This window comes from Aricia agestis, chromosome Z (genome assembly GCF_905147365.1).
Source record: "Aricia agestis chromosome Z, ilAriAges1.1, whole genome shotgun sequence".
Lineage (NCBI taxonomy): Eukaryota > Metazoa > Arthropoda > Insecta > Lepidoptera > Lycaenidae > Aricia > Aricia agestis.
Genome location: NC_056428.1, coordinates 39791566 through 39931384, shown reverse-complemented (window position 1 = coordinate 39931384; position 139819 = coordinate 39791566). Strand labels below are relative to the sequence as shown.

Sequence of the window (139819 nt, the reverse complement as noted above, 5' to 3'; positions counted from 1 at the left end):
ATAGATCAAATATTGGGAACGGCCGTTAGATACTTTGAGTCCCGGAGAAGGTCAAAGGATAGTTTTTATTCCGGAAAAAATGTGCGGTTCCCGCGCCCCTAACCTTTATTTGTGCAACGAACTCGTGAACAATATCGTTACATTAAGACGATCATGGATTTCATATTTTAAAAATATATATTGGACGCAACATTTGTATGCAGTTCGTTTTTTATTTCCACCGTACCCTATCGATCCACTCCGCCCGCGGCTTCATAATTTTGATTCACACAAATCCTTTTGTTTCGAAAATTACTCTTCGGGAACTATTGCTGGCGTTAGCAGATTTTAATGCAAATTTAAAAAACGCATTTCTACATAATTATCTGGCCCGTGTCCAATTCATTGGGCGTTAAGGTGACGCCTTGATATATAATTTGGCTGCAGCGATATCGATTTGTCTCAGCAATGACTAAAGCTAAGAAATTAAGGCCCTGTATTCCCAAAAACGGACGATTTTCAAGATTTAAAATTGACAGTAGACACAAAAATATAGTAATTTAAATTCTGAAAAAAAATATATGTGTGAGTTAAGGATCTAACACAGTGGAATTTATATTCAATTACACAATATCATGAACTTCACTCGACAGAAAAAAATCCCAAACTTACCTCTTCTTTTAACGAATTTTCCATACTATGTCCAAATTATTTGGAATTTTCAGATAATTTTTGCACTGAATTAAAGACAAAAAAAAATATATCTAGGGCGATTCGTTTTTTTGACTCGATTTAATTGATGTATAAAAAAACGACGATTCGGCTGGTACGCATTCAGTCACACACTTTGCGCCTGCTATTTTATAGTTTTTTGATGGTCGTTTTTTTATACATCAATTAAATCGAGTCAAAAGAACGAATCGCCCTAAATATATTCTTTGTCTTTAATTCAGTGCAAAAATTATCTGATTTAAATCAAGAAAACAAGCGATCTAAAACATATCCAGAACTATTTTAACTTTAACGCGGCGTCACCTTAAACCCGAGATGATGATAAAGAGATTTTGATAGTTTCTAAGGTATGCTATCTAACCACTAAAAGTCACTTCAAAATCTGTTCAGCCGTTCCAGAGATTTAAATAGGAAATAAATGTCTTTAATTTTTGATACGAAAAGCAGAAATGTATACCCAACTACATATTTTAATAGTAAAAGGAAAATTAATAATACAAGAAACTATTACTATTTCAAAATAGTGTAGTTCTAGACAACTTATTACTTATTACTCACCGGAAACGTGTATGTACACGTGTAGTGACTCTGGCACTAAGCTGGACAAAGCTACTTATAACAACACAAGCCCCTTACCAAAGTTACACTGAAAATATGAACGCGAGTCGCGAACAAACCTTTTCTCTAGCGTAGCTGAATTCAATTTTTGTTTATACTACAGTTTGTGAGGTAAGATGACTCAAGTCTCAGATCTGGACATAAAAGGATGGAAAATATGCAATCGAGTTTTCCATGTTTTGGCAGGGAATAAAGCTTAGGAAGCTGTACAACAAAATATCTTCTCGATCGATTCTGTAATTTATAAAATCTACTATCTTTTACTCGACTACACCCGCAGGAGAGTTATGTTTTTCTACTGTATGTTTGTAACATTTTTTGGCACGATCTAAGACTTTAGAGGCTGGTCGAATTGGAGCTTGAGGCAGAGGTATTATCAGATTAGTCTTGGTATGATAATCACCGGGCACATCGCAGTCAGAATTATTGTTCTTTTTCAAGAGATGGTTCTATAAATTGTTGTGCAAACTTATGTATCACTATTAACTAGATGACGCCCGCAACTCCGTTGCGCCAAAATTAGTTTATCGCCCGGGAACCGTACATTTTACCAGGATAAAAAGGATCCTGTGTCCTTTCCCGGGACTCAAAGTATCTCCATACCAAATTTCAGCAAAATCGGTTCAGCGGTTTTGGCGTGAAGAGGTAACAGACAGACGGACACATTTTCGTATTTATAATATTAGTATGGAAGTATGGATGTTACGCGCCTATTTGACCCGTCGCATTAGTTGTTTTACACCTAAATACTATGCCCAAATTCTTTCGGTGAGCGGCCGGTACCTATGTCGCAATTTCATATTCCGCGTCGCTATTGGGACATACACGACTTCTGTTTCTATATATTAGAGCTACTTAGTGCTGATTTACATTGACACAATAGCAGGCGCCAGTATCATGGTTCCAGCACTGGATAAGCTAAGTATCAGCTAACCAGCAGCCAGGTGTTTTTGTTTATAGGTAGGAATGCTACTGTAGAACTCAATCACATTTCCCGCAGGTTTGGTGAATAAGTAAACAAAAATATATTTTTAAGTTGTATTGTTTGTAATTTGTATGACGGACAAATTCCGGTTCCATATTGTATTATTTGGGATCGCCGAACGTATGTCCAGGAAAACCGGAGTGCCAGTTTGGAGAATGTCAAGTGGATGCAAACATTCCGAGTTTCCGATTAAGGACATTCACGCACCGGGGCCTCGAGTAAAAAAAAACAGACATGACTTTTAGAAGAAAAATCTGATTCTAATCTCTGGAAGGAATGGAATGAAAAACTCTTACCGTCTTTATCGTATTAGGCTTGGGAGGCTTAAATGACCCGTTCTTTAAAACGATCGAAGGTTGTCATGAAGTCGAGCGCTAAAAAAAGGGATTACTCTGCGATAGTTGCACAAGTTCCGTATGCAACGTATAAAAAACCGTAAGGTAACGTGAACGCGCACAGTGGGAGCTTATACAGTAAACAACCTTAACCTTGACACGCGTTGAGAAAGATCTCGAACGATTGCATTTAAATTTATATTCGACTTGAAAAAAACATTCTTGTTTTTTTCAAATCGAATGTGGGACGACGGAATATCACAAAATCTTATTTATGGAATCACGGGGACGGCCATGCTCGGGGTGGTTTGGGTGTAAGTTACGTGGAGTAAACGTGCAGCTAATATTATATGTATGAGGATAACATCGTTTCCCAACACGGGTTTATAACTCCGCCAACGCTGTAGTGTTCAGGAAAAAAGTATATTATTTGCCATATAATAACAATGTCACTATCTTGAAAATTCCTAGGAGGCAAATGCTGAAATGCCCCGATTAAAAAAGAAATCCTAACAGCCAAAACTACTGATTATGACGACGCGACGTCGATAGCAGATTAATAATAATAATAATAATAATAAAGCCTCTTTATTATCCTTAACTTTACAAAAATATTTTTACATAATTTTGATAAACATAATAAGTACATATTTTTATTTAAGAGGTAAAGTGAATAAAGTTAAGGCCCCTGTCGAGTATAGGCCTCCTCCAAATTTTTTTCAAGTTTTCCTTGATGCAGCTTTCTTTGTCCAGTTATTCCAAGCGTATTTTTTGATTTCGTCTACCCAACGTTCTTTCGGGCGGCCTCTAGGTCTTTTTTGTGGAATTGTCCATCTCTCAGATGGATAGCAGATTACAAGATTGAAAAAAAAATTGCCATAATATTATGACATATCCATCCTTATACTGTTACTTCTTCAGGCTTAATAGTAGGGGAGGGTTACTCGAGCGTCATGGAGACCTAGTAAGTTTTTACATTAGGTAAAACTGATAAAAAAAATAATAAGAGATGGTCCGAGTGTTCCGGATGTAAATACAATAGCGCACTTAATTTCAGTCTCTTTCAACTTAATTCACATTTTTCTCATTGAATCTACCGGGATTAAATTTTCACTCGTCGAAACTGGAATGACAGCGCGGAAGTTTTCGAGCGCGGCGGCAACTCGGACTTAATAACTCCTTCCTCCGGTGTAAAGACTAAAATTAGAGCCACTACACCTGACACTCCTTCACTGCTTATTACGTTCTGCCGTCTTCGCAGGTAAGCTTCCCCTTTTCCACTTTAATATTGGTATTTCAAATCACATTATTTAAAGTCATTATAAAAGTTGTAGGCTGTGTTTTTTTTTTTTAATAAAATTGGGGCCGTTTATGGACTGTTCGCCCATATCCCTTTATTGTTATTTAATTATTTAGATTTTTCGCACCAAGGATAATTGAAATAATATTATAAATTTTAATTAATTGTAGTCCATCACGCCATGGACTTTTTTTTGTAGGCTATGTTAGGTCCTATATTATTACAACTTATAAGGAACGAGAAAGTTAATTTTTGAGTTTATCTTCGGCTAATATTGTTGGCGCGTTTAATTTAAAAAAAATCTAGATGTCAAAATTTTCGAATTCAAGTTATCTAAGTGCCCACAAATACAGTTCAAGTAGATACAAGACGAATTACAAACTTCATAAAAAATTGACTCCACAAGCAAGGCGTAACATAATGCAGCGTGTGTATGTGAAGGAGTATTTTTTTTTGTGATTTGTATAGCCGCCCCAGGCCCAGCATCATGCATTTTTCCATACAAAAGTTTTAAAAAGTAAAAAGGCTCCATAGACACCCTAGTCTCTAAAGTATTATCACTTAGTTCTATTACATCCTGTATAAAAATAAATGCCACTTTTCCTGGTGATTTAATAAAACTCAAGATGGGGCTCACCTATCCAAACCAATTAATGTTTAGGCTTTGTTCGGACTATGAGTCACATAAACCATCTGTTTATGTGAAGTTTGCACAAAATCCAATGAGTTTCTAAAATACTTAGTAACATAGAATATCATTGACAAAATCGGTCGAGCGATTCTTCATTTATGACATTTCTTGTAACAAATAAATTCAATCAAATATGGCGGATCATTTTGCTAATGAGGATTTTACTGTTAAATTGCAACTTCTTGGTTAATAAAAAATAAAAAATAATTGCTTGTACAATAGGTACAAGGAATTTCAATTTTTTTTTTAATTTCACGGAGCGCGTACCGGCCTGCTGGCTGCTAGTAATAATTGATATAAAGTTTTGTGACTTGCGGTTGGACCGCAGCTTTGGTCATAAAAGAGACCAAAAACAAAAGGAGAGCTGAAACAAACGTTTCCCGTAAAACAACAATCGTTGCAGTGTCCCTAATTTTAATTGGTCGGAGGGTAGTTTTGTGAAGCTATTCATTTATCGCCATTCACATGGACTCGTGTGTATGTGTGAGGAATGGAATTATTAATACATACGAGTACGTGGGCTCTCGCAAAAGGCATAATAAAATATAATTCGGCATTCGGCGACTAATTTTGTATACCATTTGAGCATGGTCAAATGAATCATCATCATCATAATATTAATACGCGAACGAAAAACTTTGTAACCCTTTTTACGAAAAATGGGGAAACGTAGGTGCATGAAATTTTGCACAGTTATAGTTTATATGGTGAAGGAGTGCATCGAACTTATATTATTTTGAAATTATGCTTTTATCATACATTTTTTTAACAAATAAAACATTACACACACTACAACACACACACATGAGAAATGACAGATTTTTGAGTGACAAGCCTATACATACGAATTATACTCTTTTATTTATGGTTGAAGTCTGTTGACAACAAGTTTACAAATTGAAAATGGATTATAGTTTTTTTTTAATCTAAGATACCTACTATTAGACAAGCTTACACGGCCAGTCTGAGATCAGCTAAGTCCTAGAGACAAGAGTTGAAAAAAAAATTATAAAGTCAATATTTTTTACAAAATATAGCCTTAGTAGTCCTAATGTCGTTGAAACTAAGGTCGAATTTCGGCCATTGGGCGATCTCTAGGTCTGATAATTTGATGGAATATGTAGCTTATTACCGTTGCAGACGTCAATGGTATTTTTTTTTAATTTCGTTTTAAGGCGACGCCTTGATAATTTGGCTGTAGCGATACCGATTTTTCTCAGCAATGACTAAATGTCTTTGAATTACCCATAGCATAACACGATTGGTCAACTTTTATAACACAGAATAATCAATCAAAAAGGCCTCTGTAAAAAAGGGATTCCTATTTTGCCAACAGAGGAGAGTGACTTAAGCTTCCAAAATTTGTACATAAATTGGTTCAAGCATACCCTTTTTGCCCATAGCTAATAAGAAATGTATTTATGGTTTTTAAATTACGCGACAAAAACCATTTTGTCGCTTACGCCCTTTCTATTTTTTGCTGTTCCATTGCTTGTTTTCTCTATTTGAAAACAAGCAATCTAAAACGTATCCAACACGGTTTTTTACTTTAACGCGGCGTCACCTTAAGCTTGAATCATTATGAGAATATAAATTCTACAGATTGCAGTTTGTCAATATTATATTCTAGGTTTTTCGTTCAACATTGTTTACCTAGATACTATGTGAGTTAAATGCTCAAGCTGTTATTCATGAAATGTTTAAGAGTTAATAAAGCTAATTTCAAAAATTTTCAAAAACATCAGACAATACGTATCCGTTTCTTTGGTCATTTTTATGAATTTCTTATCCGAGACAACTGAAAAATACATAAAATTGAATTCACGATTGACCTTTTCGATTGTTTTTGTGAGCATTTCGAGCCGTCGATAATATATTACTTATACTTAGTTACTACGTAGTTTATTCCAATTTTCCATCCGTTTTATACTCCAATGGAATAATATCATTCCTTATAATATAATAATCTCTGTCAGTCTAGACAGAGTGGTAGAACCTAATAACCGAAATTGTATGATTGCTAATCCATTTCTGAATTCACATAAATCGCACCCCATAGCTTCTATAAAAATGTTACTTTCAATAAGTTTGTTTATTTCAATTATATTATACCTACCCTAATTTGTTTATCATATAAAGCTAATACAATAATCTAGTCATTGAAAATATAATAAACACAAAATAACCGAAATCACGTAATAGATAAGGTACGCAAAGTTCGATAGCGATTAGAAAATTATCTTTATCAATTTATAACCTATAGGGTTTATTGCAAATAAGTTTAGTCCAGACTAGATTTAATAGTTCATTTAGAATCGAATAGAATCCCGTGTTGGAAACATGTTTTTTTAATTGCCCTAAGTTCAGTTAGGACAATGCAGGCTGATCACCTGATGACGGAGGTCAGGATGAGTCCGACGCTTAAATGTCTTGGGCTCATCCTGGACGGGAGGTGGAGCTTCGGCCCACACTTCCAACAGCTGGGACCGAAGGTCGTGAGGGCGGCGTCAGCGCCGGGCCGAAGGCTAGGGAAGCAGTGGCTGTTGAGGAGGTGGGGTGAGGACCTGGCGCAGGCCCAGTACGGTCAACGTACTGCTCAGGCTCTGCGTCCAGTTCTTGCGGCGTGGATGCGTCGCAAGAGAAAACCCCTCACCTTCCGCCTTACACAGGTACTCACCGGACACGGATGTTTCGGGGCGTACTTGTGTAAGGTCGCCAGGAAGGAGCCTACGCCAGCCAGCCAATGCGGCGCTGCGGGGGACACGGCCCCGCACACCCTTGAGGTGTGAGATCTTTGGGCCGTGCAGCGCCATGATCTCATGGCGGTGCTTGGGAGGAACCTCTCGCTCTCGAGCATGGTTCGCTGCATGCTCGAGAGCGACGAGGCCTGGCAGGCGGCAGTCTCTTTCTGCGAAAACGTCCTTTCGCAGAAAGAGGCCGCGGAGCGGAACAGAGAGGATGACCCATCCTCCGTTCCGCTCCACCGGCGTAGGACGGGAGTGCAGAGGCGTCGTTAGGCGAACCTCCAAACTTCCTTCTAATCCGGGGCTCCAGGCAAGGATGGGAACCTGCCCGGCTTAGCTAGTCCCGGCGCCGAGGGGAACGCTTCAGTTTGCCGGAGCATTCCTTTACTTTGGTGGAAGTCCGGTCCCTTTTGAAGTAGACTGTGTTAGACAGATCCAGAACATCCCTCCGTATACGGCTGAAGGCAAACCGCAGGTGGTTTTAGTGGGTAAGAGTCCCACATACCCCCGGGGTATGTGGGACTTCAGCTAGCTGAGGCACATCCCCAACCCGGGGCACCCAAGATGGGTTTCCCCTGCGCATCAAAAAGAAATGGCTGATCACCTGATTGACAACTAAGAACATCCCAGCGTCGGAGGGGCATGTAAAAAGTCGGTCCTGCGCCTGATCTGTCGCCAGTCGTGTCGGTCGTCCGTCCCACTCGGTTATGGGAGTAAAAGCAATAGAGAGTGCTATTGTGTATTGCGCACACACTTGGGCACTATAAAATTACTCCTGCGTAACTGGTCTGGTTTCAATGAGACGGGCCACCGTCACCGAAACCGGTGTGGGGGCATTTTCAAAAAAATGTGTACCCCTGGTTTTTACCTTGTCCCTTGACTTCGCTACAGATTATTTGTAAAAAATTACATACTAACATTTTGTAATTTTAATGTAGGAGCATAAACAAGTTTTCTTTTATTAAAATACATTCACATTTGTATAAAATTTTATTTAGTATGAGATTTATAAGGGTTTTTAAGTACCGAAACCTATTAAATTCACCTGTCCCCTTCCCAGAAGTTGTAACAAAATCTTTAATAACTATTTTTTTTCTTAAAGTAAGTTACTTAAAAAACATATGTTAGATTCCTAAATACTTAATGTATCAATTGAATGTCTTGTTATTGAAAAATCTAACATAATTTAACTACAAATTAATTAAAATTATAATCATGAAAAAGCAACCCGACCGGAATGTTCGGTTTAGTGACCGTTTTTTTTAGTTTTATAAACATACTACAAAAATATTTTCGGCACTAAATGATAGCACTATATTTCATTGTACATCGAGAAACTTCAATTTGAATTTAGTAGTTAAAAATCTGCTACAAGACGCGGACGCAGGTTGGATGGTTCTTCAGGAACGGTTTATTTGTTCAGATAAGTGACCATATTTTGTAAGCATTATTATACTTTCTCCAACTGTTTCTACTGTTGACACGTTGCAAAATTAGCTTAGTATTTAGTATAAAAAATGAAATTGTGATAACTATTATCGGTTATTTACAAACACTTTAAAAGTAAAAGAAAGTAATATTACGTGACTTCCGACTTGTGACTTTTCGTATGGTCACATATAATGGAACGGACAAGTGACAACAGGCGGAAAGCATAAGGCTTAGTTCACATTTTAAATAAATTATTTTTTTATTCACAGATTTTATTAAGAAAATTGGAGATTTTTAAACTGGTACGATTAACGTACAAATATATTTTTTATTACTTATGTGTTAAGGTGACGCCGCGTTAAAGTAAAAAACCGTTTTGGATATGTTTTAGATTGCTAGTTTTCTATGAAAGCCCGGCCCGGCCTTTCTCAGAAAACAAGCAATGGAACAGCAAAAAATGGAAAGGGCGTAAGCGACAAAATATTTTTGTCGCGTAATTTAAAAACCATAAATACATTTCATATAAGCTATGGGCAAATTAAAGTGTATGCTTGAACCAAGCCATGTACAAATTTGGAAGCTTAAATCACTCTCCTCTGTTGGAAAAATAGGAATCCTTTTTTTTTTACACAGGTCTATTTGATTGATTATTCTGTGTTATAAAAGTTGACCAATCGTGTTATGCTATGGGTAAATCAAAGACAAAGACATGATAAATACTGACAATGAACTTTAATTTCTTAGCTTTAGTCATTGAAAAAATCGATATCGCTACAGCCAAATTATCAAGGCGTCTCCTTTACTTAACAATAACAAATATTTAAAATTTAAGTACCTAAAAGTTTTTTTTTTAATTTTGATTTTATTTCCACTACTTTTCTATCAGTAAAGTTGAAAATCATTTTGTGTCGTTGTTATTTGCAGATTTATAATAACTAGACATCAGATTATATGCATTTGCATACTTGCATATGCAAATGCATATAATGTCACTTTTTAGGCGATAGTGCATATTTTGGCAATATTTCGTTGATAGTGCATATTTCGGTAGTTTAACTTCCATGGGCATTAAGATTGCAATCGGAAAATGTTGGTAGAAAATTATTATTGGCGTATAATAAATAAATAAAAAGTCTTTATTTCAAGAAATTAAAAATCCTGGATTTTATGAAATTATAAAAATTGGCGCTTTTATTAATGTCACTACCGGAAAAGTCTTCAAAAAAATAATAAATTTTAATATTAAGTGACTTTTGATTGTGCATATTTTGTGCATATTTCGACCATTTTTCGTGCATATTTGCATGGATATTTCGGCACTTTGATCGTGCATATAATCCGATGTCATTAATAACTTAGGAATTCGTAGACATGTGAACACATCTTTATGATTATGAGATGTTCGTCCCTCTAATTATTGAAGTTAAATCTATGAAATCAAAGAATTTTTTACTTCTATAGGTAGTGCAACAATAAAAATGTTTAAATAAAAGGTTTTTGTGTTACAAAACCTCCTTTAAATATGTTAAATATTACTTACTCATGTAAGAAAATGAAAAATAACCTAGTGGTTGGGTCATATAGTCACACTATGGATTAAAAATAATTGCTAATCTTGTTGATCCTTGAAATTATCTAAATTTTTTTTAATAAACAATTAAATATGCATTTCACTAGATTAAATTAACGAAGAAATCCATTTATTGCTGTATTTTTTTGTATTAAATTATATTTTACATTTAGTCGCACAACGGAATCTGTTTCGTCGAAAATTCGATTTTGTTTCAATAATATCAGAATAATATAACGTTTTCAGCGTTCTTTTTAACTTATTCCATTAGTTCAATATTTTTCCTTGTATATGACATTCAAAAAAAGGTAAATAAATGACCTTAAAAAATATAGACATATTTTTGCAAGGGTACACGTTTTTTTGAAAATGCCCGTGGGAGTAATTATTATTATAATCAAATACTAAAGTTCAAACGTGAAATTAAGGAAAAAAATTATGCGCCTCGTTGTTTTCATTATACATAATTATTATTAATAGAGTACTAGATGCTACTAGTAGGCACCCGCAACTACGTTGTTGCGCCGAAACTCGTTTATTGCGCGGGAACCGTACATTTTTCCGCAACAAAAATACAAAAACTATCTTATGTATTTTCCCAAGACTCAAAGTATCTCCATTATAAATATTACTTAAATCGGTTCAGCCGTTTAAGCGTCCTCTCTGGTAACAGTAACACAGACGCACTTTCGCATTTATAATATTACTTATTAGTAATGTATGAGTAAACAACTTATCATGTATACAAGAGCGAAGACTTTATGGCAAAACTCAAAAGAAACGTTAAAAGCATAAACTTAATCATAATAATATGATAGAGCCACAAAGAAACCATTTTAAAGTGATGTTTCTGAGTAGGTAAAGCTTGAAAACTGTATGATTTTCAACACAGCGATCGTCAGAAATAAATGGGGATATGTTCCTTCAAAATATAAAAGGGAAATTAAAATCCGCGTGATACTTTTATAGGAACTGGCTGTGCCCCGCGGTACTTCCCGCGGATTATTAGGGAAAATAAATTGTGATATTGTATGTTTTTTTAAACGTGAAGAAGAAACAAACATACAAACTCATTGACTTTCGCCTTTATAAAATTTTTGTGACTAGTAACAAAAATTAAAGTATTAAAGTCAACTAGAGATCGCCCAATGGTCGAAATTCGACCTTAGTTTCAACGACATTACGACTAAGTTACCTATATTTTGTAACAAAAAATATTGACTTTATCATAATATTTTTTTTAACTCTTGTCTCTGGGACTCAGCTGATCTCAGACTGGCCGTGTAAGCATTGTCTAATAGTATCTAAGATTCAATAAAAAAAAATTATAATCCATTTTCAATTTTCAATTCGTTGTCAACAGGCTTGAACCATAAATAAAAGAGTATTTTAATTCGTATACGTATAGGTTTGTCACCTCATGTCACTCAAAAATCTGTCATCTTCTTGAGTGTGCGTGTTGTAGTGTGTGTAATGTTTTATTTGTTAAAAAAATATATGATAAAAGCATAATTTCAAAATAATATTAGCTCGATGCACTCCTTCACCATATAAACTCTGTGCAAAATTTCATTCACCTACCTACGTTTCCCCATTTTTCGTCACGGGTGCAAGAGAGCCTTAAGTTCACATTCAAACCTAACATTAGTACATTATTTATTAATAGTATGCCTTCACAGATGGACCTACATTTAAACCTAGGCTCAACAACGTACACGGTACAAACAAAACAAAATATCACGGATTCATACGGAATAATTAATGGCACAAGTGTCCGTGACACGCCTAGGACATATTCGTGGGAAAAACTACAATTTGTTGTGTCCAAGCAGTGTCTACTTGACACCTGTAATTTTTTTATGAATCTAAAATGGCCGAACGCCTTTGCTCCGAGTAGAGTCAGCATAAACCATAGGACGATACGAGGGCAATCGAATCGAGTCAGACTCGGGACTGATATAGGCCGACCTGCAGAGCGATTCACGATTCACGTTCGACTCGGTTTCGGAAACTTCACTGTGCGATCATTGGTCAATGCCTAGCGCGGCGAGCGGTTATTGGATGTCACGCGATAAAGTTTCCGAATCCGAGTCGAATTACGCGTTGTGAATCAGGATTCAGGATTCAGGGCCCTGACCAGATTGGTGCAAACATGGGAACGCACAAAACGAGCCCAGTCAGCCTGCAATCACTCCGACCACATTAAATCGGCCTCCTCGTATATGGGGGCCTTCTGCCCCCCTATGTATTACAATACATTTATGAGGTGTATGAGGTAAAAGTTGGCTACTTGCATAACTCTAACTTTTTTGTCTGTAACTGTAGTTTTTCGCATCGATTCCGAAGGTTAACGTCATTAAAAAATAATATTTGCGTTTAAAAAATCGATAATGAACTCAATAAGTTTAAGTAGGTCACTTAAGTTGTGACTAATGCATGATTCCAATAAAAGATGATTATTACGAAGATATAAGTGAGAGTGTATTGACAGTACGTCGCGTCCATATACAAACAAATATCCAATCAACACTCCAAAAATGTACGTACAAATGGAAGCCGGCCTTTTTTGCCTTACATTTTGTTGGAAAGTTTTCTAAACGGCCAATACGGTGTGTAATTAAATACAATACTGCAGTCATGCTCTGGTACCACCACTTTTTTCAAACCGGGAAGTTTTAGTGATTGGTCCCATTTCCCAAAATCATCTTTCTCTCTCGAATTTCGAAGATTTATTTTCGAAGCGTGGACATTTTTGCAATAAAATGATGGTGATGATTGTGTAGTCCAGTTTTTTGTTTGCACGCACACGAATATAATATGCACCGAGACCTCCTTCTCGCTACTGAGAATCGTACTAACAAGAGACATCCTGGCTCGTGCATTTTTTATGTAACATACAACGCCAAGATTTGAACTTTAGCGCAGAGTTGAGTCAGTTGTCTTTGTCGCTTCTTACCGAAAATTGGTATTGCTACGAATTAGTTACTATCAATTACCGCTAAGGGCGTTGTTTCCAGTAGCGGCGTTAGGGGGGAGGGGGGGCGACGCTAGGCGACCGCCTACGGCCCCAAATAAAAAAGGCGCCTCTTTTTTTCTGCCTTCTATCAGGATCCTGCCTACCTAGCATACGCTAACGAGATATCTCACTCTACATGTTTTCTCGATGTTTGATGGTTTGTCTCATGACGTGTAAACATTTTTTCTCGCGTAGATCTATCATCGAATTAACACTTTTACTGTTTTGTCGAGATGTCGAGATTTTGACATTATGAGACGAGTAGTTTTTAATTATCTCGAGAGTGAGATATCTCGTTGGCGTATGCTAGGCAGGCTGGGCGCCGAAGAAATCTCGCCCAGGGCGCCGATAGTGCTAAAACCGGCACAGGCAGTTTCGATCTTACACACAACATTTAACCTCTAGTTTACGCCCTTGTGAAGTGATCAAGACACTCAGCCCTTTGAACCGTTAAGCTATTTCTGAATCGGGTTAAGCATAGAAAAGTGCGGTTTTATGTGCTTAACTTGGTTTAGTGTGAACATTGTTACACAAAGCCTTTGTAACAAAAGGTGTGCAGTTAAAACGCATAGGTACATCACAAGTCACAACCGCGCGGTTCCCACTATGTCTGAAACGGAGCATACATTAACCTAATCGCACATTTGTCAGCAGTCAGCAACTCAGCACCGTACGCGTCGAACGCACCGCATAGTACACGAAATGCGGCGCGTACGGTGCTGACAAATGTGCGAGATTTCATATCATTTCATACCAATCTCGGTAACATTTTTCAGACGTTGGAACCTAACCCACGACCAGTCAAGAACAAAGCTCATAACCACTGGACCATTGAGGAGTTACATCAGTAGCAGAGATACCTAAATGCTAACTGCGGCACTCTAAGTAGAACAGTAATTACTTAAATGTAATTAATTTAAAATTTTGATATACGCCTCATACATTATTATCAGTCTAACTCGACATTAAGTTGAAGGTTAATCATGTCTGGACAGTGGGCTCCCGGCTCACTTGAAATACGTCAACAGGACAAGATGTATAATTCATGACTTTTTCTGGACTCTATACTCAGACGTACAATACTTGAGACCTTGGGAGTTGAAACTGTTTTTTTATTATAAATCTTTATATTATATTTGAATATTTTGTTGATTTGTATCTGGTTCGGCTACGACCTATTTCGAGCTATTTTTCCACCGTCTTATGTTAACCTTAGTATGTTATCTAATTACTTTATCTTGATTATTTCTAAGTAGTAGTAATGTAACGTACAAAAGCAAAAGTTTGTGAGGATCGATGGAAGAATCCATAATAATATACAAACGGTCCATACCTACTGACCAGATTTCGATGAAATTTCGATGATAATATTTTACATGTAAAAGTTTTACTGAATATATTATAATTCAAACTACCAGTTACCAAACTAATAATACCGAGAATTTTAATAATCTAAAATAAATAATTAAGACCAATTGACCAGATGAGCCTATGTCCTAATTACAAGATTAGGACATAGGCTCATCTGGTTTCGATGAAATTTGGTAATACAATATACATGTACTAGTAATGTAGAGTCCAGACAGTACAAAACAGGCATTTTACCTCCCTAAAAGTCATGCAATGTTACCTACATTACATGACTGTTAGGGACACTGTTTTTCACAGGCAGACCGTTACCAAAAACTTGAAAAAAAATCGATACCACGCATCACAATTTTAATTTGTGCATACAGTAGGGATTGGCAATGTAACACGTCAGTCTCAGTCAATGCAAAAAAGGGTCCTTTGCCGGCCGCCCACAACAAAAAACTGAACACCGGACAAAAAATACCGTTCTGTATCCTGGAATTAAGCCCATACCCCGATTCTACTTTAATCCAACAATAAGGCACGCAGCCTTCCACCAGAGATGTGTTGCGAGGAATGTGTTTTTAATAATTCAATAGAATTGCCGCGCTGAGCGTTGTCATGGCAAGCTCACGTCAACGATTCTATTAGTTCTCAAAAACACATTCCTCGTAACACATCTCTGGTGGAAACGCACCCTTACACAGCTTCGATATTATGGTTTCGATGCAGAGTCGGTCTCAGTTTGTGTCTGTTTATCTGTCTGTGTTCTTACGAAGCGTATTTTACATCTTTCATCATTTGTTTTTATGTAAATACTAGCTGCTAATACTACAATGCTGCCGGGTGGCAGCATTGTTTTGCTATATTTATTTCTAGTATCAATCTATTTCTAGTATCAATATATATCAATATATAATAAAAAGTAGATAAAACCTATTCTCAGGCCATGTACATAATCTACAAAATTTCATTAAAATCGGTTGAGCCGTTTTGGAGGAGTTCACACACAAACACTATGACACGATAATTTTATATATTAGAATAATCAATTGTACAGAAAAATATCCACAAGAATTTTTTATTGTCCACACATTGAACTGACGATATTTAATTACATTTTATTTTAACTGATGCATATTCGCGGTTTCTTTGTTTCAATACTTTTAGTTCCAATCAGCTGAGTATTGTTGTCATAGATTACTATCAGAATCCATAATTGTATTACTTTTTCGAATAAAATGTTGTACAGTCATTAAAACACATTGTTTTCAATAAAAAAGTGTTTGTAAAAAATATTCTACAGGCTCCTGACTTTTAAGTTTACAAAATATTTTGTGGTTATGATTTTTTATGTGGCTGGCATAGGCTTGACTTAGACATAATCCTTAATATAGAAATAAAAACATTTTTAAGTACCCTATTACTAAGACTTCGGTGTCTGTCCATAATATGTCTGTCTGTCTCCAGGTTGTATATCAAAAAACTGCATTAGCTAGACTTCTGAAATTTTCACAGATTGTGTATTTCTGTTGCCGCTATAGCAACAAATGCTAAAAAGAAAATAATATCAATATATTTTAAATATTTTAAGGGGAGTAGCAATACTATTTGTTCGGACTTGTTTTCAATAAATCTAATTATTATAATACTAGCTGTTGCCCGCAACTTCGTCCGCGTGAATGTATGTTATTAAAATCGAGATTTACAAAATTGAACGCCCATCTACGACTATTTTATTTGGATCTACATTACACACGAAATTTTTAATGAACCACGAAAATAAAATATAATTATAAAAATTGAAACTGTACTAAGTATAGCTAAATTAATATTGGAATTTGTTGTGTTAGACTGTTGCCAATAATAATTATGACAAAAACGCTTGAAGGCACGGATTAATTTCCTGCTGTCCACGATCACCGTAGTATGCGACATCAGATTTACACTGTAGGTTGTCTAGCATTGTAGTTCTTTCGTCTTGGCAGAAAAAACTCTCCCAGAGAACATGATTCAAACATACTGCCTTCGGTCGTACATATTCTACCATTTCTACCTATGTGCTCGACCGATGCTAGTAACTTAGATCCGTAAAGTTTGACTTTAAAATTTCCATGGCTGGTAACGAATTGAGATACGCAGTGGTCAATATCCATCCAGTGTTTGGATAAGCGTTTACGAATATTAGGAAAAGTTTTAAAGATCGACCTTTGCTAGAATTGGTAATCACTTTGGTTGTCGTTGTAAATTCCGAGGAGTTTCTTCAATTCCATTACTTATCAAGTCACCGTTTTTAGGGTTGTACTGTACCCAAAGGGTAAAAACGGGACCCTATTACTACAACACTTCGTTGTCTGTCCTTCTGTCTATCTCCAGGCTGTATCTTAAGAACCGTTATAGCTAGAGTTCTGAAATTTTTACAGATTGTGTATATCTGTTGCCGCTATAATAACAAATACTGAAAACAAAATAAAATCAATATTTAAGGGGGGTCCCATACAACAAACATGATTTTTTTGGCCTTTTTTGCTCGATACCAATAATTACAACAGGCAGGCAGTTGAAATTTTTACAGAATCCTTAAATATATGTGTTATTTGATAATTAATAATAAAATTGGAATATAATTAAAATTTAAGGGGGGCTCCCATACAAAAACACAACTTTTGGCCTATTTTTTCTCTATAACGGTACGGAACCCTTCGTGCGTGAGTCCGACTCGCACTTGGCCGATTTTATTGTAAACATGGTATCAAATTCGGGCAATCTATACAACAAAAAAAGAATTTTGAAAATCTGACCACAAACAGCAAAGTAAACATTAACTCCTCCTTTTCTTAAAGGCGGTTAAAAAAAAGTATCTAAGATGTTGACCAGGGATGTAAGGTATCATCATGCCAAATTTCATTGAAATCAGTCCAGCGGATTCAGAGATTAGCCTGTACAAACAGACAAACAGACAAACAGACAGAGAAACAAAAATTTCAAAAACAGTTAAAATGTATTCTACTACTCTTCTAATATGCCCCTGACTCATTTTTTCAAGTTTATTTTCAATGTACAAAAATTCTACTACTCTACGATTTTATTATAAGTAAGTATATAGATATATAGATTATATGTATAATACATATTATAGTACGTCTTATGTAGACGTTCTAAAAGCAACGCATATTTTTTTAGTTATTGACGAAAAACAAAATAGTTAGACCTATCTTGCTCATTTCCCCCCCCCCCCCCCCCCCTCCCTCCGTCTCACCTCCTAGACGTCAGGACTTTTAGTATGTTTTGTCCTTAACCACCCTGAATAAGTTGCTTAGGTTCCCGTTCACGCATTCTACAACTACTTTGTTGACTGAGCTATTAGTGTCTAAGCACAATATGCCGAATTTCCGCGGCGGAAGCTTGGCTTGATTCCGCCTGCAATGTATTTTATTAATTATGCCTATAATTTCGAAAAACTGTATACTTAAATATAGGAATGAAATAATTAAATTTTTATTTTATTTCGATGTTATCCTAATTGAGAACAATCATTTTATAAATAAAAGAGGATTTTGTGAAAATTTCAAGTGCATACCCTGTTGCTATTACATTGAGTAAAAAGTAAAATTTTAGTAATTGCTGTTATAGCGGCAATAGAAATACAGTCTGTGGAAATTTCAGAAATATATATATATATATATATAGCAGTTCTTGAGATACAGCCTGGAGACTGACAGACGACGGTCAGACAACAAAGTCTTAGTAATAGGGTAAATTTTTACCTTTTGGGTATGGAACCCCAAAAAGTACTTGGTTGCTTTCTTCTTTCATGACGGTTAACCATTTAATACATAAAATATAGTACTTGTAGGAAAATAATTATTTTTATGGATTTTTTTCTAATACTGGAGGTATTATTATTAAACTAGACGCTCCGCGTGGCTTCGCCCACAAAAATAGCATATGATCCTTCACGGGGTCTACTTTTTATTTATGCCAATATATTAAGTCTATGCATTATACTATTACCATTTTAAATTTGGTTCCTTTCGAACTGTCATGTAATGTCAGCCTGATACCGCTCAAAGTCACCTAAATATTGCAAATGTATTGAAAATGGGTACATGTTTTTTGATGGTGTTACTTTTCCTTAGTTTTTATTATTCGTAGGCCAAATAAGGGAACATACCCATACTACGTAACCCATTTAGGGGGGGGGGTCTTCAAATACTACGCTTGGTCACGAGAGGGGGGAGGGGGTCTAGAGTTTTATCACGTAGTCAATTTCGCCGAGGGAAACGCCATACGAAAAAAAATTTTTTGCCATTTAATACTTGACACTGGTATCTATTATGGTTATTTATAGCAAACAGCCATTAAAAAAAACAGGCACTGTTGTCACTTATCAGGCATTTTGAAGTTTGGTGAAGCTGTCAAGCTTGGTGATCATAATTATTTACTATATTTGGTGTTCAATTACAATTTGAACTACAGTCGTAATTAAAATAGCTAGTAGGTCGAGGAAATTGATTCCTAGGTAGTTGACAGACCAACGTCATGTAGTCGGATCATGTCAACTTTAAACGCGTCCAAATGACTTAGGTCCGCCATCTGCCTAGAAATTAATTTCTCTGATTGTCTATTGTAATTTTAGACTCACTAAATATTAAAAAACAAAGTTTTTTTTCCCTCATGTCCCTTTGTTCCCTTTAATCTTTAAAGCTACACAACGGATATTGATGCGGTTTTCTTTAATAGATAGAGTGATTCAAGAGGAAGGTTTATAAGTATATTAAAATTCCAATAGTGGAGAAATACTATTGAGGTTTCTAAAGTGATGTCGTATTTAATTACATTTTTTCCGCTTACATTGCAAACGCAGGCTGAACCCTACAAGATTTATCAAAATAATGTATCAAGTATTGTACACATTCAAAAGGTCTACAGAAAACTTCACATAGGTATATTATGTCTATCTCTTATGGATATCCCACAATAACAGTTTTTTGTCATTTACTTTTAACGACAAATAATGGCTAATTTTCGAAGCGATTTTAACCAATACGGCATTAATACTTATTCAATAAAACACTTTAAATACATTGTAAATTTAATATATTATGTAGATTGTAGATCTATATGGTCCTTTACAGCATATGATTTAAATGATTATTTTTCCGACCCAAATATCGACCAATAGAATTGCACCATTCGACGTCACGTGGTACAACCTACATGGTATTATACTGATAATTTTTTGAAAATTTTCTCTGGTAGTTGCTATATATAAAAAACAAATTCTAATTCTATTGGCCAACATTTGGGACGGAAAAATAATCCCCCGAATACCACACGAGCTTCAAAATTATCTGGCATTTCCCTCAAGGTTCCCTGCAAACAAATAAAGTCGTCAAGTTTTTCAGGAAAAATCATACCCGATAATTTTGAAGCTCTTGTGGTATTATAAGTGAATATTTTCGAAGATATTACATATTTAAAAATTGCGAGACATTAGCTTTTGTGGCGGCACCGATCAATGCCGACAAATGCCCGCTCCGGGCATACATAAATCTAAGTGATAATACTTTAGGGTGTGTATGTGTTCTTTACATAGATTTCACTGTGAAAGTAGCATAGAGAACTGTTTTTCACTTTTGTAAGGAGAAACTCGTTACACTGGGGCACTTGCCCATACAAAAGTGAAAAAAATTTTGCTCATTCAGCGCTGCTACTTTCACAGTAAACTAAGGAACATTTTTTTTCTTTTTTTTTATGATAGAAGGGGGCAAACGAGCAAACGGGTCACCTGATGGAAAGCAACTTCCGTCGCCCATGGACACTCGCAACATCAGAAGAGCTGCAAGTGCGTTGCCGGCCTTTTAAGAGGGAATAGGGTAATTTTAAATGTATTGTAATTTTAATGTAATGACTATAATGTAATGTAACGAAAATTTCAAAAAAAAATTTTAAATGTAATGTTATGGGTCGCAGAAGCCTGAAATAAATGATTTTATTTATTTATTTATTTTAATAGGGGAGGGCAGGGATGGGAAGGGAAGGGAATAGGGGAGGATAGGGAAGGGAATTGGGCCTCCGGTAAACTCACTCACTCGGCGAAACACAGCGCAAGCGCTGTTTCACGCCGGTTTTCTGTGAGAACGTGGTATTTCTCCGGTCGAGCCGGCCCATTCGTGCCGAAGCATGGCTCTCCCACGTATAAAATTACATGTACACATCTTAAAGTATTATCACTTAGTTTTGTTACACCCTGTATAGTATATCGAAATAATTGGTGTCAAGTATTGCTTTTTGGAAAACTATTGGGTATCAATGTATTTTTTGGTGATCGTTATTTTTATTCCCATAATATATAATTAAGTAGTAATAATTATAATAAATATTGGAGTCAAGTATTTCTTTTTGGTAAACTATCAAAAAATCTTAAAAAGTAGGTCACATAGTATGGGTATGCTCCCTAACATAAAAATTGTTGAAATACTTCATGAAATAAGCCCTTTCAAATAATTTTCCCCCTTTTTCCACATTTGCCTTCCACGATAAATGACACTAACACTGAAAGATTTTTTTTCAAATCAGACCAGTAGTTCCTGAGTTTAGTGTATTGAAACAAACAACCTCTTCAGCTTTTTTTATATTAGTAAATAGTATAGATTACATAAAAATTATTAACCCATCAACTCCCAAGCGTAGGGTTGCCATCCGTCCGGATTTCCCTGGATTTGTTCTAGTTTGAAGGGCATCCGGGGTGCGTCCGGCCGGTTTTTTTAAAAAGCGTCTGGGTGAAATCCAAACACTTTTGATGAGAGAAATTTAACTTAAGTCATGCAGCAATAAACAAAAGATAAAAACTTGATAAGCAAACACACTGTTTCTTGCACTAACTTGAATTAGTCAGATTTTTAAAAATTCTTGTTGGAAAAGCAATAATTGGCAACACGTTATCGTAAATAGTGTTTAAGAGGTGTCCGGGGAATTAACCACATTTCGGCCAAATGTCCAGGAATTTTGTCGTGCCTGACCGGCGAAGGTAATTTGGGTGATGGCAACCCTACCCAAGCAGCACCCTGGTGCCGCATAACAATTGAAAATCTAATGTGTCTGTATTTCCCCACGATCGAGGTATTAATTACCATCAACTTAGTACTGCTGATTGAAAATTTAAATTTTTAAGTACTGTAATTTTTTCAACACAGTGGGGTCAATGAACTAACAGTATGTGGCCTTCTAGACCCAAACTTCTTCAATTAACCTCAGTTTCCCATATATTATTTTATTATTATATTTTTAAGAAAACTGACACTAAACAATTAAGTATTTTGTTCATTTAGCCAAAGGTATAAAATTTTTAATTTTTATGCATGTTTTCATAAGATTCATACATGATAAATATGAAAATTTCATCAAAGGAGGTTGCTGATGATGGAAAGGTGATCATAATGATAAAACTCAACAATTTCATTTCGTACAAATTATAAAGAGCACAAAAGTAATAAAATTAACGAGATCGAGAACAACAATACACACTAGATCATGATTACTGTTGCAACAGTATGAAGGTTGTGTTATATTGCATATGCAAGGAAAATACCATGGCCTATTTTTTTTTTTTCCAAAATGGTTCTCAAAACATTGTACAAAGAAAGTATGCGAGATTCAGTGAACAAATTATGGACGAAACGAAACGAGGTTGTGGATGGTCGCTATAGATGTACATTGTATAGTTGGTACCATGCACGTAGCAGTAAAATATGGAGGATGCATACCCGAAATCGACGAAATACACCTCGATAAGCACCGTAAAACCGATTTAACCCCTGGATAAGCGTTTACGTAGCTTTCTTTCGTAAAAAACAACTATTTTTAGTGATAAAAAGTGTGTCATAAGAAATTTTTCTGTCAATTTCTCTCTTTTGTACCGCCCTTAGGTGATGTTGATGTAGTAAAAATTTCGTACTTACCACGTTCAGGTATGACATATTCTGCACATAAAACCAATATTTATAAACAAATTAATAATCGTCGATAGTTTTTTAATGAAATTGTTAGGAATTTAGTCAAGTTTCACAATTTTTTCTCACAAAACAATAACACTACGCGCAATCACTATCGCACCACCACTCTGAAGTTCGTGACAATCAAGTCCAAAGCTACCAACATGCACAAGAAAATAATCAATTATTTATTTTTGTTACTTTTATAATACCGTAAAGGTAAGTTCCCATAAAAGTTTCAAAAAGAAAATAAATTCATTGAATCACATTAAAATCATCTAAAAGCATGTGTGGCGATTTTATGACAAAAATTTGTCCGTGATTGTAAATATGGGGCGTGTTCTCTTACTCCAATAGAATACTGCCGTCTGCCCAATCCCCAGAACGATATTTAACGCGGACGCTTCCCCCGCAAATAAAATAAAAATTTAACAATAATAGTATAGAAATTTGCGTCGCTTAGCATATTTTTGACATAATTATTGTTAAAAAGATACATATAATATATTAGAATACTTCAATAAAAATAAAGCGAAAATATTTTTATAACAGTTTTAAATAACGAGTCACGAATCGATGTGAAATTTGGTACATAATTGTAGTTATGTTTGAGTACGTTTCCACTCCTTAACAAACTAACTACTGCACTCATGAGTCATGACAGGCAAACGGACTAAAGTCTACGTTAAATCATGCTAGGTTGTAGGCAGTACACTGGTGGAGTAAGAGAACAAACCTAAAATATAATTATTTTTTTCACGCATGCTCGATGTATTGATTTTTATATATTTATTTATATTAAGTTGTTGTTATTTAAATTAATAATAAAATTATAAACATAGTCAAACGTGAAAGTTAATTATTGCAAAAATACAAAAACTTGGTATTTAGTTATAGAGGTACGGTAGTTTTACGATATTTTCAACTTTTTAACCGACTTCCAAAAAGGAGGAGGTTATATTATGTTCGGCTGTGGTTTTTTTTTTAAATATAATTTAGTACTTATATTGTATGAAGTTAGACATAGTGATTATAATTATTATTCTCTTTGAAATTATAGAGTGGATTAATAGTTAATTTAAAATTAAGTATGTACTTTTTATTGAGAAATTATTAAATTTCCCTGATATTTTTTTTCGTACTTGCAGCTGCAGCTGTTGCCATACAATTTTATAAAATTAAATAGCTGGTGCGGGGTGCCTGGTAATGATTACGCAAAACTGAGATAAGAATCTTATCATAACATCATAGATATCTTGAGTTAGGAGTTAAGAGAAGAACTCAGGACATAATAATATTATGATTTGTCCATAGGCTCTACATATATCAAGAGCCTTATCTTAAATAAATAATAAATATTTCGGTTTAGCCTTTACCGAACCGAATATTCGGCTGAATTATTCGGTTTATCATTATTTTATTTTGTCGCGTAAACAGGTTCTATCGTGTACCCTACGTGCCGCTGCTGGCTAGCTCGGAGCGAGCCGTCTGGGCTATCACGTATTTCGCGACTCGCGAGCGCAATGCAATCGCAATTATTGCGCAATAATTGCAACAGCCAAAACAATACGATAGCAATCGAGCGACAGTACTCCCTCTGCCGAACAATCAAGGAACTATTATTGCATTTAAATCGCTAAATCTCCATACTGTTGCATTTATTTCGTATCACCGAAGGCTTTTGACAGCAATGCGATGGCAATCGGCGAGCAATTTAAACTATCGAATAGCGATCACAACAAAAGTTATTTTTTCCAATTGCTTGTTTATCGCTGAGTGGTTAGTGGTGTTTTACGTAAAATTTGAAAGTATAAAACATATTTTTATCACATTGGTGCATACAGTGCTCATATTAGAAGCCATTTCTGAAGAAGAAACAAGAGATGCAGCCAGAAATACAGATAAATAAGACCTCGCAATACAGATAAATAAGAACAGTCTGACTCTGAGTTTAAAACCCATTCCAAGGGTTGAATAAGATTGTTGAAGATGTTTTGTTTGACTTAAAAAAAAATCCTTCTGAATATGAAGCTGTCTTTTAATTCTACTCCATTTAATATACAAAGCCAAGAAAAATATACTTCATAGTCATACCAATATTATAAAGAGGAAAGATTTGTTTGTAATAGATAAACTACTGGGCTGATTTTAAAAGTTATTTTAATATTAGACAAATATGTTTACCCTGAGTGACATAGGCTATGTATGTCCCACGGGCGAAGCCGCCCCGGCTAACTAGGGTCTAGTTTTTAATAATTTATATTGAAAAAAAACCGCATATATTCGGTAACTGAGCCGAATAATTCGGCCGAATACCAATAGTGGAAAAGATGCCGAATACGCCGAATACCGAATACCAAACGAATATTCGGCGTATCTCTAGAAATTGCGTATCATTAATATTTGAAATTTCGCCATCTACTCACTAATAACGTCAACACTTATCGAACACTAATATTAAAGATTTCATTGTTTAAATATTACAATCATAGAGAGTGTAATTTCTAAGTTTCATGGTAACTTTCCTACCAACCCAGGACCTCCAGAAATACACGCGCCAACACAATCACAGGCACACACAGAAATACAACGGGCAGTTTCAACCGAAATTGTAACACAGCCGACCCTAGAGCAAACCCAACAATTACTAGCCCGCGGACAAAACGGGGAACCAAAAATTAAACTAAGGCCGATTCCTCTCTTTATGTCAAATCCAACGGAAACATTGGGTATAACATACAGCCGTCTTAGCACTCCCAACCACGTCAACATCTCACCGGGACTAGCAGCAATCCTAAACGGGAGTACATCAAAGACGAACATGAAAATGAGCAAATATTTAGCTCTCCCAACAACTAACTTCGCTGGCCAACCATGCAGAATACTGAAATCAGACACCAAAACGATAATAGTATTCGAATGGGACGCGCAAACAGCCTTTGAACGGGCATGTTCGTCTTTAAAGGAGTTGGGAGCAATTAAGTAAGACACAGTACCACCCCACGCATAATCAGCGTAGACGCAATGTCACTGGGACGGGACAAAGGCAGGGCTGCAAATTACTATGGAATAGTAAAAGCCTCAGAACATCATGAGATAATCGTCTATGAGAACAGAGGGGATGACCTAAGCTTCCTCAAAAAGAATCGTGACGATCAGCCAGCAGCGTCCCAACCCAGCAATAAGGCAAACTCATCCTCCGCAAGTGAACGACTCCAAGCATCACGGGAGAACAAAAAAGAGGATGAGAAAGAGAGGGATAACAATGAAATTAAGAAGTCTCAAAACTCAATGGCCAAATTAAAAGCGTTTGTGGGCTCCATCAAAAAAGTACTTCATCGTGAAAAAATAGACATGATCGAGGATAAAAACACCCTTTCTCGGATCAAGGCTTCATCACAAACAAATCGGCAGGCTTTAGCAATAGAGGCATTTTTGAGGGAACCATCTACACAAACACCGGCAAATAAAAACAAAAGAAATAGGGCCGATCTCGGGCAAGTGCTCCCGCCAAAACTCAGACTGGCCCAGAACCCCGAAGATCATATGATAAATGCCTTACTCGAGTTCCAGGCGATAATAAGAGCAAATAAGACCATAAAGCTCTTGACCTGCAATAAGATCATGCAGGCCTATCAGCGGAAAAATCAAAAGCTGTTAGAAGTGAGACTCGAGGATGCAAAAGCTGCCATATACGACAATGTCACCTCTACAATAATTGCCGGGGCGATGACAGGGCAGTATATGGCGGCATTAAGTGCCGACTGCGGATTCGTCAGCCTAAAGACGAGGATGAGACAAAACGCACGGGAACACTCAAATTTATCACAAAATCTGAGAATCCAATAGTGGTAATAGCGGAATGTACCAGAATAATGCTGGAAGACAGGATACTAGAAATGGCAGAAGTCCTATCTGGGGACCCAGAATCCAGCATGGGTTCGCGAAACCTATCAACTACTCGTGGGTCAATGGGGTTCCTGGGTGTGGAAAGACAACTTGGATCATTAATAACTTCAATGAGGAAACAGACGTTATAATAACAACGACAATCGAAGCAGCCGAGGATCTAAAGCAAAGGCTATCGCTACGAACTGGCAACAAAGTTAAAGATAAAGTTCGTAGGTACCATGGCCTCTTTGCTGGTAAATGGGACAAAAGGAACCTACAAAAGGTTTATAGTTGATGAGGCCCTCATGAACCATTTCGGCTCAATCGTCATGGCGAATCAGTTAACAGGCGCTAACGATGTCATCCTCATTGGAGATATTAACCAACTTCCGTTTATAGAGCGTGAAAACCTCTTTAAACTTAATTACACTCGTCCAAACCTGGTAACCAGCATCACCCAGGAGTTGTCTTGCACACATAGGAGCCCTATGGATGTGGCATACGCCTTAAGCATGGTCTATAATAACATCTATTCATCGAAGAAAATTGTGCGGTCCCTAAAGCTAATGAAGTATACAGGAGCGAGAATAACTAAAACCGATCTAAATACCCTATATCTTGTCCACACACAAGAGGAGAAAGCAGCTCTCACTAATACAGGCTATGGATCGGGAACGGACTCTCGCGTCCAGACCAGGACACTGACACTGATGGAGACGCTGTAGCAAGCTTCATAAAAAGAGCCACGGAGGTATCAACCGAACGCATAAAATACTACAACATAAAAAAGGCTATAAAAGACAGGAACGATAAAGTCCTAAGCCACATAGCGGGTAGATTCGACATTTGTAACACACATATGTGTATATATCTGTGTATATACCTAAATCGGTCAATGAGCGAAAAAATAGAAAAAACGCGAAATTCGCGTCGTGGCTCTGATGAAAACGGCCACGACGCGTTCTGGCAATCACCAAAAGACCATAAAGCGAAATTCGTGTCGTGGCTGATATGCTATTCGTTTTTCTTGACTTGTTCTTGATTGATTAATCGTCCATAGGTATGGAATAGGTACGGAATAGTGTGTCGGCAAAATCGCGGGCGTAATCATGCGGAATTTACGCCAGCGTAACTTCGGCATAGTGTGTTTAGAGTTTAGACACAAACACTAATAAGCAGGTCATCTTTTCCTCCACGTTTATACGTTTCAAATATCGATGTAGCTCTTGGCCTTGGTCCTTGGACCATTGTGGTTAATCTTATATCTTTAAACGAGCAATTCTTTTATATATACAGGGTAAAACAAAAATAAGTGATAATACTTTAGGGTGTGTACGTGTTCCTTGTAGAGAATATATATATTGAACTCGTGCCACGGCCCACGGCACGCTCGGGCGAGACAACGCATGCGTTTCCTTCGGGCGAGGCACGTCCTGACCGACCGAGCAACTGCCTCGCGAAGCTGCCGCGCGAGGCTACTCGCTTGGTCAGTACGAGGCTAATGATGTATTCAAAGGTGGAGTTGAAATGCCCACAGCCCAATAATTATGGACCTTTCCGAATTTCACCCGCAGAAAATCGAAAAGGTCTGCCGCGGTATTGGCAGACACGCATTAATAATATCACGCAAATCACAAGTACTACTGCGATCATTGAGATACTATTACTAGGAGCCTTCTATCGGTGTATTTTATGCGTAAAAAAAGCGTGTAATGTTATGTCGATCTGCATATTTCATGTAATAAAAGTGTTAATTAAGGCTTTTAGTGAACATTTAATGCTAGATATTGTAGAGTTTTGTGGTTCAGCTAAATAATAAACCATAAGAATAGCCAAAAATGCCTCAAACACGTGGATTTAACATTAAATACGTGAGTTTTTAACAACGTTTTTTTGGGCTTTTTAATCGGTATTTTTGTAAGCTAAAAAGATAATGCATAAGTTTAATAATACCTTATTCGTGCTTTATAAGACATTAGTGCTAAAAATGTCACTTCAATTAATAATTTGGCTACAAAAATTGCATAGCTTTTTACGTGTGTTTACCGATTCTCATTACTTGAACTATAGTTTAGCGATGTCATGAACTAAATGACTTTCTTCTCTGTATTATAATGTGCTTCGAATTGATCGACAAATAGAAATATTCAAGAAAATAAACGCACACTACTTGTATGAAAATAAGCACAATATGGCCACGCGATGACGGGCTAAGATTACATCAGAGCTATGTACTATAATACTTTATCTATGACTGCGATACTGTGATTCGGCCTATTACACCATCAATTTTATCACGGAATTGTCTTAATAGTGATACGTGTAATAGGCCCTATTCATAACAGAATCATTGTGCAGTGTCGTGCAGTGCAGTTTTTGAAGTTTGAGTATATTGCGTGTCCTTAAAGTTACGTAGTTTATAATATTACTAGCTATTTGACCGAGCACATATATATATACAAGAATTGCTCGTTTAAAGATATAAGATTATATTATACTCTTTGATCTGCAGACTGCACCAGTTTGAAGGAAGATTGTAGCCATTTTATTATCATGAACGGCTAACAAGCTGACGAGTCACGCCCACGGGCCACGGTTTTTGGTTATAGTATACAGTACTACGTCACGTCACACGTTGTTCAGCTTTTTAACCGATAAAAGAAGGATTTTTTTTCAACTTTATGTATGTATACTTTTTTGGCACGCTCAGTCTGAACGGTTTGGTTTTAGCCATAGACTTAATAATGGTTTTAGCTAAAGAGGTGTCGTCACTCGTCAGATTAATGATTATTTAAATTTTAATATAATTACAAAACGTGACTGCTAAAATATTGTCTCTTAAAACTGTATGTAACATTCAAAAGTTAAAAAAAAGACACTATTTTTATCTGTTGCAAAATCTAGTCGTCTCTTGTCATCTGTCACGTTCAAAATTTTTGACAGCTGTCCTGTTCCAAGTTCTGACAGCTGATATCTCAAAAATCAAAATCTCAAATCTCTTCTATCGTTCCTTGTTTGCTAATGTAATGTAAAGATATTAATTTTAAATAAAATATGCATTTAGTTTCAAAATGAAGCATTTTAAATTACTCAAAAATTTCTTTGCTATGGCTTTATTTTTAAGTGCGATTTGGTTATTTGTATCATGGAGCAACATTGGAATTCTAAGGTAATTATGGTCATTAATAAGCAAAAAATAAAATAAGTATCAGCTTTTTTCTTAAATTTCCGTAAGTACATGACAATTTACAGAGCAGAATAACTCGTGTAAGTACGTTGTATGATGAGAAACAAAAAATATTAGAAATTAGTATACAGGCAATGTTATACTGCAGACTGCAGTGGCACTGCAGTAATTTTTTATTTGATTCAACGAAAAATGAGTCCTATAACCCATTAATAGAAAACACTATTAAAATTAACAATAATAAGCAGCAAAAATATGAGAGTTATGTTAGGAGAAATTACAATGTAAGTATTCTATAAATTATATTGGCTTTAATCTACAAATAATAAAAACTAAGGAATCGTAACTCCCATACTGTTACCATTTTAAATTTGGTTCCTTTTGATCTGTCGTGTAACGTCAGCCTAGTACCGCTCAAGGTCACCTAAATATTGAAAATGTATTGAAATGTGTACCTAAGGTACACTTTTTTGACAAGTATTGTGGAGCATGTTTTTTGACGGAGGAGGATAGTAGAAATTATATTATTTTGTAATGTTCTTACTTTTATTGACTGTTGTTTCTTAATTGTTTATACATTTCATGTTGAGTCACTAAACCACGGGCATAGCCAGGGGGAGGGTTCAACAACCCCCCCCAAAAAGTTAAGATATTGACATTTATAAAATGAAAATACGGAAAATCTACATCTCTAATATTTTTCTTATTAATATGAGGGTTATTTCATGTACTTTATTTTCTTGAAACCCAAAATACCAAACCTGGCTACGCCCATGCACTAAACTCATAGTTTGTGTTTACTGTATGTCTTACCTAGTTGAAAAAACTTTAAAATTGGCTTTATGTTTTCTATTATAATTGTACTCTTACTGTAATTTTGGCAAGCTGTATGTTTTCCGAATATAGCTTGTTGCAAAATTTCTCATTGGTACACCTTTGATTTTTCCAAGTTCCCCACACCTAATTATAAACTATAATAGTGATATTATAATTAATCCCTCGATCGTGGATTCTTGGAAATCTATTGTTATTTTATTGTTATCGCAGTCGAATTCAACTGCTTGGGAGTTGATAGGTGCCAGGCGGTAAACTTGGGTGATCTTATTTAAATAACTTTTATTACTAGGAATCTCCTGCTAGTGAAAAAAGCAAACAGCAATAATGTGCAACTCTAGTTCAATGCCGTTTTGCATAATTGTTAACTGTATGACAATGACATACTTAAACTGAGAATGTATTAACTATCAGATAATACTGCTAATTATTAAAAAGAATGATCTATACCAATAGATCTAACAATATCGAAACTTCATAGATGAAACCAATGAGTTTCTAAAATACTAGAGTAGCAATGTCTTACAAAAGATTCTCAGAAATGCGTAACCACTTTTTTGTTCAAAAGACAATGTCAAGTCATATATTCGTTATGTCATTATGTATGTGAGATATGCCTGCAGGCATCTTCGAAGTGGCAACGCGTTGCTACCGTAAACTTCCAATCTAGTTACGTTAGTAACATAGAATATCATTGGATGAAACTAATCTATATAGAAAAAACCTAATATATACCTACCTGTGGGAACAATTATTATGCTCGGAACTCAAAAAAAAATGCCGTCTTCATACCCATACAAATTGCCCAGATCAGCAATTAGTATGGATTTTTTTGATTTCCCAACATTATTCATAGAAAAAGTTGTTCATTTTGATGGGCTTATTTGATGGTTTTAAGGATAACAGTGTTCACCCGAACAACCTGTATATATGACCTGAGACCTCCTTTTTTTAAGTCGGTTAAAACTAAATTCTATAAGAGACATGATATCTTGGATAGCGTAACTATTCCATTTGATAGAGAAACTTCTATAGCAAATAAAAAAGCCTCATAATTTTCAGGACATTAATAAAAATTTTAAAAGAAACATTTTAACGTTTCAACTAAGATGTAGTATATTAAACAAAAATAAAAACCTAAAAATTGATGTTTTAATATTCATATAAATCTATACATATATAAATAAAACTAGCTGTTTGACTGAGCTTTGCTCGGTATCCATGAAAATGACATTTTCTAGAAATGAATCCTAGCTAGATCGATTTATCGCCCCCGAAACCCCGAAAATATACTAAATTTCATGAAAATCGTTGGAGCCAATTCCGAGATTTTTGTCTGTATGTCTGTCTGTCTGTCTGTTTGTTCCGGCTAATCTCTCAAACGGCTGGAGCTATTTTGCCGGGACTTTTTTTGGTAGACTGCTAATGTAGTAAGGTGTAACTTAGGCTACTTTTTAACCGACTTCCAAAAAGGAGGAGGTTATATTTTTACTTTTTTTATATTTGTTAGCGGACTATCCATCTTTGTTGTTATACTATGTTGACGCGGACGAAGTCGCGGGCAACAGCTAGTAATTCATAATAGCAGTAAAATACTATGATTGATAAGCCAACATTTGCAAATGTAATGATATTAAGGAGACCCTTATGTTTCACACGCACAATTTGTTTACCTATTTTACACACTTGATCATCACAAGCACTTATATAATTTACATCCAAATGTTGAGTATTACCTCTCAATGAGTAGAGTGGACAAAGGCATTACCTCATTATAATAATTATATTGTAAGTATTACAATAGGAGTATTGGGATTAAAGAAGGTTGCAAAATGTACATTATGGTTTGACTACTTCGGGTAGATATAACAAATAATGTTTTGGTTGTAAAATGTACCAAGGTTTTGATGATAGACAGAAGATGCATGTAAGAATGTGGGGCCATCGCCCATTTAAAAAAGCATTTAATTATACTAGCAACCTATCAATAAAACAACTTCTGGCAAAACAAGGAATTCTAGCTTTTAGGCTTTAATAAAGTATGATATGATATGGTATGGTATGGTAGCAAGTGTTTCCCAACCTTTTTCTGCCACAGACCCCTAGGAAATCATGTACAGTTTTTAGGGACCCCCTTAATAAAATAAACAGCAAAAAAATCTGATTATGTATGGTCCAGAGACGACACCACGGACCCCCATACGTATACTCGCGGACCCCCATGGGTTCGCGGACCAGAGGTTTGGAAACACTGGTATGAAGTGTAAACTTAAATGAAATATCAACAGATATCGTTATTATTAAGTCTTTTATGGTGCAGCATTGAGACAAGCTTGTCCACTACCCTGGCCGCAAGCTAAAGAACACTGTAACCCCGCTTTCCTGAATTCACATCTTGAGCCACAGCCACTTTTGCAGTTACAGAATATTGTATTGACTTATTGAGTAATTCATCTGGAGCAGGTGGTAAAATAGTCATGATAGGTTCCAGGAATCCGTTTTAGATCACGACGAGCTTTTGCCCGCGGCTTCGCTCGCGTTAAGAAGTATTATTATTTACAAACTTTCATGCCCTATTTTAACCCCTTAGGGGTGGAATTGATCAAAATCCTTTCTTAGCGCATGCCTACGTCATAATATCTACCCGCATGCCAATTTTCAGCCCGATCGGTTTAGTGGTTTAGGCTGTGCGTTGATATCACCATGTCAGTCAGTCACCTTTGAGTTTTATATATGTCGTAGGATGATTTGATTTATTTTTTTTAGGATAATTGAAAAATGTTATCACCATTATCTAATTATCCGTGTTTTCGGAAAATCCCTAGAATTTTCGCGAAAATTAAATTTATCAAATAATCCTACGACATATATATAGATAAGACTACCAGTTGACTTCAGATAATTCTGTGACCGCGCGCTCTACGCCGTCTATCTCGAAAACAGTTCAAGGTATAAAAATGTGAAATAGAAAAATTGTAGAGAATTTAATTCTCTACATTCTACAATATTGGTAATAAATAAAAAATAGTGTAAAATCCATAGAAAACAAAATATTTGCAAAAAAATAAAACTATTTTTGTGACGTTTGACCCCTGATTTTAAAACTTGCGTCCATCCAATTACTTATATATGTGAATTTTGAGACCTATGTTTAAGGATGCCAAAATATAAGTTTTACGTGGTAATATACTGGGGATGTCGATTTTCCGAGGACAACCCCCTATTATGACTGGGTGTTGATGTTACATGAGTCATTTCTATTAATACGGTAGGCCATTAATGCCAATTATTGTTGTTGTTGTTTGTGTATCATCAAAGTAATCAGATTATATAATATTTAAGCTGCGTCAATAAAATAAAACCGTTTGATGAATTGTTGTGATAAGTATAATTGATTGATAAGGAATAAGGATATGAGATACTTTCCAAAATTTTAGTTTAGTGACTAATCTTTTGAAGATTGGAAGTAAATAAAAGTTGTTATATTTCCAACATTTTAAATAAATATATTATCTTATTTTAATTTTTAGAAATAACAAAACATTTTAACAATGTTAAAGTGTAAGGCGCCAGACATGTGATCGAATACGCAAATTCGCCAAGTGTGGCACTGACATTTTCCTATTTGTGCAAAGTTTGCTCAAACTTTGAAGCCCATGTCTGGCGCCGGCTTATGCGTTATATCAAACACACTATTGCTAGAATTCGTCGACTATTGAATGCAAATTGTCAGAAGTACTTGTCACACTGCCCACTGCAGCAGAGTAGACAGTCGTTATGTCTATTGTGACTGCAGTATGCTTCAATATGAATCTTCTTTGACTGTTATGCGACTGATTGACATGTTATTGATCTATAGATACGGCAATCATGCGACAATGGATCGCACGACGAATGCGCAAGATAGCAGCTTACATAACTCGTTCCTGAGCGAGATAAACACATCTCGTCATTATTATTTTTTAACAAAAAATTTAAACCGACTTCCAAGGTAAAAACAATATTCTTAAAAATATGATCTAAAAAGTATAAAATAATGATTATTCTTCATTAGCGCCTTTTTCAAAATTAGACTAAACCTCAACCAGTTCTGTTCACAATTTCCGCAAGGCGCTAATGAAGAATAAGAATTATTTCATACTTTTTAGATCATATTTTAAAGAATATTGTTTTTACCTTGGAAGTTGGTTTAAATTTTTTGTTAAAAAACAATAAACTCTTTTTAGTTATCTACAAGATAAGGCTTCATGCGTAAATAACCACTACGAATGTTAACTACATATTCACATTATGTTACTGTAAGCGGAATTGTGGTAAATGCTTGCAGTTAGCGATGTTGCAATTTCCAAACTTTTATCTTTAGAGGTTCAGGACTTAGGAGTTCTGTTCAGGCCTTCGGATCAAGATCCGAAGACCTTTGTCTTAAATTTCACTCATTTTATTTGTAACGTAATATGTTTAAGTTACTAGAAACAACTTCTTAACCGCCATTTGATTTTTAATAAATTTTAAGGATTTACCTCGATTGCTCATAGGTCCCATCGTCAGATCACCACTTTCGTAATTGTTATACAAAAGGGTTTAGCCGGATACGTATGACGAATCGGCCCCCAAGTGGGAATCGAATCGACACTTATGTTTTAATATTGACTTGATGTACAAACACGATTTATGTACTTTTCGCGGCCGACTTCCGGTTTGTCCTGGAGATGGAGGGCAAAACGTCCGTATGCTTTTATGACTATTACTGAATGTGATATAATATCTCTAAAGCTTATAAAGATAAATAAATGAAACTAACGCGAGGTGTTAGGTCACATTACAGAGTATATCACTTATTTTTTTTAGAATAAAAATTCACATTAAAAGAAACAAAATTTATTTTTTAATGTGAGTTTTTATTCTAAAAAAAATTAAAATTAGGTGATATACTCTGTAATGTTACCTAACACCTCGCGTTAGTTTCATTTGTTCATCTTAATTAGCTTTAGAGATATATCACATTCAGTAATATCCAAGCATACGGACGTTTTGCCCTCTAGACAAACCGGAAGTCGGCTGCCAAAAATTACATAAATCTTCTTTGTACATAAAGTCAATATTAAAACATAAGTTTCGATTCGATTCCCACTTGAGGGCCGACTCGTCATACGTATCCGGCTAAACCCTTTAGATTACATGACATCCTATACAACAACACAAGAATTTAAAAATCGGTCCACAAACAGCGAAATAATCATCAAAAACATCAGTTGTGATTATGATGTTTAATCAAATTGATAATATATTTTCTTATGCTTTCAGTAGTTTAAACAACTCCAAAATCCCCGAACCTGTGGTTCGAGGTTTCAAAAGTTGTGTTGAGTACCATCAGATCCAGGGTTTAACCTGGTTAAAATCTTACTTTTTGTTGGCATTTACCTCTAATGCTTTAGAAAAAATCGAATTCACTTTATGTTTCCATACAAATTTCAAGGAGTCCCCTCGATTCCTCATGAATCCCATCATCAGATCACCACTTTTGTGAACATGTTTCAAGCTAAACTCTATACAACACAAAAATAATTTTGAAAATCGGACCATAAACGGTTGAGTAATCGTTGAACATACAAAAAAAGATACATATAGCCGAACGTATTTTACCTCCTCCTTTTTGGAAGTCGGTCAAAAAAACATTGGCTGACTAGCCGACTAGCCGATTAGTTGCAAATATTTTGAAAATTAATCAAGGTTTTTCTTTATTATTCCAATAATAGTAAAATAGTAAAAAGCCGGATAGTCGGCGCTTTTTGTCGAATAGTCTTCGACTAGTGGGCGGCTACGATAGAGGCCGATTAGTCGGCTTTACCGACTAGACGGCACATCCCTAATTTCGATGTACTATCAGAGAAGTTGATTCCTATGCAAATCGGGGACTTACGTAGTTTGGTTGCGTTACGTCAAACCCAGCTGACAGATCACAATTAACATTGAATTGACATATTCGACCAAATAACGTTGGTCTGTCAATTGCATAGGAATCAACTTCCTCGATGGTACATATAATGCGGCCTATAGGTGGCACTTTTATCACAAATGGGTTAAAATATTCGTCTATGATTGTACGTAATGTGACAGCCGGCTGCCGCTTGGGGATTGATAAGTAAGGCCGGCAACGCACTTGCAGCTCTTCAAAATTCTAATGTTGCGAGTGTCCATGAGCGACGGTAGTTGCTTTCCATCAGGTGACCCTTTTGCTCTTTTGCCCCCTTATTTTATAAAAAACAAAAGAAAATAAATCCCACGAAGCGCTTGAACGCTTCAAATATCGTTATCCTTGCGATTCTCTACCTCATCATGACCTAATCAATTTCAGTCTAGAGAGCATCAATCCTCGTAGCATCCCCATAGCAGTCAAGAACAAGCTCTGCGCCGTCAATTTCAACGATGACAGACCACACATCAGTAACAGCACAGAACTCAAGATGATATACTATGTCACCCCAACGTACCCCCGACCGGAACAAGTGCCAGAGATGACCAGGCTTGCGCATACCTTGATGCATGTGCCAAGACTGCACTGGATCGTTGCTGATGATCAACCTGTGTGTTCCGATCAGGTGCTCAGTGTTTTGAGGTGAGTGGTTTAGCGGTGGTAGAAATGAAATAATAATAAAATAAAAACATCGGGCGTGATGGACTTAAGGCGGCCAGCCTTAAGTCCATCACGCCCGCTTCACGAGCGATCCATCGATCTATTTGGCACGCTGTCGATCCAAAATTCGTTCATGAATGTGAAAAGACTGTTGGTCAAAACTCAAATGGATCGGCTCGACGCGATGGAATTTCAACTGCGTCGAGCCAATGGCTCGAGAGCCATATAGATCGCTCGTGAATTAACCTACCTTTAAAGTAAATTAAGATGTAAACTGTTAACCTTGTACTAATAACAAATCATTTGTAAGCGAACAAATTATTACAAAAGCGACAGAAAAAGGATATGGACGGAAAGCCCGTAGACGAACCAAACTATTGTAAATAAAAAAAATATATTATACTATCTGTCCCGGCAAACGTTTCTTTGCCATATAAAGTATTTCGCCCATTACCAATATTATTTTATTGAAATGACTAAATAATACTTGTCACCATGGCAACGTCCATCGCTATCCCGTCGCACAAACAATGGTCGCCGTCAGCCTCGAGTTGTAATAATTTACTATTATTTATTCAACAAATGCACATATCAATATAATAAGTACCTAGTAGCTGAATCTCAGACCCACTGAATATACTTACATATAAAATTTGGTTAAAATCAGTAAAGTCGTTTCGGAGGAGTACGCGGCCTAACATTGCGACACGAGAATTTTATAATATAAGAAGATGAACATTTGTCAAACGCGTCGTTTCAAGCGGTCGGCAAACCATTAGTAGGTACTGTACCAACTTGTGAACCATACTGATTCTTTTTACAGGCGGACCGGACTCCCCTTCACTCACCTATCCAGTCCCAAGCCTTTCATATACAAAGTCTCGAATTTTCCACGCGGCGTCGCAAATAGAAGAGCAGCACTGGCCTGGTTGAAAGAGAATGTTCTAGAGGGAATTCTCTACTTCGGGGACGATGATAACACAGTAGATCTTCAACTGTTCGATGAGATAAGAAACACTAAGAAAGTGTCCATGTTCCCTGTTGGACTGATTGGGGATTTCGGCGTTTCTTCGCCCATTGTGAAGGAAGGAAAGGTATGTTTACCCGACTGTGAATGTAGGGTATTTCATTCACACGTTTTATACTTCAGACCTTGACGGGTTTGATTTGAGCTGGACAGGTATTCTTAGATCTTTGTCCTACTGAAACTGAGAACACCACAGCATCTATACTAATATTATAATTCTGCAGAGTTTGTTTGTTTGTTTGTTTGAACGCGCTGATCTCAAGAACTACTGGTCCGATTTGAAAAATACTTTTACTGTTGAATAGCCCATTGATTGAGGAAGGCTATAGGCTACATTTTATCACGCTAAGACTAATAGGAGCGAAGAAACAGAGGAAAATGTGGAAAAAAGGGGGAAATTGTATGAAAGGGCTTATTTGAACGCGCTAATCTCAGGAACTACTGGTCCAATTTGAAAAATTTTTTCAGTGTTAGATAGCCCATTGACTGAGGAAGGCTATATGCTATATTTTATTACGCTAAGACTAATAGTAGCTAATAAATAGAAGAAAATGTGGAAAAAACGGGGGAAATTATATGAAAGGGCTTATTTGAACGCGCTAATCTCAGGAACTACTGGTCCGATTTGAAAAATTATTTCAGTGTTAGGTAGCCCATTTATCGAGAAAGGCTATAGGCTATATTTTATCACGCTAAGACTAATAGGAGCAAAGAAATAGAGGAAAATGTGGAAAAAACGGAGGAAAATTATTTGAAATTGCTTATTATCTTAAGAACTACTGGAGCAATTTTATGTTATTTGGCAAACATGAAGAATAGACCACGTGAAGGAACAAAGGCTATTTTTTGCGGAAAAATGTACGGTTGCGTGAAATTCCTAAATTACGCAAGCAAAGCCGCGCGGAACATCTATATATAATAAAATTGTAGGAAAGTCAATTCTGTACATTGAATATTTCTGTACAATAAATAATACTTGGGATGTGATCTACTATGCTAACGCGGACGAAGTCGCGGGCAACAGCTAGTCATGATATAACCCTGTCAAATAACCTCAGTTAAAATTCTTTCATGGTGCAGTTATAACCTATATAATATTTTTCAAGCAAAGTACAGATGTTTTGAAAGCTAAGTGCAAGTTTGTCAGTACCACGGTAAACAATTTGACTACATTTTGTGTCACCGAATTTGTAACAATTGGTTCAATGAGAATGGACCGAAGACATAGTAAAAGGAGGGGAAGTAAGTTATCTTCATACAAAGGCACCGCGCGCGGCTTGTATGTGTGCGCCATAGTATTGTTACGGTACATGGTATACGGACACGTGGTGAAAAATACTTTTACTGTTGAATAGCCCATTGATTGAGGAAGGCTATAGGCTACATTTTATCACGCTAAGACTAATAGGAGCGAAGAAACAGAGGAAAATGTGGAAAAAAGGGGGAAATTGTATGAAAGGGCTTATTTGAACGCGCTAATCTCAGGAACTACTGGTCCAATTTGAAAAATTCTTTCAGTGTTAGATAGCCCATTGATTGAGGAAGGCTATATGCTATATTTTATTACGCTAAGACTAATAGTAGCTAATAAATAGAAGAAAATGTGGAAAAAACGGGGGAAATTATATGAAAGGGCTTATTTGAACGCGCTAATCTCAGGAACTACTGGTCCGATTTGAAAAATCATTTCAGTGTTAGGTAGCCCATTTATCGAGAAAGGCTATAGGCTATATTTTATCACGCTAAGACTAATAGGAGCAAAGAAATAGAGGAAAATGTGGAAAAAACGGAGGAAAATTATTTGAAATTGCTTATTATCTTAAGAACTACTGGAGCAATTTTATGTTATTTGGCAAACATGAAGAATAGACCACGTGAAGGAACAAAGGCTATTTTTTGCGGAAAAATGTACGGTTGCGTGAAATTCCTAAATTACGCAAGCAAAGCCGCGCGGAACATCTATATATAATAAAATTGTAGGAAAGTCAATTCTGTACATTGAATATTTCTGTACAATAAATAATACTTGGGATGTGATCTACTATGCTAACGCGGACGAAGTCGCGGGCAACAGCTAGTCATGATATAACCCTGTCAAATAACCTCAGTTAAAATTCTTTCATGGTGCAGTTATAACCTATATAATATTTTTCAAGCAAAGTACAGATGTTTTGAAAGCTAAGTGCAAGTTTGTCAGTACCACGGTAAACAATTTGACTACATTTTGTGTCACCGAATTTGTAACAATTGGTTCAATGAGAATGGACCGAAGACATAGTAAAAGGAGGGGAAGTAAGTTATCTTCATACAAAGGCACCGCGCGCGGCTTGTATGTGTGCGCCATAGTATTGTTACGGTACATGGTATACGGACACGTGGTGCCATCTAGCGACAAACCTGCGAAACTTACCGAGGGAGCACAGGCAACATAAATCCCCTACTCAATACTAGATGGCATGAGGTACGCAAGTACATACTCGAACCTTCTAGAAAAGTCCAATGTTTGTTTACGTGTTTTAATTTAGACCTTATGACTGAGACTATAAGGTCTAAATTAAATTTGCCAAAAAATTCAACTTACTGCACTTATCGTAAGGACGGCAGTTTTATTGTGGTACATGCTCGAGCCTCCTAGAAAGTTCCCACGGTTGTTTACTTGTTTACGTGAATCGGGAACTTTCTGGAATTCGTCTCGCCATATAAAAAGCCGCAGGCAGGCCCGGCGAGTTCAGTTCGATCTGATCGATCTTCGAGGTGACAACAAGTGATCAATAGTGAGTGAACCAGTGAAACCTGCGACTTGGCTACGACCTAGGACAGTGATAGTGCTTAGAGATTGGACCTAGTGTTTGGACTTAGTGCTAAGTGTTGTGACCTAGAGTTTAGTGCAGCGTTAATAAAGTCTTCAAGAGAGTCACCAGGTCTTTCTCTCCAAATCCTCGAACCCTAGCACGTAACAGTATCAATGCGTCACCACACGGCACACAACAAAATCTCGGACAATATTTCGGCATAGCCAGTCGGGGCTAACACATTACGCTGCACGCTCGCGCCGCAAATATAAGTATGATTAATTGTTAATCTCAATACACATAAAGCAAAGTTCGAATCATAATAACAGATTTGTTTATAGTATAAGAGACAGGCGTTAGTTTTTAATGTTGTTCTACAGGGTATTTTTGGGTAAAGTGCCGAAATATGCATGCAAATATGCACGAAAAATGGCTAAAATATGCACAATAAAGATTTACTTTTTATTAAAAGTCGGGAGACCGCGATATTGCCGCTGTTCATGCGGTTGCGCGAACGAAGCGCGGACGGCCGCTCCCACACCAAGTACCAACCCGCCGCGCCTCCGCGCCGCCTAAAATTGACAACCCTAAGACAGTAGGTAATTATATCGCGGATTGGGCCGGAGTTATCCTACTTCCCCTCCTTTTACTATGCCGAAGAGTATAAGTTGTAGGTAAAGCTAGGAGATATAATATTACTTTTGATTAAGAAAGGATGTTAGTTACCTCATGCACCATTTACCATATTACACTGGTTCGTCATCATTATTTGGTCTATTTGCACTAAAGTCAAATGACAACGAAATTGATATGGAAAATATTTTAATATTGGGCATATTAAAATTTAAAAAAAAAATTTAGTTACAAATATAACACTTTCAAAGCGGTCTTCAGAATTTGTTCCTGTACGACATATAAATATTAAATACCTACCTCTGGTATATCTATAAATTACAACAATGAATGCGACAGATAATACGTTACGCATGATATAGAAAAGGATTGCTATATACTTTGAGTTGCATATCGGCACGCATGCGCGATTATTCTGTCACACAATTATCTGTCCTTATCACGCTGCAGTTGTCGACCGTATTTTCCTTACCGTATTGACCGTATCCTTTTTTAGTTTAATATTTTGCATTAAATAATTTGTCGATAATGTTGGAAAATATCCAAATAGAAATTAATTACTAGATGTTTTCATGTACTTACTTGTGGTACGTAACTTTTTCATCCTTTTTTACCTTATAACTATAATTTTTGCATTTCCTTAAAAACGCAGCTTGGCATTTTAAGTCAAAAACGTGACACAATGATATTCTAACGTGACACCTCATCGCTCACTCGCTGCCAACATGCATCTAATTCAAAAGAAGGCAAGTGCCTTCTTTTGAATTAGATGCATGTTGACCCTGATTTGGCCGTATCAGACTGTACGCGCTAGTGCGATATCTACCTTTTTTTTTATAATAGAATATCATAGACACTTTCGGACTGTTTGTCTTACACGATGCCTATTTCTCATCTTGTACGTCAAAACATGCTTAAGAATGCTCAATTTGAGCATTTACAGATTGTTCGTCATATAGGTACCTCACAGATTTTAGAAGTAATGTTCTGAGAGGTACCTAATGCCTTCTCTTTCGTACATGATACATTGTAAATTAAATCACATTTCCACAATATTCTTTTAACTTGCTCCACAAGTAGGCTTATAAAACAAATATTTAATCTTTAATCAACTTTAACATTATCACACGCTACCATTTCTAACAAGCGGCTCACACATTCTAACGTGTTTCCAGGTGGTTGGATTCTTCGATTCTTGGCCGGGTTCCCGAACATTCCCAGTCGACATGGCCGGCTTCGCTGTCAACATAGAGTTCCTGAAGAGCACAGCAAACATGCCCTACATAGCTGGCCACGAAGAAGACAGGTTCCTAGTCAGTCTTAACCTCAAAATGAACGACATAGAACCACTAGCAGACAACTGCACTAAAATACTCGTATGGCACACCAAAACCGTCAAACACAAGAAACCAACACTCCAAGTCAATATCAACCATCTAGATGAAATACCGAGGTATCAGAATTTTGCTAACTTACTGAGGGAGATTTCGAACTTAGGTATGGCGGATTTCGATGCGAATGACGGCAAAGTTCAACCATTTATAACAAGAGATCGGAAGACGTATAAGAATATATATGATCTAGAGTAAATTGCCTTAACCCGAGGGTTCTGCTACGACGATGGAACTGTACAGTTCGATCAGAGTAGACGTGACGACGTGTGAGTGAGAGATCAAGTTTGAATGTGTATTGTTGTATTCTATATAAAAGGTTTGAAAGAATCAATTACTAAGGATATTATGGGCTAATGTGAGCCAAGAAGTCAACCATATATAAATATGGTTGACTTCGCTAAATGCATACCTACTCGCTTTAAATAATAATTAATCTATTCATTTTTTATCAAAATATCTTAACATAGAAAATATGCCCAATATCCTCGATTGATTTTGCCAAACCTTATATCTACTGTGGTCTGCGATCAAACTGTACAGTTAAATCGTCTGTAGCATGCATAAGGATGTGATTCTCAAAGAAAGGTGCTTAGATGATAGGTCCATGGTTAGGGTGTGATATCGTTTTAGGTTTAAGTGGTGTGTGCAATGTTAATTTATTATGTTATATTATGTGTGTATGTTTCGTCTTTATATCTAATTGTTTAGGGTAACGGGTGAATCCAGGCTTGACCACTGTAGACATAAGTCTTGGAATAAGGATGTTTAATTGGGGATGATTCCATACTGAATTAACGTTACATTAAAATAGAACTTCGTTCTTTGTTTGTTCCATTCCGTTTTCAATGAAATTGCAAAGTGGTTCGCTAATTAAATGTGAATTCAATTGATTTGTTTGTCTGCATTGTATCAACGTGCAATACAAAATAATTGTTATCGTCAATATTGTAATCAATTAAATGTATTTAGTCCGGTTTATAAATTGCCTTTTATGAATCCAATAGATTTATAATGCTAATAAAATATGCCCAAATTAATGTAGTCAAAAATTGTTTTTTGTCGGACGATTTGAAATAATAATATAATTAGTAACACCAAATTGGAAAATAAACATGTACCTAATACAAATAATATATTAAGTAACCAAAATGTCTCCCCGCAAGAACCGTACGTTTTACCGCGGAAAAATCTAGCCACATTTTAGGTACCTATCTTAAATGTTCATTATTTCCTATAATATTATTAGTAATTTTAAAGTGCGTTAATAACTAGTTAATTAAAACTTAGTTAATAACTAAGTTAATAACTTTAAAGTGCGTTAATAAATACCGTTAAGGTTCACTCGGCGTAACTGGGCGGTAGCGGTCATTGACTCCCTGTCAAAAACTTGTCATTTTCTATACAAAGCTGCGATTGACATCTGACACCTTATTGTCAATCGCGGTTTATAGTTTGTGCGTTTTATGATGATATGCGTGACACATTATAATTGACAATAGTAGGGAAGTTACCTAACAAAAATAAATCGATAATTTAAAAATATCGAATCACTTCGTAAAGGAATTGCAATCGAAATTATCGATTTCGTACTGACATTTCAGTGGCGCCGCCGGCGATTTAAGATGGCCGCCCTTTTTTATCGATTTGATTTCGATTCAACAGAGTAAATCTCTATTGACATAAGTTCCGTTTCATGCATCTGACATTTTTCAAATGTTTTCGTAACAATAATTTTTCACAGTTAATGTTTATAATTTTATGTTAATAAGTTAGCATTTAGCAACTTTTCGTTTTTATTCATTTACATTTATAGGAAACATTTGTTATTGTAGATCTATACTAATATTATAATTTTGCAGAGTTTGTTAGTTTGTTTGTTTGTTTGAACGCGCTAATCTCAGGAACTACTGGTCCGATTTGAAAAATTCTTTCAGTGTTAGATAGCCCATTTGTTGAGGAAGGTTATAGGCTATATTTTATCATGCTAAGACTAATAAGAGCGAAGAAATAGAGGGAAGTGTGGGAAAAACGGGGGAAAATTATTTGAAAGGGCTTATTTGAACGCGCTAATCTCAGGAACTACAGGTCCAATTTGAAAAATTCTTTCAGTGTTAGATAGCCTATTTATCGAGAAAGGTCATAGGCTATATTTTATTATTCTACGACTAATAGGAGCGAAGAAATAGAGGAAAATGTGGAAAAAACAGGGGAAATTATATGAAATTGCATATTATCTTAAGATTCTTATGAACTACTGGAGCAATTTTTATGTTATTTGGCAAACATGAAGAATAGACCACGTTTAGGGACATAGGCTATTTTTTTGCGGAAAAATGTACGGTCGCGTGAAATTCCTAAATTACGCAAGCAAAGCCGCGCGGAACATTTATATAATATAATAAAATCGTAGGAAAGTCAATGCTGTACATTGAATATTTTTGTACAAAAAATAATACTTGGGACGTGATCTACTATACTAACGCGGACGAAGTCGCGGGCAACAGCTAGTGGAATATAATTTATTACATTTTGATTTTTATTGTTTTCTTGTAAAAAAAACCCGTAGCAAGGAATATGAAAACTGTCACCCATATCATCTTGAAACGCACAAACTATATATAGAAAATGACAAGTTTTTGACAGGGAGTCAATGACCGCTACCGCCCAGTTACGCCGAGTGAACCTTAGTAAATTCAGACCGCAACGCAACGCGTTGATGTATTAATTCTAAATTTGTATGGATTTGACAAATTAGCAAGACTTCTCACGCTCACGAAATCTGTCAATTCAGTACAAAGGATCATGGGCATTTTGGTATATACTATATAGTCTTAACAGAGATAAAATATATACCATTAGATAGCTCTTAGTGAGTAGGTAAAAAGTTATACAGGGTGCAATTAAACCTTCCTGCCAAATTTTAATATATTGATCCTTGTTAAAATTAAAAATACATGTATTTTTCTTTTATAGTACTAAAATGTTGAGAAATACCTTCTGCAAGTTATCGTCCCGCGCGTAAGTCGCCCGCGCGAGTTGTGACCCCGCGCGCGCGCCTCCTCCCGCGTTACCCCCTTTCATTCCCCCGCGCCGCGAGTGACCGTTCTGCAAGGATTTTAAATGGGATACAATATGTCCTAATGATACCTAAGCCCTGGAAAAAATTTGGCAGGAAGGTTTAATTGCACCCTGTATCACGCCCAGCCCCTTACAACTGTACATTTTGAAATTATGTACAGTTAATGTACAAGACCGGCGTTACCGAAGTAGTTTTTGTCGTCTATGTGGTAAGATTTATTTGCGCTTAGAAAGGTAACAAATGTCTTGACTTAGATTTTTATTATAATTAGACTTAGACAATACACCCTAGATTTACGCTCACAGTAGTAGTTTAACCCATCCCTCATACCGCTCACCCTTGGACGGCGGATTAGGTAACAATCCGTGGCCGATTTTTGCTCTCTCTTTCAATCAGTCAGTCGTTCGCTTACATTGTCTGTGTAATATAATATGTCAATTCTCAACATACCACTACTAGGTTTAAAACCGGCCAAGTGCGCATCGGGCCCCGCGCAAAATAGAGTTCCGTAGTACCGCTAATTTTTGATAATTTTTGTATGGTCAATTAATGTACATAATATTTTATAACGTGTTTTACACTACTAACAAAACCATATCAGTTACGTTCAAAGGAATTTGAACGAAAAGTTCCTTTATACTTCTCCGAATACATTTTTGTAGTTGATCGACTATTACCTACTCAATAACTTATGAACTCATTTTAGCTGTGATAGTTTTCCTTTCGAATGAACTACATATTGACTACGGAACTCTAAAAATGATCATGTTATAATAAAACGTGATGTTATCCCATGAAATGTACAAGCGCTGATGTCACTTTTAACGTGGTTTTACTCAAACAGTACAACGAATCTTGACATGACAAGCGCCCTATTGGTCATTAATGTACATGGGTATACCTTCCTAAAAATATACAATCCATTCTTGTTGAGCCCTATACCAGAGCCCATACATTTTTGCCCATCATCATTTAAAAATGCATCTACGCGTCGCGTTGGTTTTAAATTGACAGAGTCTTAAAAGTATATGGTACAGTTTTATTGCGGAAAATGTACGGCTCTTTTGTATTAAACATTTTTTAAATAAAACATAATTCTTTTTCGTTTAGTAAAGTATAATATTATAAGACATTACAAAATGCCTTAGTCCCATTTAGTCCAAAAATCCTATAGTCGTTTAAGAATAGTTGTAAGCGTAAAATATTTACGGCCGCATTCAGAGACGATGAATGATCATATTTTAAGTTTAATTTAATGGAGCTTTCGAATTGTTATCTATACATTTTCTGTCGAACTCACAGACAGATCATAATCTATGTCTGTGGTCGAACTCCGTAATTTTTATTGGTATAAAATATATACCATTAGATAGCTCTTAGTGAGTAGGTAAAAAGTTATACAGGGTGCTATTAAACCTTCCTGCCAAATTTTAATATATTGATCCTTGTTAAAAATAAAAATACATGTATTTTTCTTTTATAATCACTCAATACTAAAATGTTGAGAAAATGCTACCGAAAGTTATCCTAAAAAACACTACAATTTATACGCGTGACGTGCCCCCGCGTCACCCGCGCTCATACCCACCACCGCGAGTGACCGTTCTGCAACAATTTTAAATGGGATAAAATATGTAGTGTGTAAAAAAAATAACACCCATTTTTGATTGGCTAAATGGACTCTCCTAATGATACTTAAGCCCTGGAAAAAATTTGGCAAGAAGGTTTAATTGCAGCCTATATTAGGTCAAATTCTGTAGTACATCCAATTAAATTATGAATGTACTATATATATACGTAAAACATTGGATACCCACACACTTATTATTAAGTATCTAGCTGTTGCCGGCGACTTCGTCCGCGTCAATATAGTATAATAACAAAGATGGATAGTCCGCTAACAAAATGAAAAAAGTAAAATATAACCTGCTCCTTTTTGGAAGTCGGTTAAAAAGTAGCCTAAGTTACACCTTACTACAGCAGCTATCTACCAAAAAAAGTCCCGGCAAAATAGCTCTAGCCGTTTCAGAGATTAGCCAGAACAAACAGAATTATTCGACTTTAATTTATTATTGCAAAAATAATTGAGATGTGAATTGTGATTTGACTACCGCAAATGGCGGCCTAGAGCTCGGCAAATCTTTAAAATAAACGTGGCGAAAATAGGAGCTAGAGCTGCCATCATACAAAAACGACGTCTTCTGTCAAATTCTGTGGTTAAAGTAAAAGGCTGCGACAAGGTTTTAAATGAACGTGGACCCCCCACGTTCATTTAAAACCTTGTCGCAGCCTTCGAAGAATAGTTTTCATAAATTTCAATTTGAAATATTTCTACAGAATTACCGGTGAACCCACTTTTTATTGGGCTTAAAAATCGCAAATCGTACAAAGAAATTGATAAACAGTTTTTATCCGTTTATCTTTGAGATACAAAGTACCCAATTCTGACGATATCTCTAACATTGTAACACTTCCGGCAAACACTACGTACTGTATGTATAGAAATTTTAAAAGAAGTCGGTTAATGAATTATTTCATATTATAACTTGTCGTTGTAAGGTATTGATTTTTTGGCATCAATCTATGCAGGATGTTTTATTCTAACTACTATATATTTCGAATTTAGGTCAAAATCTTTGAATTTATTAATGTTACATACATCCTTAAATTAATGTTAAGTTATCATTAAATGTCTCTGGGTGCGGACTGCGGATGTTAGTGTTGTGTTATTGTTGTTATGTAAATGTCACAGTGTATGTCGATTGTCGTGTAATTATAAAGTCTATGATAAATTGTGCATGATGTCTATTTAAGAATTCCTGTTGGTATACTGTATCTTATAAGTGCTTTTTAAAGTGATTTTTGTGTAAGCGATGCTTGTCAGTATGTATTTGAACCTTATTAACTAAGTAAGGTCAGGTAATTTGCAATAACAATATTTTTAAACTCCGTTACGAATCATTTTGATATTTAAGTGCGCGATACAGCTGCTATAATGCTACCAATTAAAATGACGCTTATAGGAGAAATACAATCATTGAATTGGTCGAGTTTAAATTCTTTAAGTGAGAACTCCTTTAGTGGCGGTGCTTAACGCTGCTTTTTTTTTGTTGGTCTAAGGGTTCCTAGTAGGAGCCCTTAGACCATCTTTGCGATGCGATGCGAATTAGCAGTTATTTGTAGGAGCCTCCTACACATAACTGCGAATTCGCATCGCATCGCAAAGATCTGCGACAAAATTCACAATAAAAATGATATTACGATGCAATGCGTTGCGAATTCGCAGTTTTGTGTGAGAGCTCTAAAATGTTAAACTCGTCAGGAAGAGAGGAAATTTATGTCTGCACCTGCTATTTATTTGTTATCACTTATGTCGGCACTTGCATAGTGCAACATTTTTTTTTTGTTAAAATCAAAGTGTATCGAAAGTCGAAACGGAGTTTTTCTAACATAGGTACATAACATCACTTGTTATAATGATCTGAACTTTAAATTAGCTGTATTACTTACATATTGATTCACAAGATAGGTTTAATAATTATAATAATTTAACACTGTCCAACCATAGTTGCCTTATATTTTACTTTTAATATAAGATGTTGATCATGGCCAACGCCCGACTCACTGTCTTTAGAACGCTTTGCCCCAAGTTTATTAAACCTTTGTTTGGTCTTAGATCCGAACTTAGATCGACCTTCACCGAGCTGATAATAGAATGAAAAATATTTTATAACAGTGTATTAGAAAATAGATCAAGAACAGGTTGCCTAAAAAATCCTGGACAGAATATTTATGAATTATTTCTTAAAAATGTTTTACAAAAAACCCTGTGCATTGTTTTGCATGCAACCTTGCATCAATCATTTATAGTGTTGCTGGTAAAGAATAATTATATACAAGTACTAAATTCGTTATAGAATATTGTTCATTCTATTATCAGCTCGGTGAAGGTCGATCTCAGTTCGGATCTTCTACAACTTGCTAATAAAAATATCTGTACAATATCTGCCTGTTTTTGTCTGACATTATTAGAAACGTCACATGGCAGGCAAATACAGGCGACAGCGGACCTTGAATAGTTATATATATTATATATACGCAAATATTTTTATTAAGTTTAAGTGTCTAAAGTCTAAACACACTAGGCCGAAAAAACGCGGCCGAACTTCCGCATGATTACGCCTGAAATTTAAGTGTCTAAAGTCTAAACACACTAGGCCGAAAAAACGCGGCCGAACTTCCGCATGATTACGCCTGAAATGTATTTTAAATTACTGATGACACCAGTATATATTATAAGTCTATGGATGACACACTATGCCGAAATTACGTCGTACAGCCGAACTTCGCTCTAGCGTAAGTCTGGCAGTGATTCGGCGGTAATGTTTTTAGGGTTCCGTGCCCAAAGGGTAAAAACGGGACCCTATTACTGAGACTTCCATGTCCGTCCGTCTGTCCGTCTTTCTCCAGGCTGTAACTCAAGAACGGTAAAAGCTAGAGAGTTGAAATTTTCACAGATTATGTATATTTGCCGCTATAACAACAAATACTAAAAACAAAATAAAATAGGTACTTGACCTAGACTTTAGTTATATCTATGTGTACTTTAATATAAAAAAAAATTAATACAAAACACAATTTTTGGCCTAATTTTGCTCTATAATGGTACTGAACACTTCGTACGCGAGTCCGACTCACACTTTTCCGATTATTTTTTTCGGTGTCAATTCGGCGGCGTTCGAGACACATGAATAGTCGGACAAAGTTACGCAAGCGTGATTTCGGCTCTTTCGTATGTGAATGCGCGACGAACGTTATATCGACTACGGAATTTCGGATACCTTCGGCATGGTGTGTTGAGAGTTGAGACACTTAAGAGGGATTGTTGATAAAATTTATCAATACGTTTTGTCCTTTTACCTACTAGTTTCTTCTATTAGTACCTATTCTCTTAGTAAGGTATCTCTGATTTTTATTAGCGTAATGGTAAATTACCAATTTTAAATAACTAAAGTGCGTATGCTCAAAATCATCAGGCCAGTCAAAAAATTCATACAAAGTTTTGGGATCGTCTCATGGTTGGAGCATAGCTTAACAAAAGTCCACTTGCACCAGTCTTGGTTAAGTTAATCGTTGATTTATCATATTGTTACGTCTCTCTCACCTTCACAGCATAGGATAATAATTAATAAGTATTTAAAGAGAAAATTCATATTACGAGAGAATACTAAATATTTAATAAGACTCTGACTGGTGCAATCTGAGTCTCTCAATTCCATCAACATCTGCAGGCTTAGCATGACAACCATTGAGATTTGAGATCTAATGACAACCGTAGAAACGGGAAAGAGCGGATATACTGACAGATTTTACTAACAAAATGGCAGATTTCCTTTGTCTATATGTCACTTTGTCTATTCTTCCGTAAAAAGAAAACGTTCCTATGGTGACCATGTTAAGCCTGTAAGGTTGGGTTGCACCAACTAACTTTAACTATAACTACAATCACATAATATATATTAGTTGTGCTATAATGCAAAATGTCAAATCTTTGGTTAAAGTTAAAAATGGACGCCATCAAGACGCAATAATATATAACCATAACCCTAGAGCTCGACAAGGTTTTAAATGCACGTGGCGAAGAAAGTATCTAACGCTGTCATCATACATTTATACGTGGGAGAGCCATGCTTCGGCACGAATGGGCCGGCTCGACCGGAGAAATACTACGTCCTCACAGAAAACCGGCATGAAACAGCACTTGCGCTGTGTTTCGTCGAGTGAGTGAGTTTACCGGAGGCCCAATCCCCTACCCTATTCCCCTCTCTTCCCTCCCCTATTCCCTTCCCTTCCTTACTATATTAACCTATTCCCTCTTAAAAGGCCGGCAACGCACTTGCAGCTCTTCTGATGCTGCGAGTGTTCATGGGCGACGGAAGTTGCTTTCCATCACGTGACCCGTTTGCTCGTTTGCCCCCTTATTTCATAAAAAAAAAAAACGCCATTTTTGACATCCTTTACCAGCAGTGCCCCCGCCCACGTTCACGGAGAAATTCACAGATGACAGCTGGTCCAACAAGGTTATAAATGAACGTGGGCGGGGGCGCTGCTGGTAAAGGAGAACTGTCAAAAATGGCGTTTCTGTATGATGACAGTGTTAGTTCCTTTTTTCGCCACGTGCATTTAAAATCTTGTCGAACAGTGCAAAATGTTAGATCTTTGGTTAAAGTTAAATATGGCGTCCAGTGGACGCCATATTTAACCATAACCGCTCATACGTATTTCTAAATTTTTCGTGAAAATTGACTGTTTCACAGTGTTATATTTTTCCTGACGATTTTTACGGATAATATTTTTTTTTTATAAGTACTGTCAATCCCGTTACCTGTAGCTTGAATAAGAAAATAAACGCAACAGACATCTGTGAATTTCTCCATTTAAAGCTAAACCTAAAGGACGCCATATTTAACCATAACCATAACTTTAACCATGCCTCTGGTGCAACCCACCCTTAGACTGGGTTGCACCAAAGGCGTGGTTAAAGTTAAATTTAAAGTTATGGTTATAGTTAAGGTAAATTTAACTTTTACTTTAACCACTTTGCCCGGAGAAATTGACTTGACAGGGGTTCCCATACAATCCAACAAGGTTATAAATGCACGTGGGCGGGGGCGCTGCTGGTAAAGGAGAACTGTCAAAAATTGCTGTTTTTTTATGATGACAGCGTTTGTTCCTTTTTTCGCCACATGCATTTAAAACTTTGTCGAGCTCTATGGTTATGGTTAAATATGGCGTCTTGATGGTGTCCATTTTTAACTTTAATGAAAGATTTGACATTTTGCATTGTAGTTAAAGTTAAATTAAAGTTAGTTGGTGCAACCCAGTCTTAGAGTTTACCGTTTGTCTAAATATCATTCCTCCCCTTTCATTAATACGATATAAGCGAAAGAGATAAAAGAAGTTATCAGACGTTGGTGGAGTTGGCCCGTAGTTGCAGTTTCTAATATAATGCTAACCAAAGTAAGAAGAAATTAAAAAAAATTAAGAATTTCGGATTCTATCTTTCAACTTACTGTTTTTGCATTCGCTAGATGGCTCTCCTTTATTATATTCTTAAACTTAGTATCTGGTCCGGTTCCTTTGTGAGTGAAATCTCTGATCCTTCTATAGTTGTTACGATATTAGAACAAAGAATTTCCTTAGTCTACGATCAACTGAATCGAGTTCAAAGTATTTTTTAAATTGCTCCTTTTCACTTACTTTTATACCTTGCAGCAATATATAGACAATGTAATTACTAATACTTACCTCAATTTGTTGTTAATAATAAAGACTGAATGGGAGTCGCTCAAGGAATAAAACTTGTCCAACATTCTTTGTTATCTTTAATGGTATTTTGTTCACATCTAACATCTAACATTGATATACAATCAAACACTACTAATTAAGACTAACGGTCTTAACACAAAAAACTAAACATCCGTTGAACAGTTGTTTTGAGAATATTTTGTACTGAATTTTTCTTTAATCAACTGTTAAACAGGTGTTTAAATCTTTTGTAGTAAGACCGTTAATCTTTATATAACACATTTAAATATTTAACTTTTAATTGAATACACATCTAATAATCATGTTTATCTATCGAGCAAATAACCATATAAACTCGTTAATCTAGAAATCAATTAAAACACGTATTTACATTATAAATAGTACCTAGTCAAAAATGATATGTTGGCTGGTTAATATGCCAATATAACATGCTATTAAACACTTGACCGTTATTTGAAGCATAATAATTAAGCATAATAATTGAGATAGGCACTTCCGTTTCCGCAGATTTTACCTCCTTTTCTTTCCTGAATGTTGGTAGCTCTGTCTACCTTGGCGCCATCATCGAGCAGGTAGAGGGAGAATTCCCGCTCGACTATGATCATTGGCGTTTTGTTTTCCGCACCGCACAGTCGTGCTCAGAAGTCATTACGTATTATACCTCCTTATTATATAACTCCCAGTTATATAATTTAAGTATAAAGTGAAATAATTTCAGTGTTGTGTTTTTACCGTTTTTCAAGTGTTTTGGTAATTCACGTAAGTTATATTTTTATACATTTTTTCTTTAGAAAAGATGAACATTTCATATTAATAACGATTTTATCGTTCGTATCGTTACTTTAATAACGAATATAAATTTAAATACTACATTTAAATTTTTAAATATTAATTTTCTAGTTAAGTTCTTGTGTTTGTGTTCTTTCCTAGGTTAAGGTAGCTATTAATAATGAATAACGAATGTGAATTTGTTCATGATTCGGTAGTGACACCAGCTAACGTTAGATTTGAAACTACCCACTAATGTGGTTAATAAAAAATTGCACATTGTTCTCGTGCAAGGTCATCTAGTAGTAGTAGTTGAACAAATGATTCGAGCTCGTCATCGACTTCTACTTCACACAGCAAACGTAAATCGAGGCGCCGCCGCCACAAAAAGGGGGGGAGCAAATACAGACCGCGCTATAACCACCCTTTAGCTAAATTAACTCAAGAGGTTAATGAACTTAACAAAAAGGTTAATTATTTTTACGAAAACCGATCTATTTTTCAAAATCATGCAATTGCATCGACGATAATGTCAGTCGGGAATTGTATAGCAAATCAAATGAAAATGAAACGACCGTTAGAAATTCTTTATAACCGAATCTTGTTTTTGAAATTGAAACAAAACTTAAAGAAACGTCCGTTACAAAAACTTCTCTTTCGGGGGTTTTGGCTATATTAAATAAATATTCAACATAATAACGAATGGTCAGAAGTTCGTTATTCTGAAGTTCAAGAATTTTATAATCATATACTAGTTTTTGTTGATTTAGAGGTCAATGATGAGCTTAAATATTTAGATTTAAAAAAAAAAAAAAAAAAAGCTCACGTGCACAAATCATACGCGGCATTATTATATTGCGTACTTATGCAGCGCGGAGCATTGAAATCTGCTCTTGAGAAATTGTTACAATGGTCACACGCTTCAAGCTTGACCCCTGAAGGTTTAATGAAACCGTTAAGGATTTGTATCACAACGTCAGAGTTACTTCAATTAATTTGTGGTCTGAGCTGGGCTTTGAGATCTATGAGGTTTTCAAATGAGACGCAATGCAATTATCAATTTCGTTCATGACCCAGTTCTGGCAATCATTTTATCTAAGTTAATTCCGAGTTGCTGGTGTCACTACTCGAAAAGACTGAGGGAGCTCGCAAAACCTTTGTTGCGAATAGTCAGAACAATGTTGCTGCCGCTGCGCAAGCGGGTTCTAGAGCAACAGATTGACTCGCCGCCCCCCGCAGGGGCAGGCTAAGAGTTATATATCCGCGCAGGGTATGTCTCATGGATGTTGTGCTAGCTCGCACATTTCCCATGCTCACCAGTCTGCGCAAGGCTGTTCTTACAATCGTCCCCCGCAGGGACAAACAATAAATTTTGAACCACGGTCAATGCCTAGCAATGCACGAAGTTCTTTTCACTCGAGAGCTTAGCCTACCCCCGCAGAGGCAGACTAAGAATTATATACCCGCGCAGGGTATGTATCATGGATGTTGTGCTAGCTCGCACATTTCCCATGATCACCAGCCTGCGCAAGGCTGTTCATACAATCGTACCCCACGGGGACAAAGAAATAATTTTGAACCACGGTCAATGCCTGGCAATGCACGAAGAGAGGAGCTCGATTGGACAACTGAGGGAACTTCCACGGCAAAAGTACCCGTGAATATGCCGCTTCTCTTTCGGATCTCGGGAATCTCTGGAATCTCGGGAATGCCAAAAAACGTAACTGACAATCAAAAATTCAAAGCGGGTCAAACTTTGAAGTTTTACCACCGTTTCTCGTTGGCAGCGCCTAGATGCTCCAGGTTATTATTATAAAGATTCTAAAAGGGTACCGCATACCATTCATGGAGAAACCACCTCGGTTCATTCCAAAATTAAACCAAAATAATTTTTCTACCACAGAGTCTGAAGATATGTATCTCCAAATTCGACAAATGATATTCCAGGGTGTCTTAGAAGTTGCCAGCCCCTTGCCAAGTTTTATTTCGACAATGTTTCTGGTCCCTAAGGTCGACGGGTCCTGCCGTCCTATTTTCAATCTTTCCACTCTATTCGATTATGTTTTGACTCAGCCTTTCGGGCTCATAAATGTTCAACTAATGACAGTTTCGTTTTGCAACCCGACGATTGGCTTTGCAAAATATACCTGTCCCAAGCTTATTTTACCTGGCAGTCGCTCCATCGCACTGACGGCTCCTACGTCTGTATACAAGGGACAGTTGCTGCAAATTACTTGCTTATTGTCCGGTCACCTGCTTCCCTGACCAATTGGGTTAAACAAACCCTCAGAGAGCAAGTTCTGCGTATCGTCGTTTATTAGGACGATTATCTTATTGCTTATTAAAACAAAATCATCCTACAGAAGCATGTCCACATTTTGCTTCAAAGGCTTTACTTACGCCTCAACAAGACCTGGTATTTCTAGGTGTTCGTTGGAACACGTTTCAAAACGAAAAGCTACTTCCAGGCGAGAAAATGTCTAAAATTCATCAAAAGATTTTACCAGTCCTGCCTTTTTTGACTGCCATAGTGTTTCAAACAGCTTGGACCCCCTGGAATTACGCCGAGATGTTGCTTCACTCTGCATCCTCTATGGGTTGTATCACGGGGAGTGCTCTGAGGAATTGTTCGGAATCATACCACCTGCAACTTTTCGCTATCGTCCCACGCGAAAAACATACCAACCTCATCATTTTGATGAGTGGCAGTCTTCCACAGTGCGTTTTTCGCGTAACTTTCTGCCGCACACTGTAAAACTCTGGAATGAACTGTCACCAGCAGTATTTCCGGACCGATACGACCTGCAAACCTTCAAGAAAAGATCGTATACCCTCTTAAAAGGCCGGCAACGCACCTGCAGCTCTTCTGATGTTGCGAGTGTCCATGGGCGACGGTAGTTGCTTACCATCAGGTGACCCGTTTGCTCGTTTGCCCCCTTATTTAATAAAAAAAAAAAAGTCCTGAGTCCTGACAAAGAGTCTGGTAGATCTAAAGACCTTACAGAGCATTCTCGGTCTCCTGAACTTCGCCAGTTTCATAGTACCGAAGGCTACATTACCGAGCTCTCTTGTCTCTTCTCATAGACTTGGATAAGTCCGCATTTCCGAATCGCTGCTCTCTACCGAGACAAGCGTTACGTTTAGCGACGATCTTCGGTGGTGGTTGCAAAGTCATCATCTATCAACTTCCATTCATTGGGGTCCACCATCGCACTGCTTGGCAACAGATGCGTCGGACCTAGCTTGGGGTGCTCAAATCGACCACCTTTCCTTAACGGGGACATGGTCAGCATAAGAATTTCATGCATTACAATCAGAAAGAGCTTCTAGCGCTCTGCTTCTCCGAGGTCAGCAGTCAGCACCAGACTCTCACTCGCTCGACAGTTCTTTGGCAGAGCGACAATCGAACAGCTATAACCTATATTTGGGACGAAGGTCGCACCAGGTCAGATGCCCTGATGGACATAACCATTCAGATTTTTCGAGTTATTGGATCATTCCCAAATCTGTTAACTTCTTGCACGGAGAAGATCAGAAAATGCGGCTTACTTGTGTGACCGATCTATTTGCTTCCGCCGAAGCTCATGTAGTGACTAATTATGTAACTCTCGACTTGACCGATCAAGCAGGTTTATATCACGATGCTATGATGCTCACAAGCCGACGGCCACAGTCCTTGCAAAATTCTTAGCTTATCTATTTTTAATAGATTAAGCTCTCTTATAACACTATTTTCTTACATAAGTAGATATCTTCCATGTCTGATACAGAGATTTCTGGCCCTTTAAGTTCTTACGGTTTGGTAAAACATGTTAAAATCTATTGCATTGAAAAAGCTTGTACAACATAAATTAAAAACTTATTGAAGTCTTATACTGTTGACGCCAGTTGACGCAAGTCATTTATTTGTATTTTTTAGACATACAGATATTTTGCTTTTGTTTTCGTCGGGCAGACGTGTACATGATCTTACACACTGTAAGAAAACAGTGGTTTAAAATTCTTAATGTGATTAATTTATTTAGTCATAACTAAAACGAACTGTTCTGATTCTAGGCAATCTAGCTGGAAGATTTTAAGCAATCCCAGTAATAAGCAACCTTGCTGTTTACTGGTTGCTTGTCTGAGACAACTGCACCACCAGGTAACGTCCGCTCAGCTATGGCTGAAAGTTGGATAGACAATGTATCCATTCATGAAATACTTTTGGGGCCGTTATTGAAAATCGGTACAAAAACTAGTACTTTAGTCTAATTCTAACGATTTAAGAAATTATTTTGTTCCTTTAGTTGATTTCATTATGTCCATATCAAAGCTTTTACAAGTTGTATTTTTGATTTGTCAATGAGTTTTTGGTGTAGTAATTGTGTAAAAAAGTGTTTGAACACTGGATTTTCTATTCCATCACTCTTATATCACCTATATTTTCATTTAAGTTTTAGAAGTATTCCCACAAGGAATTACTATTTTTATTTTATATTGTTATATTTTCTTTTCACATTGGCGTCTTACTTTTATTTTGTCACATTGGCGTACATCATCACCAGGCGATAACAAACACGTCTCAATTATTATGCTTCAAATAACGGTCAAGTGTTTAATAGCAGCGTTTTACCCTGAAATAAAACGCTTATTAAATACTTACCTTATTTGAAGCATAACTTTATTTCTGCCTGGTGTAATTTCGACTCAATGATCATAGTCGAGCGGGAATTCTCCCTCTACCTGCTCGATGATGGCGCCAAGGTAGACAGAGCTACCAACATTCAGGAAAGAAAAGGAGGTAAAATCTGCGGAAACGGAAGTGCCTATCTCAATTATTATGCTTAATTATTATGCTTCAAATAAGGTAAGTATTTAATAAGCGTTTTATTTCAGGGTAAAACGCTGCTATTACTTAGAATTTCATTCACATAATGTAACCATCAAGAAAATTATGACAATAAAATTGAACATACGTTTTGTTACATATATTAAAGTAGCTTAGGCCCACTTGCGCAGATCTCGGTTAAAGTTAACAAACAAAAATTAAAAATATAATACGATGTCTGTAGGTGCATCTTTGTATTTAATATTTATTAAAAAAATAACATCATACTTAAACCAGGGCTACCTTAATCCAGCGGGGCTAAAATGGTCACATTTAGCAATTCCACTCAATCAATTCAGCAAATGAATTGTCAAAACTGTCAAACTGACAAATGTCAATTCAGAACAAAAATACAGAAATGAATTGCAAGCAGAATTGCATTTTGCGATTTTAGAAAAATAAATCATATCGTGATTCTTCAAAGCGACCATTTTAGCCCCGCAGATCAAAGCAAGTTAACCTTACAGTATCGTGATCATAAGATAATGACATAAGTAATATTTTTCTTGGCCTTGGAAAATATTTTCAAATTAACATTTCCATATTATTATGTAACAGAGTATTCCAAATGTTACATTAAATTAATAACCATAATTTTAATTAAAGATCTCTTACCGTATTTTTTAGTTTAGGCCAAATAACAATAATATACTTACTTAAAAACTCAAAATTACTAAAAAATAAAAACAAATGTATGTAGAGACTTACCAATTATCATGTTTATTAATATTATTATGACTAATTTCTATTAAATTCGGACAAAGCATAAGCGATAGGCCGAAATATTATCAGAAAAGTAATTTTATCTCTATTTGTATCTCTATTTGTATTTAAATGGTGATTATACTTTAATAGATAGCGTTTTAATACACAATTTTAACTAAGGCCCGATTCGACCAAACTTGAAGTTACACGAGTATAACTATCATGAGAATAATTTTACTCCTTTAATTTACTCTAGGGTATTATCGTTTGCATTTGACCAAGTTACTCAAAGAGTATGAAATAAAATGTCAATTATAGTTCACAATGACACCGACCGTGACAGTTGAACCCTGTTGTGCAACTATTCTCAGTTTAATATTTACTCCACCAAAATAGCCCGTGTAAATATTAACTCCATTATTCTTGGATTACAAGTTGGAAAAACGCAAAACCAGCTTACTCTTAGATTAGGAGACAGTTATACTACCTAAGTATTTTAATTTATATATTACCTTACCTTTATACAGTCACATTGAACAAAATCTTATAAAATTCCTTTGACATAAAATGTAATAAAAATTTATATTATTATACATGTAATAAAAATATATATTTGCCAGTTCTATGTAATACCTGGTAATACGAAATAGTTGTATTAAAATAATATAACATTGTCTGTTATGCCTCATTATAACACCAATATTTTAAAATAAAGATACTTGATTTCGAGCAATCAATAACTATTATTGATGAAAATATGATAGGCAATACTCAATAACACAAACTTTTTCTGTTATCATAAAGTTTTAAAAGATGTTAACAGATCTTAAATATTGTGCTAATATGATTGTCTACGAAAGACATTTATCTGGTTATAACTATAATATCAACTATAAATGGTTTTAAATAGTTTGTAAATTAGATTCTTTTACTCTTTTTTTGACTAGTTTTAGTTTGTGAACTGTACCTATTACCTACTCTACATTTTTCTAAATACTAAAAGTGTCCTTTTCATTTTAAGCCTTGATGTAATAATAATAGCAACAATGAAATTACTAGCTACACAATATAATTATTTTAAGTGTTTAGTTATTGGTATATTATAGTATAGTTATAGATAATAAAAATTTTTGCTGTTTATTATGCATTTAATTTAAACATACTTAGGTCCACTTACGCCAATCTGGGAAATTGCAAGTTCTGTAAAAGAGTCCTTTCTTCCTTCCTTTCTGTTATACAAGGATCTAGAGAGATTACATTTTTAAAATTAGTTTGGCGCTAGTGGACCTTAGTTTTGGTCTAATACCCAGTTAAAAAACCTAATTAAGTCGAAACCTCAGTAAAAGGATGTATAGTTCAGACGCATTTTTCAACAATTTATTATTATGAAATAGGAATAGGATATAAACTTACAATATTTATTATAATAAAAGCTAAAGAACTAACCTAACACAAATTAATAACTCCCACACTGGTTTCGGTGATGGTGGCCGGTTTCATTGAACCAGGCCAGTTACGCAGGAGTAATTTTATAGTGTCCAAGTGTGTGCGCAGTACACAAGAGCACTCTCTATTCCTTTTACTCTCATAACCCAGTGGGACGGAAGACCGACACGACTGGCGAGAGATCAGGCGCAGGACCGACTTTTTACATGCCCATCCGACGCATGGATCATCTTACTTGTCAGACAATCAGGTGATCAGCCTGCATTGTCCTAACCAAACTTGGAAATAACATGTTTCCAACGCGGGAATCGAACCCAAGACCTCCGAGTCAAGAGCCACGCTCTAAACCACTGGACAACGGAGGCGTTATTAACACAAATTACAAGAAGCTTAAGCAAGTCTAATAATAATAATATCTATGGACGCTTCACACCACGTCAGTCTGGCCCCGTGCTAAGTACCCAAAGGACTTGTGCTACTGGTACCAGACAACGGAAATATATTTAATACTTTTATACTATACATATATTTAAGATTTTTATTAGGTATATATGATACACATATTTAATACACATCCATGACCCAGGAACTTTGAAAACTTTTTGTTCCGTCGGCGGGATTCGAACCCGCGACCCCCGGCTTGAGCTACCAACAGCCCATCAACTGAGCCACAGAGGTCGTCATATAGTCAGAACATTAATATTATGTACAATCTACCATCGAGGAAATTAATTCCTAGGCAGTTGAAAGACCAACGTTATTTGGTTGGATCATGTCAATTCAATGTTAATTGTGATCTGTCGGCTGGGTTTGACATAACGCGACCAAACTACGTAGGTCCCCCATCTGCCTAGGAATCCACTTCTCTGATAGTATATAATTGTACATTATAGGAAATACTACATGTAGGATATCTATTATCTACGTCAGTTTTTGCTCGGGTAAGGTGTTTACTGTTATTGTTATTATCAACATTTTACAATATGTCATCCAAATTCAGATTTTAGGCACGCGCCAAAAAGCCTCGTAGAGATGTATCTAGTTTTATTTATGACTGTTAAATCCACCTCACCTGAACAAGAACCTCTACATTTAAGGATTAATAAACTCTCTGAAACTTCAACATTCAAGATTATATCCCTGTCTCAAATTGACCTGTATCGACCACATACCTGTAACAATACCCTGATACATTAAAACAGTCCACGAGACGTAAGCTAAACAATTATTTTCGACCAAACATAAGGTTTTCGGCCCTAAGTACACTCTTACTTTAAATACCTAATTAATAAACAAAAATCAAAACATAACTGTAACATGTTACGGATAATGATAATAATTGATCGACGTGGCTGTCTTTAGCAGATAACTTAAGCATAGGTTACACAGTGCGAGCAGCTAAAGTGACAGTAGGCAGGTACCTACTGTGCCTGTGTACCCGCACGAGAGCAGCTTGACTCACCTCCCTGGGTCACACCGTGCAAGCTGCTGACGTCCATGGGCGTAGCCACACTGGGGCAAGCTGGGGCGCTTGCCCCACCCTGGCTCTGACCTATAAGGTGCCTAACTAAACAAAAAAATATTTTTTTCAACTAACTACAATCATAATATCCGTACAGCTCGACAAGACTACGAACTTTAAATGAACGTGGCGAAAAAAGGGGAAATAACGCTGCCATCATACAAAAACGTCATTTTTCACAGTTCTCCTTTACCAGCAGCGCTCCCGCCGCTTTAGTAGGTTTACTGCTGCCCCACCCTGAGACCAAGCCTGGCTACGCCCATGCTGACGTCGCAGTAGACAGGTACTGCTATGGAGAATTCGCCTAGTCGAGTTGTATCTGTGGTTGGGGGAAGGCGCGTGTCAAAGTGAAAACAAAAATGTTGTAGTAGCGCGCACGGGGCAACCGAGCAACTGACCCTGCACTCGCACATGAAAGTAACTCGCATGATGCGGTCACACGGTGCAATAGCAGCTGCACCTCAGTGACTAGGCCTTGAGCTTACACCTCGTGGTCTGCAACATATTGAAGGGGACACAAACTATTTAAGAGATCAAGAAAATTACAAAGATTTACTCGGGTGTCTTCTGCAGTTTTTCCATTTCGGCCTTGTACGCGGGCAGTTCCACGTCGTCCCAGTGAAGGGTCACCTTGTCGAAAAATCTGGAAAATAAGGTTTGATTAAGGGGGCGACTAAAGCAAAATAAATGATTTTATACTTAATGCATTTTCGTACTTGATAATAAGCTACGAATTGTTTCATTTTTTAAACATAGATACTACATTATATTTGCGAGTGTCTGTCTGTCTCAGCGCAAATTGGCGGTTTCTTCCAGACGACCATATATTATCTTAAAATGTTCTCGATAGAAAAAAATCACAAAGATTCATCTTTTCACAAATATTTCATTTCTTTTCAAAACGGAGTATTGAACTGAGTCAATATCTTAATAAATAATAATATATTAAATTCTATTGTCGAGGGACTGGACTAGCGGATGTTTAAAATATTGTAATATTTATCGAGTTGATAAGAAATACTTAAATTAAAATCAAAAAACTTTTTGAAAAAAAGCTTTTAAGTACATAGGTATTTAAACATCTCAGAAGAAAGAAAATCTCCTTAAACACATTTTAACTAAGTATAAAGTTATAACTTTAACTAAATATGATACATATTGCCTTATAATAAAAGCTTGTCTTTAAAAAGTAACTTTCTAAAACCCGGCTAGATTCTACTTGACATGACATGACATAACATAACAAGACACGACATTACATGACACGACACGACACGACTGACGACACGACACGACTGACGACACGACACGTCACACGACACGACACGACACGACACAACACGTCACGACACGACACAACACGTCACGAGTCACGACACGACACGACACGACACGACACGACACGACACGACACGACACGACACGACACGACACGACACGACACGACACGACACGACACGACACGACACGACACGACACGACACGACACGACACGACACGACACGACACGACACGACACGACACGACACGACACGACACGACACGACACGACACGACACGACACGACACGACTCTCAATGAGCCCTTTCATTTGATACCCATATTAGTATTACAGAAGTTCATTAATCATTAACGGCCGTTAACAATATTTGATCTATCTCTGGTTTTGCCCTACTAGAGATAGGAATAGCTCTCATTAGACATTAGAGACATATATTTTATGTCAATTCAATGTTTTTAAGAAATATAATAAATAAAATTAGATGTAGAATGACATTTCATTAGTGTTCGAGTTTCTCTCAAAAAGCTCATTCATTTCTATAATGTAGGACTGCATACAAAGTAACTATTCCGCCATCTTGCATGGTCGGCCATATTGGATTAAGAGTGATGTCACTAGTATATCGTGTTTTCGATTCGATCGTCGCATTGTCATCCAAACTAAACGTGTAAATATATAAGTTAAATTGGGTTAAATAATATATTTCATATTTATTTACTTCAAAATTGTGTTGCAAAATTTCCCGAACTTACATACATACAGGCAACTTAAATAAAAGCTTCTAAAAACTAATTTGGCGCTGATTCCGCGTCGTCCTTTTTCACTTGGCATATGAAAGACGGGTGTGATCGTGTGAGTGTGAAGAGAGAAGGATGTTGTTTGATTTTTTGTTTTTTTCGCCCTTTTAGGTAAAATAAAAACGTAAAAGTTTTGTGAACTGCGTTGGAATATACCGCGAGAACCGTACATATTTTATCCATGGTAAAAACTATCCTCCCTCCGAATACGAGTGTCTCCATGATTTCATTTCAGTGTAGGTGTCGCAGCCGACTGGTTTAAATAGCCGTTCAATTAAACAGCTAGCCCTTTGACTGAACAACGCCATTCAATCACACGGCTATACATCGTTTAGCCGACTTGTTGACTACAACGTTCAACACTACAGCTAGTCGACGCTTAGCCAACTGGTTTAATGGCAAATTAACTAGGGCGACTATTAGCTTAATATGTAATTTGGGAGAATAGGAAATCTTTTTGTATTTTATTGAAAGATTATTCTCGGATTAAGTTTAATGCTATAAGTAAAAATAAAAAAAATCTGAGGTGTGTTTTGTGACGGTCGCCGGCTGCTGCCGCAGCACAGTCACAGTTCTAACCTAACCTACTTTTGGACTTTCTGGATTGTGTTTGTTTTTGTTATGGCGGGGGGCTGCGCCCCCCGAGCCCCCCTTTTATTTGACGACGGTCGCCGGCTGCTGCCGCTGCACGCTCGCTGCGCTCGCTCGGCTCCCTCTCTGTGTTGAGGTCTAAGTTCTAACCTAACCTAACCAACTTTTGGACTTTCTGGATTGTGTTTGTTTTTGTTTTGACGGGGGGCTGTGCCCCCCGAACCCCCCTTTCAGGCTGGCTGCGTCCATCCATTTCATAATCCCGTAGTTTCTCCTCGAATATTTGTTGAAATTTTGATTCACTCGTATGTGCCTCCACAATTTTTATCTATTTAAGAACACTTGTAACTTTTATTAACTACTTTATTTCCGAAAAACAACCACAAACACCAACAAACACCTGCTAGTTGACGCCATATTGTAAATAAAACGCACCTAGCGCCGCAGCGGTGCGCGGAGAACTACTTCAATTAGACGGCGGCTTTTGAATCAGCTGTAGTGTTGAACGTTTTGAGCGATTAAAATATTCAATATAAAAGCTAGACGTGTGATTGAATGGCGTTGTTCAGTCAAAGGGCTAGCTGTTTGATGGAACGGCTATTTAAGCCAGTCGGCTGCGACATAGGCATGAACATTGAATACTTAAGGACGCTATGACATTTTTTTACAAATTTCATCGATTTTCAGGTACCATTTTAAAGATAGGAGTCACCCTGCAAGGATATTTTGGTTTCAAATGAAAGATAATATTATATTCATCTCCACGTCTATACCATAAAAAATTTATAGCCGCATACAAAATTTTCACATAAATACGTTTTAACCATCATAATAATCACAAAAGATTTTAAAAAACCCGGCCAAGTGCGAGTTGGACTCGCCCATGAAGGGTTCCGCAGCAACAAGGTTTATTTTTTATGAAATTAAAAGGTTTTGATTAATTTTTATGTTTCAGTTTATTTAATTAAAGTTAATTTAAGGTTAACCATTTATGACGTTTAAAAAAAACTACTAGGTGGCTAGATCTCGTTCAAACCAATTTTCGTTGGTAGTTTTTATAGTAATGTATATCATATATTTTTTTAGACTTATCATGTCCCTACTTTAGAAGTTAGAGGGGGAGGGGGGGACACACACATTTTACCACTTTGGAAGAATCTCCCTCGCAAACTATTCAGGTTATAGTAGAAACTTCAATATGATTTTTGAAGACCTATCCATATAGATACACGCATAGGTTAGATGAAAAAAATTTTTTTTGTTGGTTTAAGGTTTACCATTTATGACGTATAAAAAAACTACTTGCTAGATTTCGTTCAAACCAGTTTTCGTTGGTAGTTTTTATAGTAATGTACATCATATATTTTTAACCGACTTCCGAAAAACGAGGAGGTTATACATAATATATTCGGCTGTGGATATATATATATATATATTTATTTTTTATCATGATGCATGGGCATGATATGTCTAAAAAATAAATGATGTATATTACTATAAAAACTACCAACGAAAATTGGTTTGAACGAAATCTAGCAAGTTGTAGTTTTTTTTTATACGTCATAAATGGTAAACCTTAAACCAACAAAATATTTTTTTTTCATCTAGCCTACTTTAGAAATTAGAGGGGGGGGGGGGGACACAAATTTTACCACTTTGGAAGAGTCTCTCTCGCAAACTATTCAGGTTAGAAAAAAATTATATCAGGAACCTCAATATGATTTTTCAAGACCTATCCATAGATACCAGGGATGTTGCGGATCCCGATTTTTTCACATCCGCGGATGCGAATGCGGATGCGGATTTTAAGAGGTTCACATCCGCGGATGCGGATGCGGATGTTCGGATCCTACATAAATATAGGTTATAAAATGAAAAAGTATTATTTTAATGTGTTACCAATGATGAAATACTCAAAGCAGATATGTTAATACCGCGCGCGTTGTGAAGATTCAAATACGGCCCAATTGGGCCGTCCTGTTGTTTAGTCTGCATCGAGCGCAGTCACGAACGTGCCGCGTCTTGTCTTACCTAAATAAATTGAAAATGACGCCGTGCGCGTTTCGAAAATGTACCAATTATGACTCAAAAAAAAAACAAAACACATGGAATCTCTTACCACATGTCTTGATTGCAATAAATACCTCGATTATTTACATTTTCAATAATTTTTTCGAACAACCTGGAAAAAATCGAATTTTCGTCATAGCTCAGGCAAAGAAAGAGACAGTGATACGATTCGACGTTTAAAAATAGAACTGTCTCTTTTATGTAAATGGTTTTTCGTATCTTTTGTTTGTTTGTTTGTTCGTACCTGTCAAATTTGTCAATGTTTGCAATTTTGAATTTGAAAATTGTTAGGAAGAGATTTAAGCCGGAAAATAGTATGGATATAACAGATCTGTATAAGTAGAATATCATTGTGTGTTACAAAATAATAGTACAGGTTAAATTTTTTGATTAATATCTAGCTAATTTTTCATGAGTCGCTTCATTTTGAAACTCATTTTAAATAGAACAATCCATATTTTAGTACCTTCAAATCGAAATATTAAATCATATTTATCTCTGTTAGCTACCACTTTCGCAGAGGAAATTGTTGTTCGTTTTATCAATATGAAGCTGCTTAGGAAAAATTACCTTGATAGTAATAAGAAAATTGTTCTGAACTGAACTGAACCTGTACTATAATAATACTTTTGTATTAAAGAGATAATAATTTGTAAATGAAAATAACATTAATTATGTAATTTTCACTTACAAATTATTGTAAATGAAAATTATTGTATTAACCTCTACTACTTTTTTGTTAGTAAGTACACGAAGTTATAAATAGGAGCATAAAGCATTATACTTAAATTATTAAATAGTAATAACTAGCGACCCGCCCCAGCATCGCACGGGTATAAAAGACTTTATATTTTTACCACAGAAAAAAATATTAAAATCGATAGCCTATGATCCTTCACGTGGTCTACTTCTTATCTGTGCCAAATAACACAAAAATTGCTCCAGTAGTTCGTGAGATAAGCCCTTTCAAATAATTTCCCCCGTTTTTTCCACATTTTACTATTAGTCTTAGCATGATAAAATATAGCCTTCCTGAATAAATGGGCTATCTAACACTGAAATAAGTTTTCAAATAGGACCAGTAGTTCCTGACATTAGCGCGTTCAAGTTAGCCCGTTCAAATAATTTTCCCCGTTTTTTTCCACATATTTCTCTATTAGTCTTAGTGTGATAAAATATAGCCTATAGCCTTCTTCGATAAATGGGCTATCTAACACTGAAAAAATCGTCAAAGTCCGTTGCGTGGTTTTACAGATTAAAGGGACACGAGGGAAAAATAGATGCCGCTATTTATTAAGTATGAAGCACAAACATAAACGTAGTAATTAATTTATACAAGACAATTGATGCACCACAATAAACGCGTCGGATCCTGTGACCGTTTTTAGGGTTCCGTAATCCACAAGGAACCCTTATATTTTTGGTCTATCTGTCCGTCTGTCTGTTTCTCCGCGGTTTAGCTCAGAGAATAGCCTACAAAGCCGAAATTAGGCATGAATGCACATACATATAAACGATGTCGACAAAATGGTATTTAAAACCTTTAAAAAAATTATGGGACCTCCCTTCCACATCAAGCGGAGATAATTCTTTTTACTTCGCGTCCACTCCACCGTGTGTGGTATCATTCGATAGTATTTTTTTTAAATATTACGAGTATTCCAAGATCATTTTCCGATTTCGGGATCCATTTGTGAAATATGTAAAGTTTTAAAGTGAAAGAAAACGATAGTGTCCTTCTACCAGCTATTAGCTAAACGGTTGATTCTGAAAAATATGTGGAAAAATGCAAGGGAGTAGGAAATACGCAAAAAAGAAAATTATCACGGCTAAGAAGACTTCATAAGTTATTGAGAAGTACAAAGGAATTTTCGTTCAAATTCCTTTTAATGTAACTGAGATGATGTTGTTAGTAGTGTAAAACATGTTATAATTGTACATTCATTGACGATACAAAACCTATCAAAAACGGAACCCTCTATTGTGCGTGGCCGATACGCTCTTGGCCGGATTTTTCGCTCCTATTGGTCATTTGTCACGCGCAAACTGCACGCGCCATTCACAGACCCCGCCGCTTTTTTTTCTTGTCGCAACTCGTATGACATTCGCATCCGCATAAAATCCGCATTGATTTAATGCGGATGCGGATGTCCAAATCTATGCGGATGCTCCGCCTTTACGGATGCGGATGCGGATATTCGCAACATCCCTGATAGATACCCCACACGCATAGCTTAAATGAAAAAAAAAATGTTTCAGTTGTACCTAAACTTTTTAATAATTTTTCTATTTTTGTATCAAAATCTTAATGCGGTTCACAGACTACAGTCTACATCTACTTACCAAGTTTCAATAGTATAGCTCTTATAGTTTCGGAGAAAAGTGGCTGTGACATACGGACGGCCACCATACATTCCCACGACTGTATCTCCTGTGTCACCAGGATCGACAGCGGTATCCAACCACGGAAACCCTTTGATATGATCTCAGGGAGCCCGAAGGACATGCTCAAACTGGTTTGGGACCCGCAACGAAATTAATCAGAAGAAAATAGAAGTATGAAGAATTGTAATTCCTCTTTCTATTCAAAGCGGAGACAGCAAAAAGTTGCAGTGACCGAATGTCAAATAACTTAGGGGAAGCATCACGAAAGTAAAGTATATATATCGAGCTGTAATTTTGGGAACACTTATTTTTCACCGTGATTTCTTTATTTTATTAACAAAATTCGCTAATCTTTGACCTTGTCATCATCCCTATTGTGACAAAAACACTTGAAGGCACGGAAGTATCGCGATATCTCATATCACCATACTACATGTCGCATACTACAGAGTACGGGGTCTACATGCGACATTACATTTGCACTGTAGCATTGTAGTTCTTTCGTCTTGGCAGAAAAAACTCTCCCAGAGAATATGATGAGTGGTTTATTCAAACATACTGCAGCCTTCCGTCGAGCACATATTCTACCTATGATGCGATGCGCGGAACCCTTAGCGCATCGCAGCCATTCTGACAATTTTATCTCTACGACTTTATTATAATACTAGCTGTTGCCCGCGACTTCGTCGGCGACAATATTGAAAAAAGTAAAATATAACCTCCTCCTTCTTGGAAGTCAGTTAAAAAGTAGCCTAAGTTACACCTTACTACATCAGCTATCTACCAAAAAAAGTCCCGGCAAAATAGCTCCAGCCGTTTCAGAGATTAGCCGGAACAAACAGACAGACGGACATACAGACAAACATTGTAAAAAAATGTTGTTTTGGTGTATGTATCGTATATAGATTCAGATGCATGTAGTAAAAAACGGTTCTTTCAATATTACAAACAGACACTCCAATTTTATTTATATGTATGTATGTATGTATGTATAGAGTATAGATGTATAGATACATAGATAGATAGATGTACAAAATTTTTATCTCTACGATTTTATTATATGTAAGTATAGATAGATAAAAATAAATAACATTTCCATTTATAAGAAAAATAAGAAACGCTCTCAAATTTCTTTATACATTTACGCCCTATCAAGAACGCGGCGAGCGTCGTAACCGCCACTGTACAAGGCGCGCTGATATTGAATGTTATTATAATGTCTTTAACGTCGATATTCGTACTGACCTGCTAATTTTTGTCATAATTGTTGTGATAGCGTCCTTAATCGATAGAAACATATTTTATAACACTAGGGGCCCATCTATAAAGTACGTCACACGATTTTTATGATTTTTAGACATTGCCCCCGCCCCCCACCTCAATATTTAAAATTTCGCTAAGTATTATTATTTTTGTAATTTAAAATATGATTGCACAAAATTTAGGAATTTTGTATGTGACATACTTACTTACTTTATGGATGAACTAATTAAACCCTACGGCTCTCCGCATGAGTAGGTACATATTAGGATAGGTACCTCCTTATACGAATATTCCAAAGCTTTCAAAACTACTTACTACAAAAAACTATCCTGTATGTTTAGCATAAAACTGAAATAAACATAGATGTTATTTGTTGTCGATGGATAGCTAACATCAGGGCACGATCTAGCTAGGTATCTAGCCGTTCCGGGCAAAGGTAAGTAGTAGGTATAGTCTGTCAAAAAAGTGAAGAAATTAAAAAGTGGCAACATCGTAGTGTCATCCCTTTTTTCTTAGATTGATTTGAAAGGGATGACACTACGATGTTGCCACTTTTTAATTTCTTCACTTTTTTGACAGACTATAGGCACTGTATACAGAAAACCATGTTAAGTCACTCATGAGCTAGTTATTATGGGGGTAGTGGGGGGGGGGGCCTTAGAGTAAAATACTTGAATATTTCCAATATAACATAGGGTTGCCAACCTAAAATTTAACAAACCAGGTTTGAAGTTACAAAATCCAGGAACATTTCGCCCAAAAACTGGACACAAGACTCGCAATAGTAGAATTATTTTAAAATTGGATAATTTGTAGTGAACACAGAAACTATCCAGGACGTCCCAGGACACTAAGAAAACTAGGACAAGTCCTGGGAAAACAGGACGGTTGGCAACACTAATATAACCAGAAGTGGGTTGGAATGTAAAATTCTCAAACTTGGGTGGTGGACCGTGGACGGTGGATGGCTAATCGCTCTGGGCAAATGCCCGGCTTGCCCCCCTTAGATCGGGCCCTGGCTATCCTCACAAGTCACGAATCTTTGTTTCAATTATCAGAAAATGGTATGAGATAAAGCAATGGTTTTCAACCTTTAACTGACGCGACCCCCGTGGTGTTAAAAAATATTACGCGACCTAGCCTAACCCACCTTTGATATTTTATCATGCATGTATAGTCTGTCAAAAATTTAAGAAATTAAAAAGTGGCAACATCGCTGTGTCATCCCTTTTTTCTTAGATTGATTTGAAAGGCACTACGATGTTGCCACTTTTTAATTTCTTCACTTTTTGACATACTATAAGTTAAGGATACCTAATACCTGCTGTTAAATTTCTGCTACTTAATATATACAAGATGCTAGTGTAAACACCGTTATCCTTGAAACCACCACGAGCTCGTCAAAATGAACAACTTTTTCTATGAGAACAATGCTGGGAACTCAAAAAATGCGTCTTCATACGGATGCCCGGATCGGCAATTTGTATGGGTATGCCGATCCGGGCATCCGTATGAAGACGGCAATTTTTTTTGAGTTCCCAGCATTGTTCTCATAGAAAAAGTTGTTCATTTTGACGGGCTCATTTTATGGTTTGAAACCATCGGATAACGGTGTTTACACTAACACACTGTATACATATAATAATTATTTAATGTTTTATCTTTATAACATAATATTAATACGCGAACGAAAAACTTTGTAACCCTTTTTACGAAAAATGGGGAAACGTAGGTGCATGAAATTTTGCACAGTTATAGTTTATATTGTGAAGGAGTGCATCGAACTAATATATTCAATATTTTGAAATTATGCTTTTATCATACATTTTTTTAACAAATAAAACATTACACACACTACAAGACACACACATGAGAAATGACAGATATTTAAGTGACAAGCCTATGCATACGAACTAGACTCTTTTATTTATGGTTAAAGTCTGTTGACAACAATTTGACAAATTTAAAATGGATTATAGTTTTTTATGGATAATATTTTTTATTGAAATATAGGTACTCGTAGTAGTCCTAATGTCATTGAAACTAAGGTCGAATTTCGACCATTGGACGATCTCTAGTATTAATAATTGTTTTTGCTCAAATAGTTTTCTCGATCTCTGGCGACCAGAATCTTGGCCCCCAGGGGGTCGCGACCTACAGGTTGAAGAACACTGAGATAGAGTGTCTGGTTAGTGGTAACCACAGTGGTCACCGACACACCCAGGTACTCACCGAACTTGTATCTCTTGCAGCACATTCTTCTCCACATCGGTCAGTCCCTTGTCCAGCACATCCAGGGTATCAAGTAGCTGCTCCACGTTGTAGAACCCACAGATGTTGGTGTCTATGTCGGGCTGGTTGAGAGAGAACCAGGTGGCGATGCGGGCCAGTTCCACGTCCTTTGACTAAAATGGATGGAAGAGGAAGTAATCAGAATTGCGAACAAAGGAAACCAATTAAATTGATCGCCGATCAAAAGTATGGAATTGTCATACCTAAGCGTTCGATAAACCAAAGTCGACATTCGACGCATATTATGTCAATTTTATCGGCGATCTATAAAGAAGCGATAAAACGTCTTGGCTTAGGGTTCAGGTACAACATTATTAAAGGGGATTCTTCTTCCTACTTACCTAGGTTTTGGTTTAAAGATATTTATTCTCATTAAGACTTACAATATGTCACTTACATGAGAACAAAAAGTTATAAGAATAAAACTCTGTCACTATGGCATAAAAGGCACAGCACTCGCCCTCCTAAAATTGTACTTGTCAAATAGAACTCAGAGGGTTGAGATAAATGGTAAAAAATCTGCTGGTGCAAAAATTGAAATGGGGGTCCCACAGGGGTCTATATTAGGACCCTCCCTGTTTCTTATTTATATAAATGACCTGCCATTCTTAATTAAAGATAAACATGGGATAGTATTATTTGCTGATGATACATCTCTTACATTCAATATCAAACGGCTTAATGCGTGTTTTGACGAAGTAAATGATGCTCTCTCAAAGATTGTACATTGGTTTAGCGTTAATAATCTTTTACTTAATAGTAAAAAAACAAAATGTATTAAATTCAAATTGCCCAATGTAAGACAAACGGAAACCAATGTGCTTTTAAATGGTGATGTTATGGAGCTAGTGGATACAGCTGTATTTTTAGGTATTACACTAGACTCCAAGCTTCAGTGGGGCCCTCATATTGCTGGGTTGGCCGACAGACTCAGTTCAGCAGCATATGCAGTAAGTAAGATTAGACAATTTTCAGATGAAACAACAGCACGTCTAGTGTATTTTAGTTACTTTCATAGTATTATGTCCTACGGCATTTTGCTGTGGGGCAATGCTGCAGATATAAATACAATTTTTGTGCTGCAGAAGCGAGCTGCGCGGGCAATCTACAAGTTGGCCCGTAATACTTCACTTAGAGAAAAATTTAAGGAAACTGGAATCTTAACTGTTGCTTCTCAATATGTCCTATCAAATGTATTATATGTTAAAAAGAATATATATCAATTCATGAAAAAATGTGATACCCATGGGAGAAATACTCGTAATAAACATAAGCTTGAAATTCCGGTGACTAGACTTACTAAAGTCAAAAATTCTTTTAAAGGTCAATGTATACGCCTGTATAATAAGATCCCGGAAATCGTTTAAAATCTCTCAATTAATAGATTTAAAAAAGTTGTTAAAGAACGTTTGTGTACCAAAGCGTACTATAAAGTTACTGATTTCATGAATGATAGTACACCATTGGAATAAGGTCGCCCCTTGCAGAGCTGTTTCATTATAATATGTATAATAATTGTACACTCGTTGTATTTTATTTAGTCATAATGACACTGCAATTTTATAATATATTTTTGTAATTTTCCATCTTTTTAGAAAAAGATGGCCCCGTGCGAGTTTCTTACGCCGGTTCTTCTCGCCGGGTTAGTTCCCGAACCGGTGGTAGGCATCTGTGTAGCCCCGATGTTCAGAGAATATTTGAAAAAATTTATTCTGAATAAAAAAATTGAGTTTGAGTTTTTTTTTTTAATATTGTTACGGTACATGGTATACGGACACGTGGTGCCACCTAGCGACAAACCAGCGAAACTTACCGAGACAGCACAGTCAACATAAATCCCTACACAATACTAGATGGCATGAGGTGCGCAAGTACATACTCGAACCTTCTAGAAAAGTCCAACATTTTGTTTACGTGTTTACCGGTTTATTTTGTTTACGTGTTTACGTGTTTAGTTGTTTACTTTTATTGTGGTACATGCTCGAGCCTCCTAGAAAGTTCCCACGGTTGTTTACTTGTTTACGTGAATCGGGAACTTTCTGGAATCCGTCTCGCCATATAAAAAGCCGCAGGCAGGCCCGGCAGTTCAGTTCGGTTCGAGCGATCATCAAGGCGATTTCGGAGTGACCAATAGTGAGTGAACCAGTGAAACCTGCGACTCGGCTACGACCTAGGACAGTGATAGTGCTTAGTGATTGGACCTAGTGATTAGTGTTTGGACTTAGTGCTAAGTGGTGTGACCTAGTGTGTGCTTGTGTGACCTAGACTTAGTGTTTAGTGCAGTGTTAATAAAGTCTTCAAGAGAATCACCAGGTCTTTCTCTCCAAATCCTCGAACCCTAGCACGTAACAATATGTTGCGTTCGTCAGTTAGCATTTCGCAACTAAATAATATTCACTCAGTGTTTAATTTAATATTTATAATTGATAAAAGAGATTTTAGATATTCTACCCTTTCCAAACACTGAATTATTTGGTAAAGGCAATTTCTTGCCTTTACCAAACAAGTCAGTGTACCCTGATCTATATGATATTTTCGATTATATGATTTTGGAGCCGGATTTTAAAAACATTGAGTGAATTTACATTTCGTATGTTAGAAGGTATTTTATTATACAACTGTGCTCCTTCAAATGTAATATTTTTTTCCATAATTTGTGCGTGTTTTTGGTAGCAACTAGAAGACTGGCACGTCGGTTACTACGTTTGCTTACAGTAAGTACGTTTGCTTACAGTAAGTACGTTTGCTTACGGTAAGCTTTACGGTAAGTAAAATCCTGTACTTTTTTATTGAGACATTTCCATATATTACGGTACGTAAGTTTGCTTTCGGTAAGTAAAATTAAGATCCGTCTGTACTTTTTTATTGAGACATTTCCATATAAAAATACAAGTTGTAAATGTATATAATTGTCGAATGTTCATTATTTTTGTGTCACTATAGATTTTTTTAGTAGCAGTAAGTCGTTGTAGTGAAAATAACATTTTAATGATTTTATTTTGCAGGATCTGAATGTCTGACATTTGTTTTGTCTGAGCTTCCCCATATTTCGATTAAATACAAGATGTGTGTCTTAATTTGTGTGGTATAACTTGAGCGATGTTACGTAGGGAGCCAAGGAGCGATGAGATGAGAGTCTCAATCTAATATGCTCAATATGGTTGTTCCACGATAGAGCATTGTCTATCCATAGGCCTAAATATTTTTCACATGATTTTTGTTCCAGAGTAACATTATTGATTGATAGCGGCTGGTGTGATTGTATTATTTTATTCTTTGCTTTAAAAATCATGTAACAACTTTTTGCAACATTAATGGTAAGTAGATTTTCTCGAAACCATGATTGAAGAGCATCTAGATCTGATTGAGCTTTTCTAATGATATCTTGAATAGAGGATCCAAAATAAAAAAGGCAGGTATCATCTGCATATAGAGTAAGTAGACCATGTAGTCCTATTTTACAGATATTATTTATAAGGAAGAACAACGGGCCTAATATTGACCCTTGAGGGACTCCACACGTAATTGGTTCAATATTACTTTCAACTTCATTTATTTTTACAATTTGTATTCGATTTTGTAAGTATGATTCCAAAATTTTGAGAGCGCGACCCGTAATATTTAGGGACTTTAATTTTTCCACGTTTATGGCTTACGGTGTCGAATGCCTTTTTGAGGTCAATAAATATACCAACAATTATCATTAATATTTATCATTAATATTGTATTTTATTTTAGTGATAAGGTCTGCTGTTGCTGTTGGTGCCGGGTTGGGGATATCTGATCTAACTTGTGCTTATTGAGTATTTCTAATGCGTTGTGATTATTACTAGTGCATGTCGCTTTTCGTTTTTTGTCAGACCCAGCGTAGACCCCGTCGAGTCTCACGTGGACCCCTGGTGATCCACTTGGACCACTTTGGGGATTACTGTACTAGAGTCAGACTATACACTTAGGTACATATTTTTAATATGTATTGCTATGTATATCGCTGTGCGTAATGGACAAATGGAATAAAGCAGCCCGCTCTACATATCAAAACTGAAAGCGAACCATTTTTTTAAGTGTCATGAAGTAACGATTTCTAAAATCAGCGGGTAGGCTAAAAAAACTCGCGTGTTGGTTCACCGCAAACATTTTCCGGACTTTGATCAACACGAGGTTTCGACGTCCAAACTTTACACTTCATAGTTTACATTTTACACGCTCTGTTTTTTCTCTTTTAACGCTTTTTAACCCTGGGCTGTATAATGTATTTAGTATATTGTAACGGAATCTTTGAGCACGATTTTTAGGGTTCCGTACCCAAAGCGTAAAAACGGGACCCTATTATTAAAACTTCGATGTCTGTCTGTCCGCCTGTGTCCAGGCTGTATCTCAAGAACGGCTATAGCTAGGTTTCTGAAATTTTTACAGATTGTGTATAATATCTGTTGCCGCTGCTTATACCGCTACATGGATTTTGATGATATTTGGTATGCAGATACGTTATGTATCGGAAAAGTACAGAGAGTTCCCGCTTCTTCTTCCCTTCCCGCGCTTCCCGCAGAGTGCTCTTATGTATCGCGCACACATTTGGGCACTATAAAATGACTCCTGCGTAACTGGCCTGGTTTCATTGAAACCAGAGTGCTCTTGTGTATTGCGCATACACTTGGGCACTATAAAAATTACTCCTGCGTAACTGGCCTAGTTTCATTGAAACCAGAGTGCTCTTGTGTATTGCGCACACACTTCGGCACTATGATATTACTCCTGCGTAACTGGCCTGGCTTTATTAAAACCGGCCACCGCCCCGAAATCAGTGTGGGAGTTTTTTTATTTATTATAATTACCAGCATTGGATATTGGGCATAATTATTGAAATACTCGTTAGTCTAATTAAATTATTAATCTAATTGCAAACTAAAATAATTAGAAAACATTTTATACATATTATTATTAATCAACTTACGGGTAATTTCAGATGCACAATTACTTCATCAATCTGATTAATTTGTAATCTGATTAAAATTACTAATTACTTTTTGCCCAACTCTGCACGTGATAAACTAATTATTTCTACATTAACTAAATTTTATCAAAATCGGTTCAGCAGCTTAAACGCAAATTAATAAAGTTTAATGCGTGAAAACCGAATATTTTCCATGATAAAAAATATTATCCTATGTCCTTCTCCAAAACCTTACGTAATATCTACATGTACTCAATATCGATATCTTATCCCAAATTCATTGTTGTTGACTGCGCGGGAACCGTACATTTTCCGGGACAAAAAGTATCTAATGTCATTTTAATTGATTCAAAGTATCCGCATACAAAATTTTATGAAAACCGGTTCAGCAGTTTAAGCGCAAATCATTTTAGAAACATAGTACATAAATGCTGTATACAAAACCTCACTAAGAGGAATAAGCATTAACCATTTTTGTACTCTAGAACATGCTACAGTGGGTTTTCAAAAAAATGGATTTCACTGTCGTAAACCTTATGTTATAAAGCACAAAACTGCATTATTAACTTAAAACCCGAAAAATTTTATGTGGGATGAAACACCAATGCTTAACAGCAGCCATATAACCTTAAACCTCATATAATTTGTTCCTGGTTTTGAAAATAGCTTTATGCCAACTTTTCCTGGGTTCCTATGTCTCGTCGTGTCAGGAGGCTTTACCTTGCAATATTCGGAGGCTTTGCGGCAGATAGCCTTGATATCATCACTAGCTGGATGCCAGATCTGAGGGCCTTTGCTGGACAGGAGACCCATGCCTGTAGTTGCGGCGTTGATAATTCCGATACCCTTGTCCTGAAAAGATAAATATCTCCATTTAGCTATTATACAGCTTTTATCGCGGACTTTGAGCCCGGCGACCGAATCAAGAAATTACGTTACGAAAATAAACCTAATACCCCCATTTCGGTGCGGCGTGCATCGTCTAATGTCATTTCAGTTCGGCTGACTTCAGCACGGTGTTTTGTGCATGCGACTAGACGTATGCCTGTAGACTAGATGCTATGCAACAGTTTTCGGCAGTCCCCGAGTGCTTCACGTACTTTTAATACACCAAAAGCTTTGCTTGGTCGGTAACAGACGAACGCACGTGTCGCTTTGTCACTGCAGCAGTTCGCATGGAATAAAGTTGAAAAAAAGGCGGTTTTGCTGTGGGGCTAAATCTAAATAATTAAATCATCAGCAATTTCAGAAAGTGATTATAACTTCTGAAATTTTTCAATGCGTTTGCTAACTAATTAGAGTTCCGTACCCAAAGGGTAAAAACGGGACCCTAGTAATACGGTCCCGTTTTCGTTCCGTTAGACTTCGTTGTCTGTCCGTCTGTCTATCTCTACTCTCCAGGCTGTATCTCAAGAACCGCTATAGCTAGACTTCTGAAATTTTCACAGATTGTGTATATCTGTTGCCGCTTCAACAAATACTAAAAACAAAATAAAATTAATACTTAAACTTTGATCCCAGTTATTTCAAGTTGGTCTGAACCAGGTGGATTAGTATTTGATCAAAGTTAAATTTTATAGTTTGAAACTATTTCCAGGTAGGTACTTTAACCTAAGTAGTTATTTGTAACTGGAATGCTAATTGATAAAGTCAGAAACATTTGTAAAAGTTTTTATAAAATTATTAATCAGATCATAATATCTGTAAATTCTGCACCTTGAAAGGGCGAATACCGGCTGCATAGTTACTGACTTATTAAATACCAACAGTAACGAACATAGAAGTAATGAGATAAAATATACCACCAATAACATTGTGACCGGTGACAAAATATGCGTGAAAGCCCCAAAGGAAGATCTTTAAAAGGTTTTTTGTAGATTTTTTCCAAAGGTTTTAGCCAGGGCTCTAAGCGAAATTTCTTTGGCCCCCAGAGTGATGGTAGTGCACCCTGCCACAAGCGCCCGCCCCTTTTTGTTTGCCTTCGGCGCCTCTTTTTATCCGGCGCCCTGAGCGGTCGTTTAGCGTCGCCCCCCTAACACCGCTACTGGCTACATTGTCCTAATTTCTACCCACCTTAAAATACTTGGTAAACTTTAAATTTCTATTTTGTTATAAGCATTAAGCAGTATATACTGCTATAATACGTCCGAGTTATACAGCTTGTGGAGTAAATGTGAACCATTAAACATACGATATACAACTTAAAATGCTACTTCGCCCCCCTAACACCGCTACTGGCTACATTGTCCTAATTTCTACCCACCTTAAAATACTTGGTGTAGTTCTGCAAGCGGTTATCGAACAGCGTGGACTTGGCGTAGCTGAGTATAGTGGATATCTTCACTTCGGATTCCTCCACGATTTCCTGCATCAGATCTATGTCGTAGTCAGCAAGGCCGATGTAGCGGGCCTTTCCGTCTCGCACCGCTCGCTCCAGAGCTGGGAGAGTCTCCTTCAGGACGACAGAAATATCAGGCGCGAAGGTTGCATCGTGAACCTGTAGGGACAAGGAAAGTGTAAATAACTTGGGGTCAGTTGACACGCTTCGCAATATTCTAGACTTTATTTCGGTTGCCTAGACATCTCTATCATGAAACAAGTTTACTTATTAAGTTCCCGTGGTCTATGAAATTATTATAATACTTTATCAAATTCCGAATGTCAAATGTGTCAATCATGATGTCCTCTGTGGCTCAGTTGGTGGGCTATTGGTAGCTCAAGCCGGGGGTCGCGGGTTCGAATCCCGCCGACGGAACAAAAAGTTTTCAAAGTTCCTGGGTCATGGATGTGTATAATATAATAAAAATCTTAAATATAATATAAGTATAAAAGTATTAAATATATATCCGTTGTCTGGTACCCGTAACACAAGTCCTTCAGGTACCTACTTAGCACGGGGCCAGACTGACGTGGTGTGAAGCGTCCATGGATAAAAAAAAATGTATGGAAGCTGTTAAAAAAATTTAACGGTCTAGACAGGTGTAGACGCTGTTACTGGATCAGCAGAGAGACCGGCGCCCTCTCCTTCCGACTGACACAGGTACTGACCGGGCACGGATGCTTCGGTCGGTACCTTTGCGAGATCGTTGGAAGAGAGGAAACACCAAGCTGCCATCACTGCGACGCGGATAGGGACACGGCTGAGCATACCTTGACGGCCTGTCCCTCCTGGAGTGGACAACGGACGGCCCTCAGGGCTGTCATTGGCAATGACATCTCACTGCCAGCACTGATCCGCTCGATGCTGTGCGGTGAGGAGGAGTGGAGGGCGGTCGAACACTTCGCAGAGGAGGTAATGACTGCCAAGGAAGAGGCCGAGCGCACGAGGAAAAGGGAGGCGCTCGACTCTAGAAGACGGCCCAGGCGGAGACGTCGCGCCCACAACGGCGACAACCTCCCGCCATAGATGGGGAGCTCAGGGTGACGGCAAGGGGAAGCCGTCACCCATTGCACCGAGCCCCCGCGAGAGTCGTGATGCGCAACGTGCTCCCGCGCATCGCGACAAAAGGAGAGGAATGGCCTAGACAAGCCCGCACTGGGGCCTCTGTTCAGCCTGGGGGGCGAGTAATCGCCCCTCCGAAGAGGGGTCTGCCGACCACCAGGCAGACGACCGCTGGTGGAGTTGCGGTCGCGGTGTCGTACCCGTTTTTGGGGTTGGTTTTTCTTACACGCATTTGTAGACAATCGAGGCAATAGACATGTTGTGTGCCGTCGTCATTATAACATAAAGCCACCAGGCACCAGCTAACTCCAACTCGGACTTACGTCGGAAGGGTGTTAATCCAGATTTATTATTTTAAAATGTCTATTCATAAAATTGGTACTGTCTACTGTCTAGACTCTAGCTAATAGGCGTAGGTTACATGATCAGTTTTTCGTCAATCTGATCCGTCATTCTGGTAAAGATTGACGGAAAACTGATCGTTTAACCCACGAATTGATGGACTGATATATTTTTTAATAAAATGTACTTTTTATAACCATCAGTATTCCGTCAATCAGATTGATGGATGAGATTGATGAAAAACTGATCGTGTAACCTACGTCATAACTCATACGTTATATACAGGCGGTCGAACAAATGGACATCAGCGGGGCTAAAATGGTCACATTTATCAATTCCTTTCAATCAATTCAGCAAATGAATTGTCAAAACTGTCGAACTGACAAATGTCAAATCAGTACAAAAATACAGAAACGAATTGCAAGCAGAGTTGCATTTTGCGATTTCAGAAAAATTAATCATATTATGTTTCATATCATGATTCTTCAAAGCGACCATTTTAGCCCCGCTGGTCTCAGTTAAGTACCCTTACGATAAAGCTTTGTAAATTGCAAATTGTAATACATAACTATTATTATCTGCGTCATTATGCCACCACACCACAATGTTTTTGGAGATCATTGAAACATTAATAACAGGCTTATAACACTTGAATGAGTTCGGTAGTCGGTGATCGTATGATATTGACGGCGAACGCGTGAATAAATGGAAATAAACTGCCATTCGGAGATGGAAGCTTTTGCTCATTAAAATTAGTTTGTCACACGGGAATTGTAATTTTTAAGGGATTTTTACTAAGTACCTACCTGTGTCCCTTCCCAGGGCTCACAGTATCTCCACAACAAACATCTTAGAAATGCGTTCAACTTAGACCATGAAGGAAGACAAACAGATAGTTCAAACGCGTTTAAATTACAAGACATAGTTTAAGTATCTATAGTAATCTATGACACAGACCACAGTAAGTACACCGAAATTCCGGAACACCAAATTGATCAAAGTTTTTAATAAATAATAATATAATTTAGTCGGGACTTCATAGTTCATAATAATATTAAATAGTATGTAATTTCTCTTCACAATAATATTATGTAGATTTTTCAGATTAGTGTTAGAACAATAATTATAGTAATATCACATATTGCGTACTTCTTATTGTGTGGTGAGTAAGGTTCAAATTTAAATCTCTATTTTAAATACGCAGCGCTGTCGGGTCCCGTCTCGTTGATACTTACCCATCTCGTTTCACTTTGATAATATTCAAGTATCTGGATGTAAATTTTATATTCCTATGCAACGTAAAGCAAGCACAGGATATTAAAAATTAATATTTGCCCTTAGATATTAAAGTTAAAAGTATTTTAAAAAGAACTTTGTTTTTTAAAACGTAATTACGAAGAGGAAAGTTTGGATAAATGAAAAATGATATCTGGCAAGTGGCCACCACGACCACACGTAGTTATGTCTATTGTGACCACACGCTGACAGATGTTGGTGTCTTGGTTTTGAAAGAAAAACGGCCTGATCACGGCTCCAGAGTCCATAGTCCAGCGGGGCCAAAATGGTCACATTTAGCAATTCCTCTTAATCAATTCAGCAAATGAATTGTCAAAACTGTCAAACTGACAAATCTCTACGATTCTGCTTGTTAAAAATAAAGTGGGCTTCGTTGTAACCCAGCAGATTGTTTCCGAATGAACTGAGCGATTGATTACGACGATTTGAATGATCGGTCGGCTTAAATAGGTATCTCCACCAGTTGAATATAAGGCTTCAAAGCTAAGTTCCTTCGGAAAATTCGTCATATTGTGCTTTTGGATTACCCCAGTTGTCAAGAACGTCGTGAAATTATCTAATTTGGAGGTTCTTTAATAATTTGGCTTAAGAGGGGTTTACACGGGTCGACTTCCGTCGTGCGGCTAATCGCTACACAAGTCGCTTGTGCGGTGTGCACGCCGCATCATCACCCGTCCGTTTGAACTCGAATGTGACTAAGGGTCGATTCAGACCGCAACGTGACTCGTAGATGCATTTCTAAATTTGTATGGAAATCTGTCAATTCAGTACAAAGGGGTACGAACCTTTGTGGCATATCTAGCCGCCGGCTATCTTGATTTTTTCCGAGCACGATAAAAGTGGTATATTTGGATAGAGGCTACGATAGAGGACACTTATACAAACAAAAAATGTTATTTAACATGGTATCCTAAAGTGTCACGTTACCGAGATATTTAGAAGTAAAGATAGCCATATGAGTACAAAGGACACAAATTATATAACATTTATTGTTTGTATAAGTGTTCTCTATACAAATATGTATAGAGAACACTATGTTGTTGTTGTTCTCTATGTTCTCAATGTTAGCGTGCTCGGAAAAAATCAAAATGGCCGGCGGCTAGATAATCCAGGCTCCATACAAAAATGTTTGAACCCCTTTAGAATGCACCTACGCGTTGCGTTGCGGTCTGAATTGACCCTAAGATCGTTATTCAGCCATTTCCTTCGACACTGAAACACCTTATGCGGGGGCGATCGCCTGCAACTGATTGTTTACACTTTACACGGTCGATTTTAATCACCAGTCGTATGCGGTGGGCCTAGTAGTTGATTGCCAACCAAAGTTGGGACCTTGCGACTACTCACCTGCGATCTAGCCGAATTGCCATTTAGACGGTCGATTTTCACCGTGCGGTGTTCAAAGTTGTGTTGTTGGCTTTAAGGTACGAGTTGGAGGCCCGCTAGGTACATGAAGCGATAGCAGACGACATGTCGTCGTGACACTACTTATTTCTATGTATTTCTATGAATAAGTGTCGCTAGCTTCGTGTCGCTAACTGCGGAGGGTATTACGAGAAATACATAGAAACCAGTAGTGTCGCGACGACACGTCGTCTGCAGTTGTCGCGTGTCGCGCGGTTCCAACTTGTACCTATACTCACCCGTGTAAACCCCTCATTACAACGGCGATGTTTCCTGTTGATCGAACCGGTCGGGCACGTGTTGTTGATAGATTATATTATTATTATCTACTGAGCCTGTCGACTCAAATTTCGGGACCATAATTCTTAAGAGTAGGACAATACAATAGTTTAGTTCGCCGAAAATATGACGAAATATTACGTAATTTAAACAGACCGACCGTTTTCACAATGGATTGAATTATTGTAATGCGATTTTCGAGCAAAATTTAATTCATGTTATTACTCAAGAGCATTAATTACTTAAATATTAAAATATCTTTTCACACGGGAGGGCGGCACTTTTTAACCACAATAAAATTATATACTTACAGTAGCGAAACTCAGACATTTTTTAAATTTGGATTGGCTAAGGTCAAAATCACAGAAATAGATCAAGATAGAAGCGCCATGTCACTCCAATTTGTATGAACACGAGCGTGTCACTTTTTTCATACCTACTGTGACGTCACAAGAGCGCTTTACTAATGGGAATACCCGTACGCGCGGAATCGATTCGAAGGCATCACCGCGCCCCGTCTCTTTTGCCACTTTAATAGGTATATCGATTTTTAATCGATTATTATTCGAGTTAATATACACATGAATAATAAATCTAAAGATACGTGCTTGCCAGGACAGCTAGTAATATATTATATTATTCTAAACTAAATCACTAAACAGGAACATAAATACATATTACATAAAGTATAATTACCGAGTCACAAAATATCCCAAAGCGAACATTATCATTCCTCTGTTTCATGTAGGGTTACTGAGGATTCCTCTTCCGCTTCCTCATAATGAGGAAGTTCCGCAATATTTTGGGTTCCTCAACCGTTACCGCATCCTCATAAATAAAAATAAAAAAATCCTCTTCCGCTATCGCTTCCTCAAAATTTATGAGGAATTTCACTGCGCATGCGCGTCGCGTATCCAATCATGGCAACGCACACGCCAGAGCCAGATAATTGTATCATTCACTCATCTTTTTAGCGTTCCGTACCCAAAGGGTAAAAACGGGACCCTATTACTGAGACTTCGATGTCTGTCCGACTGTCTGTCCGTCTGTCTGTCGCCAGGCTGTATCTCAATAACGGCTATAGCTAGCCTTCTGAAATTTTCACAGATTGTGTATTTTTGTTGCCGCTATAACAACAAATACTAAAAACAAAATTCAAATAATATTTAACGGGGGCTCCCATGCAACAAACTTGATTTTTTTGGCCTTTTTTGCTCGTAATCAATAATGGCAACAGGTACGCACTTAAATTTTCACAAAGTCCTTAATTGTATATGCACTTTAATGATTAACTAGCTGTTGCCCGCGACTTCGCCCGCGTGGACTTTAAAGTTGTTCCCGTACATCGATTGAGTCGTTTACGCGCAAATCAGAAAAGTATATTGTGTGGGAACCGCACATTTTTCCGGGACAAAAAACATTCCTTGTCCCAGATTCAAATTAGTATCTCCAATCTCCATGCCAAATTTCATCAAATTGAAAATAGATTAAATAGTTTAGGCGAGAATCATAAAAGTTTATTGTGCGGGAACCGTATATATTCCGGAATAAAAAGTATCCCTTGTCCTTTCCCGAGACTGAAAGTATTGCCATACTAAATTCCATCAAAATTCGTATATTGTGCAGTAAACAGTAATTTTTCCGGGACAAAATGTATCTTATGTTCTTTTTCGGGACTCAAAGTATCTTTATACCGAATTTCAGCAAAATGGGTCCAGCCGTTTACGCGTGATGTCGTAACCACGCGAAATATAACGTTCCGCGCAGCTTCGCCCGCGTAAATTAGATATTTCACAGACAAATTAGTCCACAAAAATAGCCTATGATCCTTCACGTGATCTAATTCTTACCTGTGCCGAATATCAGAAAAATTGCTCCAGTAGGTCGTGAGATAAGCCCTTTCAAATAATTTTCCCAATTTTTTCCACATTTTTCTCTATTTCTTCGCTCTCATTAGTCTTAGCATGATAAAATGTAACCTATAGCCTTTCTCGATAAATGGGCTATCTGACACTGAAATAATTTTTCAAATCCGACCAGTTATTCCTGAGATTCGCGCTAATCTCAGGAACTATCAAATAAGCCATTTCAAATAAATTTTTTCACACTTTTATCTATTTCTTCTCTCCTATTAGTCTCAGCGCAATAAAATATAACCATTGCGCGCTCAATAGCGGATAAACAGAACGGGCTCTATAATTTTCTAGCTAAAGCGGCAATGTATTATGAATCATGCGGTATACACGCAGTAACGAAGATTTCATGGTAAAAACTACAACCAGACACGATTAACATTAAATAATTGATTTTAAAATAAAGGACACATGATTTAATAATAAAAATACTTACCGATAATAAGAAACGTATCCACTATTTAGCCCAAAGTTTTTAGTCTAATTTCCACAGACCAATACGGCACAATTAGGCATTTTCTAGAATTCCGATTGACGTCCGATTCCGATAACGGTGGAGCGCAGACCAAAGAACAGACTTTTGAAAGATTGAAATTGGTAATCGTTTGGTAACGCGATGGCACGCGAAGTACATACACATGCCGAATATATCTATCTGTGGTGGTGGTATAATATATATCTGTGGTCAAAATACTAACCAGTCAACAACGCAAAAACAAATGGACAACGGACGTAGGTAAGTGTTTTATTTTGACATAGCTCTATTCTACTTTTCACCGTTTACGCGTTTGCGAATTGCGAACTTTTCAAAGTTTCAGTTTGTCTGCGCTACATGATCATGAACAGAATCACAATCAGAAGCAAAATAAGCAAACATTACAAAAACAATATAGGTACAAAATAATTTAAAATTTTCGTCACAAAAACAAAGTTAACACAAACAGAAATTACGTACTTAATTGGAATTTTTTATCTATAAATAATTTGTGAAATCGAAATTGAATCATTAGAGAACGTAAATAAAAGCCCACGAGTTACGACTGATAATAATAGAAACTAACAATACAAGACGCCGCCGCGCGCTCTTTTAAGACCAATAACAATTCTGACTTTTTGCCGAGAGGCTTCTTTAACGCTACATTTAAATTTTCTAATTTCTATCGCTAGTAGGTATGCATTCCTATGCCTGCAGGCTTAGCATAACAATATTAGAAAAAAGAAATAATAGACATACTGACAAATTTAAGAGACAAAATGGTGGCTTTTCTTTGTCTATTCTTCCCTAGATAGAAACCGCCTCTATGGTGACCACGCTAAGCCTACTGGAATTCAGTTTGGATACTACAAGCAAAGGGATTTTTAAGGAAGTGTCACGTGACTCGTGGTCGTTAGAATCAAGGTAGCAAACGAGCTGCAGTCCAAGGCCTCCAGCCCAAGCTCATCTCATCTTTAACATTGACTCAAGACCATTCCTATTGTTGAACATCTATAGCATCTAATCGATCACTATAGTAATGAGATGGATTTGGCATTGAAACTACGACCGCCGTAGTTTATGCTCCACTTGACCGATTCCTTTGAACCTGCATTCTACAGGCTTGCTACATTGCTTGGCTTATTGCCTATCTAGTAGTAGTATCACGTAGTATCAAAAGAAAGTGAAGTTTCTACAGCAAACATTGTACACATAAAAAACGCCAACGTCACTAAATGTATGGGATTTGAGTTTTGACATTAGTATTCGCTAGCGAAGCGATGGCTTATGTCAAATCGCATTCATTTTGTTAGCGTTTACGATAATCGCTAGCCACTTGTCTACTAGGGCAGGTGTGAAGTCGGACTCTGGTCGAGGGGTTCTGTGCCGTTTATTGATATCGAGGAAACATAGGAAATGTTTATAGGGTTAGCCGTAGCCAAATGGCAAAAAAACCGACAGGCCTGGAGATGGTGACACAAAATTCTTGGTAATTTGTACCAGGCTGGTGGTTCTACAGGGGTATAATTACATAAAGGCAAAAAGGAAAATGATGGTCATAGCGCTCGCACTGGCAGCCCAAACGCGTGGGCGTTAATCGAACGTGGTACAAAAGACCAAGAATTTTGTGTCACCGCCTCCAGGCCTACGAACCCTCACAGGTTCGTCTGTAGCAGTCTTTGAAACTATAACAAGGGGTCATCGAAATATGACATGGTGTGTGAGAAGGAGGGAGAAGGTGTCCTCAGTTTTGTGGCATTACATTTAAATAAATCTAATAAATTGAATACAGTCATGAGAGAGATAGAGAAGAATACCTGAATGATATCGACGTAATCCAGCCCCAATCTGCGCAAGGTATTGTCGACTCCCGCTTCAGTCTTCTCGGCGGAGAAGTCAAACATTTTCTCCATCTCCTTCTCATATCTTCCCACTTTGCTGCCGACGAAGAAGGTGTCACGAGGCACGTCGCTTAAAGCCTGAAAGCGTACTTCGTTTCAGCCAAGAGGAACAATTAACAAAGCGAACAACTTTACAAGGTGCATGTGTGTCACATTGGAAAAGTCAAATGACAGACAAAGATAGCGAATCTTGAATATGGTATGCCGCGTATACACCTTTATAGTTTACTAGCTGTTGCCCGCGACTTCATCCGCGTTAACATAGTATAATAACAAAGATGGATAGATTTCTCCTTTTTGTTTTTGTGGTTCCTTATACAAAGGGAAAAAACGGACCCTATTTAAGCAAACGTCAAACACAAACGTCAATAAACTTTCATGTTTCTAACTCAAGAAATGACGGACTTTCATTGAAACTTTCTACCCCAATTTCACCCCCTTGGGGGTAGAATTACCAGAAACACTTAAATACGTATCCATTCACTTTTAATCAGTAGCACAAAAATAAAGTTTCATGTTTCTAACTCAAGAAATGACGGACTTTCATTCAAACTTTCAACTTCAATTTCACCCCCTTGGGGGTAGAATTTCTAAAAACGCTTAAATACCTATCCATTCATTTTTAATCAGCAGTCCAAAAATAAACTTTCATGTTTCTAACTTAAGAAATAAAGACCTGTAAGGGGCCTATCAGACAGAGAGCGGTCACCCGGTCGCGTATTGCCAAACTGTATACTGACCCAGACGCCTATAGTCTGTACTGAACTACGTCGCGCTCATTGAAAATTGGAGCAAAGTATATACGAGCTCAGACCAATCTGAGTAGGTATGCACTTTGCTCGCTTGTATGTAAAGCAAACTGTGACATGCGAATATCTGTAACTACCTATACAATGTGTTTAATAATTTCCCGTATATTTTTGTTATGTTGTTGTGTGTGGTTGTTATACCTATCCGTGAAACTGAACAACTTTCCCTAAAACATACCTATTGTGAATTATTTTGGGTTATAACGAAAGAAAACCCGTTGTACGAGTAAGTATTTTGAAAAATTTGAACTGTAAAAATTTGAACTGTAACAATTATAGGTACAGGCTGTTAAAAAAAATGTAAGTGTTTCCAATGACAGTATTTATTAATTTTTCATAAGAAAGATGTACTGACTGACACAATAAATTGTACCTATTTGTAATCGATGTTCACTGAAAATAATAAAGGGTTCCTTCAATCAACAACAAACAAATAAATTAATGAATCAAGAACAGAAAAATGTCATAATTACTATTTTTGTTTTTTGCCTGTATTGTAACATCGAATTTTGGCTTTTACTACATTTCTTACTAAAGGGTTCACAGAAAGGGTTCGATATTGAAAAATAAAGTGTCTTTAATACATAAATTTGTGTAATCATGTATAATCATAATTAAAGTAAATGTAATCATTAATCAACTACAACTACCACATTAACCATCAATCTTTTTCAATGTTTCTTTGCATTCGGCTGATTTTTATTAATATTTTCTGATAAATTATGTTTTCGTTTTTTAGTTACGTCTCTGCCACTCTGTATACGTCCTTTTCCTTTAGTTATTCCTCTGTCTTTTCTCCTTGCAATAGAAGTTGGCTGAACACCAATTTTTTTTTGATCTACAATATTTAACTCTTTGTGCAAAGAAGTTTTTGGCTTGTTCCGAGGTTTCAATATCACTTAAAACTTTGTTTAATTTTTAGAAGACAAGGCAGGCATGATAGCGCGCCGCGCGGGAATAAAAGAGATAAGATATGTCTGCACTCGCATGCATTTTGCTCTAAATTATCGATGCCATATTACATACTACACCAGACGCCGAAAAGTATGGACGTCTGGACTCGTATGTATTTTGCTCAAGTATTTTAAAGCAAAATGTATTTCGATTCAGACACGCTCTGAATAGGTATACAGTTTGCTCTTCAACTATAAAGGCAAACTGCGATCGAACTCAGAGCAACCCCGGTCTGGGTCAGTATACAGTTTGGCAATACGCCACCCGGTCAAGCGTGCAAGCGGTCAGTGTTGCGTTCATCGTGTTGTATTACGATATCTGATAGGTCCCTTAGAGTTCAGACAGAGAGCGGTCACGCGTTTAACCGTTCTGCGTTCGCATTCTGCGTTTGAGCGGTCAGTCACACAGGAGGAATTCTGACTCGGTCAGAAGGCCCCCTGTGTGAGTATCACTATACTTATTACTTATCTAATATATAAAATTCTCGTGTCACAGTTTTCGTTGCCATACTCCTCCGAAACGGCTTGACCGATTCTCATGAAATTTTGTGAGCATGTTGAGTAGGTCTGAGAATCGGCCAAAATCTATTTGTCATACAAAAAAAATAAAAAATATATGGCAAAACAACGTTTGCTGGGACAGCTAGTTACTTATAATATTATAATTGGGAAGAGTTTGTTTGTTTGTTTGTTTGAACGCGCTAATCTCAGGAACTACAAGTCCGATTTGAAAAATTCTTTTAGTGTCAGATAGTCCATTTATCAAGGAAGGTTATAGGCTATATTTTATTGCGCTTAGACTAATAGGAGCAAAGAAATAGAGGAAAATGTGTAAAAAAATGGAGGAAATTATTTGAAAGGGCTCATTTGAACGCGCTAATCTCAGGAACTACTGGTCCGATTTGAACAATTATTTCAGTGTCAGATAGCCCATTTATCGAGAAAGGCAAAAATGGGGGAAATTATTTGAAAGGGCTTATCTCACGAATTGTGTTGTTGTATAGGATGTAATCTTGATTTTGTATAATAATTACGAAAGTGGTGAGCTGATGATGGGATCTATGAGCAATCGAGGGAAATCCTTGAAATTTTTCAAGAGACTCATAGTGGTTAAAATGTTGTTTCTAGTAACTTAAATATATGTTACGAATAAAAGAAAGTTCATACGAAGGTGTCTCTTGGTCCAAAGGCACTGAACAGAACTCCTGAACCTTTAAAGATAAATGTGTTTAAATTGCAGCATCGCTTAGATAACTGCAAGCATTTACCACAATTTTGCTTACAGTAACATAATGTGAATAGTTAACTTTCGTAGTGGTTATTTACGCATAAAGCCTTATCTTGTAGATAACTAAAAAGAGTGAAATTATTATTTTTAACAAAAAATTAAAACCGACTTCCAAGGTAAAAACAATAATAATATGAACTAAAAAGTATTAAATAACTCTTACTCTATAATAGTGCCTTTTTCAGAATTCGTCTAAATCTCAACTATGTCTGTACATACTACAGTCTTCATTACTTTGAAGTCGGTACCAGTCCCAAAAGCTTCAGATATTCTGCAATGACTGAACTCATGATAAAATTAGCTGGTACCGACTTCAAAGTAATGAAGACTGTAGTATGTACAGACATAGTTGAGATTTAGACGAATTCTGAAAAAGGCTCTATTATAGAGTAAGAGTTATTTAATACTTTTTAGTTCATATTATTATTGTTTTTACCTTGGAAGTCGGTTTTAATTTTTTGTTAAAAATAATAATTGTGGACTAGTTTGTCTGTGAAATATCTAATTAACGCGGGCGAAGTCCGCGAAACGTTATATTTCGCGTGGTCACGACATCACGCGTAAACGGCTGGACCCATTTTGCTGAAATTTGGTATAAAGATCTTCGTTTGTTTTGTTACGGAGATGCCGTAATTTACTTTTTAGAGCCTTGTTAACTCATAATTTGTAAGCTATAAAATTATTATAAAAAAAATACAGCAATCATCTTTAGACTTCAGGGCCTCTATCATGAGCTCTTAAATCCATTCTTTTTACGTCCTTATCTGACTGTATAAGGCGTAAAGTGAATGGATTTAAGAGCTCATAATAGGGCCCCAGTACACGAACGTTCCTTTCATAGTTATTAATTTCCTATTTTTGTTTATTATACTGTCAGCTTCCAAAGTAACACCAATTAATTTAAATTCAAGCATACATTCAGTATCTCCCTAGTATTCACAAATAACGGTTATTTGAAACACACGCCAATAGATCGACAATTTCATTAACTACAAACTCCCTGTTTGATTTTTTTAGGTCAATTTTGATCTAAGTTTTAAAGTACTTAAGTAAAAAAAAAATTAGAATTCGGCGCGATCTCGGCAACGCGGCAAGTGTATGGTCAAGGTAGTTTGCTCAGGGGATGGCCTTAACTACGAATGCTTTTTTTTAAGTAACGAAGCGTCAATTAATTCTTTTGTTGAGTAAAATACACGACCTCTTCTGCATATTATTAAAGCTTTGTTAAAGCTGCAACCACCAGTATACTTCTTTATGCTGGAAAATCCTATTACAAAATACTTAAACTGAATTTTGTAACAATTAACAAAGTCTGCAAGTCCGTACTTGTAACTTTCACAGGCCCAATCTTAGCTCTGCGGATATTTTCTTAGGTTCATTTTACTCTATTTTTAATGGTGGACTTTAACTTTTAAGTTATTTTATTTTATTTATACCCAGTATCTACTAGGAACCGCGTACCTTACCTATAAATTCCAACTATCTATCTACCTAGTCACCAAGGTAATTCTGAAAATAGCATTTTAAGCCTGCATTGCCAGTTGCCCCTAATGAAGTCCCATATGCGTCCTCAAATCACAAATTATTTGATAGTATAGCTTATTAAGTCCTTTGAGCAAGCGAATTCAATAGAATTTCAATACTGGGAGCTGCAAGGAAATTTCAAAGCATAACTAATACGTCATTTATCGATTGGTTACCAATTACCATTTCTTCGTTGCAATTTTGAATAGTTCATTTTATGGTTAAAATTTGCAAAATAATAACAAACTACAAACTGATTGAACAAATATGATTGCAATGAGGGCTACGAATTTTTAAAACTTTAGATGAGTAACTGAGTCAGAAAAATAGTTCACGAACGAAATGGACACGGCGTACTTTTAGTATGTCAAACTCGACGGGTCGGTCATACAATTTTGGTTGCCGAATGCCGTAGGTATCTTATACACCTGTAAAAAATATGTATTATTACAGTAACTGGAGCCATATTTTATACAAAAAAAAATATGAGAGTTATTCGTTCTATTATTTATCTATACTTACTATAATTTCAATTATTGTATTAGTCTTGAAGGCGACGCACTTGCAGCTCTTCTAATGTTGTGAGTGTCCATGGGCGATGGTAGTTGCTTTCCATCAGGTGACCCGTTTGCTCATTTGCTTCCTTATTTTATATACTTACATTTATAAAAGTTTGACCTTAGGTACCCCTGCAACTGAGAATTGGGACCTCAAGGTTAGCAAATAGCAATAAGCAACATGAGGGTTCGATCAATGTCGCATCATACGGCATACCAATGATGCTTCCGCTTGGTACAGACTACGGAACCCTATAGGGACTACCGACTACTGCATTACGGAAAATAATCGGCCAAGTCCGAGTTGGCCTCGCGCACGAAGGATTCCTTACCTCTAGAGCACTCTATAGGCTCTAAAAAGCGAAAATAGGAAAATGTGTTTTTTTTTTGTATGGGAATTAAATATTTACTTTATTTTAATATGAATTATTAGAGAAAAGACCTATTACATACTACTTATTTAAGGATTGTGAGAACATTTCAAGTTCCTACCTGGTGCCATTATTGATAACGAGCAAAAAGTCAGCTACAGTGGTTTCTGGGATACAGCCTGGAGTCAGACAGAAGGACAGACGGACAAACATTGAAGTCTCAGTAAAAGGGTCCCGTATATTTACCCTTTTGTTTACGGAACCCTAAAAAGATTTTGTTTTTGGTATTTTAGAGTTTTAAGTTGTTGTTTTTAATTTCTCTTTGAACATCGAAAACATTATGAATGAATATTGACGTATGAGAGGCGAAAACGAATTTTAATACTATTTTGTATCGAATTACAAAATTTTTAACATCAAGGCCCTAAACTAACGCACAAAGTAACCTCTATTGAAGCACCTTGAATCAGTGATCATACCTACTAATAGATGTTGTATTGTATACAGATAATAAAAGGACTTTGGTGCTACTTATACGATTGAAATATGATACCACTTCCGTTCGCAAGGGCGTCGCCAGGGGGGGGGGGGGCAGGGAGGGGCAGCTGCCCCCCCTAGAGACTCTAAAAAACGTTGCCAAATATAATGCAAAAGCAACGACCACTATAATATTAAAATCTGGTAATAGATGTAAGGCTCGTAGTACAAGTGAAAAGTTTCATGTGCTGTCGACTTTACCTACAATTCATACCTACTTTTCTCATTTATAGAGAGTGAGTAAAGTATGAATTGTAGACTGTAGTAGGTAAAGTCAACTTGCCCCCCCCTGCGCCATCGGCTGGCGACGCCCTTGTCCGTTCGCCTTCTATAATACATATTACATACTATAGTTTGTGCGTTTTATGATGATATGCGTGACACATTATAACTGACAATAGTAGGGAAGTTACCTAACAAAAATTAATCGATAGTTTAAAAATATCGAATCACTTCGTAAAGGATTTGCAATCGAAATTATCGATTTTGTACTGACATTTCATTGGTGCCGGCGATTTAACCGCCCTTTTCTATCGATTTGATTTCGATTCAACAGAGTCAATCTCTATTGACTAAATCCACCATTTGTTTATAAAAAAATGTATAAACAAATGGACTATTTCGATGCTTTAAAAAAAAATTCTTAAGCTTTAAGCTCTTGAAAATATTATGATTATTAGAAACAAATTTTTTTCTTAATAATAATATTTAATTGTTTATAATCGTTTTTTAAATATTTCTATTGTTAAAATTAATATTGATAGTGAAATAGGCTGAAGGCTGGTAGTTTTCTGAAGATAAAAGACTTTTTGCGAGCCTAGCCTTCGAACTTCAAAACTATGCACTGTTTTGTGACGGGAATGAATCGGTAGACAAGATATTTTAAAAGCCCAGAGATGCCTAAAATAATCCCTGACCTGATCCTGGATGGTGATGATGATGATGATGAGGGGGTGATGACCAGAAATGCGTAACAAATCATACAAATGAGGAAAATATGTTTGTCAGTATTAGCTCAGGACCTACTTCCTTCGGTGTTTAAAAAAAAACTGGTCATCAAATTGAATACTTAATTGATTTTTTTATCACGATCACAACCATAGTGATATTTAAGAGATTTCGAGACAGAGCAGTAGTTGATTGATTTTTTTAGTTTTATAAAGGCAAGTGAAGGTTATTGCTTATTGAGATTAATTATCATAAAGCATTCTAACAATTCGCATAATTAAGAGGATTCCACACCGCCATTTTTCCATACAAACACTGTCCCCTGTTTCCTCCCTGGATAATGCCGGTAGAGTTATGATTTTTTTCCTGAATATCTATGGCCACTATAAGCATGTCCCTATGTTTTCTTTTTTTCATAATTTTATTATTAAAAAAGATAAGAACGTCCAAAAACCCAAAAAAATGGCCAGATTTTCCTCTGTGTTCAAACACCCAGAAAACAAAACTGGCTAGCAAATACAAAAAAAAAAAACATGAAAAAAGTACTTAAATCGGTTAAGTTTTGGAGAAGGAATCAGCGGACAACGAATCGAAGATTTTCTGTTCTTTTATTAGAACTTTTGTCGTGTTGTCTTTATCGCGCTCGGGAGACTTGAGATTGGTGAGACAGCAATACATTTTCAAATACCTATTTTCTATTTCTCTCGCCCCTGGTGTATCCTCTTAATACTTCGTTTTATTCATTTCTTCAACTTAATTTTCATTTTTAATTTGGGGTCAGTAGAGACCCCATGCGACTACTTGTGTGAGTTTTTTGATGCGCCTAATTAAGGGTTAAACAATAGAAATATTTAAAAAAAACGATTATAAACAATTAAATATTGTTATTAAGAAAAAAGTTAATTCTAAAAATGATATTTTCTAGAGCATAAAGTTAAGAAAAAGAAATTTGTTCGACTTGGCGGGGGCACTGCCGTGCCCCCAGATTTTTAAAAGCATTGAAATAGTCCATTTGTTTATAATTTTCTTGTAAACAAATAGCGGATTTTTTTTTTAGTTAATACATGTCTTTCATTAATATAAAACAATTGTGATGATAAATGAAACAATTTTTTTTTGACAATATTAAGTTTGGATTTCTATTTTTTTGTATAAGTTATAAAATTATTATTTAAACAAAGTATTGATTTTTTTTTAACTTTTATGGCGTGATCTGTACTTATATGTATAAAAAGGGCTCCACGAACTGAAAAATTTTCACGAAAATTATTTAAACATTTTTTTTAATGTACAATGAGGACGGAAGTTCGAGAAAATTTCGTTAGTTAACATTTGTCCAATTTGTTGAAAAATTAACTTTAAGTTAAATTTCCAACGGGAGCGAATTCTTTGAAGTGTTCGGAATACACCATAAGTTTTTTAAATTTTTAAATTATTATTTAATATCTTAAAAAATAATCAGTGTGACGTGCTCGGTTTTGAAGCCGCGCGCGCTACCTAAAAATGCCGCGCGGAGGCCTATTACGGCCGTTAAATTACGGCGTACGGCGGGCACACGGCGCGGGCGTACGCTTTTCGCAGTGAATTTACTAATTACTAACTAATCCATGGTAATCTACTCGACACAACTGTACACGCTCGAGATAAAAATTATACTAGCAGCGCTAAATGAGGTGGGCGCACGCGACGGGTGCCCGCTCGCGGATTCGTGGCCCGCGGCGGTCTTTTGACGCGTGCGCCCGCGCCCGTATCCACCCGTGTTTTAGCGTTGGCCCTCAGGGCCGGGACACAAAAACACGATACGACGTCATATCGTGTTTTTGTGTCCCGGCCCTTAGATCTCTGTATGTCAAATCTAACATTTCTTTTTAAATTAAAAATTAAAATAAAAATAATAAAACATTCTAAAATTCAAACAAAATAGGTGAAAATAATTGCGAAATTATCTTATCGACTCCCAAGCGGCCCAAGCGGGCCGCGATAAGTGATAAAAATAGATTTCCAAGAAGCGCGATAAAAGAATTAACCGGTTAATTTGGGTTTTCAAAATCGTTTGTGTGTTAGTAACCGGTAACCTTTACCATTTGGGTTACGTAAAAACCGCTCGCTTGTTTAACCGGTAAATAAAAGAACGATATATTTACCGGTTTTTAACCGAAATAAACCGGTATTTTCAAACCGGTTCCGAGCCCTGGTTGTGACATTGGTGACCCTGACATGGTAGTGATGATGATGATGAATGTAATTTGCATAGTAGCATATGCTTTCAGTTCTTAAAACAACGCCTAAACCCCCAAACTTGTATCTATAAGGAATCCGGAGTTCTCTTAGTATCTTCGGAACCGTAGTATACTTTGATGCAAAATCTTGCGTTTTGGTAGCATATGCTTAGGATGCTTCTCATAAAACCAAAATCACCATAATATGTTTATTGTTTCCATATAAATTTTGAGGAGTTCCCTCGATTACTCGTGGATCCCATCATCAGATCACCACTTTTGTGAAAATGGGACCAAATTGGAGAGAAATCTAATATAACAAAACAAAAATTTTGAAAATCGGTTCACAAACGAGTAGTGGTCGAACATACAAAAAAAAAATATCCACAGCCGAATATATAACCTCCTCGTTTTTTGGAAGTCGGTTAAAAATGTTAATTGACGGATCGTATATCGCCGCTGAAGTGCCAATACCTCCTAAACATTTTTTTCGAAATTATAGGTAAATTCTGTAAATAAAACTTAAAAAGTTAATCGTTTTTTCCTTTTCCTATAAAAAAGCACCTACAGTTGGTATTGGCACTTCAACGAATATATCTATAGTGTTAGAGCGACCGCAGACTTACAATTTCAAGTTCTCAATTCAATCTCTTAGGAGTTAGGAAGACAGAAAAGAGGAAAGTTACCTTTCCGATGGTTAGTTCTGAGGTCCCTTGTCCATACCATGGTCCCGTTTCCACGTAGTTGATGCCATGGTCTAGAGATGTCTTGATGAGTCCGACCCCTTGCGCCTCATCAAACGTTCTAAAATCATAAGAATTTCAGTTTTAAACATGTAATTAATATTGAAAGATGTATATGTATAATATTATATTCGCTTGCATTGAAGTATAGAAATGACCGGCTCGATTTTCATAAGCACACATATGGGTATGAAGACGTATGAACATAAGAGACCATCGCGTTGCGTCGATAAGGATTAAGAGTTTGATTGATTTATGATTATTTATTAATTATTAATGATCTATTGACATAACGTCTATCTAGCGCGTCTGTAAAATTAAATTCATCATATTGTGGCGTGGGATTCGAACTCCGAATCCATCGTTCGAAATTCGTAGGTGAGGTGTTCGAATTTCAAACGAGGTGCTTAAAATCGTCATCTAAATCTCCACATAATATTATTATCCTAGCTGGGGTTTCCCTCGGAAGAAGCCCAGCCTTTTACTACTTGTTGGAAAATATCTCAACTTACTTATAAAAATAACTTGCTCGACTTTTTTCTGACACAAAACATAATATTAAAACATTTATATACAGAATCACAACTTCCGACTGTATCTTAAAACAATCCTTTAAACTTATCTAGAAATAATGTTGTCCATAGGTCAAAAATAATCAAATCTTATCACTGACCCCTGATACTACAATAATGGACAACATTTTTATGAAAATAGTTAAACAATTATTTATACCTGCATTTCCAATTCTCCAGCTGATGAAACGAAAACAAAAAATAACCAATCTACAATGCATTGAACATAAATCCATCGAAAAACATTGAATTTACCAAAAAAAGAGAACTAATGAAAAATATTTGAACAGAGTACTTACAAGTGTTTTTTTCGCTTTATACTCTAAAATTTTTAACCCTCGATTTCATTGACCACAGACCACAGTATAGAACAGTAGAATACGTCTTATCTTCGTACAAAATGTCTGAATGTGTACACTATGCGAGCGCGTCGGGCCGGGCGAAATTTATTCGCGGTATGAATTTAACTGTTTTCGCTTTAGCTTTAACCCCTGACGAATACAGAAAGGTGATATAAGTTTGACGTGTCTGTCTGACAATCTGTGTATATAATATTAAGGCCAGCCTCACTCAGCCGGAATTTTATAATCGGAAATTCATATTATTAATTCAGAAAGACCGGATACCATACAATATCAGTACGCTCCACACACATTCTGATTTTTTCGGATTATGAATTTCATAGATCGATCTGTAAGAATATGAATTTCCGATTATGAAATTCCGGCTGTGTGAGGCCAGCCTAAGTGTCTGTCCCACGGGCAGACATCGTGGGTGGGCCGATTTTGATCTATTTCTTTGTTGAAAGCTAACAATGACAAGAGTGTTCTTAGCCATTATTCATCGTCAATAGCTTGCTCACTAGTCACTACTGAAAAATGTTTTTATATTTTGATTTATATACTTATTTGTTAGCAAAGCTATGTGCGCGGTTGGCACATTGATTGATCCCGGTGAGTTTGTATGAATATGCTCTACTGTTGTATACTGTGATACGTAAAATTCGAGGGCGCCAATAAAGGTATTCTAGGTAGATCACGGAATAAGCCTCAAACAACTGCATCACTTGAAATTGACTCATTCGAAGTCAACCCACGCATTTCAAGGAAAGAACACGATAAGCCAAAGACAAGACAATAGAAAAAAAATCAAAGTAATCGACATTGCGTAAAATAAAATACATCTCACATCTAACTTACCCTCCCCTCCTCAAATATCTGTAAATTATTAAGTCCAATTAGTAAAAAATGTGGAAGAACATCCATACCAAATATTACCCACCAAAACAAAACTCATTTCCAAGCCACTATAATAATTATAAAATAAAGAAAAGTATTGATAAATTCACTAAATGTTGATTTAAATTACAAAATAAGTTGAAGGCTTGGCTTGAATGTCATCTGAAAACTTTTTACGATAGATATATTGCATGGCTATGCAATATTTGGCTTGGCTCCTTTTTACATTTAATGTTTTGGTGGGATTTCATTTCTTTTTTTAAGGTTTCTTTTCTTTTCAGGTCACGTTAAAACTTTTCTGTACTTAGCTTAGCACCCATTCTCTATCTCTAGGTATATATTCTAGGTCGTAAAATTAATTGATAATAACAGGTAGGTACTTCTACAAAGTACAAATTCTATGACGATAGCCCAACAACTTTTGAACATTCAGGAGGTTATTCGTGCACCGATGTTACTTTCGATTGAGTATTACGACCTATCCCGGATTTTTTTAAAACCATAATAATTATACTCCGCAAACAAGCGATACCGCGATATAAAGGGAGTGCTACACCATCTATCGAGCGAGTATGGAGTGTACATTTTTTTCTGCGAAAAATCTTGATAGCTAACAGAGATAGAAAGGATTTCATACTTTGATTTAATTGTTCTAAAATATTGATTGTTCCATTTGTAGGACAATGTTACTCTTAAATTATACAAATAAAAACCTATCACTATACAAAAAATCTGCTGGTTAGAGTTCCGTAGGGTGCGAAAAGAATAATTATTAAAAGTACTTTTAAAGATTGTTAAAAGTAAGTACTTTTTTGTCAAGTAGGTAACAGATTTTTCACTGAAGATTAGAATGACTCATGTAACTATATTGTATAATATTATGAAGCCTATATGTATACAATAAATTTAACATGAAGAACTAAAAAATCTAGATCAGTGGTTCAACAAGTTCACTCTATTGATATTTTCATCGAAATAACACGAACTGCTTCAAACATGAAAATATTTTGAGATTTATTGAAAATGTGATTTTTCAATATTGCAAACTGTTTGTACATTTAACCCTTAGTTTTTTTATCCCCGACCTTGCTATAACGTAGGGCGAGTACTTCCAGTCTTTGGAGGGCCAATTATTATTATTATTTGGGGTCAAATACACACAGACAGACAAATACAATTTCTCATTCTCACCGCCTCATCGATTTTGATTCATTTGACAACCTCTTCATTCAAATGGCTGAATCGATTGTAATGAAATTTGGTATGGAGACGACACTTTGAGTCTAAGACGTGTGCAACCAAAAACCTCATTTTGATACATCTTAAAAATTCATATAATTATTTTTCCGACCAAAATATCGACCAATAGAATTGCACCATTCGACGTCACGTGGTACAACCTACATGGTATTATACTGAATATTTTTCCGACCCAAATATCGACCAATAGAATTGCACCATTCGACGTGACGTGGTACAACCTACATGGTATTATACTGATAATTTTTTGAAAATTTTCTCTGGTAGTTGCTATATATAAAAGACAAACACGTCAAACTGACAGGTTGAATTCAATTGTGTCTCATGGTGCAATTATATTGGCCGACATTTGGGACGTAAAAATAATCCCCCGAATACCACAGGAGCTTCAAAATTATCTGGCATTTCCCTCAAGGTTCCCTGCAAACAAATAAAATAAAATTTTGAAGCTCTTGTGGTATTATAAGTGAAAATTATGAAGCAACTGGATTTTGTATCGAATTCCTTCTATAAGAATCCCAGATGTATAGAAAACCCATTCTTACCCACAGTCGTTTAAACAACAATCTTCAAAAATAAACGAATCAAATAAATAAACTGTAATGAAAAACACATTGTCGCTAATTGGCCAAGGATAGACGACAAAACATTAGATTTTAGACCTTCATAAACTCGATGAAGCAATTGTCTCAATTAGGATTGTCTGTATGTCACGCTATGAGTCTATGGTTGAGGTAATTGATACATGCGAAGTGGCAGCAGAGTAGACGGAGCTACGGAGAAGTGTTTTTTTTTTTTATGAAATAAGGGGGCAAACGAACAAACGGGTCACCTGATGGAAAGCAACTTCCGTAGGGAAGAGAAGGGATAGGGGAGGGTAGGAAAGGGAATAGGGTAGGGCCTTCGGTAAACTCACTCATTTGGCGAAACACAGCGCAAGCGCTGTTTCACGCCGGTTTTCTGTGAGAACGTGGTATTTATCCGGTCGAGCCGGCTCTCGACGTCGAAGCATGGCTCTCCCACGTATAAAGTGTACCATTATAATAATACTACATCCTGTGGGCTGTGGCCTGTAACAGAACAGGAGTACCTCGACTTCAAACCATAAAGGTAATTATACCTAGCGGAATAGAGCAACAATCTTGAGCTGTCAAACGGAACCGAAATTGGTTTCATATACTGTGTAAAAATATGTGTACGTATACACTTACACAAGCATGATTGAACATGATTTCTATGAGATTAAATTGTCAACGTGCGGCACGTGCCGACTGGACGTCAAAAAAAGAGCGCTGCAGTCATGTATCACAACTCACACGTCTCTTTTTACCACGCAGTGTTACTGATAGTGACATCTCTCTTGCTCAGGCCTTTGTTTCTGTATTCTGCTAGGTACCTATATTAACTTTATGCTTCAAACAAACGGGCGAATATACGCGATGTCATTTGTTGTTGGGCGCTAATGTCACTTTCAACATGTTTCTCAATAGCTATGTCTAGACTATTAGTGCTTTCTTCTTTAATTTTCGTCATCTTCTTTCATCAACTTTCGTTTTGGCGCATTCAATAATATAATTGAATGCGTCAACGAACGCAACGCCAGCGAAAGTTTTGGATACGGTCAGAGAGCATGCGACGCGGGCATGCCTCACGTTCGCTGTTGACTGCACTATAACGCATGCCCTTGACGAACAGAAAAATGCATAGTGTGGACTGTGGACAAAGCTAATCGCGCCGGCCGATATGGCATAATATAATAATAGCTCCCACACCGGTTTCGGTGACGGTGGCCGGTTTCATTGAAACCAGGCCAGCTACGCAAGAGTAATTTTATAGTGCCCAGGTGTGTGCGCAGTACACAAGAACACTCTCTATTCCTTTACTCTCATAACCCAGTGGGGCGGAAGACCGAAACGACTGGCGAGAAATTGCAGGTGCAGGACCGACTTTTTACATGCCCATCCGACGCATGGATCATCTTACTTATCAGGCAATCAGGTGATCAGTCTGCATTGTCCTAACCAAACTTGGAAGTAACATGTTTTCAACGCAAGAATCGAACCCACGGGCCACGACCTCCGAGCCAAAAGCCGCGCTCTATACCACTAGACCACGGAGGCGTATATGGCATATCACATACTACGTCAAACGTATTCTTCTAAATCGGCCTACTTACGGAGCTAATACTATACTCGTTAGTTATGTTTACTCTGGTAGCAGCATAGTCCTAAAGGTCAGTTCAAATTGCAACGTCACGCATGAATGCAATCTGAATTGAACCAAAAGGTGGCTTTCCAGTTTCCGATCCTTACCGACGTTGGTCGGCAGTAAATCAAACCTAGGTTTCCTTTTAGCCTTTTAGGCCTACGTCTTAGGTGGCATTCAATTTGAATTTTTGTCCGTCGCTGTCACTTGCGGCAAAGATCGGAAGGTCAGGGCCTATTTGCTCAAGACAGAATAAAGTTAGCACTGGATTAAATAGTAAGTTGTCTATCATTTCTTCAATGGAATAAAAGACGTGAAAAAACACGGGGTTAACCTTAATTCAATAATTACTGAAGTAAACTTGTATCATTTCATATCACAATCGGCAGCATAAGAATAAAAATTTAGGTAGTGTATTTTAGAGATTTGCTAGTTTTTTAACGATCGCAAATAAGCGGCCGCCTTTAGAGACACTACTTACTATAGTTTTTATTATTCGTAGACTTACTAGCTATCTAGCTAGCTAATAATGATCTCGTTAGTGTATTATAATAAGTATTCATCGCCAGCAGTAGCTGCTAGCTGATTTGTTTTGTCATGTAATGTAACAATATGGCAACAACCATACTTATCCATACTAATAATATTATAAATTCGAAAATATGTCTGTATATTAAGTATAGATGTAAATTCTTGCACTGTTCCAGAAACATAATAGTTTTATCCCCGAAAAATGCCCGCGAGATAAACATATTCCCCCTTACTAATAAACGTTGTGTAAGCTTTGAATAGTTATACAGTGTTTTGTTCCTGTCACACAAGTGACATTTTTAATTGGATTGAAGAAGACAAAACACTGTATAACTATTCAAAGCTTATACAGCGTTTATTAGTAAGGGGGTATATATTTTATTCGCAACAAAGTTATAATGGGCAGCATTAATGACAATACTAAATATTATAATATTATTTGGAAACAAAAACATAAAAACAAAGTATAAAATCGCAAAGCAATTTAAGGTTTTAACAGTCGCCAACATAGTCCATGTCTGTCCATATTTGCATTCATAGATCGAGTTGCTATAAATGGTTTGATGGAATCAAATGAACGTAGAGTGACCTATGTGAAGTTAGCAACCGAGTTCAAGGTAAATGATTTTTATATATGTCATTCGATTGTACCCGGAGTGTACCCGATTGTACCGCAATTAAAATCGTTTGTACCTCAATAGGGTAGAAATGGGGGGGGTGGTAAAATTTGCTTAGCAACCGACATAAAGATACCGGAATTTCAATGATGCCATCTGGAAGAGTATCGTTTGTACCGGATTGTACCCGTTTTTAAAGTTAATTTTTTTTTTATTTTACGAAAAAAAAAACAAAAAAAATTTTTTCCCTAAAAATAAGGCTTTGTATGGAGTAGAAGGAAAGAAAGTATATAAAGCAGTTCAAATGTGTAAAAGAAGTTATTTTTTGAGGTAGATTCGTTCGGTCTTGACGAATTTTCCAATATCTTACTATAAAAGTCGGAGTTATATTTTGCAGTTTTTTTGTCGTTTGTACCTCGCCAAAACAGAAAGATTATAAAAGAAGATACTATTCACTTTAAATTCACACAAAATTTTTTGAGACAACAACGACAGAAATTCGATCGGTCTTGACGAATTTTCGAATATCTTACTATAAAACTCGGAGTCAAATTTTGCAATTTTGTCGTTTGTACCTCGCCAAAACAGAAAAATTATTAAAGAAGATACTATTCACTTCATATTTACACAAAAAAATTTGAGGTACAAACGATTTTTCATATAGTAACAACGTCAGAGATTCGATCGGTCTTGACGAATTTTCGAATATCTTACTATAAAACTCGGAGTCATATTTTGCAACTTTTATCGTTTGTACCTCGCCAAAACCGAAAGATTATAAAAGAAGATACTATTCACTTCATATTTGAACAAAAAAATTTGAGGTACAAACGATTTTTCATATAGTACCAACGTCAGAGATTCGATCGGTCGTGACGAATTTTCGAATATCTTACTATAAAACTCGGAGTCATATTTTGCAACTTTTATCGTTTGTACCTCGCCAAAACCGAAAGATTATAAAAGAAGATACTATTCACTTCATATTTATACAAAAAAATTTGAGGTACAAACGATTTTTCATATAGTAACAACGTTAGAGATTCAATCGGTCTTGACGAATTTTCGAATATCTTACTTTAAAACTCGGAGTCATATTTTGCAAATTTTATCTTTTGTACCTCGCCAAAACCGAAAGATTATAAAAGAAGATACTATTCACTTCATATTTACACAAAAAAATTTGAGGTACAAACGATTTTTCATATAGTAACAACGTCAGAGATTCGATCGGTCTTGACGAATTTTCGAATATCTTACTATAAAACTCGGAGTCCAATTTTGCAACTTTTGTCGTTTGTGCCTCGCCAAAACCGAAAGATTATAAAAGAAGATACTATTCATTTCATATTTACCCAAAAAAATTTGAGGTACAAACGATTTTTCATATAGTAACAACGTCAGAGATTCGATCGGTCTTGACGAATTTTCAAATATCTTACTATAAAACTCAGAGTCATATTTTGCAACTTTTATCGTTTGTACCTCGCCAAAACCGAAAGATTATAAAAGAAGATACTATTCACTTCAAATTTACACAAAAAAAATTGAGGTACAAATGATTTTTCATATAGTAACAACGTCAGAGATTCGATCGGTCGTGACGAATTTTCGAATATCTTACTATAAAACTCGGAGTCAAATTTTGCAACTTTTGTCGTTTATACCTCGCCAAAACAGAAAAATTATTAAAGAAGATACTATTCACGTCAAATTTACACAAAAAAATTTGAGGTACAAACGATTTTTCATATAGTAACAACGTCAGAGATTCGATCGGTCGTGACGAATTTTCGAATATCTTACTATAAAACTCGGAGTAAAATTTTGCAACTTTTGTCGTTTGTACCTCGCCAAAACCGAAAGATTATAAAAGAAGATACTATTCACTTCATATTTGCACAAAAAAAAATTGAGGTACAAACGATTTTTCATATAGTAACAACGTCAGAGATTCGATCGGTCTTGACGAATTTTCGAATATCTTACTATAAAACTCAGAGTCATATTTTGCAACTTTTATCGTTTGTACCTCGCCAAAACCAAAAGATTTTAAAGAAGATACTATTCACTTCATATTTACACAAAAAAATTTTGAGGTACAAACGATTTTTCATATAGTAACAACGTCAGAGATTCGATCGGTCTTGACGAATTTTCGAATATCTTACTATAAAACTCAGAGTCATATTTTGCAACTTTTATCGTTTGTACCTCGCCAAAACCTAAAGATTATAAAAGAAGATACTATTCACTTCATATTTAAACAAAAAAATTTGAGGTACAAACGATTTTTCATATAGTAACAACGTCAGAGATTCGATCGGTATTGACGAATTTTCGAATATCTTACTATAAAACTCGGAGTCAAATTTTGCAACTTTTATCGTTTGTACCTCGCCAAAACTGAAAGATTATAAAAGAAGATACTATTCACTTTATATTTACACAAAAAAATTTGAGGTACAAACGATTTTTCATATAGTAACAACGTCAGAGATTCTATCGGTCTTGACGAATTTTCGAATATCTTACTATAAAACTCGGAGTCAAATTTTGCAACTTTTGTCGTTTATACCTCGCCAAAACAGAAAAATTATTAAAGAAGATACTATTCACTTCATATTTACACAAAAAAAAAATGAGGTAAAAACGATTTGGCGCGGTACAAACGACAAAAGTTGCAAAATATGACTCCGAGTTTTAAAGTAAGATATTTAAAAATTCGTCAAGACCGATTGAATCTCTAACGTTGTTACTATATGAAAAATCGTTTGTACCTCAAATTTTTTTGTGTAAATATGAAGTGAATAGTATCTTCTTTTATAATCTTTCGGTTTTGGTGAGGTACAAACGATAAAAGTTGCAAAATATGACTCCGAGTTTTATAGTAAGATATTCGAAAATTCGTCACGACCGATCGAATCTCTGACGTTGTTACTATATGAAAAATCGTTTGTATCTCAAATTTTTTTTGTGTAAATATGAAGTGAATAGTATCTTCTTTTATAATCTTTCGGTTTTGGCGAGGTACAAACGATAAAAGTTGCAAAATATGAGTTCTTAACTCTGAGTTTTATAGTAAGATATTCGAAAATTCGTCAAGACCGATCGAATCTCTGACGTTGTTACTATATGAAAAATCGTTTGTACCTCAATTTTTTTTGTGTAAATATGAAGTGAATAGTATCTTCTTTTATAATCTTTCGGTTTTGGCGAGGTATAAACGACAAAAGTTGCAAAATTTGACTCCGAGTTTTATAGTAAGAGATTCGAAAACTCGTCAAGACCGATTGAATCTCTAACGTTGTTACTATATGAAAAATCGTTTGTACCTCAAATTTTTTTGTGTAAATATGAAGTGAATAGTATCTTCTTTTATAATCTTTCGGTTTTGGCGAGGTACAAACGATAAAAGTTGCAAAATATGACTCCGAGTTTTATAGTAAGATATTCGAAAATTCGTCACGACTGATCGAATCTCTGACGTTGTTACTATATGAAAAATCGTTTGTACCTCAAATTTTTTTGTGTAAATTTGAAGTGAATAGTATCTTTTTTAATAATTTTTCTGTTTTGGCGAGGTATAAACGACAAAAGTTGCAAAATTTGACTCCGAGTTTTATAGTAAGATATTCGAAAATTCGTCAAGACCGATCGAATCTCTGACGTTGTTACTATATGAAAAATCGTTTGTACCTCAAATTTTTTTTGTGTAAATATGAAGTGAATAGTATCTTCTTTTATAATCTTTCAGTTTTGGCGAGGTACAAACGATAAAAGTTGCAAAATTTGACTCCGAGTTTTATAGTAAGATATTCGAAAATTCGTCAATACCGATCGAATCTCTGACGTTGTTACTATATGAAAAATCGTTTGTACCTCAAATTTTTTTGTGTAAATATGAAGTGAATAGTATCTTCTTTTATAATCTTTCGGCTTTGGCGAGGTACAAACGATAAAAGTTGCAAAATATGACTCCGAGTTTTATAGTAAGATATTCGAAAATTCGTCAAGACCGATCGAATCTCTGACGTTGTTACTATATGAAAAATCGTTTGTACCTCAAATGTTTTTGTGTAAATATGAAGTGAATAGTATCTTCTTTAATAATTTTTCTGTTTTGGCGAGGTACAAACGACAAAAGTTGCAAAATTTGACTCCGAGTTTTATAGTAAGATATTCGAAAATTCGTCAAGACCGATCGAATTTCTGTCGTTGTTGTCTCAAAAAATTTTGTGTGAATTTAAAGTGAATAGTATCTTCTTTTATAATCTTTCTGTTTTGGCGAGGTACAAACGACAAAAAAACTGCAAAATATAACTCCGACTTTTATAGTAAGGTATTGGAAAATTCGTCAAGACCGAACGAATCTACCTCAAAAAATAACTTCTTTTACACATTTGAACTGCTATATATACTTTCTTTCCTTTTACTCCATACAAAGCCTTATTTTTAGGGAAAAAAATTTTTTTGTTTTTTTTTTCGTAAAATCAAAAAAAAAATTAACTTTAAAAACGGGTACAATCCGGTACAAACGATACTCTTCCAGATGGCATCATTGAAATTCCGGTATCTTTATGTCGGTTGCTAAGCAAATTTTACCACACCCCCCATTTCTACCCTATTGAGGTACAAACGATTTTAATTGCGGTACAATCGGGTACACTCCGGGTACAATCGAATGACATATATAAAAATCATTTAACTTGAACTCGGTTGCTAACTTCACATAGGTCGTAGAGTGATGGATTGAAAAATTCAAATAACATTGCATTTTTGTCATCAACCGACTTCTAAAAAGTATTTCGATTTTAGATGTGTTGTATTTTTTTTTGCTAAATACAGTGTGTAAACACCGTTATCCTTGAAACCATCAAATGAGACCGTCAAAATGAACAACTTTTTGTATGGGCACAATGCTGGGAACTCAAAAAAAATGCCGTCTTCATACCCATACGGATGCCCGGATCGGCAATTTGTATCCAGGGTATGAATTATTATTGTAGATAATAGTTTTTATAGCCACCATCGTACGAATTTACCAACTTTATTTATTATCTGTCCATTATACAAGCTGTAACAAAACTAAGTTATATTAGTGACTTTAGACTTTAGAGTTTAGGGTGTGCGTCCCTTTTATAGAGTTCACAGTGAAAGTAGCAGCACCGAAAGACCAATTTTTTGTCATTTGTATGGGTAAGCGGCTCACCGTCACCATTCAAAAGTTAAAAAAAAGTTACTCTTTCAACGCTGCTATTATTATTTTACGCTGCGTTTTTTGAGATACAGCCTGGAGACAGACAGACGGACAAACAGACGGACAAACAGACGTCGTTTGGGTACGGAACCCTAAAAACAATTCTTTAAACAAGGCGCAAGAGAGAATTCGGTAGGTAGTGTACTGATTGGCTCGTAAAACTGTCCTCTCGTGGACAGTCAATAATAGAACAAAGGACATTTTCCCTCTGTCCAATGTCCTGTGACCGGACTAGAGGGCACTTAGGCAAATATAATAGATATTAGAAACGGAACCGTAACCGGAATTTGCTCAATAATAACAATTGGATTTCATGCGCCGATAGTATTCGCAGGGATTTGAGAATAACCTCGCCTCAAGGTGACAAATTAATTCTAGATTTTAGGTTTTAAAGTTCCGAGAGATCGATTTAATTTTAATCCTAAAACAATACAGCTGCGATGCAGTCTTGGCATAAAAATGTAAAACTTTTTGTTCACTAAGTACATACTGATAATTGCCGTATAGGCTATCCACACTAGGGGTCGCAATACCGGGTCATTTAAGCAAAACCGGTATTTTCGGTATTGGCTCCAGACCAATACCGGTATACCGGTATTTTCGATATTTCCGGGATTTAAGATAAAATTGTTAAGATCTCACATATTTTAAATAACATGAACTGTTACTATAGGTATCCAATAGGTAAAGCGAAGAACTAGAGTTTAATACTTGTTTATAATGTTATTTTATTTCTACAAATAGGTACATAATGTTTCGATTTTGTATAGAACTTGGCACTCATTTAGGTCTCAATTCTTTTTGCAGCGAAGCCCACAGCCAGGCTTAATTTTTGTATTGAACTTGACTCTCCTTTTTAGTTTTTTTTATATAAATTAAAGGGGCAAACGAGCAAACGGGTTACCACGTAAAGCAACTACCGTCGCCCATGGACATCAGAGGAGCTGCAGGTGCGTTGCCGACCTTTTAAGACGGAATACGCTCTCGCCTCTCTGCTTGAAGGTTTTCAAATCGTCTTGGCCCGGAAATACTGCTAGTGACCTTTCCCTTTAATAGCTTTGGCCAACGACCAGAATGTACGGGTTCCCGAGGGGAGGCACTCGAGTCTCTTACTACTTCTATTGACGTGCTGTTTCTTTGCCCGAGTGATCTCTCTCTTGAGAGATCTAGAGGCAAGGTTGTAATCCATTTTATATGTGCTGGTATTTAAATCCCGAGCAGACACTGCATTGGCCCAGGATTGGTAAGCCTCCTGCTCGGGGAGCTTTTTTAGGAGGATAAACCAAACCAGGGCCTGTAGACAAGTGGCAAAGCGCTAACGCTAACGCTAACACTAGCGCTACAAAATGTATGCGATTTGACATAAGTCATCGCTTCGCTACTAATGTCAAATCCATACATTTTGTAGCGTTAGCGTTAACGTTAGCGTAAGCGTTTTGCCACTTGTCTATGGGGGCAGGGACGAAATCTGCCACCGGTTGGCACTACAGAGGACGGAATGAAAAGCTCCATCATCATTGGCAACAGAGTTGGCAGTGTCATCGGGATCATTGGGATGCAAAAAATGATCGCATCCCATCCCAGTCTGCTAACTTGCACACACGACGGTGATTAACAGTACGCTGTCGCAATACCGCCGTAAGTGGCACAGAACTCCTAATAAGGCAATGATCCGATGAACCAAGTGGTGCGGTCACGGATACTAGCCATCAGGATTTGAAGTCAGCAGAAGGTCCAACAGGGAAGGATTCTGACCGTCTACATCTGGGATTCGCGTAGGCGTAGCAACCAGTTGTGTTAAGTCGTTCGCAAGGGCAAAGTCACAGACAGATCTTCCAGCATGATCAGTTTTCAGGAACTGGATCATATATGTTTTTGGTCGAATATCATTGCTTTTTCGATAGGCGTTTTGAAAAATTAAATCTTTTAAGATAAGCGTTATAAAAATTTTGGCGCTCCTCATATGTATAATAATTGCAAGCATTTGAATTTTATGAGTTCAAAAGGGGACAAAAAAAATCACATGAAAACGAACATAACAGCTCCTCCACTTTGAAAGTCGGTTAAAAATGTAGCCTATGTGTTAATCCAAGATGTCAGCTACCTCCTTGTAAAATTTTGTCGAAATCGGTCCAGCCGTTTAAGCGTGAAGAAGTAACAAACATACAAACTCACAAACTCACATACTTTCGGCTTTTAATATTAGTAGGATCATATTATTATGAAGAACCTACGAGTATATCTTCATTCTCCACAGATAAACTTTTATAGATTCCAGTTTTTTTATAAGTTTTATAAGTCTACTAGCCCCCGACTCCGTTGCACAAAAATTCGTTTATGGCGTAAGAACTGTACATCTCTGACCGTACATAAAAAGTATCCTATGTTCTTTCCCAGGACTCAATATCCTCGATACCCGCCGAAAAAAAAAACGGCGGTTCGAGCGTAAAGAGGTAACACGGTAACAGACAGACAGCCATTATAAATTGACGCCCGCAACTCGTTGCGTCAAAATTCATTATTGCGCGGGAACCATAAATTTTTCCGGGATAAAAAGTATCCCATATCTTTCCCAGTAGCTCCAGCATGGCCACAGTAGAAATACTAAAGTACATAATATATAAACTGGTAGCATTTTAATTGAATTTTTATCGGTCGCGGCGGTAAAGAGCGGAACGGCTTACGGCACCTTCAGTTTATCTTCATAGTTTATTTTCATATTTCGACTGTGGCCATGCTAGGGCTACAGGACTCAAAGTGTCTCCATAGTCCATAGTCCATACCCAGCAAAATCGGTTCGGCGGTATGGGCGTGAGGAAGTAACAGACAGACAGACAAACTTTCGCATTTATAGTGTAGTATTATATTAAGTATAGAAGTATGGATGACTCTTATCGGTAAAGAGAATGGGGATTGTCCATTTTTTTTTTAATTTTGCTCATTACAAAAACATTTCGAGGAATAAGGTCAGTGATCGTTTTTCTGTATATAAACGAAAAAAATACCCATTAGTTACTTATATTTTTGAACAAATATGTTTAACCTTTGTTTGACCTTCAATGGCGTTAAATTAGCAATAAATTCGACCAACATTACGTTTCGAACTTTTGGTAAGCTTCTCGTATCAGCTTTCACATAATGAGGACTTGCATTTGACGAACCAGCCATTATAAATAAGATTGAAAGGAAAAAACATACTGCAGAGGTCAATTATTGGCCGCCGATGATGACGTCAGAGCGAAACTTTAAAAATTTATTGAGAAAAAACTAGCCAATGAATTTTAAAAGTATTTAATTTATATTCTTAAAATACCCTATTTTAACGAAAAAAAATATAAAAAGTACATGTGATTTTTTTTGGACAATGCCCATTCTTTAGTTGAACTGATAGTGGGGATCAATGACTTGAAAAGGAAATTATGAATCACAGGGACCACTCAGACACTTTATTATTCAATTCAAGTGGTCTTTTCTTTCAAGTGGTCTCTTTCGTTCTTTGATGCGTTGGTAGATTTGCTAAATAGATTATTACTAGCTATTTGACCGAGCTTTGCTCGGTATTCGGAGAAAATGACATTTTCTAAAAATGATTCCTAGCTAGATCGATTTATCGCCCCCGAAACCCCCCATATACTAAATTTCATGAAAATCGTTGGATCCGATTCCGATATATATATATATATATACAAGGAATTGCTCGTTTAAAGATATAAGATAAGATTAATGCACTGTTAATGCTCGGTTTCTGAGGCTGAGGTTTTTGACAAGGAATGTATGTCGTACCCTAATACCATTTGAAGCTTCATCCAACTTTTGGAACATTTGTCTCAAAATACTTAATTGTATTTCAACTTTAATAATAAGTAATAAAAAGTACATAAACTTGTGACTTAAGGGGGCTCCCATACAAATTTACGGTACGGAACCCTATGTACGCCAGTCCGACTCGCACTTGGCCAGTTTCATAATTTTTCCTTTCATTGTGGATAACGACCTACCTTGTTGCCAAATTTCAAGGTTCTAAGTCTGCTAGAAGTACCTTACAATTTTGATGATCTGTCAGTCAGTGAGTGACAAAATGTAGTAACTTTGATCATCCGTAACTATTCAACTATTTATCGAAATGTAATGTAATTTGGAGGTTAAGCTAGTTTTAATACTTGCTCCTAGTTACCGAAATTCTAAATCCCTAGCTTTGTTAACATCGATGATAAAGGGGGTGTGAAAAAGCCGCGAACCGCTTCGAGAAAAGTATGCTACGGCCGTGCCTTTGCTAAAAAGCTTGGCTGGAGCACTGCCGTGTTCCCAGATCAATGAGTCCTTTAGACACGATTGATATTATGTCATAGATTTAGAATATCCATGATAATATTATAAATGTGAAAGTGTTTCTGTCTGCCTCTCTACCTCTTCAAACGATTTTGGTAAAATTTGGCAAGATATTGCCAAGTGCGAGTTGGACCCGCCCATGAAGGGTTCCGCAGTAGCAATAAGGTTTATTTATATGAAATTAAAAGGTTTTTGATTAATTTTTATATTTCAGTTGATTTAATCAAAGTTAAATTAAGGTTTACCATGTATGACGTATAAAAAAAACTGCTTGCTAGATTTCGTTCAAACCAATTTTTGTTGGTATTTTAATAGTAATGTATTTTTTTAGAATTATCATGCCCCTACTTTAGAAGATAGAGAGGGGGGACACACACATTTTACCACTTTGGAAGAGTCTGGAGAGAGAAAAAAATGATATTAGAAACCTCAATATGATTATTGAAGACCTATCCATAGATAGGTTAGATGAAAAAAATTTTTTTTTGTTTTAGTTGTACCTATGGGGACCCCTAAAAGTTTTGATAATTTTTCCATTTTTGTATCAAAATCTTAATGCGGTTCACAGACTACATCTTCTTACCAAGTTTCAATAGTATAGCTATTATAGTTTCGGAGAAAAGTAGCTGTGACATATGGACGGACAGACAGACAGACAGACAGACATGACGTATCTATTAGGGTTCTTTTTCGCCATTTGGCTGCGGAACCCTAAAAATGACATTGCGATGCGATGCGAATTCGCAGTTTTGTGTGGGAGCCCAAAATGTCAACGTTTGATCACAATCTACCAATAACAACATGTCTGATAACTGATCTACCCCAGCTCACTCCTCGGCCCACATATAAATAGGCCGTTACAGGCCGCGGACTAGGGCCGTCGCCCGTCAGCGTTCATAGAGGCCCTAAACTCTACACTTTACAGAATACAGATTTCGTACTTGGGGCGGCAGAAATAAAGTGGCCTATAACCTATCCTATATATATAAGAATTGCTCGTTGAAAGATATAAGATAGCAATCGATAGGGGCCCCCTATCGATTGGTATATTCAAAAAGGGTGGTTATAAGAGGTTAAAAGTCTTTCCATAGTGCCCCGTTTTCTTCAGACCAACCGAACAAAAAAATTACAATGTTGGCGTTGCGTTCTTTGACGCATTCAATTATTGAATGCGCCAATACGAAAGTTGAATGAAAGAAGATGACGAAAATTGAAGATGAAAGTGCACAGTGTGGACATACATAGCTAATCTACATCGTAATAGGAATAAGAAACACAATCGCAATTAGTATAAAAATACTTCGTTTATACGGTTTATATTTACACGATTTTGATACATAATATACAGATCGAATTCCTATGGAATTTATAGGTACAATAATTGCCTAGCGGCTAGCACGTGCTTACTGTTCAATTCGATTTTTTCAAATGTAGATATTGTTTAAAATTATCTACCTGATATTTGTGAGCACGACATCTGACTCTTAACAAATTGTAATAAGAATTAAGATACGTAGAATATTAAATATACTTACGCGATGGTTAGTAGGTAACTAAAAAGAGTGAAATTATTATTTTTAACAAAAAATTAAAACCGACTTCCAATGTAAAAACAATAATAACATCCTTATAATATGAACTAAAAAATATTAAATAATTTTTCCTATCTAATAGTGCATTTTTCCGAATTCGGCTAAACCTCAACTATTTCTGTACTCAATCTTCATCATTTTGAAGTCGGTGCCAGTTCCAAAAGTTTCAAATATTCTGTCAGAGAACTAAAGATTCAGCTGGTACCGACTTCAAAATGATGAGGATTGAGTACAGAAATAGTTGAGGTTTAGCCGAATTCGGAAAAAGGCACTATTAGATAGGAAAAATTATTTAATATTTTTTAGTTCATATTATAAGGATGTTATTATTGTTTTCACATTGGAAGTCGTCATGCTTGTGTAAGTGTATACGTACATATATATGAATTCTATGAGATTAAATTGTCAACGTGCCGATAAGTGCCGACTGGACGTCAAAAAAAGAGTTCTGCTGTCATGTATCACACGTCTCTTTTTACCACGCAGTGCTACTGATAGTGACATCTCGCTTGCTCAGGCCTTTGTTTTTAATTCTTTGTTAAAAAAAATAATTACGATCGATATATTGCATGGCTATTCAATATTTTTTCTTGGCTCCTTTTTACATTTAATGTTTTGGTGGGATATTATTATCCATGTTTATGGACGACTAGATGCTGACGCGACGCGACGCCCGCAACTCCCTTGCGCCAAAACTCGTTTATCGCTCAGAAACCGTCGGGATAAAAAGTATCCTATCACCTATGTCCTTTTCCGGGACTTAAAGGAACTCCATACCTACCAAAACTTTATTTAATGAAGAGTTTGATAGATAATTCATTAATTGCCTATCTTCATTTGATTAAAATTAATATTCGTTAAGTAAAGGTTGGATTGGGCTTTTTTATTATTTTTTTATTTAAGTACGTATTTTTCAAGTAAAAGTAACATTTTCTAATGTCATCATATTGTAAATTTGTAAATTGTAAGCATTAGGCAGCACCAAAAAACGGTGATGATATTGTTTGTGATCAATTCACGTATATTGGTAGTTGGTACGTCTATGTTATAGTGTCAATATCAATATTTGCGAGGAGTTGCAGCAGTATAAACTACGTCATAGTTTGAAATACGAATTCCAGTAATTGGTGTATGTTTCAGTTTTGTAAATGCTGTAGGGTTAACGGATCGCCTAAGGCAGGTTAGCCATCATTAGCGTGCGTCCTTAATAGGGGACCATCCATTAGTACCTCAAACGATTTTCACATGATGACAATTGACAAGCCCCCTCTCCGCCCCCTGCTTGTCACATTTTGACACCCCCTCTCTAGTGTGACGTTACTTTGCAATTTTACATCTATGTATAAATTAAAAATTTCCCATGGTAGCCATGTCTGTAATCCACAAGCAATTCGAAAATCTATAACATTACCGAATACTAGCCGGCATACTTCGTAGCTATCTATCTTCTATCTGTATATATAAAATTCAAAGGTGACTGACTGATTGACATAGTGATCTATCAACGCACAGCCCAAACCACTGGACGGATCGGGCTGAAATTTGGCATGCAGGTAGATGTTATGACGTAGTAGTGTATCCGCTAAGAAAGGATTTTGATAAATTCCAACCCTAAGGGGTTCAAGTAGGGGATGAAAGTTTGTATATAATAATACTTCTTAACGCGAGCGAAGCCGCGGGCAAAAGCTCGTTCCTCTATAAATTGGATTGAAAATTGTTATCAAAATCTCATCAATGTGGTCCGCTCTGGGGACCGGAAGTATACAGTGCGTCCTCTGAATGCCTCTGATGTTGTATAAGCAGGGGCGGATCTTGAATTTGTGGGGCCCTGGGCTAATACTGCTTAGGGGCCCTACCTAGTTACTCAAGGGGGCAAACGAGCAAACGGGTCACCTGATGGAAAGCAACTTCCGTCACCCATGGACACTCGCAGCATCAGAAGAGCTGCAGATGCGTTGCCAGCCTTTTAAGAGGGAATAGGGTAATAGGGAAGGGTAGGAAAGGAAAGGGAATAGGGGAGGGTAGGGAAGGGAATAGGGTAGGGGATTGGGCCTTCGGTGCCAAATAACAGAAAAATTGCTGCTCCAGTAGTTCGTGAGATAAGCCCTTTCAAATAATTTCCCCCGTTTTTCCATAATTTCCTCTATTTCTTCGCTCCTATTAGTCTTATGCCCGTTTTCACCAACAACACCTAAAATTTAGGTGTCCCTTAAGCCAATATAAGGGGCACCTAACGTAAGTTTTGTTTCAATAATTTAGGGGATGAATTGACAACCCCGTAACTCTTAGGTGACGTATCACTACATAGAATAACACGAAGTCGCTTTTTCTGTCCACATGTCCCTTTGTTCCCTTTAATTGCGGTTTTCTTTAATAGATGGAGTGATTAAAGAGGAAGGTTTGTGATAAATATGAAGATATTTTTTTTTTTTTTTTTTTTTTTATTATAAAATTGGGGCCGTCTATAGACTGTTCGTCCATATCCTTTTTTTGTTATTTTATTATTTAGATTTTTCGCACCAAGGATAATTGAAATAATATTATGAATTTTAATTAATTGTGGTCCATCACGCCATGGACACTTTTTTTTTTTTTTTTTTTTTTTTTTTTTTATATATATATATATATATATGTGTATATGTATATTTAATAGAATAGAGTATAATATGTTATACATATAATAAATAAATATATACATTTATTGTTTTATAAATTGCATAATAATAATATTAATGTTTTGAACGGTGAGGTCCCAGTCGGTGTGGCGGCCAGTAGATCCGACATTTTCCGATTTCCTTAGATTTTATGCTGCTCCACCCTTTGCCTTTAGATGTTGTGACATTGGCTTGGTGGAGAGGGGTCACTCAAGCTGGGTGGAGTTTCTAGGTTGTTAAAAAGACATCGTTCTGTGTCGAATCTACCCGCCATGTGGCTTAGGACTTTATCGTTCCTGTCTTTTATAGCCTCGTAGGAGACCTACGAGGAAGGGAAGCCAGTCTCGTCAAGCTGGTCTAATTTGGCGCCATTAAGATGTTTCTAAAACAATGGAGGAATATGAAGATATTTATGGGAGATCGCTATTTTACAAGTAAAATATCAGACGGCCATTCGATAACAGATTCATTGTCATGGCAACCGTCATCTAACGTCGTCGTCGTTGCCACATACGTCACCTAAGTGTAACGGGGTCGTCAATCCATCCCCTAAATTATAAGGGTCACCTAATGGTTTGACGGATGAATCGCATAATAGGTTGTTTTAATCAAAATATACGTCACCTAAGTTTTACGGGGTTGTCAATACATCCCCTAAATTATAATGGTTTAGGTGTCACTTAAACGTCGGTGAAAACAAAACTTGCGTTAGGTGCCCCTTATATTCGCTTAGGGGACACCTAAATTTTAGGTATCGTTGGTGAAAACGGGCATTAGCGTAATAAAATAAAGTTTATAGCCTTCCTCGATAAATGGTCTATCCAATACTGAAAGGATTTTTCAAATCAGACCAGTAGTTCCTGAGATTGGCGCGTTCAAATAATTTCTCCCCGTTTTTTTCCACATTTTCCTCTATTTCTTCGCTGCTATTAGTCTTGGCGTGATAAAATATAGCCTATAGCCTTTCTCGATAAATGGGCTATCTAACACTGAAAGAATTTTTCAAATCGGACCAGTAGTTCCTGAGATTAGCGCATTCAAACTAACAAACAAACTGCAAATTCTTTTATTTGGTCGTCGAACTATAGGTCCTTTGTTAAATCGAAATTTATCGTAAGGACTGATAAATATAATTAATGATGACATTGTTGTCCTGTATTTGTTTTCTATATACGACATCCTGGAGAAAGGACGCTCTGCTCCCCGTGTATTATATTTCTCTATGGCTTTGCTTCACAGCTAGTGATCGGCATCGTTAAAAAATCTTTAAGATGGTATAGCAGTTTGGGAAAACATCAACAAGTTTCTTTTTATAAATTAGCCAAAAATTTTCACTGCAAGAGATGTAAGACTGCAGTAAGTAAGATTTTAACTGAATGCACTCATTCACTTAATGTTCGTCTACGGCATTTGGATAACGCGCCAACCTTATGATCGGTTTTTTTTTAATTCTAGATAATTTTTATTATTGACAATATCGTCTATTGGTTTCAGTTCGGTTGGGGGCCCTCTGTATTCGCGGGGCCCTGGGCTGCAGCCCAAAAAGTCTTATAGTAGATCCGCCCCTGTGTATAAGGGTCCCCAGTTCGCACACAAAACTGCGAATTCGCATCGCATCGTAATGTCATTTTCATTATGAATTTTGTCAGAGTTCGCAGTTATGTGTGGGAGCCCCGTTGCAATTTCTCTGTTTGTCAATTAGCACACAAGCACGACCAGGAAGTGAAAGGCTTCAGAGTAGGGTGACCAGACGTCAGGAATTTTCCTGACATGTCAGGAATTTTAGATATATGTCAGGAATGCGGCCGGAAAAGGGAAATGTCAGGAATATTCTGCTTTTTGAAAAAGTAAAATTTTATACACTAAACTTTTATTTTTAATCACAATTAAACAAAAAGGTTGAGGCACAAGTACTTTAGAGTTTCATAAATTGTAACTTATAAATAATCGTAAATATCTTTTTACGATATAAACACAAATCAACCAACATTGACATATTAAAAATTTAAAAATCAAGAAATAAATAGCTTGTGTCAGGAATTTTGACCGAAAATCAGGAATTTTTTCAGGACTTTTGAAATTTGTATATGGTAACCCTTAAATTGGTAAAACTTTAGCAGCTCATATCTTCGAAATGTGACTCTTTACGTGGTTTTGTCTAAGATTATTTTTTGTTTGTATTGATGTTAGCTATCCATTTTTGAAAAAAATATTCGTGAACGCGAAAAAACACATTTAGCTAAAGGAGGTCGGCCAAAATCTTCGTACCCATTTGTTTATAAATCCCCATTTTGTTAGTGATAAAAATTATCCTTCCTCCCTTTTCCAAAACACGACGTTATCCTATAACCTAACATCTTAACCAAATCAGTTCAATGGCTGAAGCGAGAAGAGAGCTTCTCTGAAGAAAGGTTGCCGGCAGACAGATACAAATATTCTCTATCCGTTGAGACTTTTAAAACCGACTTAAAAAAAGGAGGTTATCAATTCGACCCGTAGGTATGTATATAATTTTTCCAGAACGGGCAGTTCTGGAAAAATTTCTTTTGGCGTCTGAACAAAATAATTATGTGCAAATTTCAAAAGTTTATGTTACAATTTACAATATGTATTATAATTTATTGTATGTATGTACATATTTTATGTTTGTGTTCGCATATCTTCGGAACTACAAGTCTGATTTAAGTGATTTTTTGTTGTAGGTAAGTACTAGGGTATTGTTCAACTTAGTGGATACTGCAAGTTTCATTAAAATCAGTTCAGTAGTTTTTGCGATAGGGAATTTTAATTCTTAATGACTGTATTAATGCATTCTGAATTAATTCTTAATGAATGTATAATTTTGAAGTCGGTTTTATATTTTTCAAATACTACTATCGCTTGGTAATTGAATTAATACTTATGTTTTTTATGGACGAGTTCTATTTTAATAAGCTTTACCTTCGACTATAAATTGTTAGCAGTTCCAAGAGTTTGAAAAGCTTGGAAAATACAGAAATTATTAGCAGGAAACAGTACCGTAGACGTATACTAATAAAGGTGCTTGGATTATTTACCATTTTGTTTTTGTTTTTTAGGAAATTCCTACATTTTCTAAAAAACAAAAACGCGCGTGCGCTAACGATGATTATATTTAATTAGAATTGGTATACATAATTAAGAAAAAATAGATTAAAATTAGTATGTATCTCCATGCCAAATTTCATTAAAATAGATTAAATAGTTTTGGTGGCGAAAATCATAAATGTTTATCGTGCGGGAACCGTACATTTTCTGGGACATAAAGTATCCCAGGTTGTCCTTTCCCGAGACTCAAAATATCGTACCCAAAGGGAGACCACGGGACCCTATTCATGAGACTTCGATGTCTGTCTGTCTCCAGGCTGTAGCTCAAGAACCGTTATAGCTAGAGTTCTGAAATTTTCACAGATTGTGTATATATCTATTGCCGCTATGATAACAAATACTAAAAATAAAATAGAATTAATATTTAAAGGGGGCTCCCATACAGCAAACGTGATTTTTTTGGCCTTTTATCAATAATGGCAACAGGTAGGTTAGGTACGGTACGCCCATGGATAGGATGAAAGTCAAAATTGTCAACTTTTTAACCGACTTCCAAAAAGGAGGAGGTTATATTTTATATTTTTCTATGAGAACAATGCTGGGAACTCAAAAAATTCTCTTCATACAAATTGCCGATCCGGGCAATTTGTATGGGTATGAAGACGGCATATTTTTACGGTTTTAAGGATAACGGTGCTGTCGTGGTGTAACCTAACAACCTGTATATTTGACAGGTAAACAGCAGTTTGTATGGGAAAATAAAATTGTCGCTATTAGCATGTTGCGACTCGTATAATAATACTAGCTAATAGCTATTTGGTATTCGATAAAACACGAATAAAACGACATTTTCTAAAAATTATTCCTAGCTAGATCGATTTATCGCCCCCGAAACTCCCTATATACTAAATTTATTGAAAATCGTTGGAGCCGATTCCGAGATTCCAATTATATATATTATAAGTACTAGATGTCCCGCGCGGCTTCGCCCGCGTAAATTCGGAATTTTACAGAAACCGTACATTTTCCCATCAAAAATAGCTTATGTCCCTAGTCCCTTCACTTGGTCTATTCTATATCTGTGCCAAATATTGCCATAAAATTGCTCCAGTAGTTCGTAATTTCTAATATTTCCCGCGTTTTTCCCACATTATCCTGAGTTTATTCGGTCGTATTAGTCTTAGCGTGATAATATATTAATATAGCCTATAGTCACTCGATAAATGATCTATCTAACATCTATAGTCACTCGATAAATGATTTAAAAACATACTCTTCAGGTTTATAATATTAGGTAGGTATAGATTTTTTTAATTATCGCTTGACAAACTCGAGTCTCGATCTAAAAGACTATGAAATGGTATAATATTATGGTAGTGATGATGATGATGATGATGATGAATGTAATTAGTAGCATATGCTTTCCGTTCTTAAAACAACGCCAAAACTCCCAAACTTGTATCTATAAAGAATCAGGAGTTCTCTCAGCACCTTCCGACCCACGGTATACCAGGTATGCCTCGGTGCAAAATCTTACTTGTTGGTAGCATATGCTTAGAATACTTCTCACGAAACCGAAGTCACCACATGTTTCCCTATAAATTTTGAGGAGTTCCCTCGATTACTTATGGATCCTTCATCAGATCACCACTTTTGTGAATATAATAACAAATTGGGATGATACCCTATATACCAAAAGAAAAATTTTGAAAATCGGTTAACAAACGGCGGAGTAATCGTCGAATATAAGAAAACGAACATAACACCTCCCCCATTTTGAAAGTCGGTTAAAATTGTAGCCTTTGTGTTATTCTGATGTATAAGCTATATTATTGTAAAGTTTCATTAAAATCCGTTCAGTAGTTTTTGCGTGAAAGAGTAACAAACATCCATACATTTATAATATTAGTAGGAAGTAGGATATAATTATATATACAAGAACTGCTCGTTTAAAGATATAAGATATAATGTTAAATGAACTGCAGTTAGACTTAAGGGGAGTTTACGCGGGTGAATAAAGCCGCACAACTTTAGATCGACAGCCATGGCAAAACGATAGCAATTTCTTGTGATTTAGATGGTCGATTTGCGATGTGCGGCTTAAGTTGAGCGAATTTAAAATAGAATAGAGCACAAGCTTGTGGTCTCCATTCTCCAATAAGCTATCAAACGCTATAATATTTATATGGATTTTAGGAATTTGGGAAACAATCTCTCGACGATAATTGCACGTCTTGTAGTACCTACCTATGACATTCAATCTTGTACAATACAAGATTTTCAATTGTGAACAAAAATAGATTTTAAGAATTTGTATAAAAAATATTTCTTTTGAAGATTGTGCTTTGAAGTTTGAGTACCTACACGATCCGTTGTGTACTTGGTAGAGGCCATAAAAACCTGTTTTAAGAGAACCATGAATGCTTTCTTTTTAGATAATAATATGTAAACTTACTAGGAATATTGGTAGTCGCTTTGTCCGTCCGTACATATATATATTGTAAACTAGCTGTTGCCCGCGACTTCGTCCGCGTCAGCAAAATGTGATAACAAAGATAATAAAAAAGAGAAAAAAAATCCCCTATTTTTATAAAAAAAAATGAAATAATATATCCGTCTCCTTTTCGGAAGTCGGTTAAAAAGTAGCCTAAATTATTCCTTATTACATCAGCTATGTGCCTAAAAAAGTCCCGTCAAAATTGCTCCAGCTATTTCAGAGATTATCCGGAACAAACAGCCAGACAGACAGACATACAGAAAAAATTGTAAAAAATGTTGTTTTGGTGTCTGTACCCTATATACATTCATATGCATTTAGTAAAAAACGGTTCTTTCAATATTACAAACAGACACTCCAATTTTATTTATATGTATGTATGTATAGATGTATAGATGTATAGATATATAGATGTATAGATGTATAGATATAGATGTATAGATTGTAATCCCTAGATGAAAATTAATTAAATAATAATTGGTATGAGTAACTAGTAAATGTCTTAAATTTTTCAGTTCCAATTTAAGAAGTTAACTTCTAATTTTACAGGAATTTTGTCTCAATGCCAATTTGATTATTTCGATTATTATGACGAGTCTAGGAATGCTTGTTGGCTGATTTAATTGAAGTGGAGAATGTTGTTCCTTGTGCCCTCGGAGCAGATGGCGCTACTAACACATAATATTATGACATACACAAAATTGTATAAAAACTTTAAACTTCATTTACAGTACTCCCCCTACACACCAAGCGGGGATGGCGTTTTTTTTCACATCCACCCCCTCGTATGGGGTGTCGGTGGATAGGTTTCTTAAAAATGTTACGAGTATTTCAAGATCATTTTCCGTTTTAGGGATCCATTTATGAAATATGAAGTTTTAAATGATAGAAGGAGGGACACTGGACTGTAGTCCATCCCCCTTCTACCAGCAAAACGGTTGCTTCTGGAAATGTAAAAAAATTCACGTGAGTAGGAAAAAACTATCACGGCTAAGAAGACGGTGGTATAGAGATACTTTGAGTCCCGAAAAAGAACATAGAATAGATTTTGTCCCGAAAAAATGTACGGTTACAGCACAATATACTTTTATGATTTGCTCGTAAAAGATTCAATCTATTTTGATGAAATTTGGTACGGAGATACTTTGAGTCTCGGGAAAGGACAAGGGATACTTTTTGTCCCGAAAAATATACGGTTCCCGCACAATAAACTTTTATACAATATTCAATAGATGTATGGGAACAACTATAAACTAAAGTCCACGCGGACAAAGTCGCGGGCAACCGCTAGTAAATAGTAATATTATTATAAATGCGAAAGTATGTCTGTCTGCTACATCTTCACGCCCAAACCGCTGAACCGATTTCAATGAAATTTGGTTTGGAGATACTTTGAGTCCCGCGAAAGGACATAGGTTTCTTTTTATCCCGGAAAATGTACGTTTCCGGCGCAATAAACAACGGAGTTGCGGGCGTTATCTAGTAAGAAATAATTATTAGTTGGTTGTTTAATCGGCATTGTTTAGTTGGGAATTGCGAATCACATTGATGAGTGAACACAGATAAACTCGATATTGGATTATTTCGATTCTACTTCTTGCGTCAGTGCATATTAATTTCGGTGGAATTCTAATATCTACTAGAATTATTCGTATTTATTTACATTTAGTATATTTAGTTTTAAGATAGCCATATCACAGACCATATTGTGTTTTATAGGTAGACGAGCTTTTGCCCGCGGCTTCGCTCGCGTTAAGAAGTATTATTATATACAAACTTTCATCCCCTATTTGAACCCCTTGGGGTTGGAATTTATCAAAATCCTTTCTTAGCGGATGCCTACGTCATAACATCTACCTGCATGCCAAATTTCAGCCCGATCGGTCCAGTGGTTTGGGCTGTGCGTTGATAGATCACCATGTCAGTCAGTCACCTTTGAGTTTTATATACTTACTAGATGTCCCGCGCGGCTTCGCCCGCGTAAATTAGGAATTTCACAGAAACCGTACATTTCGAATAAAAATAGCTTTCGAATAAATACTCCTTTCACGTGGTCTACTCCATATCTGTGCCAAATATTGCTCCAGTAGTTCGTGAGATAAACCCTATCTAATATTTTCCCCGTTTTTACCACATTTTCCTGAGGTATTAGTCTTAGCGTGATAATATAATATAGCCTTATAACCTTACTCGATAAATGACTAATGAGATATCTAACACTGAAATAAGTTTTTAAATCGGACCTGTAGTTCCTGAGATTAGCGCATTCAAGCAAACATACTCTTTAGGTTTATAATATTAAGTATAGATTTTTTTAAATTATCGCTTGACAAACTCGAGCCTCGATCTAAAAGACTATGAAAAGGCTCATAATCATGGGACGATGCATGGTATAATATTATGGTAGTGATGATGATGATGATGAATGTAATTTGCATAGTAGCATATGCTTTCCGTTCCTAAAATAACGCCGAAACTCCCAAACTTGTATCTATAAAGAATCAGGAGTTCTCTCAGCACCAACCGAACCATGGTATACCAGGTATACCTCGGTGCAAAATCTTACTTGTTTGTAGCATATGCTTAGAATAATTCTCACGAAACCGAAGTCACCACATGTTCCCCATAAATTTTGAGGAGTTCCCTCGATTACTTATGGATCCTTCATCAGATCACCCTATATACCAAAAGAAAATTTTTGAAAATCGGTTAACAAACGGCGGAGTAATCGTTGAACATAAGAAAACGAACATAACACCTCCCCCATTTTGAAAGTCGGTTAAAATTGTAGCCTATGGCTGGTTTTACAGTCACGCGTTTCGGCAGCGCCGTCGGAGCGCGCGCGCTCGGATATGTAACGAACATACGGGCGAACGGCGCTGCTCAAGCGCGCGACTTAGAAACGCAACTACTACCCCCATACATCTTCGAACGCGCGGCGCTCCAACGGCGCTGCCGAAACGCTTAGGCTGGTTTTATAGTTATGCGTTTCGCAGCGCCGTTGGAGCGCGCGCGTTCAAAGCTGTAACAAACGTATGGACGAACGGCGCTGCTCAAGCGCGCGACTTAGAAACGCAACTACTACCCCCATACATCTTCGAACGCGCGGCGATCCAACGGCGCTGCCGAAACGCTTAACTATAAAACCAGCCTTAACTATAAAACCAGCCTATGTGTTATTCTGATGTATTATAAGCTATATTATTGTAAAGTTTCATTAAAATCCGTTCAGTAGTTTTTGCGTGAAAGAGTAACAAACATCCATACATCCACACATCCACACATCCATACATCTATACATCCAAACAAACTTTCGCCTTTATAATATTAGTAGGAAGAAGGAAATAGAAGGAATATAGATATTATGTATTATAAATTACATTATTGAACTTCTCATTACTTAGAATACATCGACGTCGTATTTTAACCCTCTTACTAAAACATCATTTAACTATATACTTAGTGAAAATATAAAGATATTCCGTCCCTTTCTGGCACTTTGGAAAAGTCACTTGACGGGTAGGCTCCCATACAACAAACGTATTTTTTTTGCATTTTTTGCTCGTTATCAATAACGGCAATATATCGGCACTTGAAATATTCACGAAATACTCAGTTTTATTTGTACTTATAATTTAATAATTTATTATAAAATTTCAATAAATTACATAATTAAGGTTAACACATACAAAAAAGTAAAAACACAATTTTCAGCCTGTTTTTGCCATAAAGTAATTAATTTACCTGCTAGGTATGTTAACTTTATGGTTTTTGCTCTATTGTGATTTGTGGTACCTACGGATCTTTCGTGTGCAAGTCCAACTCGCACTTGGCTGATTTTTTATATTGGTAAGGGTGGGTTGCACCAACTTACACGAGAGCAATTATTGTAAATATACTATATAATATACAAGAATTGCTTTTATATATATATATATATATATATATATATATATATATATATATATATATATATATTCATGAAATTTAGTATATATGGGGTTTTGGGGACGATAAATCGATCTACCTAGGAATCATTTTTATAAAATGTCATTTTCATCGAATACCTAGCAAAGCTCGGTCAAATAGCTAGTATAACTTTAACTTAGATAACAAGATATCAAATGAACTATCAAATCTCTAGTTAAAGTCAATAATGGACGCCATATTATTTGACGATAACCTTAACTATAACAAGTTTAACAATGGTTGGTTGGTTTATGGTTGGTTTATCTGGTGCAACTCACCCTTAGGGTGGATGGCACCAACTTACTTTAACTATTTAACTATAACTTTAACTACAATGCAAAATATCAAATCTTTGGTTAAAGTCAATAATGGACGCCATATTTAACGATTTCCTTGAGCTCGACAAGGCTTTAAATGAACGTGGCGAAAAAAGGAACTAACACTGTCACAATACAAAAAGCGGCCAAGTGCGAATTGGACTTGCCCATAAAGGGGAACCCTTTTTACCACTTTGGAAGAGTCTCTCTCGCAAACTGTTAGAAAAAAATGATATTAAAAACCTCAATATGATTTTTAAAGACCTATCCAATATCCATAGATACCCCACACGCATAGCTTAGGTGGATTTTTTTTTCTATGGGGACCAATGTATCTATGGGGCCCCTAAAATTTTAATATTTTTTCCATTTTTGTATCAAATCTTAATGCGGTTTACAGACTACATCTATTTACCAAGTTTCAATAGTATAGCTCTTATAGTTTCGGAGAAAAGTGGCTGTGACATACAGACGGACAGACAGACAGACAGACATGACGAATTTATAAGGGAAAAGCGGAACTTTTTGCCATCTGGCTACGGAAGCATAAAAATCGTAATTTTTGATAGTTCTCCTTTACCAGCAGCGCCCCCGCCCACGTTCATTTAAAGCCTTGTCGGACCAGCTGTTATCTGTCAAATTCTGTGGTCAAAGTTAAGGTTAAAGTTAAAGTTAGCCTTAACTATAACCATAACTTGGACCATAACTGTAACTATAAGAACGCCTGTAATGTAACCCACCCTTAGACGCTAAAAGCAGTAGTTAGGTAATGTTTTTATATTGTCTATAAAAATAAATTTTCAATTTTGTTAGTCTCGCTAAAACTCGAGAATGGCTGAACCGATTTGACTAATTTTCAAATATTCGTGGAAGTCAACTAACTTATGGTAGGAGGGAAGTGATACAAAGTTCACCGGGTAGCTAGGTAGCTATCTAATAAAAGTAAGGGATTTCCAAACTGCATTATACTAGGCGGCGTTAGGCCAGTGGTACTCAACCTGTCGCTGGCCGCAACCATAATTTTCAAGGTTAAAAAATATCGTTCTTTAAGAGCCCATATGACCCTAACTTGACTACATACTTTAACGTAGATCTCAAAATCTGTAAGGTCTAGAAAACTGATTTTTTGACACAAGTAACTTCAGTTCATAAAGATTAAATGCTCAAGACGAAAACACGATTACTCAAAAAATGCTCGATAGTTTCTTTTTTACAAAAAACCTTGTTTTAGACACATTTTTGCTTGGATTGCAAAAAAGGTATTGATAAAACCTAAATTTGCTCAAAACACTTTTTTCATAATCATTATAGTTCGTCTTTTATTCAAGTAAAACTAACTCGGCGATGATTCCGCGCCGTCCTTTTTCACCTGGCATATGAAAGACGGGCGTGAGTGTGAAGAGAGAAGGACGATGTTTGATTTTTAGAGTCAGGTGAGCTCTTAAATTTGTAACTGGACTAACTGGTTTTCAATTAATATTTAAAATTTTAAATCTTTTGAAATTCAGCCGTCGAAGTCTTTAATAATTTGATTTAAACATACTAGTAGGTAATATTTTTCAATAGACAATATATTTGTTTTTTATTGGTCCTAACTCCTAAATGTGTAAGTAGTAAATAACTATTTTAGACACATTTCTAAACTCTTTTGCTGCTACACTCAAAGACGACCATTAATTACACGTATAACTGTTATTAAAAATTAACACTCTTTATTAAATTGAAGTTTAATCATCAAAAATATGTCTGTCGAGTGACCGTTTGATGTGACCGAGTGACCGTTTGAAGAAAAACATTGAGAACCCGGTTATCAAGGCTGTCGCATTCGCACGTATCACGTCGAAAAAATGGTGACATTCGCAGAGCAAGGACATTCCGCTGTCAATCAATAGCCGCAAATTGGAGCTGACATAGTACCTGTGTTGTTCCTACCGGCAGACTCAGGGACCATCGATATAGTACGCCACGAATTTAATGACTTTTAGACCCAATGTTACTTTTGGGTGCATTTTTAAAATGTGGTCTTCACAAAGCGATTTGACATGTAAAAATAAAAATCGGCCAAGTGCGAGTTAGACTTGCACACTAGGGGTTCCGTACCATTATAAGTAAAAAAATAGCCAAAAAACTTGTGTTTTTTGTATGGGATTTACCCTTAATTATTATTATTTACTTAGTTTATTTTAATTTCATGATGAATAATTATTGAAATAATAATATTATGTATTTAATTTATACAACTTAATATTTTGTAAACATTTCAAGTGCCTACCTGTTGCCACTTGCCATTAAATCAAGCAAACAATACCTAACAAAAAAGTCGCGTTTGTTTTATAATATTTTGTATAATATTTTGTTGTTATAGCGGTATCAGAAATACACAATCTGTGAAACATTTCAGAAGTCTAGCCTCAGCGGTGCCTGGAGAGTTGGAGACAGACAGACAGACAGACGGGCAGACATCGAAGTCTTAATAACAGGCTCTCGTTTTTACCCTTTGGGTACAGAACTCTAAAAATTACAACAATATTTCCGAGATTCAATCTACTTAGTTTGAAATGTGATGTCACTAAACTTAGGTCCCCCACTCCTTGTCACAAGTATGCCGACCCCCTTTACGTGAGTACTTTATGGATGACCCCTGAGATGTGAATTGTGATTGTTCCAAAGTCTAAATAAACCTCTTGATAAAAATATTAACGCAGCGAATAACTATAAAGTGGTTCGCCGTTTTAATTTGTCATATTAATCCAATGTTTTAGACAAAAAGACAAGCAAACTTAAAAATTTAAATACTGCGTAAATATTTTTTTTATATTAAGTAAGTAAATAAAAGGTTATACTTAATGATAATAATTATTATCAAGACCATATTCATTTATTTATATACTTACCTAATCATAAATATCTACTTAATTTAACTACTTTTAAGCAACTTTTAGCATTAAAAATTAAAATATGTCAGTAAGTAACAACAAAGGACACATAGGTATGTAGGTATATTGCTACACATTTTAAAAGTAATAATCACTGAGGTAGTATGTACTACGTACGTTGTACATACTATGTCAGTGGTAACAATCTAAAATATATATGTGTTGCTAAGCGCAAAACTCGAGAACGGCTGAACGGATTGGGCTAATTTTAGTCTTAAAATATTCGTACAAGTCCAGGGAAGGTTTTAAAGTGACACGAAGTTCACTGGGACAGCTAGTAAGTAATAAGTACCGTAGGTAATCAAAGTAATGACTGATTTAACACCTTTATTGCATTCTGCAAGTCGCTCGCGTTTCAAATGGTTTAATTAATAAGTAAGTAATTAGAAAATTCTTACACAAAGTTGACATTATAGAAGCCTGTTGCTTTAAGAGCCCTGGAAAAGGCGGGGAAACACTTCCCTTCCCAAAGCACAATCTTGGTAGCCGAGCTAATTAGTACATAGTACTAGTTAAGTAGTTTATTTTTCTAAATAAATCAAGCCAGCATTTGACATTTCATAAATATATTACATAATGTTTACCGCAGCTGGTTATCCAATATATACAATACAGTCCAAACTCAAAATATAACATTTTATTTATAGTGTTGCTGTTGTATGCGCGGATGATGTTAAAATATTGTTAAATGTTGTTAAGTACATACCTACCGTACTTTTTTCACACTCAAGCGAAGTGAAAAACAATGCATATTGTGATAAATACTTGATAAACAATTAGATTATATTATTTTATCAGTTGCAATGAGGTAAAATGTACAGGCAAAACAATACAATACATTAATAAATCGCGAGGAAATAAATACGGATTATTTTAATAGCTCACGCGCAGAAACGGTATTTCGAAAAAAATACGCTTCGCGATTTTAAATTTCGAACTCACCCATAGATATTGCTGAAGGATGCTCCTCCTAAGCTGATGTGGGAGATTTTGATATCGGTGCCGATTAACTTGTTGTATCGCATATTGTTGAAATTCAAAATTCGAACGACCGCACCGCGCGAACTAAAGTTAGCAACTAAACGGAACTCGGACGATCCGTCATCCCGCATCCGTCATCCGACGACGCGGAGCGCAGCGCGGGGCGCGTATAGCGACGATGTTTTGTGTTTACTATAACAAATAAACATTTCCAGTTCATCCGGAATCACCTTTTGTTATAATTCTCGTAATCATTTACTAAATCATGGAGTACTGAAACGGATTAGTTACTAACTGAGTTAATTGTATACTTACGGTCTATCTGTTACGTATTATTATCAGAGACGTATTATTTAAGTATTGTTATCTGTTACGTATAATTATTATGGGTTAACTGTAGTCTGTAACTGATAGGCGATAACAATAACCGATCTTCATTAGGACAATGACTTTTTTTTATTCAGATAAGTAAGTAATAGATTATATCATTTTGGTATAATTGGTGGGTGCCTATTTTCAGAATTATTCGTCTCTCAACTATTTCTGAACAAATTATTCTTCTTCAATATTTTGAAGTCGGTAGCAAGCTAGCAGCTAATTTAATCGTGAGTTCAATCATTGTCAGAATATTCGAAATTTTTGGGACCGGTACCGTCAAAAGTAATGAAGACTATTATTTAAATACTAGCTGTTGCCCTCGACTTCGTCCGCGTAGACTTTAGTTTATAGTTGTTCCCGTACATCGATTGAGTCGTTTACGCGCAAATCAACACGGGACAAAAAACAATCCTTGTCCCAGATTCAAATTAGTATCTCGTCCTTTCCCGAGACTGAAAGTATTGCCATACCAAATTTCATCAAAATAGATTGAATAGTTTAAGCGATAATCATAAAAGTTTACTGTGTGGGAACCGTACATTTTCCGGGACAAAATTAGTATTCCTTGTCCTTTCCCGAGACTCAAAGTATCTCCATACCAAATTCCATCAAAATATATTGAATAGTTTATGCGTAAATCATAAAAGTATATTGTGCAGTAACCGTACATTTTTCCGATACAAAATGTATCCTTTGTTCTTTTTCGGGACTCAAAGTATCTTTATACGCAGCAAAATTGGTCCAGCCATTTACGCGTTATGTCGTGACCACGCGAAATATACCTAACGTTCCGCGCAGTTTCGCCCGCCTAAATTAGATATTTCACAGACAAATTAGTTCACAAAAAATAGCCTATGATCCTTCACGTGGTCTACTTCTTATCTGTGCCAAATAACAGAAAAATTGCTCCAGTAGTAAGTGAGATAAGCCCTTTCAAATAATTTCTCCCGTTTTTTTTACACATTTTCCTCTATTTCGTCGCTCCTATTAGTCTCAGCGTGATAAAACATAGCCTATAGGATTCTTTGATAAATGGGCTATCTAACATTGAAATGATTTTTAAATCAGACCAGTACTTCCTGAATTAGCGAGTTCAAATAAGCCTTTTCAAATAATTTCCCCCATTTTTTCCACATTTTTCTATATTTCTTCGTTCTCATTAGTCTTAGCGTGCTAAAATATAGCCTATAGCCTTTCTTCGTTAATGGGCTTTCTAACATTGAAAGAATTTTTCAAATCGGACCAGTAGTTCCTGAGATTAGCGCATTCAAATAAGCCATTTCAAATAATTTCTCCACTTTTTTCCATACTTTTCTCTATTTCTTAGCTCCTATTAGTCTTACCGCAATAAAATATAACCTATAGCCTTCTTCGATAAATAGGTTATCTAATACTGAAAGAATTTTCCAAATCGGACTAGTAGTTCCTGAGATTAGCACGTTTAAATAAGCCCTTTCAAATAATTTCCTCCCGTTTTTTGCACACTTTCCTCTATTTCTTCGCTCCTGTTAGTATTAGCGTGATAAAATATAGCCTATAGCCTTCTTCGATAAATAGGCTATCTAACACTGAAATAATTTTCTAAATCGGACCAGTAGTTCCTGAGATTATCACGTTTAAATAAGCTCTTTCAAATAATTTCCTTCCGTTTTTTGCACACTTTCCTCTATTTCATCGCTCCTGTTAGTATTAGCGTGATAAAATATAGCCTATAGCCTTCCTCGATAAATGGGCTATCTAACACTGAAAGAATTTTTCAAATCGGACCAGTAGTTCTTGAGATTAGCGCGTTCAAACAAACAAACAAACTAACAAACTCTTCCGCTTTATAATATTAAGTATAGATTATGTACCTATATTTGAGATTTAGAGTAACCATTAAACGTACAAATTACATAATTTTATGAGAATAACAATAGCTTGAAGTCTTGAAGTTTCCTTTCAAAGAAATTTATCAAAGTCTATACTTACACTATACAGTCTACATAGCTCTATGAAACAGGATGCAGAAGCTTGTTTATAGAAGCCTCTTATACCTCACAAATACAAGGTTTGTTTATGACTCTGAGCTCGTCTCTTCGTCATATATATGTCGCAGGCGGATTGTTTATTTAGCCGTATTACATTACGGCTAGCCGTTTTGTAATGCGGCGTGTCGACGTTTAGCCGGATTGAATGCGGCTGAATAAAAAACCGCCGGAATGCATTCGGCGCTATACGTCATTCAATACGGCTAGCCGTAATGTAATAAGACTACAGACAATGACATAAGAAGTGTTTCTTATGTCATTGGCTAGAGACTAGTCGCCTTTTTGACAGTTTCAGTTTCGTAATTCGTTTCTTAACACTCGTGGCGCTGCCCGTGTCACAGATTAATATATAATGAGAAGTAATTAATTGCGTATGCCATTTAAAAATTTGGTTTGCAAGAAATAACAGCTAATAAATCATTTTGTCAGCATACAAAGATTTTGTTAGCAATAATTAAAATCACGTATTCTGTAAATAATCATGACAATGGTCAGCAATTTAAACACCTAACTGGCAGCGAGTTTTATTATGTATCTACAAAATAAACATTCACTCGGCAGAATAATTATTACTTGGTCGGCAAGATTATACATTCGATCAGCAGAGAAAACATTTCAGTATTTTATTTCATTTCATTATTAATTTATTTATTTTATTAATTAATAAAGACTGAACAGAAGGCCTACTTACCACGGATACCGAAGGGGGGTACGGGGGGTGCAACCGCCCCGAATGGGGGGCTCGGGGGGCGCAGCCCCCCGCCAAAACAAAAACAAACACAATATAGAACATCCAAAAGTAGGTTAGGTTAGAACTTAGACCACAACACAGAAGGCGCCGAGCGAGCGAAGCGAGCGTTCTGCGGCAGCAGCCGGGACCCTCATAAAACAAAAGGGGGCTCGGGGGGCGCAGCCCCCCGCCAAAACAAAAAATTAATCCAGAATTTTTTGCTTATTCTCTGAGTGCTTACCAAAATTTAATGAAGTATAGGCCACTCATTGCAGCATTGTTTTATTTTACAATCATGGTCACCCTATAACTTACGTAGGAGTACGATGCGGCTAAACGTGGGCCGCCTTATTGAAGAACGTATCGCAATTACAATCCGGCTAAACGTTGACACGCCGCATTACAATCCATTTGTAATGCGGCGTGTCAACGTTTAGCCGGCTGAAGAAAAAACTTTTTTTTGTATGGGCGTAACTGTGTATCTTGTACAGGGAAGCTGTCATAGGCGTTTCTTTTTTTTATAAAATATTGAATAAAACGTAATCAAAAGTATTTTAATTTATCATCAAGTGGAAAATACCACACGGTTAACTGTGCGCCTACTATAAACCTACACACGCTGCCATAATGGCCATGTTACATTAAACATGAACAAAAACTGACTGTGTCATGTCATGGCAACGCCACTAATGAAGTTGACAGCTGGTAACTAAAAATAAATAACTTAGTTCGTGGCGTTGCCATGACATGACATAGTCAGTTTTTGGTAGCTGTGCTTCACTTCCATGTTTATAATTGTTACTCCCCTATTTATTTATTGACGACTTACGCATTATTAAAGGACTTCTGGTGTTTCTACATTTACAACTATCGACTTCGGCTAAGGGTATTTGTACGGTTTGCACATATACCTAACTTAATATTATGTTGACATGCCGTGTCGTCATTGTGATGTCAAATTATTTTATTATATCCGCGTATAAAAGTGCACTTAGCAACGCGAACTTGTTAACACGCTGCCATTTGTGAACTTACATAGTAAAGGTGCTCAAACAACATACTCTTTTGGAATTCTACAAACATACCCTCGAACATACCGGCTCGAAGGACCAAAAAGATGTTGTGGTCCAAAAAGGTGTTGGGGTACAATCACAACTTCTTTTTGGTCCTTCGAGCCGGATTCCTTTGTTATTTATGTATATTTGGGTAAGGAACCCTAAAAAAACATCGTGAGAAAAATAGCATGTCCAAGAACCTTATTTTTTTGCACTTTTGATATGATTTTTGGGTTCCACAGGCAGTTTTTACTATGATAGAGCTCAAAAAATTTAAATGTTTTCGTCAAGTTAGATGTTAATTCGCCACAAGAAGGAAACGTGCACTCTTCAACGCCGCTCCGGGCGAACTGATCGCGCGGCCTATGTGTAGATGGAGCGCAAAGCTTGCGACAAATGTCCTTTGATCTTTGAGCGCTTACAGACAAACGGCACGTGTCAGCGGCAGTCGGCGGCAATCGACGGCAGCCGTCGACAGTATATCACACTTGCGGTAATTGTGACGTAGCGCGTAAAGGTAAAATCCACAGGTCGGTATCGTACGCAACGGACGTCTCCCATCAAATGGGTATTTTTTTTACAGTTCGTCCACTGTATCGGCAGCGGACGGATTGCCGACTATTAGACAGTATGTTTATCTTCAAATTAGTTTAAACAAAGTTTCTAAGTCAAAAATTTAACAATATTTTTTACTGTTTTTTAGTAAAATTATATTTAAAAAGTGAGTACGGTAATGTTATTGTAATCTTACAATAAAGTTTTCTGAAAACATGATCGTTTTAGGAAAGGTCGTGGACCGTGGTAGGTCCCCTACAAGCGTCATAAACTTTCAACGGCTGCCGTCGACTGTCGTCAACTGCCGTCAACTGCCGCCGACACTTGCCGTCAACTGCCGTCGACACGTCCCGCCGACTGCCGCCGACACGCGCCGTTCGTCTGTAAGCGCTCAAAGATCAAAGGAGCGACGCGTCGGCCAACGTCTAAATACCTACGGTCAACGCGCGAACGCTCGTTCTACACATTGGGCCAGCGCGCTGGCCAACGCGTCGACCAACGCGTTCGCCTATATCTAGTGCCGACATAAGATATACAAAAGCCCACGATAGCCCATTGCTGACTGCAGGCCTTCGTCAACCGTAGACCACGATCACTTGGTATTTACACAATGGCGCATGGCTCATTGCTGCCAGGAGTGCCAGGCAAGCACTTGCGGTGGACGTGGAAATAAAAGCTTATGATTGATAAATAAAGTCGATTTGAAAATATGATTCTATGAAAATAGGATTTGTACTGACGAAAACGCTTTTGCGGTACTTCCGATTTGGATGTGACGTCATTAGACTCGTAATTTAATATCTTTTATTTATCGCGCTCGTTATAATAGGTATGTAAGCTTATTTGTACATAAATAATAAGAACAAGCCTAGAAAGATTTGTAAAATATATTTTCTTGAATAATTCAAATAAAACATCACTTTTATTGCGGCTCTTCACCATAGGCCAGCGTAGTGGGCCATCACGATGGCCCAGCGTGGGGAGGACGTAGTGGCGTAGGATAGTCGATGGCGCCAGCGCTGGCCGTGGAATGGCGGCGGTGTCAGTTTTTCGGCCGCACATCAAAGGGTGATGGCCCAGCGATGGCGTTACGCCTCTACACGTTGGCGTCTGGCGATATGACAGTCGATTCCCGGCCGCGGTCGAGCGAGGACGTCGTAATTCGTATTACAATTTACGAATTTTATTTAAAATGACGAGTACGTGGTCTTATAATGAATGAAGCTATATTAATATGATAAAGGCGAAAGTTTGTATGTATGTATGGATGTTTGTTATTTTTTTACTCAAAAAATACTGAAGGAATTTTAATGAAACTTTACAATAATAATAGCTTATACAATACATAACTCCTGACTTTTTAAAGATCCAAGTTTGGGAGTTTCAGCGTTGTTTTAAGAACGGAAAGTATATTATGCTATTATTACATTCATCATTATCATCATCATCACTACCATAAACCATTATTTTAATTTTAGGCTCGAAATAATTATTCGTTGAATTCAAGAGAAGGTTCATATTAGGAGGGAAGGTCATACAAAGTTCACCGGGTC

The 139819-nt window shown here is 36.5% G+C and overlaps 2 protein-coding genes and 1 long non-coding RNA gene across 3 annotated transcripts; 1 reads left to right on the top strand and 2 right to left on the bottom strand.

Annotated features, from left to right (window-relative positions):
* The first annotated feature begins 29644 nt into the window (after positions 1-29644).
* On the top strand, positions 29645-43495 carry LOC121739289 (galactosylgalactosylxylosylprotein 3-beta-glucuronosyltransferase S-like). Its single transcript, XM_042131668.1, has 4 exons — positions 29645-29808; positions 37016-37276; positions 38118-38388; positions 42922-43495. Exons 1-4 carry the CDS (start codon positions 29711-29713, stop codon positions 43333-43335), a joined length of 1044 nt encoding a protein of 347 aa, XP_041987602.1. The 5' UTR covers positions 29645-29710; the 3' UTR covers positions 43336-43495.
* A 19537-nt stretch (positions 43496-63032) lies between these two features.
* On the bottom strand, positions 63033-133634 carry LOC121739035 (L-galactose dehydrogenase-like). Its single transcript, XM_042131350.1, has 7 exons — positions 133480-133634; positions 99438-99555; positions 89462-89623; positions 80757-80990; positions 79214-79345; positions 73480-73652; positions 63033-63502 (listed from the first exon to the last, which is right to left on the bottom strand). The coding sequence occupies exons 1-7, from the start codon at positions 133560-133562 to the stop codon at positions 63412-63414; spliced, it is 993 nt and encodes a 330-aa protein (XP_041987284.1). The 5' UTR covers positions 133563-133634; the 3' UTR covers positions 63033-63411.
* LOC121739036 lies at positions 104393-119291 on the bottom strand. The gene is made up of 3 exons (XR_006037384.1): positions 119281-119291; positions 116338-116339; positions 104393-104546 (listed from the first exon to the last, which is right to left on the bottom strand). It is a non-coding gene; the product is annotated as an uncharacterized LOC121739036 (long non-coding RNA).
* Positions 133635-139819: the final 6185 nt, after the last annotated feature.

Coding starts and splice junctions, on each gene's coding strand:
- LOC121739289 (XM_042131668.1), top strand. CDS start 29,711: ATGAAGCATTTTAAATTACTCAAAAATTTCTTTGCTATGGCTTTATTT. Junction 37,277..38,117: donor CAGGTGCTCAGTGTTTTGAG/GTGAGTGGTTTA, acceptor TTCTTTTTACAG/GCGGACCGGACTCCCCTTCA. Junction 38,389..42,921: donor CCATTGTGAAGGAAGGAAAG/GTATGTTTACCC, acceptor ACGTGTTTCCAG/GTGGTTGGATTCTTCGATTC.
- LOC121739035 (XM_042131350.1), bottom strand. CDS start 133,562: ATGCGATACAACAAGTTAATCGGCACCGATATCAAAATCTCCCACATC. Junction 89,624..99,437: donor CAGAACTAACCATCGGAAAG/GTAACTTTCCTC, acceptor GTACGCTTTCAG/GCTTTAAGCGACGTGCCTCG. Junction 73,653..79,213: donor AAGCCTCCGAATATTGCAAG/GTAAAGCCTCCT, acceptor CATCCATTTTAG/TCAAAGGACGTGGAACTGGC.